Source organism: Mobula birostris, chromosome 5 (genome assembly GCF_030028105.1).
Source record: "Mobula birostris isolate sMobBir1 chromosome 5, sMobBir1.hap1, whole genome shotgun sequence".
Classification (NCBI taxonomy): Eukaryota; Metazoa; Chordata; class Chondrichthyes; order Myliobatiformes; family Myliobatidae; genus Mobula; species Mobula birostris.
This window is the reverse complement of record NC_092374.1, coordinates 154,292,982-154,414,877: the sequence shown is the minus strand read 5'-3', so window position 1 is coordinate 154,414,877 and position 121,896 is coordinate 154,292,982. Positions and strand designations below refer to the sequence as shown.

General features: G+C 40.5%; 1 protein-coding gene across 1 annotated transcript; it reads left to right on the top strand.

The window, feature by feature from the left end:
- The first annotated feature begins 466 nt into the window (after positions 1–466).
- On the top strand, positions 467–94,134 carry ndfip2 (Nedd4 family interacting protein 2). The gene is made up of 8 exons (XM_072258751.1): positions 467–726; positions 29,942–30,089; positions 41,454–41,587; positions 51,008–51,095; positions 62,264–62,388; positions 69,577–69,643; positions 91,179–91,284; positions 93,089–94,134. The coding sequence occupies exons 1-7, from the start codon at positions 688–690 to the stop codon at positions 91,280–91,282; spliced, it is 705 nt and encodes a 234-aa protein (XP_072114852.1). The 5' UTR covers positions 467–687; the 3' UTR covers positions 91,283–91,284; positions 93,089–94,134.
- The last annotated feature ends 27,762 nt before the right edge of the window (positions 94,135–121,896 follow it).

The window sequence follows — 121,896 nt, the reverse complement described above, 5'->3', positions numbered from 1 at the left end:
CACACACACACTGTATCCCATTACACATCCCCTCCCCTGTACTACACACACATCCTATTCCATATACCTCCCCTATAACACATACGGACCATATCCCAATACACATGCCCTGTACCAGAAACACACTCTATCCCATTACACATCCCCGGTACCATACACACCCTATCTCATTACAGATCCTCTCACCACACACACGATCCCACTACACCACATACTACCCCCCCACCACCAACCCAATCACACCTCCTCTCCCCTTTACACCACCCTATCCCATTACTCCTCCTCTACACCAATACACACACTCTCCATCATCACCATCCTATTCGGAAAGCTGGCACCGCACCAGTACTTTCCCCGCAACTCTGTCCGCCCATCAGATTTGCTGAAACGTCAGGCGAGCGGTGGTGGGAAGTTCCAAGGAACGGACGTCACAAAGGCCGGGCCTGCGTCGAGCTCTTTGCGCAGAATCGGCTGTGGTCTGTGGAGCCGTCGGCAGGCCTGGGTGCTGTAGCGGCGGCTTGTTTACCTCCGATCAATCGGACGTTGGTGACGGGCGGGGAGCCGTTGGGGAGGGGTCAGGAACTGCGCAGTGAGGGGTCGTTTGCTGAGTGGATCGTGATTCAGTCTCGGAAAAAGTGAAAAAGGAGCGAACGAGAAGCGGCAGGGCGTTTTGCTGAGGCAGCGAGGATGATGGAGCATCACCAGGCCTGCAGCCGGTACCAGGCGGTAAGTCCGGCCCTTGTGTAGGTCCATCACTCTGGGAGCAACGCTAGGCCCGTTTTATTTTGGTCTTTTCTAGCCCAACTCCCTTGTGTATTCGGTTTATTGTCCCTTGGACGTCTGATCATTTTGTGCTTACAACCGGAACAAGAACAGCCGCAACACGCAAGGGGTTTCCTTCAAATGGAGCATATGACTTGTTTTTACCTACTGCAGTGGCTGTCAGTTTGTGTGTAGGTGGAATAAGACGGGATGTTGTTGGCGCTTTTCGGTCTTTCTCTCTGCCATATGTTTCTAGAGTGAGGCAATTGGAGTTGGTTCAAAAGCAAATGACAGGTGGTGTTGAGGCCTGACATATTGCACTGGCAGATCAGATTTTGTAATGTCAGAATTCTGTAGTGAAGGTAGAATTTCAAAAGCAGCGTTGTTAACTTGAGAAATTCTGTTGGGAAAAAGATAGTGAAACCAGAAATTTTTTTTGAGCAATTTATTATAAACATTGGTATTTGAGCTTGATATTGGAAATGTATCAACATATTATTTATTTCCTCGAATAATTTAACCTAAATTAAAATTGGAGAATCTTTGGCCAAATTCTAAGACACTGAGGATGGAAGATTAGTGTAGTTCATAACTTCTGCCATGTTTTGGTCAGTGGATTATGATACTGTAACATTAGCTTGATTATTTATTTGAATCAAATTTTTGCAGTTTCTGAATTTAACATATGAAGATTTAACTTTTAAGAATTCCTGTGGTTACTTTGCTCTTTGTTTCAATAAAGTAGTTGAAAACTGTGAATATCTGTTTATATCTTAGATGTTATTGATATGAAAATGTTATCTATTTCTTTGTATAATAGTTCAGCTGCAAGTCCAAAATGGATCTGGTCTAATACCTTTTATTTGTATCCTTTTCTTCATAAAATGTAAATTCTTTTGGGACTTAAATTGCATCTTTATCTGCTGATAGCATTGTTGAATTCCATCTGGGAAAGATAATTTCTTTAAATTTCTCAATAAAAAATACATTTGTACTCAAGATGTGCAGAGATTCTGATTCAGAATGGAAAGGTTCTTGGTGGTGGCATGCAAGTAAAAGAACAGACTGCTCTTATATTCATGGAGGGGGTAAAGGGCATGTAGGTTGTAGGTTTGAAGTAAGGACAGATGATACTTAAAAGTTCCAAGTAAATTTATTATCAAAGTACATATATGTCACCATATATAACTTGAGATTCATTTTGCTGGGGGCATAATCAGCAATTCTGTAGAATAGTAACTATAACAGGATCAATGAAAGATCAACTTGAGTGCAGAAGACAACCAACTGTGCAAATGCAAATATAACCAAAAAGATGTAGTGCTTTCTAGTGTTTATGACAATTAAGCTATTCTTGGGCTTCCAGTCTGGCACAGGTATCCATTTTAGCTTAAGTTTTGTTGACAAACTCTGCCTTCTTCATCAGGGATGATGTCTAGGTCGATATGACCCCATCAACCATCCCTCCTGATTGGTCAGTCCTCACCCAATCAGGTTTCTGCTGTCTTACCTTGTCTTCAATCGAATTCTAGCTCTCACCTTGTGCGAGACCTTTTCTATCATTTTATTTCAATGGCATCCTTCACTAGGCGATCCCAAAAGCCATTGGCACTTTCAATAGTTTTGTGCTATCAAAGTCAATCCTATGGCCATTGTGAATGCAATATTCTGCTACTGCCGATTTATCTGCATAGTCCAAGCAGGTCCACCTCCTATGCTGTTGATGTAAATAGTGTGAGATAACAAGATAAAGAGTCTTTAAAGTGAGATCCTTGGTTGTAGGGGATTCGTAGCCCGTTCTTTAGTTAGAGCCTTCAGCATTTTGGGCATTGAGGGAGAGAGGAAGAGGAGAGCCATCCGTAGTACAACCGATGCAGCAGAGAGGGCCTCAAGATGGCTGTGGCTCAAAAGAGGGGAGCCATGGAGTCATAAGTAGCTAGCCACCTGGACACAAGCTGGGGTCTGATCAGCCCCGACTGGGTCACCTGGAGGAGGTTGTATGATGTTGAAAGACCTGAAACACCTGATGATTCCAGGAACATCACTGAAGATGTGTCCAGAAGCATCAACAGATGTATGTACACAGGTTTTGGGAACATCTCAGTGGATTGGCAAATGAATGTAGTTGTTTTCTTTGTTTAAGATCATGATGGTTGTGGGGTAGTAACTGTTCTTGAACCTGGTGGTACGAGTTCTGAGGCTCTTGAATCTTCTACCTGATGGGAGCAGTGAGAAAAGAACATTGCCTGGGTGTTGGTGATACTTGATTTGCACATAATGCAAGAAACATGTGCCAGAATTTAATACCACTTGAGTATTGATGAGAGTTGTAAGGAAGGCAGCAAATTCAGTATTGAATCAGGAAGTGATAAAGATCTGTTTTAAAAGTCCTCTATTGCATTTAAAGCCCTTTTGCCATTTTTCAGAGGCTGCCGATGGACTCTATGAGGTTCCAAGGCTAAGTGAATGGGAATATAAGAGTTAAGTTTATTGGCTTTTTTCAGTAGTCTGGAATTCAGACACCTATAATTTTGGAATGTAAAGAAAACAAATCTTGGTAGTAGTCAGAGCAAACTTATTACTTTGTTGTAAAAACCTCCCTGATTGACATGTTCGGCACAACATTGTGGGCCGAAGGGCCTGTATTGTGCTGTAGGTTTTCTATGTTTTTATTCTCTAATGTGTCTTGATGAGGGAATCTGGCTCTGCCTTTTGTGTGACATCAGACCCACAGGCAAGTAACTGTCTTGACAGTTATTTGAAATGGCCAACCAAGCAGCTTTTTTTCAGTGAAAGCAAGGGATGAAAAGAAATGCTGACGAACAGTGGCACCACACCCTGTTTGATCGGATGATTAGTAAAATTATGATGAGGTGAGTTTGTTGCACCTGAATGTTCTTTGTAGTTTACTGATGCTTTCCATTTTCCTTTCTGAATTGAGATTGAATATGATTTAGTATTTATATTTGCACAACAGTTTTTCTTGTCAAATTTCTATTTATTTCTGAAAAAATATTGAAACTTCTGTTGTGATGGTATTTGGTTCAAGTTCTGCAAAACCCTAAACAAGACTTTAAACCATATCCGATATAGGGCTCTACAGGTACCCTCAATATAGGGAAGTTAAACTGTATGCACCTACACTTCAAAGTCTAACTTCCCTGTCTAGTCTCTGCAGCAAGGTCCATCTACCAATACCCACTATTTGAGTGGTGGGTTCCCCTTCCCTACGAAGGAGGAGATATTTCCAGCTAACAAAGTAGTTTAAATAGTTTATTTTTAATGATACACATTTATATTTAGACAAAGTTCTTAACACACATCTAACACTCACTGTGGATTTCTGATTTATAAAGGATTTCTGAAATACAAAAGATTTATAAACTGAAGGATTTCCAAACACAGGTGCAATTCTTATGAAGTTAAACAGTATACAAATGAGTTGCAGATCTTAGAAACTATCTTAGAAATCGAAGGTTGAGGAATGAATTGTAGTTCTTTCTGTCATTCTCCTTGTCATTCCTAATAATCACCAATGCTTTTTAACATCTATACTGTTTTGCTACTAGTTGACATTATCTGCATGTGACGTTTTCCAGATACTTTTGCTGGAAAAAAGTAATTCACACAGATGGTCTAAAACGGGTTTCCCAACCTGGGTTCCATGGATCCTTGGTTAATGGTAAAGCTTCATGGCATAAAAAGAGTTGGGAACCCATGGTCTAAAAACTTCTGGGGATAGATTTCAGACACCCAAAATTAATACTATGAGGTCTAACTGAGTACACAAATATCCAAACAATTAGTTGATCAGTAATATGTATGACCATGTTCGATGTGCTAAGTGACAAAGTCAGTCTGGTCTGCAAGCTTCCTTGAGTTCAGTCACAATGCTGCAAATAACTCAAGCCAGTGTTGTCTGGTTTTATGTGGACCGATTAACATTCTCTTGTTGTTTTATGTTGGTTAAACATTGGACCTACAAGAGCTCATTGTTTATTTGTAAAGCTGAGCAAGAAAAATTGGTTAGAAGTTTAACTTTGTCAGAAACAACTCTGACCCTTTGGAAAGGTCATGCTGCTGTGCTGGAAAGCTGAGGTTAGCAATAATCCTTTCGGGCCCTGGAAAGTGAATACCCATCGCACTCTTGTAAAATCATTGTTAGTTTTTCCAGCAAATCTTAAGACTCAGTTGACCACTTAATCATAGTTACGACTTCTTTAACTGAAAATCTTGACGACTTAGCGTTTTCGTTGTGACGTGTTCACTGCTAACATTTTGCTCCAAACTCCAACTGCTAATTAAGACTGAACAGTAAAAGAATTGTTTTCTAATTGAACTTGTAACAGTTTAACCAAGGTGCTGACTTTTGCAAATTCGTTAGTTGGCTTCCTAATCTTTGTTAATGAGTCTTGTTGAGTCTAGGACCAAGGGTAGCTTCCCAGTAATAGTAGTTCAAGTTGGACTGAGGGGAGGAGAAATTTCTTCATTCAGGACATGATGAATCTTGTGAATTCAACACAATCACAACATCTAAAACGTTAATATTCAAGTTTATTCAAAGCAAAATATTTGAATATCAAGGGATCTGTAGTGCACGAAGCTGGAACTGAGTGAGAAGATCAGCTATGATCTTTACGAATAGCAGAGCACGATAAAGGGACTGCTAGTCAACCGTTCATAACTTTCAAGTTCTAACCCGATACCAGTCTTTCTCTCAGTGGATGTGATTGTCTTTTGATATCTGAATTAGTTACTTTCAAACTGCGTGACTGGGCTTGGATTCTGGAAGAAGAAAATGCTGTTTGTTCTAGGGTTTATCAATTGAATTTCATTTTCACTTCAATTCTTCTCCAGTTGGTGTAACCTAATCATTTTGTTTTTGCCTGGGTCGATTGTATGTTACTTTGCTACAGCTGAGATCTCTGATTCACCATAAACTAGAAATTGGATCTAGTCCTCATTCATGAAAATTCTTTTGTAGAGAGATGATAGGCCTGCATTTGTTTGCTGCATCAATTACCTATTTAAAAATATGAAATTCTATTTAAATTGTAAGGGTTCTGGATATTCTGCCCCACAGTTTCATTGCTATTTGCTATGTTATATCCTCTTCGTGAAGGCCGTTTTATAAAGAAAGAATGCATTCTGTTTAAGCTTCACTGAGAAAATCACATCCTTTCATCTTGTTGAGGTGGAGATAAAATGCCTGTGTGAAATGAATAGTCAATGCACTGAAGGAGAATATCTGTATGAACTAAATGACTAAATTCTCATATTCACTGGGTAACATTGGTGATGGAGGTTATTATTTCTTTGTCAAACACAGTAATTGAAATATGATGCAGGTTTTACTGACTGACATAAGATTCTTTGGAAGTAAAATTTATATCAACGTACTTTTCAGGGAGTTCTCAAAGAAAACAAAATGTAGGATTTGAAAAAATTAGGATAATGTAATCTCTGCCAACATGGGAGCTTCTATATCCTCCCCAAAACAAAGTGATTTGCATAGCAAGTTGGTGGGTGTATACAGTTGCAAGAAAAAGTTTGTGAACCCTTTGCAATTACCTGGTTTTCTGTATTACTCATAAAATGTGGTCTGAGTTTCATCTAAGTCACTATAATAGACAAACACAATCTGCCAAAACTAATGATGCACAAACTTCTCATCAATACCAAGTACACCATTTAAACGATGACAGTCTAGATTTCATCAAGTATGTGAACTTCTGGGGTGATGCCTTCTACAAAAGCTATTTGGGGGTCAGGTGTTCCAGCAATGAGATGAGATTGGAGGTGTGGATTGCAGAGGCGCCCTGCCCTATAAAAATGAAAAATAAAGAAAGATCAAAACAACTTTCAAAGCATCTTAGAAGAACTGTAGAGATGCATGAAGCTGAAAAGGCCACAAAGGCATTTTTAAAGACCTGTCCACAGTAAGAGAAATTGTCTGCAAATGGAGGACATTCAGAACTGTTGCTACTCACCCTAGTGGGCGTCCTGCAGAGATCACACCAAGAGATCTGAAGAGTGCTGAAGGAGATGAAAAATAACCCAAGGGTAACAGCAAAAAACCTGCGGAAATAGAGAACTTGTTAAAGTATCTGTTCATGTGTCTACTAGAAGAAAAGCACTGAACAAGAATGGTGTTCATGGAAGAACACCACGGAGGAAACCACTGCTCTCCAAAAAACATTGCTGTGTGTCTCAAGTTTGCAAAAGGCCACCTGGATGTTCCATGACATTTTTTGAGACAATGCTGTTTGGACAGATGAGACAAAAGTTGAACTTTCTGGCAAAAATGCATACTTCTGTATTTGGAGGGAAAAGGGCACTGCACACCAAGACCAAAACCTCATCCCAACTGTGAAGCATGATGAAAGGACCTTCATGGTTTGGGGCTGCTTTGCTGCCGCAGGGCCTGGACAGCTTGCAGTCTTTGAGATAACAACAATTCAAAATTGTATCACAGAAGTTTTACTGGAGAATGTCAGGGTGGCGGAAGCTTTATAGAAATTGGATGATACAACAAGATGATGATCAGAAACAAAAGAGTAGATCAACAGCAGAATGGTTAAAAAGAAGAAAATTGTGTTTTGGAATTGCTAATTCAAAGTCCAGACCTTATTGCGATGCCGTGCATGGCCTGAAAAGGGCTGTTCATGCAAGGTATCCCAAAAGTATTGATGAACTAAAGCAGTTTTGTATGGATAAATGGTTTAAAATTTGTTCTCACCTTTGTGCAAGTGTGATTAGCAGCTACTGTAAACGTTTGGTTGAAATTATTACTGCTGAATGAGGTTCTAACAGTTATTAAATACAAGGTTTAACATACTTTTTCCAGCCTGGACTGTGAATGATTAAACAATATGCTCAATAAAAACATGAAAAGTTCAATTGTTTTTGTGTTACTAGTTTGTGATTGTTTATTATTGTGACTTAGATGAAGATCAGACTACATTTTATGAGTAATGTCACATGACCGGCAGAAATGAATATAAAATTGAATTGAGTCAGGTTTTATAAAAACAATCAAATGTTTATTAAACTCTGCTCAATATAAAAAATAAACAAATGAAAATCTTAACTGGAAGTAAACTGCTTTGCGGCCATTTAACAAACCGCCACTCAGTACTAGTTCTTAAAGCGGTAAATGCGAAAGCAGTTCTTAAAGCGGTAAATTCAAACACAGTTCTTAGAATGGTGAATTCAAAAGTCCAAGAGATCTATACAACACTTTCAGTACGCTGGATGAACTCAGCAGGTCAGGCAGCATCAGTTAGAAACGATGAGTCGACGTTTCGGGTGGGAACCCTTCGTCAGGACTGAAGAATGAAAGATGGGGAAGGATTTGAAGAATGCTTGTAGCTTCAGTTGAAAGACCAGTAATTTGAAAGACAAAGGGATGGGGGAGGGGAAGCATTGACATCATAGCCCTGAAAACAATGGGTAGTAGAAGAAGGAGGTGGAACCATGAGGGAGCTGGGGGAGGGGATAGAGTGAATTAGGTATAGAGGAAGGGAGGGGGAGGGAATTACCGGAAGTTGGAGAATTCTATGTTCATACCAAGGGGCTAGAGACTACCTAGACGGTATATGAAGTGTTGCTCCTCCAACCTGAGTTTAGCCTCATCATGGCAGTAGAAGAGGCCATGTATGGACATATCTGAATGGAAATGAGAAGCAGAGTTGAAGTGGGTGGCTACCGGGAGATCCTGTCTGTTGTGGCGGACGGAGTGGAGGTGCTCAATGAAGTGGCCTCCTAATCTGCGTAGGGTTTCACCGATGTAGAGGAGGCTGCACTGGGAGCACTGGATGCAACAGATGACCCCAAAAGACTCACAAGTGAAGTGTTGTCTCACCTGGAAGGACTGTTTGGGGCCCTGAATGGTTGCAAGAGGTGAGGTGTAGGGATAGGTATAGCACTTAGGCTTACAGGGATAAGTGCCGGGTTGGAGATCAGTGGGGATGGACGTGCAGATAAGGGAGTTGCGGAGGACCATTCCCTGCGGAAAGCGGAGAGGGATGGAGAGGGAAAGATGTGCTTAGTGCTGGGGTCCTGTTGAAGGTGGCAGAAGTTGCAGAGGATAATGTGTTGGATGGTTCCGCCTCCTCCTTCTACTACCCATTGTTTTCAGGGCTATGACGTCAATGCTTCCCCTCCCCCATCCCTTTGTCTTTCAAATTACTGGTCTTTCAACTGAAGCTACAAGCATTCTTCAAATCCTTCCCCATCTTTCATTCTTCAGTCCTGACGAAGGGTTCCGGCCCGAAACGTGGACTCATTGTTTCTAACTGATGCTGTCCGACCTGCTGAGTTCATCCAGCGTACTGAAAGTGTTGCTTTGAGCACAACATCTGCAGATTATTTTGTGTTTGAGATTTATACAATTTGGAGAGACTTTCCTGAAATAAAGAATTCCTCAGACACAACGTCACGCCAATCCCAGCCGGATCCTGCCTTGTCTGCAGGATTCACAACGATGGAAATAAAATGGTTTAAAGGCACTGACCTTCCCTCTGGATACCGCACAGCCTTTTCTGCCACTTTTAGCAGAGGCTATCTCATGCAGATCACTCTTTCTTGAACGAATTCAATAATGGTTGATCCTTTCAACCGTCGAACGACTCCTTCATGTTCCTATCTTTACTCTCCAATATTACTGAAAAGGTGCATCAACAAACCTGGCAGAAATTGGTTAAACTGCCGGTCCAGCACTTTTTTACCTTACAATAGAACGTAAAACTCTGTTTTAAATCAAAACTGTGTCATAAGGCGAATACGCAGCAGAGCGGAGTCTCTGGCTAACGTTCTAACTGGAAAACCAACTGCGTCACCAGGGGTCTACACTTATATACCTGGTGAAAACAGGTCATCACATGACCTCCCATCGGCAGGAAAATTACATCAGGTGACCTCCAAAAGACCATTACATCATCCTCACAAGACAGTCACAAGATATCCATGAGGTATGTAACAGTAATTAATGTAGAAAACTACATAATTGCAAAGGATTCACAAACTTTTTCCTGCAATTGTATCTGAATTTCCCCAAAATGCATTGAGAGTGAGGGAGATGTGCATATTTGGACAGAGTAGAAAAGCTTTTACCTTTTTGAATCTGACTAAAAATACCTTTCTGTAGCCTTGGGGCAAATGAATTAATTTTTCCAAATTGTAATTTGTACAGTGTGATATAATTAAGGGAAGGAAATTATTGAAATAGTTTAAAAATTTGAGGAAGAACATTTGAATTTGTTTGTCTTAAAAACTTATAGTATTGGTTAACATATGCTTAACCAGATTATGTTTTGATTTTAACAAGATGTCTCAGTCAAGCTTTGAAAAGCTAAGTTGATGTTCACATAGGTTTAGCTTGTTATTTTATAATTGAAATAAGCATGAATTGGCATAAGCAAATCTGTATTGGTGAACTGGATAGAAGTTATTTATTATTGTAATTATGTAACACATACATTTTGTTTTAAAAAAATACTTTGCCAACTTTTTTTCATTCTGAGCTCCAAATTCCACAATTATTGTCTTAATTTCATACTTCATGGTACTGTGTACATAATATAGAGAAGCTCCAATGATCATCTTCATTGCTTACAACTGTGGTGGTAGGAGATTTGTTGGTTAGGGAACAGATAGGAGATTCTGTGGACAGGTACAAGTATGTTTTGGTTCGACCCACTTACTGGCAGAAGGCAGTACAGGTATTCCCTGCTATCCAAATATAGAGCGCTCCTATGAAACAGTTCGTAAGCCGAAATGGCATAAAACAAAGAAACAATTACCATTAATTTATGTGGGAAAAACTTTTGAGTGTTCCCAGACCCAGAAAATAACCTACCAAATCATACCAAATAGCACATAAAACCTAAAATAACACTAACATATAGTAAAAGCAGGAATGATATGAAAAATACACAGCCTATATAAAGTAGAAATAATATATGTACAGTGTAGTTTCACTTAACAGAATCAAGAAGTTTGAGCCAAAATTGACTTGTCGAAAAAAAATCTGCACGTGCACGTCACACATGCACACGTGCACGCGTTCGCACGTCACGCATGCGCAAACACTTGCCCGCACAAGGCTTCATGGTCATGGTAGTCTTTCTCGGGGTAAACACAAGCCTAAAGTGAGCGTCGTTTTTTGTAAAAGTGAAAAAAAATCCTCTTTCGGTTAACGAAAACAGGTACTGATGTAGATCTTTCGTAAAAGCAAAATGTCGTAAAGGGAACGTTCGGAAACCGGGGGACACCTGTATATACATTGGTTAAGTATTAAGTAATTGTGCAACGGATGATTGGTTTATTTTTAACTAAGCAATTTTCTCTTCCCTTGACTATAAAAGTGATGAATTTTTCAGAGGTACTATCTTTTTTACCTTGGGCTTCTTTACTTTTCTTTGAAACTCTGCTTTGTTTCTCAGCTGCTTTGGATATTGTTTGGGTGTGGGCGAGGGGGAAGGAAGCTGGTGGAAGACCTAACAGAGGAAAGTCACAGTGGTTAGATTTTAGGCACTGAATCTGGCTTTGTGGCTCAGAAGGGAAGGGGTGGAGGTGGGAAGAAGAGGCAAGTTGTGGCGATAGGAAGTTTCTTGGTTAGAGAACAGAAAGGACATTCTGTGGACAAGTATGAGATTTGTGAATGGAATTCCTGACATCATGGATTGAGTCCATACACAAAGTCAGGAATCAAGAAGTTGAGCATGGTGGGACTAATATTCTGCATAGCGTATATTTCAATACCAGGAGTATTGTAGGAAAGGTGGGTGAGCTTAAGGCATTGTCAGCACACTGGATTATGACATTGTAGCTATTAGTGAGGCTTGATTGCGGGAGAGTCAGGACTGGCAGCTTAATGTCCCAGGTTTCCATTGTTTTTGACATGATAGAGGGGGTGGAGTGACATTACTTATCAGAAAAAATGTCACAGCAGTATTCAGTCAGGACAGACTGGAGATCTCCCTTCGTGAGGCTCTATAGGGAGAGCTATGGAATAAGAAAGGTATGACCGTGTTAATAGGGCTATATTATAGACCACTCAACATCCGTAGAATTTAGGGGAGCAAATTTGCAGAGATATTGTAGACTCTTGCAAGAAACATAAGATTGTGATAGTAGGTGATTGACTGGGGCTATCATACTGCAAAAGGTCTCAGTAGGAAAGAGTTTGTCAAATATGTTACGGAAAGTTTCCTTAATCAATATATAGAAGTCCCAATTAGGTATTCGATCTCCAATTAGGGAATGAGACAGCAGGTGACAAAAGTTTGTGTCGTGGAACACTTAGCATTAAGTGATCATAGTGCCTTTAGTTTCAAAGTAATTATGGGAAAGGATAGGTTCGGTCCTTGGGTTGAGATTCTAAATTGGAGAAAAGCTGATTTTGATGGTATCAGAAAGGATCTGACAAGTGTGGATTAGGGCTAGTTTTTTTTGCAAAGGTGTACTTGGTAAGTGGGAGGCCTTCAAAAGTGAAATTTTGAGAGTGTAGATGTTGCATGTTCATAGTCATAGTCATACTTTATTGATCCCGAGGGAAATTGGTTAACGTTCTTGTTAATTAGTTCATGTTCTTGTTAGAATATAAGGTAAGGATAACAGATTTAGGAAACCTTGGTTTTTGAGGCTCTGATTAAGAAGAAGAAGGAGGTGCATATCAGGTAAAGGCAGGTAGGAGCAAATGAAGTACTTGAGTGTAAGAAATACAAGAAAACACAAGAAGGAAATCAGGAGTGCTAAAGAAGGCATAAAGTTGCTCTAGCAAACAAGGTGAAGGTGAATCCTAAGGGCTACTACAGATACAGTGGCATGCAAAAGTTTGGGCCTCCTGGTCAAAATTTCTTACTGTAAATAGCAAAGCAAGTAAAAGATGAACTGATTTCTGAAAGGCATAAAGTGAAAGATGACGCATTTCTTTAATATTTTAAGCAGGAAAACTTTTATTTCCATCTTTTACAGTTTCAAAATAACAAAAAAGGAAAAGGGCCTAAAGCAAAAGTTTGGGCACCCTGGGCACCCTTTTTTCTCCAAACATACCTTTGCTCATTGTGGCCAAAATGTTCTATTTTAACTTCATCAGTCCACAGGACTTGTTTCCAAAATGCATCAGGCTTGTTTAGATGTTCCTTTGAACCCTTTGAATAGAATTTTTTGGCCGCAATGAGCAAAGGTATGTTTGAAGAAAAAACGGTGCAGAATTTCATGAAAAGAACCCCTCTCTAACTGTTAAGCACAGGGGTGGATTGATCATGCTTTGGGCTTGTGTTGCAGCCAGTGGCACGGGGAACATTTCACTGGTAGAGGGAAGAATGAATTCAATTAAATACCAGCAAATTCTGGAAGCAAACATCAAACTGTCTGTAAAAAAAAAAGAAGCAAGCCAAAGATGAAAAGAGGATGGCTTCTACAACTGGATAATGAACCTATACACACCTCAAAATCCACAATGGACTACCTCAAGAGGTGCAAGCTGAAGGTTTCGCCATGGCCCTCACAGTCCCCTGACCTAAGCATCATCAAGAATCTGTGGATAGACCTCAAAAGAGCAGTGCATGCAAGATGGCCCAACCCCAAGAATCTCACAGAACTAGAAGCCTTTTACAAGGAAGAATGGGCGAAAATCCCCCAAACAAGAATTGGAAGACTCAGCTGGCTACCAAAAGCGTTTACAAGTTGTGATACTTGCCAAAGGGGGTGTTAATAAGTACTGCCATGCAGGGTTCCCAAACTTTTGCTTTGGGCCCTTTTCCTTTTTTGTTTTTTTGAAACTGTAAAAGATGGAAATAAAGAAGTTTTCTTGCTTAAGATATTAAAGAAATGTGTCATCTTTCACTTTATACGTTTTGGAAATCAGTTCATCTTTTACTCGCTTAGCTATTCACAGTAACAGAGATTTTGACCAGGGGTCCCCAGACTCTTACATGCCACTGTATATTAAGAGCAGAAGAATAGCAAGCAATAAAGGGGTGGGGGAGATCGTAAATAGAATTTCTGCATGAGTGTTTACTTGGAAGATGGACAGAGTCTGTAGATGTGAGACACTGCAGCAGCAAAGTCTTGGACCCTAGGAGGGTATGCTTGCTATCTTGAGACATATTAGGGTGGATAAATTCCCAGGGCCTGACAAGGTGTTCCCTTGCACTCTGTGGGAGGCTAGTGCAGAAGTTGCAGGGGCCTTATCAGTGATATTTAAAACTTCCTTCGCTAAGGGGAAGGTGACAATGGTTTCGAGGATTGCTGATGTTATACTGTTGTTTAAGAAAAGCTCTAAGAATAAGCCTGGAAATCATAGGTTGGTAGACCTGACATCAGTTGTGAGAAAGTTATTGGAAGGACCTGATACTTTATAAATATTTGGAAAGACAGACTGATTAGGGACAGTCAACATAGTTTTGTGCATGGTAGGTTATGCCTAACCAATCTTAGAGATTTTCGAGGAAGTTACCAGGAAAATTGATGAAGGAAAGTAAGTGGATATTGTCTACAAAGAGTTTAGCAAGGCCATTGACAAAGTCCTCCAGAGGAGGTTCATCAAGAAGGTTCAGTCGCTTGGCATTCATAATGTGGTAGTACAATAGATTAGACATTGGCTTCATGGGAGAAGCCAGAGAGTGGTGGTAGATGGTTGCTTCTCTGACTGTGAAGCCTGTGACTAGTGGTGTGTGCAGGGATCAATGCTAGGTCTGATGTTGTTTGTCATCTGTTTCAATAATCTAGATGGTAATGTTGTAAACTTGGATCAGCAAATTTGTCGATGACACCAAGATTAGGGGTGTAGTGGACAGCGAGGAAGATTATCAAAGCTTGCAGCAGAATATAGACCAGCTGGAAAAATGGGCTGAAAAATGGCAGATGGAATTTAATGTAGACAAGTGTGAGGGGTTACACTTTGGGAGGACAAAGGGAACCACAACAAGAGAACGACTACACTGCCTCAATGACCCAGAGAGCTATACTGGCAGGACTCATGGTCTTATGCTTTGGCTTTTGGTAGAGCCACCCATGCCAAACAGCTCAAAAGGTAGAGGCTAGACTAAGAGTTGTCTACCGGTCCTCCAGGTTCCGAGGTTCAGCTCAGGGCTACCAACCCTAATTGGTCAAACAAAAATGTTATGAAAACAACAATGAAGAATCCTTTTACTTTGTGTATGGTGGTATTCCTAAGTCTCCATCCAGGACTTGCAGAGCTGATAGTAGTGAAAACAGAGAAGCTACTGGCATGGTGAATCAAGTCCTAAACACTGCCAAGACCAAGACCAGCATTGGTTTATGGAATGTATGAACTATTTACTACACTGGCAAACTAGACAGCCTGCTGGATGTTAGTGAAAGTAGATGACCAACCAACTACAGCTTCTACACTAAGATGAAGCTGTACCTGAACTCTGTTCTGTCCTCACTCTTGTACAGGTCAGAATGCTGGTGCTTGATAGAGAGCGACCTTGCCAATCAGACGTCATTTCACACCCTGAGCTTCTGGAAGATCCTCCATATTTCCTGGTCTAGGAAGGTCTCTAACCACGCCCAGTTGAATGATGAGCTGTAATCAATAAACAACAGCCTGACCTAGGTATTACTGTTGTCTAGCTGATCCAAAGCTGAATGGAGAGCCAGTGAGATTGCATCTGCTGTAGATTTTTACTGGCTATATGCAAATTGCGGTGGGTCCAGATCTTTGCGCAGGCAGGAGGAGTTGATTCTGGCCATGACCAACCCCTCAAAGCACTTGATCACAGTCTGTGTGAGTACAATTGGATGATTGTCATTAAGGAAGCTCACCCTGCTATTCTTGGACACTACTTGGGATTGTTGTCCTTTTGAAACATATGGGAATCTCTGACTGCTGCAGTGAGAGATTGAGGATGTCCTTGAACACTCCTGCTAGTTGGTTGCACGGGTTTTCAGTGCTCTACCACTTGCACATCAGTGCCTGACGGCTTACGAGATTTCACCCTCCTGAAATATGTTCCAATGTTGACCTCTGAGACTAAGATCACGGTCATCAGATTGCTCATCTAGGAGTGAAGCATTTCAGCCATTCATGATGCTAGGTTTCGACTTGTAAGAAGTAATGGCCTGCAAACCCTGCCAGAGGAGATGTGTATCCAATTCCATCTGTAAATTCAATTGATACTGTTTTTTGCACTCTTAAAATAGCCTTTCATAAGTTGTACCTGGACTTTTTGTATAGTTCTGGATCACTGGTCTTGAATGCAACAGAACTAGCCTTCAACAGACTATGGATCTCCTGGTTCATCCATGCCTTTTGGTTTGGGTATGTCCGGTATGTTCTTAAAGGCACACATTCATCCACACAGGTCTTGATGAAGTCAGTGGCAATTTCTGGTCTACTCAGATCCAAAGAAACCTCTGAATATGGTCCAGTCCACTGACTCAGAGCAGTCCTATAAGCACTCATTCACTTCTTTTGACCCTACCTTCCTGTTCCTCACCACTGATGCTGCAGTCTTTAATCTCTGCCTATACACCAGGAGTAGAAGTATAGCCAAGTGATTGGACTTTCCAAAGTGCTGGCACGGGATGTCACAGTAAGTGTTCTTAGTGGTATAACAGTGGTCAAGTATGTCATTCATTTGCTTCCACAGGTGATAAGTTGCTAGTAGTTGTTCAGAGACTTCTTCAAGCTGGCATGATTGAAATCTTCAGCAATTATAGAGAAGGCATCAGGGTGCACTGTTTCGTGATTGCTGATCATTGTGCTCAGCTCCTCCAATGCCTGCCTGCCATTGGCCTGAGGTGGAATGTGCACCGCTACCAGGATGATGGTGGAAAACACTCTCAGCAGATAAAATGGACAACACTTGACCCGCTAGATGTTCCAGGTTGGATAAGCAAGACTGAGACAGAACCGTCATGTCTGTGAAGCATATTCCCTGTCCTCTACCTTTAAAAGACTCAACTGATCTGTCTTTGTGAAGAATGGTGAAGCCATTGGGCTGCAGCGCTTCTTCCAAAATGGCGCGTGTGACGCACGTTTCTGTGAAGCAAAATACACAGCAGCCCCTTGTGTCCCTGTGGTATGCAGTTTTGCTGTAGGATATTCAATTTCATTTTCCAACTGAGATCTTGGTCTGATGTCTTCAATTTTATTTTTCATATTTACTAATCAGCTATGAAATTTGATCGACTAAATGGCTTGAGCAACTGAATAGCCTATCTGTGTTTCTTTTCATCCCCCCAGTCCCATTCCTCCTCAACCTATGTTTTGTAATGTTTCTGGATTGATTTAGCATCCTTGTTTTTTTTTCGCCAATAATATGAAAATTAGGTGTAAACCTGGAATTCAGGGCATTTTTATGGGATGGTTCCTAAGCAATTTAACTGACATAGAAATAATATCATAGTTATTTAGTTACACAGTACAAAGTGTGGAGACACCTGAGTATATTTCCACGGATAATATAAAATTAGCACCACACTTTCAGTTGTTGCTCTAATCAACGGTCGGTTTACAATTCTGGGTATCATTACTTTCCTTGGTATCATTATGTTAATTCTTGCAGTGTTGCAATTTCCCTGCTAAAATGGGAGCAGTTTAGTAGAACTTCTGTGTGGGTTGCCTTAAGTAGAAGAGATTTAATTTGAGAATTTGGTTCTTGTATACTTGGAAGCTGTTGATAATTATGCTTTACATTTTACAGTTTTAGGTTTCTGCAGAACAGGAAGAGATTAGCATTTTTGAATCAAATTTGAAGTTTTGAGCATTTTTACTTTTGTTTTCCCTTTGGAGCAGAAGATATAAAACAAGCCCATGTGATTCAGGTTTCCATGTCTAAATAAACGTTTCTTCTTGAAGTTATAACATAATTATTCTCAATGATTCCAATGTTGACAGTTCTGTTTTGCGGCTTCTACTGCATCTATTCATTGCCACAGTATCTCCTGCATGGGAGATGTATTCCTACATACACAACGTTGCATGTTGGTGTAATTCTGAGTTACTGAATCACCTGTCTCAATTTTTTTGTTTTGCCATATGGCTGAAGAAATGAAATTACTTGATTTTTATCAGGGCAATTCATAGATTTTTATAACTTTGAATCACAGAGGATATATAAAGGTTGAAAACCATTCATATACTTAAAGTTTTCAAAGGGCACAGTTAGAAGAGCCTCTGCATCACAGCTGCAGCAGCACAAGTTCAATTTCACCTTCCTTGCTGTCTGTGCAACAACTGCATATTTGCCATAAACGTGAAGGATTGTGTGCTTCAGTTTTCATCTACATTCCAAAGATCTGTATGAGTGAGTAGATTAATGGCCTTTTATAAATTGCCTCCAGTCTATTCATAAATAGTAGAAGTTGGAGTGTAGAGTCGATGGGAGTGTGAGGGGAATGGAATAGAATGGGATGGGATTAATTCAATTACCTGTGAATGGAAGCTTGATGATTGGCATGAAGGGTCTACTTTTTATGCTTTTATAATAGATTGAATTTCACGGTAGGAAACTTTGTCACATGGTGTGAGCAGAATTATCTGTAGCCTATTGTGAAAAAGACTAAGGAGCTGGTGGCAGACCTGAGGAGAGCTAAGGTACCAGTGACCCCTGTTTCCATCCAGGGGGTCAGTGTGGACATGGTGGAGGATTACAAATACCTGGGGATACGAATTGACAATAAACTGGACTGGTCAAAGAACACTGAGGCTGTCTACAAGAAGGGTCAGAGCCGTCTCTACTTCCTGAGGAGACTGAGGTCCTTTAACATCTGCCAGACGTTGCTGAGGATGTTCTACGAGTCTGTGGTGGCCAGTGCTATTATGTTTGTGCTGGGGCAGCAGGCTGAGGGTAGCAGACACCAACAGAATCAACAAACTCATCCGTAAGGCCAGTGATTTTGTGGGGATGGAACTGGACTCTCTGACGGTGGTGTCTGAAAAGAGGATGCTGTCTAAGTTGCATGCCATCTTGGTCAATGTCTCCCATCCACTACGTAATGTACTGGGTGGACACAGGAGTACATTCAGCCAGAGTCGCATTCCACCGAGATGCAGCACAGAGCGTCATAGGAAGTCATTCCTGCCTGTGGCCGTCAAACTTTACAACTCCTCCCTTGGAGGGTCAGACACCCTGAGCCGATAGGCTGGTCCTGGACTTACTTCATAATTTCCTGGCATCATTTACATATTACTATTTAACTATTTATGGTTCTATTACTATTTATTATTTATGGTGCAACTGTAACAAAAACCGATTTTCCCCGGGATCAATAGAGTCTCTGCCAAAGGTAAATTTCCTATTTTTTTTCCCTACTCTAACATCATGGAAATATAACAGTTTGCAGTTTTATTCTGCAAAGTAAACCCCATTTAGCTTTAGAGGAAGTGTTTTGAAGTTCATGCTGAAGCACATGCCAAGTATGAAGCCTGCTTACTAAAAGTCTCTTAAATCTTAGCCAGTGACACCACTGGTCACAGACAGTGCATTATAAATAAATGGTGAGATCAATATTATCATGTATTTAAATTACATAGTTTTAAGGCCTGAAATAGGTCTTATTGTCTATTGAGTTTGCTTTCCACACTGTGATTTCAACCTTAATTACATGAGTGCCAAGATTATTGTATGCCACAGAGAATAAGTATTGTGAACTTACTGACAATATTTTGCTGATTATAAGAATTCTTTGAATTTTCTTGGATTTCAACATTTTGTCATATTGAAAACATTCTTTGTTGAAGGGCATCTGCACATTCTACATCTTCCCTAAACTAGAAGCATCAGTTAACACATATCAAATCTTAGTGCATGTCAAAGGCAAATGATGCAAGTGCGACACGGAACAGTATTGAATTGTACACAGAATTGCTCATTTGATAGAAAGAATATTGTTTTCTCTGTGCATAGTTTATTATAATCTTTAGTTGAACCCTGCCAAATGCTTCATTTTAAGCTTTTCATATAGTACTTTAGAATTTTTCAATAAAGCTTGTAGCGTGGATGAAATCACCAGGAAGAGTCACTGGTAGATACAAAGCAGCTTCTTTATTCGACACAACAAAGTACAGCAGGCATCTCGACACGCTTTCTGCAGAAAGGTCTGCTAGCTAAATGTGGGCTCGATATTTATATGCTAAACACAAAGGAAATCGCTACTTAAAAAGTTACAGACGATGCATAGACAATGCTTCCTATTGAAGCTACATACAAAATCTCACACCATCCTTTCCTCCCGACGCCAACATGTCTGGGTTGGTATCTACAGCCTTTCAGAATGTAAGTTAAGTCTACGATACATTTATTTGGCATTTCCCGTGCTAACATAGAAAACAATTAATACAATTAATATTTATAATGTATAGGTGATACTGCCTTCGAGACTACAGTATCAGGTCAAACTACCAGAAGTATCTGGTCTTCACACCTTTTAGGAAGCCCATTGTGGTGGACTCAATCCACAGTCCTTTGTCAAACAGTTAAAATAGAAGTCTGGTGGCCAAAATCATTTAAGTGTTAACAAATCATCTACCCAAAAAAAATCCACTCTAACAAAACTGATTGCTGGTACTTATTTCCACTTCAATTTGATCAGAATCAGGTCTGTTGTCATTGACTTCAGTCAGGAAATTTGTTATTTTATGGCAGCAGTAAAGTGCAATCCAGAAATAAGAGGCTAAGAGATTGTAGCTAATGTAACTAGCTCCAGAAATTGCAAAAAAAAATGAAGATAAATTCCTGCTTGACCTAGCAAGTTGTTATAATTGAACATGTGACAGATCAGAGTCTAGAGTTGGTCAATAACTGGGTCTAGAAGGTTGATCTCACAAATGTGTAAGTTTTTGTTGAGCTAAAGAGATTACTACACTTAAAATCTATATACAAATACACTCCCATTTTAGCTGCAACTCAACATAAAATGATTAATTTAACCTCTTACTCCATTTGCCAAAACTTTGCCCATTCATTAAACCCATTAATATTACTTAAAGCGTCTCTGAAGATGAAGACATGCTCACTGAATTGAGAGACACTTTAATCGTACCTCTTTTCAAGAAAAAAGACAGCAAAGCTGACGGTAGTAACTGCCGCAGCATTTCGCTGCTGTCGATTGCAGGGAAGATCCTAGCCTGCATCATTCTCAGCTGCCTAATCACCATCATGTCAGAGAAGAAGCCACCCTAGAAGAAGCACCATTGATATAATGTTCAGTGTCTGACAGACTCAAGAAAAATGTATCAAGCAGAACCTGGATCTGTACATTGTATTCATAGATTTAACTAAGGCCTTTGACACAGTTAACAGCGAAATGCTCTGGATAATCTTGTCAAAGTTGAGATGCCCACGCGAGTTTGTCAGTCTTACTCACCTCTTCCATGATGATGTAACTGGCCTTGTCCTCTTAAAAGAGAAGCTTCAGAGCCATTCAGTATCCTAAATGGCGTGAAGTAAGGGTGTGTGCTGGCTCCCTTGTTATTCAGCTTCTTTTTCACATGCGTTTTCAACCATGCAGTCAGGAATCTTGAACGTGGGGTGTACTTACAGTATAGACTTGATGAATCATTGTTTGATCTGTGTCGCCCAAAATCCAAATCTAAGGTGTGCCTGTACATGTCGATTTTTTCCCCCACAAATCAGTTTTGGCTTAATCTTCCCGATTCTGTTAAGTGAAACTACACTGTACAGTATTTTTACTTTATATAGGCTGTGTATTTATCATATCATTCCTGCTTTTACTATATGTTAGTGTTATTTTAGGTTTTATGTGTTTTTTGATATGATTTGGTAGGTTATTTCAAGTTTAACAGTACGTGACAGGGAATGAGGAAAGGTGCAGCTGACTCATCATTTCATATCGCCAAATCATATCATTTCCTCGCAGCCCGGTAGCACATGCTTTGTGGCCTGGTGGTTGGGGACCACTGTTGTACAGAATCTCATTCGTACTTTTTTTTAATGTTTTGTGCAGATAATCCCTTTACAAAACAGGATCTAGGGACTGCTCTTATTTTTTTAGTGATTGATTCATAAAAGGCAACTGTTGATGGGGGTCAGTTTATCTGGAAATTCACTGTTCAGCATTTTACAATTGAACTTTACGATTGTGGTATTTAGCTTCTCCAGAATAATACAATTCAAATTTTAAACTTCCCTACTTGAGGTTTTTATTGTTAATCCATAGCGTGGGTAATTTCAATTTTATTTTGTTACCTTTTAGTATCGTCTGAATTTTAACATCAGTTTTCCAGAAACAACACCGAGCGTTTTGTAATTTCAATTGTCTACTTTAACTTCAGGTCTTTGGGTGAAAGTTTTAAACCCTTAGTCATTTCATTCCTTTTTCTGTTGCAAAGCACTAGTTTCTCTATGGCATAAGCCAAAGAAATGTGTAAAGATTTACTACCATTTGAATTGTTGAAGTTAATAGTGATGGAGTTTGTATTTTAATTTTCCTGAATCATGTTAACCACACATTAATGTTGTCAATGTGGTTGAATATGGTAGGTTGGCCTCCATTCTTCATTAAATGTTCATCATATACTCTTTATACTGGTTGCTTCCCGTACGTCAGATAATAGACACAAACAGCAACTGGGTGATACTTGATTTAGAAAGCATGATAGACATTCCCTACCCTTTTGGGTATAAAATACTAGTGGTCATGAGATATAAGGCAAATGGGCAAACCTCAAATGGGGTTGAGGAGGGGAGAAAAGGATCAGCCAGGATTTAAGGTGGAGCAGACTCAATGGGCCAAATAGCCTATTTCTACTCCTATTTCTTATGGTCTTGTATTTAACTGGAATATCCTTGTACCACAACACCTTCCCTGTTCCCACTGGACCTCACATTCTAGTACCAGTGCCCTTGTTTTTAATTAGGCACAAGTCTGCAGAACACATATGTTCTCCAAGTTAGAGATATATTCACTTCCAGCAGAGAGTTGTTGATTGACCACAGTTTTTTTTTGTTATTCATTACATCATTTTTTTTATTCTTCATTGCGAACAGTTGCAGGTTGTGCTTGTTGAAGTTATATTCCCCATAAGTAGTAGGAATTTTAAGATTCTAGATGATCATCTGCAAGAAATGTTGCTTTTGTTTGCGAGTGCATAATGTAATTTTCCTGATACAAAATACTCTTAATAGTTTCCACATGTCTTTTCAAATTCCATGTCCATAGCATAGTACCAAATAATTTTTGCTATTTCATCTTGGTCACAAGCCCTGGGGGAACATTTCCACCCTGTGAGCTAGATGCAGCATTTTTCCAACAGCTGATTACCATATTTCCTGTTAAACACCAATCCTTTTTGTTCCACTGCATCATTAGTACTTTCCACATTCTAACAAACATTTCTTGATTTCTTTACTAACTAATATACATGGTTAATGTTTATTAAAGCACCAATCCAGTATTCTCATGTCAGCAATTTGTCTGCTTTGGATCTTTTTTTCTTATCAAGATGCTTCAAAGTCCAATGTTCTTTGTGAGATTGTAACAAGTGTCAATGTAGTTTGCTCATTGCAAAATGATCTTTTCAAGATTGTACTAACGGGGACTGTCATTCTCTGTAAGTAAGGTACATCGAGTTTAATTTCTTCCTGCACTCAGCCTCATCGCAATAAATTACACCACCACCACCCTACCCACCTACAAGAAAATATACTTCTGGTTAGTGTCAGAATGCAGTGACCTTTTAATATCAATAAGAATATCTATGATGTTGAACACTCAGCTGGCAACAATCTCAGTTCTTCCACTGCCCCGTCCGTGGTTTGGAATCCCATGCACAAGGCTTAGTGCTGAAGTTGTCTGTTCTTTATTAGTGACCTGTCATCTTTTTTCTTTCGAGCTACCGAACCCTGTGGCTTTTAGCTATTATACTACATAGAACATTACAGCACAGGACAGGCCCTTTGGCCCATGATGTTGTGCCAACATTTTAACCTTTTCTAAGATTAGTTTAACCCTTCTCTTCTACAGAGTCCTCCATTTTTCTATCATCTTGGTGCAGCTTCATTGTATCAGAGGAATTGGAAACTTCCCTCCTTTATCTTTATTTTAGCTGAATGTTGTGTACTGTTTAGTTTTTAATGCTAATTTCGGGCAGGATCCACCTACAACGGAACCTGTTCTATATAAAACAAAAAGGTGATTAGATAATGAAATAGAATGACATAAATTATGATTTGCTGAAGAAACAAGAGAATACAATATTGTAATAACAGTCAATAGAAGCATTAAATTTTGAAGATACTAAGTAATGGCAAAATAGTGGTAAATGGGTTTGATGTGTCAGGTAGATCATGTACTTTGGAGTGAAAGGAGGATTAGCTGAGCACTTGTTAGTTAAAAGACTTAATGTTAACTTGTAGTAAAGTTCCAAAAAGAATTGGAGATTCATTCTTAAATTGGTATCAGAATGCAGTGACCTTTTTCTTAAAATTTATTATTGTCATTTGCACCAAGATACGGTGAAAACATTGTCTTGCATACAGATCAAATCTTTACATAGTGCATTGTGTTAGAATAAAGTAAAACAATACCAATGCAGAATAAAATGTAAAAACCACCAAAAAGGTGCATTGCAGATAAATGATGAAGTGCAAGATCATAACGGGGTAGATCAAAGCCAAGAGTCCATCTTAATGTACAAGTGGACCCTTGAGCCTGGCGATACATGCTTTTGGGCTTTCGTATCTTCTGCCCAATTGGAAAGTGGAGACAAGAGAATGTCTGGGGTGGGTTGGGTCTTTGATTATGCTGGCTGCATTGCTGAGGCAGTGAGAAGTATAGACAGAGTCCATAGAGAAGATAAATGTCAAGGTATTTTGTATCTAGAGGAATAACTGCAGGGAGCTTTTTGACTTTCTGATAGGGCCACACCTGAAGTACAATGAGCGGTTTTGGGTGCTCTGTCTTAGGAAGAATATATTGCCTCTCAATACAGTTCAGGGTAAACTTACTAGAATGATGCTTGGATTCCAGGAGTTAATGAACTATCCAACAATTAATATTCATGAAACCACATGCCCACAGGCTGCTTTCATCATCGCTGGAGACTTTAACCAAGTGTTGCTGACTAGTGCTTACCCAAAGTTCTGCCAACACATCAAGGTGAGCACATGAGGAGGAAGCATACTCGACCACTGCTACTCTTTCTTCCGCAACATCTACAAAGTACTTCTCCACCCTCTGTTTGGAAAGTCTGACTATTCCGCCATCTTGCTCCTGCCCACCTACAGACTGAAACAGGAAGTGGCCATAGTGGAAACCAGCCACTGCTCGTCCAACTAATCAAATTCAGTGTTGCAAGACTGCTTTGATAGCGTCACCTGGGAGGTACTTTGAGCTGAGAATATCTCCGAATGCATAGAGATAGTCACAAGCTTCATTCGGAAGTGCTTTGAAGACATTGTTCCACAAAAATTAGTACGGGTCTACTCAAACCAGAAGCCTTGGATAAATAGTTTAGTGCATGTTGCTCTCAGCGCAAGGGATAAATCCTTCACCTCCGGAGACGAACAGGAGCTCAAGAGATGCCACTATGATTTATGTAGAGTCATCAAACGGCACACAGGGACAAAATCCAGTCATAACTTTGCGACAATGACACATGCAGCATGTGGCAAGGACTGCACACCATCGTGGACTTCACGAGGAAACTCAGTAGTACAGCCAGTATTACCGCCTCGCTCCCGGGCAAGCTAAGTGTTTTTTTACACTTGGTTCAAGGTTGGTGAGACTGAACCCCTGAGGAGAGCTGCCGACGAGACCTACTCCTGGGTCATCTCCGAGGGAAGAAACATAGAATATTCCAACGTATCAGCAACCGCAAAGCAGCAGGGCCGGACGGCATCCCGGGGCAGGTCCTCACAGTGCGTGCAAAACAGCTGGCTGGTGTGTTTACAGACATTTTAATCTCTCTCTTTCCCAGTGTCTAGTGCCCTCCTGTTTCAAGTTGTCCTTCATTGTGTCAGTATCTAGCAAAACCAAAGTAGCATGCTTGAACGATTGGCACCCTGTTGCATACACCACAATTATATGCAAATACTTTGAGAGGCTGGTTAAAGACTGCATCTGCAGCATGCTACCACCCACACTGGACCCCTTACAATTCACCTACTGATGGAACCGGTCTACTGATGATGCCATAGCCACAGCACTACACACCATCCTCACTCACATGGAGAAGATAGATGCACATGTTAGAATGCCATTCCTGGATTATAGTTCGGCATTCAACACCATAATTCCCTCCAGACTTGACAGGAAGCTCCGAGACCTCGGCCTGCACCCCGCCTTGTGCAGCTGGATCCTACACTTCCTATAGGATCGTTGACAGCTCATATAGATGGGCTCCCTTACCTCTGCACTTCTGACCCTCAACACAGGTGCCCCCCCCAGGGTTGTGTCCTGTGTCCCCTCTTCTATTTCTTTAACACCCGCTTCTGTGCTGCCACACACAGCTTCAATCTGCTTTCCAAATTTGCAGATGACACAACATTGATCAACCTTATTTCCAGCAGTGATGAGACGGCCTACAGTGGAGAGGTTGACACCCTGACACAGTGATGCCCAGAAAACAACCTCTCCCTCAATGTCCAAAAAACAAAAGAGTTGATTGTGGATTACAGGGTGAACGGAGACAGGCTCGCCCTGATCAACATCAGTGGGTCTACAGTTGAGAGGGATGAGTAGTTTCAGGGTCCTCAGTAGACACATCACTGAAGATCTCACCTGGAATGTACACACCGGCTGTGTGGCAAAAAAAAAGGCACAACAGTATCCCTTCCGCCTCAGGTGACTGAAGAAGTTCAGCATGAGCCCCCAAATCCTCAAGACGTTCTACAGGGGTACCCTTGAGAGCATCCTGCCTGGCTGGCAGGGGAACTGCACCAACCTTGGTTACTAGGCACTGCAGAGGGTGGTACGGACAGCCCAACACATCTGTTGATGTGAGCTTGCCTCCACTGAGGACATTTATAGCAGCAGGTGCAGAGAGAAGGCCTGGAAGGTCATTGGGGACACCAGTCCAACCCAACCATAAACTGTTTGAGCTGCTTCTATCTAGCATTAAAGCCAGGATCAACAGGCTATGGGACAGCATTTTCTACAAGCTATTAGACTTATAAATTCACATGCCTATACGTTGTGACGGAGTCATAACGCAAAGTTTTTTGCTGCTTCTTCTTGTGCGATGGATGTAAGATTTAAATGAATTCAATTATTACAGTAAAATACCTTTAAATGGTCTTGAAATGCCCCAAAATGATATCCACCCACTTAATTGGTTGTTACATTTCTGAAAAACAAAATAACAATTTAAAGTTAGCACTTTTGTAGGCAATGTGTTAACCAATGAAGTTAAATACTGATGACAGTGCAATGATTAGCTCAAAAAGTTTAAAAAACTACAGATAGTGGGAATCTGAAATGAAAAAAAAATGGTGGCAAAATTCAGCAGGTTAGGGCATATGTGTCAAGAGGAACAGAGTTAAAAGTAGCTTAAGTAATTACTATTTCTAGCAAGTAAAGAGCCAATGAAATGGTATCTGCCATTGGCCTGCTGTGACCATAGGCAAATCAGCATTTGGATAAACATTGCTTTATTGAATTTGCTTGGGGGAATATCTTTGTACTTACATTCCTGCACCACTAGGTCAGTCTTGTGATGAAATTATCTATATTCTCGTTAGGGGTCTGTTGCAGTTATGAGAACCCGAAGTAAAGATATTCCCTGCATTCCCCAAAACACTGTTCAAAGCCTCAAGTATGTTTGTCATTTCAGATTTGTTCTTTAAGTGCAGAACATTGAAGTATTTCTGTCCAAGTTCTCCCAGGCTCACGCAAAGTAGCATGAGTTTCATTACTTCGTCCAGCTCTGCCACTGGTGTTAAAATTGGTAGGAATTCGCTGTGGTTTCTGAAAGTTTTCTATCATTGCAGCCAGGTTCCAGTGGTCAGTTTTGCCATACATGCAGCCTAACAATGGATTGGATACTTGGAATAGAAAGCATTCTTATTTTGACTTTCATTGCCAAGATGTTATGTATTGCTTGGAGCAAGAAGTACAACGGAGTAGTATGAATAAATGTTTTTAATGAGTCATGCTAGTAATGGTACATGCTGGGCAACTTACAGTTTGGAAACTAAGAATTGGGTCCACTGAGATAAAATACATGCACATTCCAAAGCTGTGCCCAAAAGAGGGTGCCTCCTGCCTGTAGGAGGTCCTATGGATCAGCCACACACACACTTGCCATGCTCTTTAATCAATTTGTTTCAGTACAGAGGACATCTACAAAAGGTGATGTCTCAAGTAGGCAACATCTATCACTAAGGACTCTCACCATCCAGGACATGCCTTCTTTTCATTACTACCATCAGGGAAGGGGTACAGGAGCCTGAAGCCCCACCCTCAATGTTCTTAGAACAGCCTCTTCCCCTTTGCCATCAGATTTCTGAATGGTCCATGAACACTACCTTGCTCTTTTGCTTTTGTATGATTTATTTCTTCATTCTTTTTGTAATTTATAGAAACTTTTTGTCTTGCACAGTACCGCTGCTACTAAACAACAAATTTCATGACATATGGCAGTGATAATATATCTAATTCTATGCTTAGAGTTGAGCTGTTGGTTGTGGTTTCCTTTGCTTTTCTTCATGATTCAACATGATTCAAGATTCAGAATTTAAATATGTTTTTCATGTGTACAGCGAAACATGCAGTGAAACGTGTTGCTTACACTAATAACCAACACACCCAAGGGTGTGCTGGGGACTGCAAACCTTGCCACACATTCTGGTGCCAACATAGAATGCTCGCACTGCTTGGCAAGACATAACGATAGCATAGACTAGAACAAACCACAGCAGCAATTTAAGGCCCATTTCTCCATCCCACTCACACACGTACACAGTCCAAAACTCCGGCTGTCTTCAACATTTATCCTCCAGCAGACTTGGACTCACACTCGCAGACATCAGGCTTTTGACTTTCCCAATGAGCTCATAGACTTCACATTCAACTCTCGGCCTCGATCCTAGGCATCACTGATCACCAAACATGAGGCCTCAAAGTCCGGAATTGCCAATTTGAAAATTCAGGGTCTTGCCTGCACGGAACTCTATATGATAATTCTGTTGTTCATTTGGAACTAGTGAACCAGGCTGATACATCTTTTTCTGGGAAGTCTGGGGCTAATTTACAGGTAGAAAGTTAGCAGAGCTGGAATGTTTTTTTTCAGATAATCTTTTCAAAAATGTGAATTACATGACAAAAGTTATGAGACATTTTGTATTTCTTCAGGCAGAACAGGGGCAATTTGTGAGGCACAACATCAATTTCATTTAAATTGAATTTCAGTAAAGAATGAAGCCGGTGAATGGCATATGCAAAAGCAAATTTCATATTTCAGAATTGAACAATAAGAAATCCAGTGTCTGGACAGTTAGTGACCCAATCTGATTGCTGTTGTAGAAGTACATTGCCTTGCTCTGGACTCGGGCTCTCGAGGCCTTGCTCTGGACTCAAAGATAAGTAGGTGCAGCTGACCTCAAGTACTGCTGTTGCTAACAATTCTGACCTTGGCAAAACTTTGATCTTCTATCAGGAGCTCCATCAAGCATTGATATTTTGGTTACACATGCAGAAAATTGCATAAATTGTGGGTAAAGGACACAAATATGACAACATAGCAGGTAGTTTAAAAAAACTGCTGCCGTTTAAAATACACATCAGATTGGGCAGTTTCTGAGGAGAAAGGAACCTTTGAATCAATAACTGAATGGCAATTAACCTGAAATGTTCGTTCTCCTTTCCTTAAGTCTCCAGTTTCTGATTTTATTATTCCAGTGGGATCTTTGCTCATGTATCCTTGCTCATTGTGACCTTAGCAGCCTGATACTTTCTCCCATATCTAAGTTATTGTTCATAAACTTCTGAATTTGGCAGATTTATATTTGCATAGTAATGTTAATATTAACAAATAAAATATGTTTCTTGAAATATGAAAACCACTCTAGTCAATGCACACAAAACTTTTAAGATACAAGAGAGCTTCTTTTCTTCTGCCATCCTTGAGTGGGCTGACCTAATATGGAAAGTAAACTTATTTAAAGATCCAATTACAGGGTGATATACTATAATTTTAAAACATTTGTGCTTACTGAAATTGTTTCTTTTCTTTGAATAGCTGCATAATGAGGATGATTCTCCAGAGACATCTGAAGCTGTGCAGTCAAATGTTCCCACAGAGTCTCCTCAGACAGTACCGTCTGAAAGGGAGGTACCACCGCCGCCGTATAGCAGTGTGTCATTGGGAGCAACTGCATCAGTCACAGGTGAGATTCAGGAAATCTTTACTGTTTCAATTGTTTTGTTAGTTGTATGCATAACTGGTAAGCTGTTGTTGCCGAGGTTTTGGTGAGTCAGACTGTAGTGGTTAAAAACCATGAACAAAATATACTCCCCATGGTACTTTAGGGAGAAGCTGAAGTTTAATTCAGTGATGATGAAGGAATGTCAATGTATTTCTGCATCAGGATGGTGTGTAACTTAAAGTTGAGGGTTGTGATGAGTATATTGTTCTAATATTTACTATTGGTAAAGGTCTTAGGGGGTTAAGAGGGAGATGTAGAAGAAGTCTTGGTGATTATCCCAGTCCAAATTGCAGTTTATCTATGCTGCAGCCACAATATATCAGTTGTGGAAGGAATGAATGGTTATGGCGGTTGAAATACAGCAATTAGTTGGTCTGATGTGCCCTGCTTTGTGTTAAGCCTCTTAATAGTAATTGAGTAGGTAAGTGGTGAATATTTAGTCACACTCCTGACTTAAAGGTTTTGGAACGACTTCAGGAGTCAGGAAACCAGTTACTTGCTCAAAGTGTCCAGACTCTGACTAGGTATTGTTGTTTCACTGGTCTACTTGAGTTTTATAGTGCGCAGTGTCCATCGAGGTGTTGGAATGTGGAAGATTCGAAGATGGTATTGTCCTTGAATATCAATGGGAGGGGATTGAATTCCTTTGGAGAAATTTTTGGCTGAATTTATGTAACATTTAAAGTGCCTTGAAAAAAGTATTCGGCCCTCACACTATTTTCACATTTTACTGTCTCATTTTCTAAATTTAAAATATATTGAAGTAAGATTTTTGAGCTAATCTACTAAACATAGTGCATCATGTCAAATCAAAAGAAAAATTCTAAAGCCTGTCAATAATTTACTAAAACTGAAAACAAAAATTGTGAGGCTGAAAAGGTATTAATCGCCTTTGTAATTACTGTATTAACTTTCCTCAGGTGCAACACTGTATATTATCTTACCAACTCACCCAATTTGTTAATGTATAAAATTGGAGGATCACCTGTTTTCAAATAAGTCATAAAAATAAATACTCCCTCACTCTGTAAGGTCCAACAGTATAATAGAGGTTTCAATAGAACATACCAAAATGAAGACAAAAGATCATTCAAGACAAGTCAGAAAAAGATAATAGAGACACACAAATCTGGAGAAGGGTACAAGACCATCTCAAAGGCACTGAATATACCTCACAACACGCTGGAGGAACTCAGCAGGTCGGGCAGCATCTGTGGAAACGATGAGTCGACGTTTCGGGCCGTAACCCTTCGTCAGGACTGTAGAGGGAAGGGACAGTGGCCCTATAAAGAAGGTGGGGGAGGGTGGGAAGGGGAAGGCTGGTATGTCCAGTTGCAAAACCAGTAATTTGAAAGACAAAAGGGTTGGGGAGGAGAAGCAGGGAGGTGATAGGCAGGAAAACAATGGGTAGTGGAAGGAGGCGGAACCATGAGGGAGGTGATAGGCAGCTGGGGGAGGGGGCAGAGTGAAATAGGAAGGGAGGGGGAGGGAATTACCGGAAGTTGGAGAATTCTGTGTTCATACCAAGGGGCTGGAGACTACCTAGATGGTATATGAGGTATTGCTCCTCCAACCTGAGTTTAACCTCATCATGGCAGTAGAGGAGGCCATGTATGGACATATCTGAATGGGAATGGGAAACAGAGTTGAAGTGGGTGGCTACCGGGAGATCCTGTCTGTTGTGGCGAATGGAGCGGAGGTGCTTGACGAAGCGGTCCCCCAATCTGTGTTGGCTTTTACCGATGTAGAGGAGGCTGCACCGGGAGCACCGGATGCAATAGATGACCCCAACAGACTCACAAGTGAAGTGTTGCCTCACCGGGAAGGACAGTCTGGGGCCCTGAATGGTGGCAAGCGAGGAGGTGTAGGGCCAGATGTAGCACTTACGCTTACAGGAATAAGTGCCGAGTGGGAGATCCGTGGGGAGGGACGTGTGGATAAGGGAGTTGCGGAGGGACCGATCCCTGCGGAAAGCGGAGAGGGAAAGATGTGCTTAGTGGTGTGATCCTGTTGAAGGTGGCGGAAGTTGCGGAGGATAATGTGCTGGATCCGGAGGCTGGTGGGGTGGTAGGTGAGGACAAGGGTAACCCTGTCCCTGTTGTGGTGGCGGGAGGGTGGGGTGAGGGCCGAAGTGTGGGAAGTGGAGGAGATCCGGGTGAGGGCATTATTGATGACGGTAGAAGGGAAACCACGATCCTTGAAGAAAGAGGACATTTGAGATGTCCTGGGATGGAAAGCCTCATCCTGGGAGCAGATGCAGCAGAGACGGAGGAACTGGGAATAGGGAATGGCATTTTTGCATGTGGCGGGGTGGGAAGAGGTACAGTCAAGGTAGTTATGAGAGTCAGTGGTCTTGTAGAAGATGTCAGTGGACAGTCTGTCTCCAGAGATGGAGACCAAGACATCGAGAAAGGGGAGAGAAGTGTCTTAAGATAGACCAAGTGAACTTGAGGGCTGGGTAGAAGTTTGAAGTAAAGTCGATGAAATTGACGAGCTCAGCATGGGTGCAGGAAGCAGCACCAATGTAGTCGTCAATGTACTGAAGGGAAAGTTGGGGAGCAGTACCAGAATAGGTTTGGAGCACAGACTGTTCCACATAACCAATGAAGAGGCGGGCATAGCTGGGGCCCATGCGAGTTCCCATAGCTACACCCTTAGTCTGAAGAAAGTGGAAAGAGCCAAAAGAGAAGTTATTAAGTGTGAGAACCAGTTCCGCCAACCGGAGGAGGGTAGTGGTGGTGGGGAACTGGTGAGGTCTATTATCTAGGACGTAGCGGAGAGCTTTGAGGCCTTCTTGATGGGGAATGGAGGTGTATAATGATTGGACATCCATAGTAAAAATCAAGCGGTTGGGACCGGGGAACTGGAAGTTATTGAAGAGGTGGAGGGCATGGGATGTATCCCGGATGTAAGTGGGGAGGGACTGAACTATAGGTGACAAAATGGAGTCTAGGTAGGCAGATACAAGTTCGGTGGGACAGGAACAGGCAGAAACTATGGGTCTCCCGGGACAGTCAGGCTTGTGTATCTTGGGGAGGAGGTAAAACCAAGCAGTGCTGGGTGTGGGAATAATGAGCTTAGCGGCTGAGGATGGAAGGACTCCAGAGTTGATAAGGGCGGTGATGGTGCGGGAGACAATGGTTTGATGTTTTCTGGTGGTGTCCTGTTCCAGGGGTAAGTAAGAGGAGGTGTCAGAGAGCTGTTGTTTGGCCTCAGTGAGGTAGAGGTCCGTCTGCCAGACTACTACAGCACCACCTTTGTCAGCAGGTTTGATGGTGAGGTTGGGATTAGTGCAAGAGAGTGGAGGGCAGTGCGTTCAGAGAGAGTGAGGTTGGAACAGGAGAGAGGAGTGGTGAAGTTGAGACAGTTGATGTCTCGGCAACAATTGGAGATGAAGAGATCGAGTGCAGGTAGAAGGCCCGGGCGGGGTGTCCAGGAGGAGGAGGAGGGTTGAAGACAGGAGAAGGGGTCATCAGTAGGGGGAGGGGAGTCCTTGCCAAAGAAGTAGGCTCGGAGACGTAGGCGACGGAAGAAGAGTTCAGCGTCATGGCGGGCACGGAACTCACTGAGCTGTGGACGGAGTGGGACAAAAGTGAGGCCCTTGCTAAGGACAGAACGTTCTGCCTCAGAGAGGGGAAGGTCAGAGGGGATGGTGAAGACACGGCAAGTGGGGCTGGGGTCGGAGGAGGGTGAAGAATGGGAGGTCTCAGGAGGGCGAGGGGGGTTGGGATGTTCAGGGAGAACAGGGTTAGGGGAGGATGAGGGATCAGAGGAATGGAGGGGTGATGAGGGGTAGAGGGAAGGTTGGGAGCCGCAGGGAGGAAAGAAGGTAGTGGGGGAATCAGACGAGTGGTAGGACCCAGCGCCCAGTGGCAGTAAGAGCGGTCCCGGTCTGGAGAGGGTTGGGATCTCGGTCCGAGCTGGATCCGGAGCTGGGGGTAGTGGAGCCTGTAGCCTGCAGGGCCCCAGAACTGAGGTTGGAGTCGGAGGCAAGTGAGTCCATGGCCCGCCGGAGGCTGGTGCCCATGTCCGGCAGGCGGTGGTTCCAGTCGAGGTCAGAATCAGAGGCAGATGGGTCTCCGGCCTGCTGAAGGTCTGAGAGTCAGGGTCCTGGCTGGAGCTGGTCGTCGTCGTGGGCTCCAGGTGGGCGAGCTTGTGGTCCTTCTTGGACGCGAGGAAGGAGAAGAAACGGCAGTTGGAGGCATGAATCCGGCGGAGAATGAAGTGGAGAGTATACCTCGGAGCTCATGCAGTCCATCATGAAAAAGGTAGAAAAAATACACTGCTTAGGTCAGGCTGCCTCTCTAAATATAGTCACTGGAGAAAAATGGTACTTGTAAGAGAGGCTATAATGATGGCGACAGTCATTCTGACTGAGCTGCAGAAGTCAATGACTGCAACTGGAGGTGAAGTTTGTGATTCCACAATCTCCAAGGCCTTGCACAAAAAGAGTATTTATGGATGACTGGCAAGGAAGAAGCCCTGGATATTTTCTTTTAAAAGCGTATCCTTGCATGTAAAGACCTTGCAAAGCATTACTTAGAAGATCCAGTAAAGATGTGGAAGAAGGTCTTGTGTTCAGATAATGCTAAGGTGAAACCTTTTGGCCTCAACACTAAAAGTCGTACATGTGATATAAGTCTAACACTGCGCATCTGCCAGGTAACACCATCGTACTGTAAAGTATGGTCAAGGTAGCATCATGCTATTGGGATGCTTTTTAGCAGTATGAACTGGAAATTTGGTCAGGACTGATGAAAAGATGAATGCTGCTAACTTCTGAGAGATCCTGGATAAAAACCTGTTGACCTCTGCCAGAAAGCTTAAACTGGAGAGGGTTTGTCTTTCAGCAGGACAATGATCCAAAGCAAACTGCCAGGGCAACCATGGAATGGCATCAAATGAAGCAAATTGATGACCAAAAGTGACCCAGTCAGAATCCTGACCGTAACTAATCAAACATCTCTGTGAAAACCTCAAGTTCGCTATCCACTGCCACTCCCCTACAAACCTGGCACAGCTCGAGCAATTTTGCAAGGAAGAATGGGCAAATTTTGCTTTATCACATTGTGCAAAGCTAATAGAGACTTATCCAAAAAGACTACTGGCTGTAGTAGCTGCAAGAGGTGGTTCAACTGTGGCAAGAGCTCAAGATTGCTGTCCACTGCTGCTTCCCAACTAATCTGGTACAGCTTGAGCAATTTTGCAAGGAGGAATGGGAAAATCTTGTTCCATCACATTGTGAAAAGCTAATAGAGATTTATCCAAAAAGACTCCTGGCTGTAGTAGCTGTGAGAGGTGGTTCAACTAACTACTGAGCAAAAGGGGATGAATACTTTTCAACTGCTGACATTTCAGTTTTTGAATTTTTAGTTTCTCATGCTTTACAATTTTCCCTGTTTTGGGGCTCAACTGTGGGGGAAAAAAAAGGAGCATGTGATTCACAAATAAAAATTCTCAGTTGAATTGATCAAAATCCCTGATTGTAATACTTGGGGGCTGAATACTTTTACATGGCACTGTATGTTACTTAGAGTCATAGAGTGCCAGAGCACAGAAACAGGCCTTTCAACCCATCTAGTACCTGCTGAACTGTATTCTGCCAAATCTTATCAACCTGCACTTGGTTTATAGCCCTCTATCACACTCCCTATCATGTACATATCTAAACATAGGTGTTACAGTTGAACCTGCATTCATCACTTCCACTGGCAGTTTGTTCCACACTCTCACTTTAGCAGGAGAGGCCACAGTGGAGATAGATAACTCTGATTGAAAAATTTGCTTCTCAGATTCCCCTTAAGTATTTCACCTTCCACCCTTAACCTGTGACTTCTGTTTCTTGTCTCGCCCACCATATGTGCAAAAATCTTGCTTGCATTTACCCTGTCTATACCCCTCAATTTTGTATATCTTTATCAAATCTCCCCTCCTTCTCTCCAGATTACACTCCAGATAATAAAGTCCTCGCCTATACCACCTTTCCCTATGACTTGGGTCTTCAAGTCCTAGCAACTTCCTTATAAATTTTTTCTGTACTCTTTCAATCATATTGGTATCTTTCCTGTAAGTAGGTGGCTAGAACTGCACACAATACCCTAAATTAGGTCTCAGCCATGTCTTATATAACTTCAACATAACATCAGAACTCCTGCACTGGATATTTTGATTTATGAAGGCCAATGTGCCGAAAGCTTCAAACCAGTCTAGCTGTGACTCTACTTTCGAGGAATTATGGATCCCATGCCCTCCTGTACTCAGTGTTCTTTTGTACACTGTGTAAGTACTACTCTGGTTTGTCCTCCCAAAGTACAAAACATAACACTTGTCTGCATTAAATTCCACCTACCATTTTCTAAGCCTATTTTCCAGCTGATCCAGATCCCTTGGTAGCCTCCTTCGTTGTCCACTACGCCCCCCAATCTTTGCGGTATCCTTTTATTTGGTAATCTACTTTACTACAATGTCATCCATATCATTAATATAGGTGAGAAACAACAACAGACCTCGCACACCACTAATCATAAGCCTCCTGACAGAGAGGCAGTCGTCTACTATCACTCTGGCTTCTCCTGCTAAACCAATGTTGAATCCAGTTTCTTACTTCAGCCAATGGCAAGCAACTGGACCTTTTTGACCACCTCCCATGAGGGACTTGGTCAACGGCCTTGCTCAAGTGTGTGTAGACAGTGTCCACTGCCCTTTCTTCATTTTCCTTGAAAGTTATTTGCACATGCTTAAATATTGTCCAGGTCTGAATACATGTAAAACTGCTTTATTATTTTAGGATTTGCAGTTTCAATTGGACTGAAATATATTTATATAACAATGTGAGTTAAGATTGCCACGACAAATTTGTTTAATTTAATTTATAGGTTTAAATACAAGATCTTCTACCATCTCATTTACCAATCTTTAAGATATCTGCTTGTGTGGCTTTCAGATTTCCAGCAACTATAGTGTAATCTAGCATTATTTTTCTCTATCCCCAATCTCATTTATATTCTATTCAAATCTCCCTTAGATGACAGGCAATTAACAAATTATCCCTCATTTACATCTGGCAGTGCCATTATTTGCATTATGATGGCATGTCCCTTTTGGGTCATCTCTATCATAAGCAAGCCCTTCGTTCACCTCATCCTCTTCATCCTTGGCATTTTGAAACATGCTTGATTTTTTTCCTAGTTCTATTCAATACATAATGACCCAAAGCATGTTGCCTAAGCTGCTGAGTATGTCTGGGAGTTTTTGTTTTATTTCCAGTATTCAAAAGTGCTTTTTGATTAGTGATGTTTTGGTGAAATGTCCTATCCTGGGATGTTTCACTGTATTAATCTATAACTGTCTCTGTCTTTTTCCTGCTTATTTCTATTTCTTAATTATTTTTAATTTTTTTCATTTTTAAATTCTTTTTCTGTCCTCTTTCATTTATCTTTCCTTGCAGTATGGGTGGCGGGCTGGAAATGCGTCTCTACCAAAGGAGGTGTAAGGCGCTCCTTCCCTTTGCTAGTCTGCAGGGCAGGGTCATATAAAGCCATGGGAGCAGGTGGTGGATATTCGTATGAGCAGCTGGTGCATATCACAAGTCACGGTTATGCGACCACAGACGCCAGGCAGCCAGTCTCTGAAGAGTTTAATAATGGCTGGGGTCACCTGTCTTGACCAGTAGAAGGCAATGGCAAGCCCTTCTGTAGAAAAATTTGCCAAGAGCAGTCATGTCATGAGACTCTGATTACCTATGAAGATGTTAGTGTACAAAGCAGTGGTAATCCCAACACCCCTGTATGCATCAGAAACCTGGACAACATACGGACGACAACAGAAGGCACTTGAAAAGTTCCATCAACGCTGTCTTCGAAACATCTTAAATATCAGCTGGGAAGATAGAAGAACCAACGTCAGTGTGCTAAATGAAGTAAAAACAACAAGCATTGAAGCCTACGTCATCAAGAACCAACTAAGATGGAGCGGTCATGTTGTTTGGATGAAAGACGAACATCTGCCGAAACAAATCTTCTATTCCCAGCTTAAAGAATGCAAACGTAAAAGAGGCGGACCACAGAAGTGATTCAAAGACGTCTTAAAAGCCAACATGAAGAAATGTAACATTGACATCAACAATTGGGAAACCAATGCCAAAGACAGGAAACTCTGACAAGCCATCATCAGAGAAGGAACAGCAACTTTTGAAGCCAACAGATGTGCAGAATTAGAAGAAAAGAGAAGAAAATGGAAAGAGAGGCAGCAACAACCAAAGCCCGATCTACCATCTGGAACTACCTGTCCTGAATACGGAAGAACTTTCAAAGCCAAGATTGGACTCATAAGCCACTTGAGAGCCCATAAGTAGATCAACAGAACGAAAACCATCATCCTCCACCTCGAGGGATAGCCACGAAACGATTACCTATGTCATACCTAGTGGCACATAATGATGATGTACTACAAGTACTCTATTTCTTGTTGTTCATCTCCCCTCCCTGCATTTACTGCCAACTTTTCTTCTGAGGCTTCATCTTCCTTCTTGATCCAGCTTTTATTTTTTGTGTTGTCTTTCTGATCCATATTTTTTGGACTCGTGTGTTTTTCTGTTGTATGTGATCTTGTTTTCTTAAAATCAGTTTTGTGCTTGATACCCAAAAATTACCAGTGGTTTAACCCATATTATTAAACTTGATGACTGGCCCAATATGGCCATTTTTGTAAGGCTCAGCCTGTGGTACACCGACCTTGATCATGCTGATAAATACTGGTAGTTTTGAACAAAACTATTGACACTTACCTGTTTAATTGGAAGCAAGTCTGGGAGAAGTCCTGAATGTACTGACAGATTAGAACAGCGGTCCCCAACCACCGGGCCGCAGAGCATGTGCTACCAGGCTGCAAGGAAATGATATGAGTCAGCTGCACCTTTTCTCATTCCCTGTCACGCACTGTTGAACTTGTACATAGGGTTGCCAACTGTCCTGTATTTGCCGGGACATCCGGTATATTGGGCTAAATTGGTTTGTCTCATACGGGACTGCCCTTGTCCCGTATTTCCCCCGCTAAGGTAGAGCGTTCCTATGAAACCTTTCGTACCGAAATGGCGTGAAGCAAGGAAGCAATTACCATTAATTTATATGAAATTTTTGAGCGTTCCCAGACCCAAAAAATAACCTACCAAATCATACCAAGTAACACATAAAACCGAAAATAACACTAACGTATAGTAAAAGCAGGAATGATATGATAAATACACAGCCTATATAACTACTACTACGTCGACTCAGGCCTAGGGGGCCGGCGTCGGGCACAATGACGGACTCTCCACTTCTCCCTCTCCCTCATCGGTGTGTTCAGTTCACCTACATTAGCCGCGCCACTATCTTCTAGGAGCGTGTTGACCATAGTCTTGGGAGGGCGCCCAGGGTTAATCCTCCCATGCTTGCGCTCCCATATGATGACTAGGCTGGCAGGTAGCTCGGGGTGGCGTAGACAGTGCCCCGCTAGTTGCAGTCGTCTCGCCTCGATTTTAGTGGAGAGCATCGGTAGGTTGTTATAGAGTTCGTCATATGCTGTTGCCAACCCATATCAAGAGCCATCCGAAGCATTCGTGTATAGCAACCATCTAGAGACTTTCGCATCGCCTTGGTGAGTGTCCACGTCTCGCATCCATACGTGAGAATGGACTCTATGACTGCTATGAAAATCCTCTTTTTAAGCCCTCTGGTCAGGTTCGACTTCCAGATTTCCTTCATGTCGTTCATAGCCGTCCACGCCAGCGCCTTCCGTATCTTTATGTCCTTCTCCGAACTCATCATTCTTGACCCGAGGTACTTGTAGTCAAAGACTTTCTTAATGGTATCATTTTCTACAGTCTTGAGAGTACCTTCGTCGCAGTTAAACGCCATGTACTCTGTCTTTTTAGCGTTTAGGTGGTCCAACTTTATTGCATTCTATTTCCATTTTGTCAGTAGCCTATATAAAGTAGAAATAATGTATGTACAGTATAGTCGGGAATATGAAGGACAAACCGATTTGTGGGAAAAAATCGGCACGTGTGCGCATGCACACGTCACGCATGCACACACAGGTGCCCGCGCAAGGCTTCATGGTCATGGTAGTCTTTTTTGGGATGAAGTGTCCTGGGATTTGACTGCTACATTTGTCCCTTATTTGGGAATGAGAAAGTTGACAACCCTAACTGTAAAAGACATGTTGAGGTGAGTTTAACCCTACTTGAACACCCCCCCCCCCCGCCCCCAGCTCAGCTGGTCTGCAAGAATATTGTCAATATTAAACCGGTCCGCGGTGCAAAAAAGGTTGGGGACCCCTGGATTAGAACACTGAATCTGCCTATTCTCCCTATAGGATTATGTATGGAGCTTTACCTTGCTGTGATTCACCATCCTGTAGAATAAACTTAGGCATTCTCTGCTAATTAATGCTGAATCAATAACCCAAGCTAATTTCGATGAAGTTTATTGAGTTCTGATTTTTCTTTAAAACAAAAATGTAGGTTTTTTAAAAAACTTTTTTTGTCATATAGTTATGTTTTTAAAATATGTTTATTGTGCTTAATTTTTTTTCTGAAGTCAGAGATACTAAGTTCCTTCACAACTTTGACAGCTAGCAATACAGTTTAAGCTTTCTGGCAGACTCTCAAAGTTTTGGAGAATGTTCTTTGAAGGTTCAGTGTCACTTGGGCCATAATGCTGAAGTTTCTGGGCACTTAATTAAGGTCAACCTTCAGGGTCCAGTCCAGATAATAACAGCTATAGTATGACCTTTGGTATCAATTCCAGACAGCAGGTCTGTAGTGGGATGAAGTGTGAAAGTGAAAAATAGTCTTCTGAATTGCATTTTTTTTTTTGATGAATGGTCTTCAACCTGTAACATTAACCATGTTTCTCTTTGCAAGGATGCTGCCTGACCTGCTGTATATCCAGCTTTTCTTGATTTTATTTATGAAACTAAAAGCACAAAATTATGTTAGCTGCTTGCACTTCATAAATCAAGATGAAGCTAGTTGGGTGATGTGTGAAAAGAATGAATTTTTAATTAGTAAAGAACACAGTTTATTGTTGTAAACTTCGTTATTGAAATTTGTGGTGGGAGGTGGAGAAGCATAAAGAAAAAATACTTGGAATTTTGGGAATAATTTTAAACAATTAAAAATATGCTTAAAATTCTCTATTCTTGTGGTATTAAGTTAGACTATAAGGAAATCATATTTCATTTCATTGACATAGTTTATTACATAAATATAACAGTAATTTGTTCCCCCACCAACATTCTGAAGCTATAACAAAATTATGTCCCTGTCTATCTGATCAACAGAAGCAGACTTACAGAATGACCTGATGCCGGTGCCACCTCCTTATAGCGTTGCTACCTCCCTGCCGACTTACGATGAAGCAGAAAAAGCCAAAGCAGCTGCAATGGCAGCTGCAGCAGGAGAAGCTGCACAAAGAGTGAGAAATATTTCATTTTTAAGTGTAATGTATGGAAACGATAGGTTTGAGGTTTGCTAACTGATTCACTCCAACAAATAAGGTAGATTTATAGAATGGTTTGGTATATAAGTTTTGAGTGAGAACATGGGATTACTAAATAACAATGAGAAACAAATTACATTGCCTTGAATAAGTACTCAGTCCCCAACCCTCTGTTCACATAAATAAGAATTACAACCAGGGATTTTGATCAATACAATTGAGAACTTTTACAGGTTTCCCCCACCATCCGAAGGTAGAACGTTCCTATGAAACGGTTCGTAAGCCGGAATATCGTAAAGCGAAGAAGCAATTACCATTTACTTATATGGGAAAATTTTGTGAGCATTCGCAGACCCAAAAATAACCTACCAAATCATGCCAAATAACACACAAAACCTAAAATAACAGTAACATATAGTAAAAGCAGGAATGATATGATAAATACACAGCCTATATAAAGTAGAAATACTTTTCCACAATCATTGCCTGCACTGTTGTCCGTAGCGAAAATCTCACGCAAGTGCCATTGGCAGAAACACTCTCTTCAGTAACCTTTAAGCTATGAAGCTGCCAAATCATACCAAATAACACATAAAAATACATAGCCGATATAAAGTAGAAATAATGTATGTACAGTGTAGTATCACTTACGGGAATCGGGAAGACGGCGCCGAGCACACTGATAGTGTGTTAGACTGAGTTGTCGGAGTTTGGGTGGTGCAGTGGCCCCCACCCTCCGGGCCGCCGACCGATACATTCCCGTGAAGCATGCAGGGGTACAGCGGTAGCCAGGAGGCACACAGCACATCTTTACGAAAAAAGCTGAAATAAACAAGCTAATTAATTAGGTGCCACCCGGCACGTAATTGTCGACCCAGATCAGAGGCGATTGCCGATTGCATCGCCTCTGATCTGGGCCGACAATTATGTGCTGGGTGCTGGACAGCACCTAATTAATTAGCATGCTTATTTCGGCTTTTTTCTTAAAGATGTGCTGTGTGCCTCCCGGCTACTGCTGCATTCTCCGCGAATTGGTATCTGTCCGCGGCCTGGAGGTTGGGATGGTGGGACACTGGGATGTCATCTCATCATAGTCGTCTGTTTCCATTAGGGCAGGCAGGTCATCTTCTCCTATGACTGCCCGCCTCGATGTCAAAGGTCGAGGTTCGTTGTCTGCTGTGGCTGCTGTGGAAGGCTTGCTTGACTGCTGAGCCTCACGCATTTTTCTATCATACAGTTCTTTGTAAGCACTCAAACCATCCTGCAAATATCCCCTAAACCTACGTACCCTTTCAAAGTTAAAGTCGTACTTTATCATTGCAGTGAAAATCTCACGCAGTTGCTTCATATTCAGTTGCTACTGCATTCGATTTCGATTGCTGTCCTTTCCTCTTCCAATTGCATCAGCTCTTCATCTATCAGTTCTTGGTCATGGGATGCCTAAACCTCTTCAACATCATCTTCGTCAGCTTCCACAAGCCAAACTCACTTTGTCCATACTTCGTTCACCACAATGGAAACACTTAATTATGTCTAGTTTTATTGTGCGCTGCTTTTTTTCGTAACAGTGAAAACACCTTCTGTTAGCGAAAACGGAACTAATGTAGGTCTTTCGTAACAGTGAAGTTTCGTAAAGCGAACATTCGAAAAGCAGGGGACAGCTATATTTGTGAATCACACGTTCCTTTTTTTACAGTAGAGCCCAGAGAGCAGGGAAAATTGTAAAGCATGAAATTCAAAAACTGAAATGTCAGCATTTCAAAAATATTCATCCCCCTTTGCTCAATTCTTAGTTGACCACCTCTTGCAGCTATTACAGCCAGTAGTCATTTTGGGCAAGTCTCTATTAGCTTTGCACAATGTGATAGAGCAAGATTTGCCCATTTCTCCTTGCAGAATAGGATCCTGACTGGGCTGCTTAAGGATGTCAACTTTCTTCATTTGAAGTCACTCTATGGTTGATCTGGTAGTGTGCTTTGTATTGTTGTCCTGCTGAAAGACGAACTTCCTCCCCAATTTGAACTTTCTGGCAGAGGCTAACAGGGTTTTATTCAGAATCTCTCTGTATTTCACAGCATTCATCTTCCCATCAACAGAACCAGATTTCTAGTTCCTGCTGCTGAAAAGCATTCCCATTGCATGATGGTGCCTCTACCATGCTTAACAGAAGGCATGGTGTTATCTTGCTGATGTGCAGTATTAGAGTTATGTTATATGTACAGCTATAAAATACATATCCTTGGACATAAGGACTTGGCAAAGTGTCATTTAGAAGATACTGTAAAGATGTGGAAGAAAGTCTTGTCGTTGGATGAGACTGAAGTGGAACTTTTTTGCCTCAACACTAAGTAGTATCTGTAGCATAAATCTAATATTGCACATCAGCCAGGTAACACCATCCCTACAGTACAGAATGGTGGAGGTATTGTAATGCTATGGCTATCCTTTTCAGCAGGAGGCACTGGAAATCCGGTCAGGGTTGATGGGAAGATGAAATCTGCTAAACGCAGAAAGATTGTGGATAAAAATCTGTGTGCCTCTGTTCAAAAGCTTAAACTGGGAAAGGAATTTGTCTTTCAGCCGGACAGTGATCACACTGCAAGAGCAACCGTGGAGTGGCTTCAAATGAATAAAATTGATGTTCTTGAGTGGCCTTAACTCACCTGACCTTAACTCAATCAAATATCTTTGGCAAGAACTCAAGATTACTGTCTGCCTTCGTTCCCTAAACAATCTGACATGGCTTGAGCAATTTTGCAAGGAAGAATGGGCAAATCTTGCTCCATCACATTGTGCAAAAGCGAAAGAGATTTATCTAAAAAGACTATTAGTTGTAATCGCTGTGAGACGTGGTTTAACTAATTACTGGGCAAAAAGGGATGAATACCTTTGAAGTAATGACATTTCAGTTTTTCATGCTTTACAATTTTCCCTGTTGAGCTCTACTGTGTGAAAAAGTATTAGATTAGATTAGATTATGAGGACACTCAGTTCTCGTTTATTGTCATTTAGAAATGCATGCATTAAGAAATGTTACAATGTTCCTCCAGTACGATATCACAGAAACACAAGACAGACCAAGGCTAGAACTGACAAAAACCACATAATTATAACAAATATTTACAGCAGTGCAAAGCAATACCATAATTTGATAAAGAGCAGACCATGAGCACGGTAAAAAAGAAATCTCAAAGTCCCGATAGCCCCATCATCTCATGCAGATGGTAGAAGGGAGAAACTTTCCCTGCCATGAACCACCAGCGCTGCAAACTTGCCGATGCAGCATCCTGGAAGTACCCGACCACAACCGACTCTGAGTCCGTCTGAAAACTTCGAGCCTCCGACCAGCCCTCTGACACCGAGCACCATCTCTGCCGAGCGCTTTGATCCCGCCCCGGCTGCCGAGCAACAGGCATAGCCGAGAACTCGGGTCCTTCCCCTCCAGAGATTCTGGATCGCATAGTAGCAGCAGCAGCGAAACAGGCATTTCAGAAGTTTCATCAGATGTTCCTCCGTGCTTTTCATGTCTGTCTCCATCAAATCAGGATTGTGCATGGCATCCTACTTGACAAATAACAGATATTCACAGGAGCATGTGATTCACAAGTAAAAATTCTCATTTAAATTGATCAAAATCTCTGGTTGTAATACTCATTTATGTGAACACAGGGTTGTAGGCTGAGTACATTTTCAAAGCACTGTATATATGGATAACACAAATTTAGGATTTATAAAAATATAGTGAATTTTGATGTTTTACTTAGAAAGATATAATTTATTCAAAGATGTAATTTACTACTTGTGACATGTGCTGAAATCGGGTGTGCAGCACAGCACAGTGACCTAGGCTGAAATTCTTAATCATGTTGGTCAACTATGCATGATTTGAACCATTTCTAACGCTGTATTACTGACCATAAAGCTGCATTACTGACTAATTCAATGTTTGTTGTCGAAGAAATTGTGAATATTTTATTAAAAAGTATACTCTTCAGAAAAATAATCAGTAAATACTTATAATTCATGAATTTAACTTGAGATTTAGTTTCTTTTAAACTATTTAAGCAAATTGTATAAATTTGGTAATTTTACAATTGTACTACCTGTGAACATTGTGTTTGAAACATCACCTTCTTTGAGATTTGAATACTTGAATGTCAAATGGTGAAATGATTTAGCCTCAACTTATTTGTACTGTCCTTTATTGTCTTGTGTTTTCCTGCTTAACACCTGCTACAATGGACAGTTTAGGGAACCTAGGAATCTGTTTGATGAAATTCTACAAGGTACATCTCAGGTACAGTTCCTTCATGTGTAAATGACTATGGAATTCTTGCATTTTTTATTTTCAAAAATGTTGTCCGTACACTTTACAACTGGATGCTACAGTTTTATCTTGTGTTTGCATGTTATACTATCATTCCATTCACAAAGCTGTTTTGTTGCTGGTTAGCCTTATCATGAGCTCAACTAGTTGCAAGTCAATAGTTTTCCCTGTTAGTAATGTCATTTGAGTATTAGTCATTCTTTTAAGTGGGGAAAAAAAAATCTTAATTTATTTTTTCTGTTTTGATGACTGTCCAGTATTAATACTTTTTAGGTTAAAACTTCAGTATTTTCAATGGGCAGCATTCTCTTCCTTCCTTTAAAGAGCTTTTGGTCGTTAGGTGAAATAAGTTTCAGTTATTGTTTCATTTTGAGAATCTGTAATAAGGTCTGAATTTCACATTAAACTATGAATGCAACTAATGAACAATGAGATTTAAATCACTAGAAATATATTGAAGAAATGTCATTTCCTCTTGTAGGGTTTAGCATTGGTTATGGTGGTTAATAGTTCCCCATGCTTACTGGTGATACATTGCACGTATTTTTAATAGTTAGTTTCTTCAAACATATGTTGGGTAAAAGAAAGATTCAAATGGAATATATAGCCTACTGAAACATGAATAAGGCCATGCTTGTCTGGAGTATTTCCAAGTGAAATGGAATATATGTAGTGAAATATGAATCAGGCCATGATCAGATGGAGAACTTCCAGTTCAAGTGGGATATATGGAATACTGAAATGAGAATCAGGCCAAGTTCAGGTAAGGCATTTCTAGTCCGCTACCAAAAAAGGAAAATGCCTTTTTTGTATTATTCAGCACAATATTATTTTGACTATGACTTTGTATATGGTATAATCTAATGGAATGTGGAGAGGATATTTGAGAATGTGGAACATTAAATGGTAGGACCAATGGTTCCCTTAATCCAAGAGATTTAACGATTGCAAAAGAAACAGTGAATTGGAGTTTTGTTAGTTGAGGGTTCAGAAGGAAGCAGAGAGTAGGTGACTGGGAGAGGGTAATTAAATAAAGATTTAAGTGGGTAAAATAAACAACATGAATGCAAGGAAATAAGATTCAGTTGGTTAGTTCTTTTTCTGGATTATTCTTATTGATTGGCATTATTATGACCGACTAAAACTGAGGCTGGAACTGAGAAATATAAAAGTCTTTATTTACATAGTAAATATAGCAAATCTTCAAGAGAGTGAGCAAATCCAGGAGCACCCAAGAGAATCTTACTTTCCTGACATGTTTTATGCTTCAACACAAAGATAACAATAAACAATTTCAATTGCTATAATTACCTTCTAAACATTTTGAATTTAGTTATGTAAGTTTACAGAATTATATGTTTAACAGGCATAAACTAAAAATTATCACTAAGGAAGGTACTTGACTGGTTAGGTTCCAACCATAGCTATCTATAGTGATAGAATGGATGATTAATGTGAACGTCTAACTTGCACTTCAAAATAATGAGAAGGCTAGAATGAGATGCACATTGTGAGTCTCAAATGGTGGAAGGCTATTTGATGATCTTTGTTCCTAGAACCTTTTTGTACATCAGGTAGTCCAACAAATCAGCATGATTTTTTGGCCATTATTATTTTAAAAAGCCTGCAATGTTGGCTAGTTATTCTAGCTTAACTGATATGACAGTGAATATTTAAACATGTTTCCTTTAATTTGAACAGATCAAATTACTTGTGAGCAGTAATGGTAAACTTGTCTTTCAGTTGTTCTCATGATTGGATAGTGTCCAGCATTGCAAAGTTGAAGGATTTGTTACGTCACCAAGATTCTCACAATGGTTGGGCAATTTTTATCTAATTGAATCAGCCAGATCTAAAGAATTATAGGAATAATCACACCTTTTGGATTTTCTGAAAACTGAGCTGAAAGAACAGCCAGAAAAATTATGTATTGCCCTGATGAATGGTCTTGACCTGAAATGTCGACTTTTTATTTCTCTCCATATATTCTGCCTGACCTGTTGAGTTCCTCCTGTACTTGTGGGTGTTCCTCAATATTTCCAGCATCTATAGAATCTCATTGGGTGACATCTTGTAACTTGGTTTTATTGTTTTCCATTTTGGAGATCCCTCTGCTATATTCCATGTCTTAGAATGTAGACAGCTAAGGTACTTTTATGCCATATCAAATTTATCTAGTTTTAATTCTATTCCCTTCAGTTCTGTATTTGAGTATTCCTGATTAGTTTATTGGTATGTCAATTTCCTTATGATTGGAGAAAGCAGAAAAGAATTTGGGGAGGGAACTGTGCCGGTATATGAGCTGCAGAAGCCTTTATGTGGAACTGAATTCTAGGTTGCACTGTCTGACAATTTCCTAAAGAAAATCTCTTCAGGATCTCTACGGCATCCAAGGAGCTCATTGGTAATGCATGGTCTCTTCGGTTGCCTTTGACTTCTAGATGGCAGGACAACTTCAGTGCCTGATTCTTCAATGTGCAAGTTGGATAACTTGAAATGGAAGTTTTTGTAAAATTTAATAGTTGTTCTTGATAACAGAATTGCACCAGAGATATAAGGACACAACTATCGTCCACTAAACGGAGTGTTGCACATGAAAGACAGCATGGCATCTCATGTTAATTTTGAAGTGTAACAAAGTATCTATAGTCTGTAAATAAAGTACTCCCAAGCTTCATACTAACTGATCATTTTTACATTAAATGCCCTCGTTTTAATTGTTTCAATGGCAAGGACTTTCTCTTTCATCGGAAATCAGTCCCACTATAATAAAACATATGTTTAATCAGAATTTTAGTGGGGAAAAAACATTATGAGAATTGTGAAGGAAAACTGAAGGCCATAATTTGCAAAGAACATAACTTTGCAAAAAGCACTTTGCAGCCATATGAAACATTCTAGGAAAATGATTGCCTGAAACTGAAGTGCCTAGAAATACTGATGAACTCTAATTGTGCACTGGGCAAGCTTGGGAAAATGGTGGTCACAAGTGTAGGTAAGCCAGTGGAAGGCTTGATGAGCAAGGGACATTGTAGGGGTGGTTGTATTTGGAAAACAGCAGATGATATTTGAGGAATGAGGGGAGCTGGTGCATGTGGTGCAAGGAAAGCAGGAGACTATCAGTTGGGAACAGCAAAGTAATACATCAAGGTTGATGTTGGGCTGGATGGGAGGGAATACAGATCTGGAGGTCGGTGGTCAGGTTGGTAAGGTATGTGGAGGGGCGGTCTAGTGATGGAACATCTTACTTGTCTGGTAGACATACATTTTGATGTTACTCTGGTAAGATCATGTGACATTGACAGTGCCCGACAACAGGTGCTCCTTCCGAATACATGGTTCAGATGTTGACAATGAAATGACATCATCCCACTTTGCCAGGTGACTGACATCAGGAACTGCCTTGTTGAATGTCTGATATTATGTTACTTCCTTTTGGCTCTAGAAACTAGAAACACTTCGTCAGCATCATGTTATTGAATTTCTCAACAAAGATGCTTCTGGACTGGCTAATACAAGGAATATAGTATTTATTGAGAAAGAACAATAATGTGAAGCCGAGGCCATAGTGGTTACCTATAACATTGGGTTTGATTTACAGTATATTGGCTTTAATGTTCTGTAGAATAAATGATCAGACCCAATTCTATGAATATCTTGGTAGGGTGTAACCAATCTTTAGTCCTTAGGGATGTACTGTATATTACTGGCAGTTTGGATGAGTTAAACATTGCAGGATGTACTTTATGCTGAAAATCTGTATTCAGCAGTAGATAAATGATAACCTTTTGCTCAGTCTTTTACAGTGTTATTTCTAGCAGATTTTCAATATGTGTAGATTTAAGCTGACTCATTCTTTTAGATTAGTTTTTCTTTTTGCCTTGTTCTGTGTGCCCCTTTTCAAACTTGCCCAGGCATGGTTTACAAGATTCTTTTTGTTAAAACTCATTTTGCGGATTTAATGGGATATTTTAGATTGACCTAAAATGATTAAAGTCAGAATTTGAACAATGTTGTCTAGAAGAGAATTCGACTCACTATGGTATGAAAGGAGACTATATTGCCCTTGTCTGTGTTGGCAGGATGGAGAGCAATCTGTTTTTTCTCTACCCCTGGGGAAAAACAAGTTTACACATGTAATAACAAGACATTGTTGGAAAACAAGCAACTTGGGCAGTATCTGTGGAAAGTCAAATGATTAATGTTTCAGTTCAAAGATCCTTTGTCAGAACTGGGAAAACAAAAATGGATTAGTCTAGGTAGTAGAGAAAATGGGAGATTGTAAAGTCTGTGACAGATGAAATTAAAAGGCACTTAAGCATTTGTCTATGTGATGTGTTGCAACATCTAAATAATAGAACAGATAATGTATTACATCCTTTATACATTTAATAGAATTGAATAAATTTGAATAACATATTTTGGTTATTATTTGCAATTTTGCTTTCATTGAATAGGGCTAAAACACTCACAGTTTGTGCCGAGTCTGGGAGTATGGCTAATCCGGCTGTCAACCATTTCTTTTCCCATTTTTGACTGGGGCTCCTTTGTTTCTTCCTGTGTTACATCACAATGGATAGAAAGTGCATTAACTATATAGAATACCACTGCTGAGAATTGTTAGAGTAGTTTTCTAATGTTCATGCTAGGAGGACTGTGTAAGATGAGGGTGAATATTTTAAAAGGGTTAGTGATGAACAATCAAAGATCACTGCTGAGGACAAAGTATGTCCATTTATGATTTAGTCCTTTCATTTCCTCTGATCACAGTTTCTGACATGTAACATCAACATTTTGGAATAATTGTATAATTTCATGAGAATCAAGAGGAATAAGAAATAAGTCACATCATTTTCAATAGTGTTTAAATCTTTCCCAAGTAATGTACAGACGAATTATCTAATTTACAGATAAGGCTCTTTCAGTATGATATTCTGTTTTTATTTGAAGTGTGGTGTAGTAACCTGGTTTACTGTGTAAAAATTGTTAATAGATATGTAACTAAGTGTTTAATTATGAATTCAAATTAATATGCTTGCTCATTCAGCATTGTAACCTTACAAATATAGGAAGAAGATTTTCCACCGAGAGATGACTTCAATGATGCAGACCAGTTGCGAGTTGGCAATGATGGCATTTTCATGTTAGCATTTTTCAGTAAGTCTATTTTTAATTGATTCACTTTTTTGTTTTATCATTTTAAGATGAATTATAAGCTTTCTTGAATGCTTGAGATTTGTAATTGAGATATTCCTGATTCTACAGTCCAGCTAATGAAAAATGTTTTTGTGCATTAAAACGTCAAAATGTTAAGTAATTAATGTGTTACTGATGCTTTGCATTTTTGTTTACAGTACGCAGAAGATAGATAGACATGCAGTGTAGGATTTCCAGTGTCTGCTAGTGGACTAGATCTACATTATTTTTAATAATTTTACATTTTGTATATTTCTTTTGATGTAATCTTAATGTGTATATGATGTGCAATGCTCTGGCTACAAGTGAGACTGCTAATCCAATGCCCCCGGGTATTAGTGGTGCTGTACGAGCAGATAGTTGAGACTTTGGTTGATACAAAACAATGGTTAGAAAACTTTATGGACCATCATATGTATTTTTGATCACCACACTACAGAAAGGATGTGATGGCAATAGGAGTGCATGCAGAAGAAATTTACAGGGACCTTGCCTTCACTCGGGGTTGTAGTTATAAGAAGATATTGCATAAGGTTGGTTTATTCTCATTGGAACTTAGAACCTGAGGAGTGACCTTAGAGAGGTTTATAAAATGATGAGAGATACAAGTGAATCAAGTCTTCCAGAAGGTCTACCAAGAAGTCAAAGTATTGTAAGTGTCTGCCAACCTATGCTGGCTCCTGATCTAGCAGTACCTCAAATTACACATCCTCAACTTTTTCTAATGGCTTCTTCTTACCCATACAGTGCTCTCCATTTTATTCCTATCACGCTGGCCTTTATTCATTTCATTTAGCCTTTAAAACCTCAATACCCTGCACTGTCTGTCTAGATACCATATCCGATGTGGACGTTGGTGACCATGGTTTTCCATATAGATCAGTGGTCTCCAACCACCGGGCTGCAAAGCATGTGAGAGGAAACAATATGATTTGGCGATATGAGTCAGCTGCACCTTTCCTCATTCCCTGTCACACACTGTTGAACTTGAACTTGAACTTGACTTTTGAACTGTCCTGTATTAGTCAGGACATCCCGTATATTGCGCTAAATTGGTTTGTTCCATACGGGACCACCCTTGTCCTGTATTTCCCCCGCTAAGGTAGAGCATTCTTATGAAACCGTTCATAAGCCGAAATGGCGTAAAGTGAAGAAGCAATTACCATTAGTTTATTTGAGCGTTCCCAGACCCAAAAAAAATAACCTACCAAATCATACCAAATAACACATAAAACCAAAAATAACAGTAACATATACTAAAAGCAGGAATGATATGATAAATACATAGCCTATATAAAGTGGAAATAATGTATGTACAGTGTAGTTTCACTTAACGGAATCGGAAAGATTAAGACAAAACCGACTTGTAGAAAAAAAAAATCAGCACGTACACACATGCGCACACAGGTGCCCGCGCAAGGCTTCATGGTAGTCTTTCTTGGGGTAAACACAAGTGTCCTGTATTTGACTGCTACTTTTGTCCCTTATTTGGGAGTGAGAAAGTTGGCAACCCTATTTGAACACCCCCCCCCCCCCCCCCCCCCCCCCCCCCAGTTGGCCGGTCCGCAAGAATATTGTCAATATTAAACCGGTCCGCGGTGCAAAAAAGGTTGGGGACCTATAGACCTTAGATCTATCCCTCGTTCTTTGGATGACTTCCATTTCCTCGATGTGTAGCCACCTGGCTAGGCTTCTGATGTACAAACATTTGTACATACACCGAGGTCTTCCTCTAGGTGTGCTCCCCTTGATCTTTCCAGAGAGTATGAGGTTTTTCTAGTTCATCTTTCCGCATGATGTGTCCTCGGAATCTGAGTTGTCTTTCTCTTATTGTTGGTATGAGTGATCTGACTGCTTGGACTCTTCTGAGAACTTCTTCATTTGGTGTTTGTGTGGTCCATGATATTTTTAACATTCTCCTGTAGAACCATAATTCAGCTGCTTCTAGTCTCTTTTCCATTGCTGGGGAAATGGTACAGCATTCACTTCCATAAGTCAGGATAGAATAAATGTAACACTGCAGTATTCCAGTTTTAGTTTACGTGGTCATCCTTCTGTCTGTTAATATGGTCTTCATTTTTTGGAAAGCTTCTTTCGTTTTTAATTGTTCCACCAACCTAAGGGGTTAAAATTTTCTAAAAATTCACTGATTCTAATTTTCTTTTCTCCTCCAAGATGCTGCTTAAATCCCACTCTTTGACCAACCCTTTAGATGTGTATGCTATCCCTTTCCCTGGCTTAGTATCAAACTTTGTCAAATTGTCAAAGTTTTATTAACCTGTAGTCATACAAGATGAGGAGGACACATTTGGAAAATAGTGTTCTGTTTTGGTTACCCTACTACAGGAAAGACGCTATTAAGCTTGAAAGAGTGCAGAGGACATTAAGAGGATGTTGCCTGAACTCGATGGACCGAGTTATGGAAAGCGATTGATCAGATTCAATTTTTTTCCTTGGAGTATAGGAGATTAAGGAGTGATTTTTTTTTTTGGAGTTGTACAAGTTCATGACAGGTATGGATACTGTGAATGTGCAGTCTTTTTCCTAGGGTTGGGAAATCAAGAACTGGAGGCCACAGTTTAAGGTGAGAGGGAAAGGATTTAATACGAACTTGAGATAACTTATTCACCCAGAGGGTGGTCAGTTTATGAAATGAGCTGCCAGAGGAAGTGGATGAGGCAGGTAAAACAACACTGCAGACTTAGACAGGTCCATGAATAGTGAAGGTTTGGGCCAAAGCAGGCAAATGGGACCAGTTCAGATGGGAATTTGGGCTCTATGGACTAGTTGGGTTGGAGGGCCTGTTTCTGTCGTGTCAAATAGGACTTGCTTGGGCAAGGGAGTCTAGAATGAGGCGTCTTGGTTTAAGGTGAGAGGAGAGAAATTTAAAGGAGATCTGAGGAGCATGTTTATTTTTTTGGATCCTGAGCCACAATCCAGTCACTGCTTGCAGCCACAAACCTGTTCACAACCCTGACTGTGACTCTGGCCACACACCAGCTCACAGTTCCATTAGCACCGAGTGGATGGACTTTGCATGGATAGTGAGGGCAGACATACATGCCAATGAGTGAGTCAGATGCCATTAAGGTTTCCAAATAATTGCATACCAGCTTGTTAAAATTTTACTATGAATTGTAGTACTAATATAGACTTGTTTTGGTTTCTTAATAAACTCGGATCATCTAAATTGATTTTTTCCCATTATTAAAATTAATCGTAAGTATATTGCAAAAATAATCCTTGTAATTTTGGGCAAGCAGGTGCACACATTGAACTCCCATCCCACAACTTAAAATCATAGAGTCACTACTAAGGTCATAGAACACTACAGTACAGAAACTGGCCCTTTGGCCTACTTAGTCTGTGCTGACCTATTAATCTGCCTAGTCCCATTGACCTGCACCTGGACCAGCCCTCCATATGACTCCCATCCACGTACCTATCTAAATTTCTCTTAAATGTTGAAATCGACCCTGCATCCACCATTTCTGCTGGCAGCTCCTTTCGCGCTCTCACCACCCTCTGAGTGAAGAAGTTTCCTCCCCAGATTCCACTTAAGTATTTCATTTTTCACCCTTAGCTCATGATTTCCAGTTTTATTCTTACCCAATGTCAGTGGAAAAAGCCTGTTTGCATTTACCCTATTTGAATCCCTACCCCCCCCCCCAAAATTTTATATGCCTTTATTAAATTTCTCCCCCTCCCCCATTCTTCTACACTTTAGGGAATAAAGTTCTAACCTAATGAACTGTTCCCTCTAACTCAGGTTCTCAGGTCCTGGCAGCATCCTTGTAAATTTTCTCTTCACTCCTTCAAACTTATTAATATATTTCCTGTAGGTAGGTGACCAAAATTGCATGCAATACTCCAAATTAGGCCTCACCAACGTCCTATACAACTTCAACGTAACATGCAAACTCCTATACTCAGTACTTGGATTTATGCAGGACAATGTGCCAAAAGCTTTCTTTATGGCCCTATCTGCCTATGAGGCCACTTTGAAGGCCCTTCAATGTGTTTTCAGAAGTCACTATCTTGTTTTAACTTTGTCAAGAGAAATTAGGTTCAGTTTACAATGTAATCTTTTTTATTGGTTGTGCTCCGTTTCTTAATGCTCTCTCTAAGTGTAATTTTTCCTAGACACATCATTAATTAGTCCTTGAAACTTACAGCTGCTGGAACTTTCTTAGTTCCAAAACTGGTCAAGTAATTCAAATTACTTAAATTTTAAATGTTTTATTGAGAAATATCTTCATGCTTGGGAAAGAGGATCTGTAAGAACATGTTGGCCATGTTGCCTAATGACCTGTTTTAAATTGATAGTCATAAAGCAACTGAGATTAAGCTACTTTTGCTAAATGATACATTATGTTCAGAGGTAGCTATTGGGTGTGTCATGCACCAATGTTGATATGCACTAATGTTTTATTATTCAGGGTAGATAGCTGTTAAATTTTGTGTTTTCTTCAATGATGAGCTATTAAGCTATGATATAAATTTTGGTAAACTAGTTCTGCCACCTTGTGGACATACAAATAATTGTAGTGTTGGTTGTGGTGTGCATTATGCTGAGCAATATTGAGCTATATGACATTAATTAACAAAATACAAACTTCACTGTCCTTTATTGAGATCTCTTTGGTTAAGCTCAAAGTGAACAAGGTGACATCTGCTTGGTGTATGTGTGTATATATATATATCCTTCCTTCTATAAAATAAAGAACATGCAAAATTGCACGGTAATTGCTTGGCTTGCTGTGTTCCACCAGCACTTTTTGTGTGTGTTGCTTGAATTTCCAGCATCTGCAGATTTCCTCGTGTCTGCACATTAGTTTTCTCTGTTCTTGGGGAAAAAATTCTACTCTTAGCATTGCAAATTTTTGAATTTTGGACCATTAAGTTTACGGTGAATTTGAAGCCCTGCTTCTGTTGTCTATCCCTAATTATTCTTGAGTAGAAGCTGGGAGTTGCTGCCTTAACAGTCCTAACAAATGGAAGTTAACTGACTCTTTTACTGTGAAGAGGTATGAGGAAGTTTGCTTCACCGACTATGAAGCAAAATCAATATATTACTAAGTTAGGGAGATTGATGTATGGAACTATGGGTGCCATGCTGGTGAACCAACAACATGAAGCTGCATCTACTCTGACTACTCAAAGCAACATGGTACAAATGCTAAAGTAAGCCACTTGTTCATTCACGTAATCAGTCTTAAAAACTTAATTTAGTTTTTTTTTTAAGTCATAGGGATGATTTTGGGGACAGTGGGGTTAGGGCCAGGATAGAGTTTAGGAACAGGGATGTGGGAGAGTTAGAGGTCAGGTTGGAGTCTAGACATTTTCTCTGTGTTCCATGCGAGAAGGTCAGTGTCATGAATGTGAGCCAGTGTCAGATGACAAGCTAGAAGACCAATGATAATGAGGGCTGGTTCTTGGGATCAGAGTTACATGTGGGCAAGAGGTGACTCGCCTAGGTATTCGAATAGGCAAGACTAGTTCAAGGTCTCGTGTTTGAGGTCCCGGTCATCGGAGAGACTGGTATTTGAGGCCTAGTGTTTGGAGTCCTGGTCATTTGAGAGCCCAGATTTGAGACCTTGAGTTCACAGTCCTATCCAGGGTTCTCATTTTCTGAAATTGGTGAGTCCTAGGATTGATTCTGAAGATCCAAGCCCAAACAAAGGTTCATCAGAAGTCTGGAACTTGAGCCCTGATGGCCAGATCCCTGAGTCTAAAATCCCCTGGGGAAGTCAAAGCCTGTGAATCTCTCTGCTGGAGGCTGGAGACTGTTTGTCCCGGGGTTGTCGTGTGTGTGTGTGTGTGTGTGTACCCAGTAAATCCTTGGGTTGTGCTCGTCGTTAATGCAAGCAATGCACTTCACACTGTGTTTTGGTATATATGCGATAAATAAGAAGAATCTGAATCTGAAACAATCATGTCAATTGGCAGCTGGTACACGGTTATCTAGTTGTCAGCGTCTGTGCAGGGTGGTTAAATGCTCGAGAAAGACTTAATGTTGTAAAATTGATACACTGATTACCTTTCAGCAGCATCGTCTGATGTACATTTTGCATACACCCTGTCCTTAAGTTCACTTGGTCCATTTCTGACACCTCTCTCCCCTTTCTTGATCTTTCTCTGTCTCCAGTTCTGGAAACAGACTGTCTGCTGATTTTTTTTATATATATAAATTTACTGACTCCCACAGCACTCTTGACTATACCTTTACCCACCCTGTCACTTGTAAAAATATATTCCCCTTTCTCAGTTCCTCTGTCTCCATTACATCTGTTCTCAGTATGAGGCCTTCCATTTGAGAACATCTAAGATACCCCCCTCTTCAATAAACAGGCTTTCCCTTCCTCTATCATTGCTGCTTGCCCTCACCTGCCTCTCCTCCGTATTTCGGACATCTGCCCTTGCCCCATCTTCCCGTTGCCTTAACAGGGATAGAGTTCCTTTTGTCCTTGCCGACCACCCCATGATCTGTGCATCTAACAACTTCCACCTTCTTCAATAGGATCCTACCACCAAACATATCTTTATCAACCCCCCCCCTCCACATACACACAATTCTCTGCATTTCCCAGGAATCGCTCTCTCCATGATTCCCTTGTCCATTTATCCCCCTCCACTGATCTCCTTCCTGGCATTTACCACTGTAAGTGAAACAAATGCTACACCTACCCATTCACTTTCTCAATCAGCATTGTTCAGGGCCCCAAGCAGTCCTTCCAGGTGAGGCAGCACTTCCCCTGCAAATCTTTCAGGATCATCTGCTATATCTGCTGTTCCTAGTGCGTTCTCCTGTATATCAATGAGACCTGACATAGATTGGGGGACTGCTTTGTCAAGCACCTTCACTCTGCAACATGGAGGATTTCTTGATGGCCAACTATTTTAATTCCACTCTCCATTCCCATCCTGACATACCGGTTCATGGCCTTCTCTACTACCACGATGAGATCACTGTCAGGTTGGAGAAGCGATGCGTCATGTTCCGTTTGGGTAGCCTCCAACCTGACGGTTTCTCCAACTTTCTGTTAATATCTTCCACTTCCTCCTTCTCTCCTTTTCCATTTCCCCATTCTGGTTCCCATCTTAGCCCTTCTCTTCTCCTCACATGCCTTTCATCCTCCTCTGGTGCCTCCTTTCCTTTCTGTCCTGGTCCACCTCTCCTATCAGATTACTCCTTCTTCAGCCCTTTACCTTCCACTGTGTACTCCTTCCCTCCCCCCCCCCCACCCTATTCTGGCTTCTTCACCCTTCCATTCTAGTTCTGATGAAGGTCTTGGCCTGAAATCTTAACTCTTTCTCTCTTTCAATGTTGCCTTATCTGTCGAGTTTCTTCAGCATTTTGTTTGTGTTACTGTGGATGTTATGTCATTTGACTGATTTAAGTGTCGGGCCACATTGGAAAGATGAGTATGGGAGGCAGCGAGGTCGGGGAATGAGGGCAATTTGAAGCTGAATCAGAATCAGGTTTATTATCACGGCATATGTCATGAAATTTGTTAGCAGCAGCAGTACAATGCAATACATAATGTTGAAGAAGAAGAAAATAATATTTCATAATAATAAGAACAGCTCTAATCTGCTAATTAAGTTTGCCAACGATATTACATTAGTTGGCCTAATCTCAAACAATAACGACATGGACTACAGGGAAGAAGTCATCTTTCTGACACAGTGGTGTCAAGAAAACAACCTCTCCCTGAGTGCTGCAAAAACGAAGGAGCTGGTTGTGGATTACAAGAGGAATGGAGACGGGCTAACGCCTATTGACATCGGTATCCGCATCACCTCATGTGGTTTGTACACTCCAGCTATGTGGTGTAAAAGGCACAACAATGCCTCTTTCACCTCAGTCGGTTGAGGAAGTTAGGTGTGGGTACCCAAATCCTAAGAACTTTCAACAGGGGCACAATTGAGAGCATCCTGACTGGCTGCATCACTGCTTGGTATGAGAACTGTACCTGCCTTCATCACAGGATTCTGCAGAGAGTTGTGCAAACAGCCCAGGGCATCTGTAGTTGTGAACTTCCCATGATTCAGGACATTTACAAAGACAAATTTGTAAAAAGGGCCCTAAGGATCATTGGGGACCCGAGTCACACCAACCATGGTCTATTCCAGCTGCTACCGTCTGGGAAATGGTACCAACAGGCTCCAGGACAGCTTCTTCCACCAGGCCGTCAGACTGATTAACTCACACTGATTTGAGTGTATTTCTATATTACATTGACTTTTCTATTTATTATAAATTACTATGAGTGCACATTGCATATTTAGATGAAGACGTAACGTAAAGATTTTTACTCATGGTTGTGAAGAATGTAGCAAATAAAGTCAATTAAAAAAAATCAATTACACTATACGTATATTGAATAGATTAAAAATCGTGCAAAAAACAGAAATAATATATATATTAAAAAAGTAAGGTAATGTTCATGGTTCAGTGTCCATTTTGGAATTGGATAGCAGAGGGGAAGAAGCTGTTCCTGAATCGCTGAGTGTGTGCCTTCAGGCTTCTGTACTTCCTACCTCATGGCAACAGTGTGAAAAGGGCATGCCCAGGGTGCTGGAGATCCTTAATAATGGATGCTGCCTTTCTGAGATACTGCTCCTTGTAGCCGTCCTGGCTACTTTGTTGGCTAGTACCCAAGATGGAGGTTAGGTCCTCAGAGATCTTGACACCCTGGAACTTGCAGGGCAGGACCCAGGTCCGAGAGTGAGGAACGACCCGAGGTTTGGCCAATTTAAGCACCAGGCCTGAAAAGGTCAGTGTCAGGGCTGGAGGAGAAGGATCAGGTGATGTTCAGCTCACTGGTCTGTGAGGTTTTCTCATCTCTTTGCTGAACTGAGCTTGTGGCCTGCAACTGATAGGCTCCTGGATCGGCTGCAGTGAATATTGACTTCATGGCTGTGGACTCAATTTTGTGAACTTCAGTTCTGAATGTTATTTGCTTACTTTTATTGTCTGCATGATTTTAAAAAATTTATTCTGCACATTGGGAGTTTGTTGGTCTTTTTTAATGAATTCTGTTGGGTTGCCTTCTATGCAAGGAGATAAATCTTAAGATTGCATATAGTACACTTACTTTAATAAATGTATTTTTGAACTCCTTTTGGATTTCTAACATCTGCAGAATCTCTCATGTTTATGATTGTTCGGGGAGTAAACTTTGGTTACTTGGCATTTTCTTTCTGGATTTTTTTTACAAAGTCAATCTGCTTCCTTGAATAAGGAACCTCAATGGTACAGTTTTCTTAATGAATATACAGTATATGCCATGTGAATTTGTTCAGTGTCATCCCTGTCTTAACTCTTAATTTTCTCTCTCATGTCTTGCTTTTTCAACTTCTGTCCCTAGTTCTGTTTTCAAGTGATATGTTTTGTGATTTTATTTAATCTGTATGGCTATACCTGGTTGTCCATTCTTCTTCATTTCTGTGTGCATTCCCTCCACTGCACCCAACAAATCAATCCATAGTCTACACTGACTGATAGGCATCACTTTGCTCGGTATTTTAGTATTTTACCAAAGGCACAAATCAGTCTTGTCAATCTGAAGAACTATCTGTGTAAAGTACAAAGCAACTGGAGAAAAGTTGAAGTGTGAAGTGGCAAAGAGGAAAACATAAAATGATGACTCACAGTTGGAAAGAGTAAGCTACAAGGGTAATAATGAGAGAATCTTTGGGCACTGCGTTCACTGAAAATGGTAGCAGGAAAACTAACAGAATAGAAAAGCACATACAAAGATTTGCTTCTTGGGAATTTAGTTAACATTTTACCAGAGGAGGGCAATATTTAGCCCAAGAAGGAGCACTGGAAATGTAATGCTTTCTGCTCATTAAAACAGAACAACTAAGAATCTAATAATTTCAACTAAAGTGAGGAATATGGTTGCTAAATGCTTATTTTGCGATTTCAAGCATGTCAAGGTACCAATCCTGTATTTTGCTGATATTCCAATATTGTTGGCATGGTATTTCAATAGTGATACTTAGAAATCATTCAAGAATTATTTCAAGAGCCTTCTTCAGTGGTACTTGTTTATTTGATAAAGGGATTTTGCTGAATTGGCCAGACGACTTGCCATGCCATTATAGGCATAGAGTGCAAAGTCAGACAATGGTAGATTTGATTATGGTGCAAGCATCGATTTTCACACATAATTAAATCTAGGGTAACACATACAAATTGCTGGAGGAACTCAACAGGTCAGGCAGACTCAATGAAAATGAATAAACGGTGGACTTTTCAGTCCTTCTTCAGGACTGGAAAGGAAGAGGGAAGATGCCAGACTGAAAATATGGGGGAAGGTGAAGGAGGATGCCAGGTGGTTGGGAAAGATAGAGGGATGGAGAAGAAGGAATCTGATAGGAGAGGAGAGTGGACCATGGGAGAAAGGAGAGAAGGAGGGACACCAGGGGGAGGAAATAGACATGTGAGGACAAAGAGGAAAGAGGCTAGGATGGGAAGTGGAAGAAAAAACACTCCTAAAATCCTAAATTTTTAATTTGGCCAATTTACAGGATTAGTTAATGCTTGTTATTAATATAATTTGGTATATTCAAGTACATTTTATCCTATTTAATGTTTGTCATGATTTTTAACTTTGTCTCATATTTTATGACTGTATTGATTAATCTATACAATTCATGTTAATCACTTTGAGCCTGTACCTTAATATATGAAAGGTGCTATACAAATTAAGTTGTTGTTATTATTATTACTTTTAAGAGGGAGGGGTTGGGCGAAATTACGGGAAGGAGGAATTGATGTTTATGCCATCAGTTTGGAGGCTACCTAGACAGAAAATTAGGTGTTGCTCCTCCACCCTGAGAGTGGCCTCATCGTGGCAAAAGAGGAGGCCATGGACTGACATATTGGAACGGGAATGGATTTAGGAATTAAAATGGATGGCTACCGGGAAGCTCTGTTTTTGGCGGATGGATGGTTAATAAAATCTAGGATATGTTTATCACTTGAACATAAATGCTGTCAGGTAAAACAAAAAAATGATCGATGTGTAAATTTTAACTGGATCAAGCTTTTTGGTCAGGTTAGTAATTGTGCCAACAATTTTAACAATGTACAAATTTTTGTCTTGCATTCACAGTGGCATTCCTGTTTAACTGGATTGGCTTTTGCCTCTCATTCTGTCTCACCAACACCATAGCAGGCCGTTACGGTGCAATTTGTGGTTTTGGATTGTCGCTGATAAAATGGATTTTGATTGTCAGGGTAAGGAGCATTTTGCCTGTTTCATGTCTGAACCTTATGGGATCAATACCACTTTCTGCCCTAACAATATTGGTACTAGTGATTAAACACTATTGCATTCTGATATTTTAAAATTATAATCAAAGTCATCTCTTTCCCTCCCTTCAAAGTTTTTCTGAAAGCTCACCTCTTTGTTTATTATTGATTCTGTCTGCTTTGCTATTTAATGTTAATTGACCAGCTCCATTATTTGTATTCATAAATTCCTCAGATGTTCATCAGAATGCTGCTGCACAAATTCAACTAAGTTTAATTTTTGTCTGACCTCCAGACTCTGAAATTGAGAACTGTATTAAGGGAGTATGAAAAATAATGGAACGGTATATTAAAGGTAAAATAATGTGAATTCTGAAAAGGATGCAAAGGCGCTTATGTGAAAAGAAGCGATTAAAAACAGATAAATCTATGGAGTAGTATAAAATGGTTACAGAGGGCCACAGATGATGATGTTGCAATATAAGCAATTGTAGCTTTGGGACAGTAGATTTCACCACTTTCTTGAGGGCTAGGGCAAGTAGGTGCAGCTGCAGAATTCCACCAGTAGATGGTACTGGTGTGGAAGGTATTGGAATTATTGGTCTAAAAGTGATCCATTTCTTAGTAAATGGTGAGCTGGTATGCTTTTTTCAAGTAAGTAACAACCATAATAACCAAGTCCCATCGGTAATAGTTCAGTCAGTTTACACACTGTCTCCATGATGGATGAAATTGTAAGCAGTTTGAATAATTCTTAAGAAAAACTCTGATGAGACTTTCATTCCAGGGCACGTATAGCGATGATTAAAATTTACCATGATAAACTTAAATGCACAAAAGTTATAAACTCAAGTAAATAATTGCTGCAATAAATGATAACATTAAAAGTAAATTGCTGAAGTTCATTGGAAGTAATACTGAATAGAGTCATTGTGGCAAAGGAGGAGGCTATTTTGTTGAATCCATTGAGGATTAAGAGGAGAAGCTAAGGAAAGAATATAAAGTGGGTTGTATCAGTTTGTAGAAGTCAGATTCCAAATTTCAATAATACTCATAAATCAACAGAGCTACACTTCTACTGCACAGTTTACCGCTTTCAGAAGGTTTTGCTCTGTGTTGACATTGTGTAACAGCAATATTGTTTCTATTTCATTCAGTCATAGGGTGTGGGTGAAAACCTTGTACACTTTCATACAACTGAATATGCAATAGTATGAACCATGAAAGTGTGGGAGTAGTGCCACCCTTTAAGGTAAGAACTGCAGGGTTACTTCCACCAAGAACAAAAATAAATGAATTGAGTTTTTACATCATGTAGGATTCCATTTATTAATGGTAGAAGATTATTTTCAGCTTTCTTTTTGTTAAATTTTGATTCTCGAGCTGTCTTGGGATTTGCGTGCATCGTCGGGTTAATTGATACTGCTGAAGGATTACTAGCCTAGTCATGTAATCAGTGGGCTTGACAGTCTTTTATTCCCGTTTCTCCTTGTCATTTAAAACAGATGCCAGCTTGTTTGTACACAGTTACTGGATTTATTAAAATGACTGCTATTTTAAAATTGGCAAATAGTAGCAGCAGGCACGCGCACTAATTCCTTTGCGTATATACATTATAATTTGACAGGATGTCAAATCATATTCTGAGGAAATAATGTAATGAGTTGCCTTTTACACTACCATTGATAATAACTTACACTTTTCATGTGGTGTCCTACTCCCACAATGAAGATCAACTTACAGTGATCCTTCAAATGTTTTGGCTCAAATAGGAAATTCTACAGTTCCAATTTAGTGCCCTTTACCACTGCTAATCACACGAAACTATTTGTTGTAGTATTGAAGGGGGTTTTCCCTCTCATTCTCTTCCTAAATTTGTGCAGGTACAAATTCCACAGATTTTACAGTTTGATTTCACAGATCCCCAGTACTTGATGGTAGCAAGCTACTATTTTGAGTTACTCACAAACAAGCCTGAACGTACTCCTACATCTTTTCAGTAGCCACAGGTTGGTTGGCAGGAATGAGGAACAAATTATATTACCCCAGTTAAAATCACCAGATGCAACAAGGATCTCTGATCTGCAAGGTTTGACGTATAAGCATCGAGAGTACTTTTTTTTCTGCATTTCAGATGTTCAATTTTGATCCCCTTCTAGATAGTACCAGCATAAGTGTCCTGGCTGATACACTGTTAACGTGGCATCCAATGCACTATTTCTGGCATCAAATACAGTAATGGCTGACTTCCATAAAGAGTTAAACATGGATGAACATTGCAGCCAAGCCTTCACTGGCAGAATGACATTTTAGGCATTGGAAATGTCTGCTGTCCTACTGATTCCGCACCACAGCCTGTATGTACTGGGGCGGATTGTTTCTTATGCCATTACTGTAAGGGTTTTTTTAAGCTAAGCACTATTGGCAAGATAAGTTTTTCATTTATAGTTTTGGCTTAAAGTTTGGTCTCAATCAGTGCCAGACATGGCTTTTATTTGCCATTATCAAGCACTCTGCAGGCGAAGCTACATGCACATGCTACCTGATAGTTTCTCTGCTTTGGAAATGTCAAATGGGTGAGAGAGTCAATATACTTACGGAAAACCCCCGGCAGTATGTGCACACTCTACACAGAAGCCACCAGAACTCAGCATTGAACCCTGGTCAATGGAACTCTGTGTGTGCCAAAAACAAATGCCAGAAGTCAAGCAGCATCTGTGGAAGGAAAAAACAATTGATGTTTCAGATCAATGACCCTACCCTTGTGCTGCCCACTCTTCTTAGCATATTTTTCCTAAATGGCTGTAGTTTTCTTTAAATTCCATATATGCTCTCCAAAATAGTAGTCATAAAATTAATAGATAGTTTTAAAAACCCATTCCTATTAGTCTGGTCTGTCCTAATGGAGAATTAGGACTGGATAATAAACGCTGACATTGTTGGTGACATCTATACTACAGTGAATGAATAAAAAGAGAATATTTTCTGGGTGATCTGCAACTGAGTTTGAAATACTTGTTTAGATTGGTGTTCTGCTGTATATTGTTTTTTCCCCAATGGTGATTTTGCACTGGTACTGAGGGAATTCTACTTTGGGATGTTGAGGAATTTCGGAATTCACAATGAAATCATCTAATAAGCTTATTTGCTGTTTTGTGTAGCAGTGCAGTGCAAGCAATACAAATTACTATTTAAAAAAAATAAATAATGCAAAAGAGAAATAGCAACATAGTGTTTATAGGTTCATTGATTGTTCAGAAATCTTATGGTGGAGGGGAAGAAACCGTTTTTGAAATGTTGAGTGCGGGTCTTCAGACTTCTCTCTGTGCCTCCTTGATCGTAGTAATGGGAAAGGGGATAGCTCGAATGGTGAGTATCCTTAATGGTGGATGCTGCTTTCTTGAGGCATTGTCTTTTGAAGATGTCCCCAGTGGTAGGGAGGTTTGCGCCTGTGATGGAGCTGGCTGAGTCTACAACTCTCTGAAGCCTCTTACAATTATGTGCATTGGAGCCTCCATACCAGATGGTGATGTAGCTAGTCAGAATGCTCTCCATAGCACATCTGTAGAAATTGAGTATTTTTGAGTGTTCATGAGTATTTTTGGTGATATTTGCAATATGGTAATTGAAACACTTCAGGGAATTGCTGCTTTCTATTAAGTTTTTTTTTCTCATTGATGTCACTGTTTTTGACAAGTACATCTTCGAAATGCTAGGTAGCAGTGGTTCTGTCTTTCTAGGATGCTGATAGGAGTAAAGATTCCCAGTTTAAGATTACACTGACATCCTTAGAAAAGGATATCTTTCATTTGCCATTTTACAATCCTTCCTTATTTTCCTTTATGTCTTGCCAGAAGCAAGTGTATCTGATTATCTTTTTCCAGTTTAGTATTGGTTAAAATGGTTGGTGCTTTGAAGCATTTGCAGATCTTGTAAACTGCATAAGAGTGCTGCACCATGAGTGATATTGATTAAGATGTCTTTACAGGAAAGTTCATTTTTCTGTTATTTAATTTCAGTTCAATTCCAATCATGCAGCTGACAGAGCTTTTGCCAAGTGGCTCCAGTGACTTGGGTTTAATCTTGATTTCCGATGTACTTCTGTGTGGAATATGCATGTTAGTTTACTTCCAAGTATCAGTTTTCTCCCACATCCCTCCCAAAGCTGTTAGATCAATTTGCTACTGTAAATTGCCCTTACTTCTAAGACAAGCCAAAGATTAATGTTGCATTAATGTAAATGGCTGCTTGATGGTGACTGCGGACCTGGTGATCACTGGGTTAGTTTTGGTGCTATGTGACTGAAACGTTTTGATCAAGAAGGTGTATTTCAAATTTGTCTTGGAATGTTCACGGGGAAGAGGTAAAATGTTGAAGATCTCAATTGTGTTACGTATTCAACTAGAAAGCAACTTGTTTCAATAAAATCTCAAACTTGCTGGTGTCTTAATTTCTTGAGGTAAAACAATTTAATTTTCAATATTCTCAATATTGTCTTTGGTTTGGCCATTTGTTTTGCAGTAGATTTGTCTGATGAAACTTAGTGGCAGTTCTACTTCTGGGATTATTTATTTTGTCATTTAATGCAACTTAAATACCATTGTGTTCCAAGTTCAGCTTCTGTAGCAAAATGTCAATATATTCCAACAGTTACAAACTTTTTCTCCATTTAAATTCTGTGGGATAATGTCATTTATAATGGTTGTAAAAGGAGAAAAGTAAGGAGTAAAAGAATTTAAAAGATCTTTAGCAGAAAATGTAAATAAAAGTGCAACAAAAATCTAACAAGAAACTTGACTTGTTTTGAATAGTAACCACAGTGGGGTGTCTGATTAACCTTTTTATCTTTTGATTATTGATGCATGCAGTCTGGTTTCAAGGAAGGCGCAGTACCTGTTCCCTTGTAACATCACAGCCACGTCCTCTGGCTGCCTTTTGAGTCTTTTTTTTTGCAGCACTAAGAATCAAACCATCATAGCTCAGCCATTAACAGGAAGGGTTGAACTCTGCTGGGAAATGAATGCTGAAGTGTCTAGTTTGAAAAATAAAAGACTTTAATGAGTTCGAGGTCTTTTATGGGACTGGTATCCTTGGCAGTGATTAGCAGCAGGGGTGCTTAAGGTCAAAAGCTCTTCTTTCAGGAGGTCATTGTAACATCCCACTCTGATACGATTAAACTAATATGGATGTGGTGTTAATATCAAGAACAGTGGGATGCTGTATTCTTATGCCAAAGACCTGATTTTGTTAGTAGCTATATGGTGGCATTGTTCAAGCAGTGACAAAGTAAAGCAGGAAAACTGATTGCTCATTCAATAGCAAAACAATAGGAGCAACAGGTTATTAAAAGTAACAGCATTGATCCTGATTATGGATCAGTGGTTTTGTGACAATGCTGGAGAATACGTTTTTAAATCTTGTGCAGCTAGTAGGCATAGCACCAACCCAGTGGATTAGAAAATTATGTCCATGGTGTTCAATGATTTTAGAAACATGGAAAACCTACGGCACAATACAGGCCCTTCGGCCCACAAAGCTGTGCCGAACATGTCCTTACCTTAGAAATTACCTAAGGTTGTGAGTTGAAGTCATTGGACAGAAAGCTAAGGCAATAAACCTTTGTTGAACTGTGCTGGGTGCAATGAAAAGTCATTCAAGCAATTTGGAATTTTGAAAATCTCCTTTTATAATCAAATTGTAGTTGAACAGATTGTTTCATTAGAATAGGTTTTGTGGCTAGTCTCTTGTTCAAAATTCAGGAAAAAGAACTAACAAATTAATCGTAAAGTATAAGGCTAACTTTTGTTGCATATTTAAAGAGATGCATGATGTCAGACATTAACATTTTTATAATAGTATAACTATTATTCTATTGTAGATGTAACTCAAGTCCCCTAGCAAATATACAAGGAGAGACAGGCTAGCTGGGACTGCTTTTCCTGGTGCAATAGAGGCTAAGACGTGACCGGGTTTTATAAAATTGAGGGGCATAGATGGAATGGGTTGTCACTGTCTTTTTCCCAGGGTAGAGGCATCAGAGGCTTGAATGCATAGGTTTAAGATGAGAGGAGAGAGATTTAAAGGGAAACTGAGAGGCAAGATTTTCACAGCCATAGGCATGCGGAATAACCTGTCATGAAAAATAGGGATGGATAATATAACAACATTTAAATGACTTTTGGACATGTACATGGATAATTAGAAGGATGTAGGCCAAATACAGGCAAATGGGATTAGTTTAGGAAGGCACATTGGGCAGCATGTACGGGTTGGTCTGAAGAGCCTGTTTCTAAGCTGTGTAACTGACTGACTGTGCAATAGTTTTCCTTTAAATATGACTCATTTTAAAATCAATATGAACTCGTTGCGGTTTTTTTTAAGATATTGAAAGTGCCAAGTGTTGTAGCGTGGATGAAATCACCGGAGAGACAGAGTCACTGGTAGATACAAAGCAGCTTCTTTATTCGACACAACAAGCTACAGCAGGCATCATACCGACGGAGATGCTTTCGATAGAAAGGTCTGCTAGCCCAATGTGGGCTTGATATTTATATGCTAAACACAAAGACAGTCGGTACTTAAAAAGTTATAGACAATGCATAGACGATGCTTCCTATTGAAGCTACATACAAAAGATCACACTACCTAATTTCATCCTTTCCTTCCGACGCCAACATGCATCTACAGCCTTTAGGAATGCAATTAAATCCACAATACATTTATTTGGCATTTTACGTGCTAACATAGAAAACAATTAATATTTATAATGTATAGATAATACTGTCTTCAAAACTACAGCATCTGGTCAAACTACGGCGCCGGAAGCATCTGGTATTCACACCTTTTTAGGAAGCGCATTGTTGTGGACTCAGTCCACAGTACTTTGTCAAATAGTCAAATAGAAGTCTGGTGGCCAAAATCATTTAAGTGTAAACAAATCATCTACCCAAAAAAACTCTCTCTAACACCAAGTAATATTGCTCCAAATGAAGGTCAATAAAATGGAGAGCCCACCCTGCCATCAAATTGCTGTTGAGCTACTTAGTTGCAAATAAAAATATTCTACTTCAAAATGTCTCTTTCAATAATGTACTGTAACATGGAAAAAGATTGGAAAATTAAACCTGTGCTGTACATAAGTTGTTATGGTAATATATTGTTTTTCTTTTTCAGTTTTCTGATTATTTCAATGGCTATTTCAATGGTCAATATTGGCTTTGGTGGATATTCCTTGTTCTTGGTGAGCTGAACTTTATTTTCCGCAATCTATTTTCATATAGTTAAAAGAATATGCCTAAATCCCATAAATTGCATATATTTTCTTTGGAGGACCTTCATGAGAGATTTTGTTTTTAATTTGTTCTTTTTTAAATAATTTTATGCTTGGTACAAATGGCTAAGTTGACGTTTTGTATATTTTTGTAAATTGTTACATTGGTTTTGCATATTTAAGTTTGATTTCTTAAGTCACCATGAACCTTCACAAAAAAGATTTTTTTAAATCATACAGTATTTGTCATAGCATTGTTTTAAACAAATTAAGATATCCTAGTAATTTCAGTGTTTCAGTGGAATTCATTTATTTTCTTATTTACTCTGCCAAAATTGAAAAGAGAATTCAAAAAGTTCCAGTTAGATTTTGCAATGAAAAGTACCTATAGTTTCTCTTTGTTTATCTTTTTTAATCTAGCTACAGTACAACTTGGCTGGTAGATATTCTGGCTGTCAAGTTTAACATGTGAAATGGTCTCCTACATTATGTTGGACAGAGAATTCCTACCACCTGCTCTGTAAAACTAGTTTTCCTTATGTCACTTTGTTCTTTATCCAGTCCATTGTCTCTTGATACCTCTACTAATGGGAGCAGTTTCTCTATGCTCTATCAGGTAGTTATTCTGTGTATAGGTCCTCCCCAGGTTATAGCATGCTTCATTCCTGTGAATTGGTCATAAAACAGTTCACAGGTCAGAAATTGGCTACAAACTAAATCCATCCACTGCTCTCCCAAATGCTTTTTCATATGTACAGGTTGTATGTAAGTCAGGTTCGTAACTTGGGAAGGGCCTATGTACACATCACAATTTTAAGTATCCCTTGCTATCTCTGCTGTACCAAGAAGAGCAACTCCAGCTTTCCCAGTCTGATTATATAACTAAAATCCCTTATTTCTAGAATCACTTTGCTCAATGACTTAGTCACCCTTTTCAAGATCTTCACACCATTCCAAAAGTGTAGCGCTCTAAACTTGAAATATTATTCTGCCTCATCTGCTCCCAGGATGAGGCTTTCTCTTTCAGAGGTGTTCTCCTTCTTCAAAGAACAGGGTTTCTCTACCTCCACCATTCATGCTGTGCTCACCTACATCTCCTCCACATCCTGGATATCTGCCCTCATCCCATCTTCCTGCCTGCTGCCTTAGTAGCGATTGAGTTCCTCTTGTCATGATACCATTAAGCATAGAAGCAGAATTAGGCCATTTGGCCCATTGAGTCTGCTCCAGCATTCAATCTTGGCTGATCCTGCCCCCCCCCCCACCCAGCCCCCTTCCCCGGCCTTCTCCTTGTAACCTTTGATTCCAATTAAGAACCTATGAATCTCCGCCTTAATTACACCCAATGACTTTGCCTCTATAGTTGCCTATGGTAACAAATTCCACAAATTCACCACCTCTGGCTAAAGAGATTTCTCCACACCTCTGTTTTAAATGGATGCCCCTCTGTCCTGAGGCTGTGCCCTCTTGTCCTAGACTTCCCCACCATGGGAAACATCCTTTCCACATCTACTCTGTCTAGGCCTTTCAACATTTGAAATGTTTCAGTGAGATCCTGCTTATCCTTCAAAATTCCAGCGAGTACAGGCCTAGAGCCATCAAATGTTCCTCATGATAACCTTTTCAATCCCGCAATCATCCTTGTGAACCTCTTCTGAACCCTCTCCAATGCCAGCACATCTTTTCTTAGATGAGGAGCCAAAACTGTTCACAATAATCAGGGTGAGGCCTCACCAGTGCCTTATATAGCCTCAGCATCACATCCTTTCTTTTATATTCTAAATCTCTTGAAATGAATTCTAGCTTTGTATTTGCCTTCCTCAACACCGACTCAACCTGCAAGTTAACCTTTAGGGTCTTCTGCATAAGGACTCCCAAGTCCCTTTGCATCTCTGATTTTTGGATTTTCTCCCCATTTAGAAAATAGTCTGCACATTTATTTCTACTATCAAAGTACATGACCATGCATTTTCCAACATTGGTATTTCATTTGCCACTTTCTTGCCCATTCTCCTATTCTAAATCCTTCTGCAGCCTTCCTGTTTCCTCAACACTGCTTACTCCTCCACCAATCCTTGTATCATCTGCAAACATGGCAACAAAACCATCTATTCCATCATCTAAATCATTGATATATGGCATAAATAGAAGTGGTCCAAACACTCACCCCTGTGGAACACCACTGGTCACTGGCAGCCAACCTGAAAAGGATCCTTTTATTCCTTCCCACTACCTCCTACCAATCAGCCAATGCTCTAACCATGCTAGTAACTTTCCTGTAATAGGCTCTTAACTTGGTAATCAACCTCATGTGTGGCACCTTGTCGTGGGCCTTCTGAAAATCCAAATATACAAAATCCACTGCATCCTCTTTATCTATCCTACTTGTAATCTCCTCAAAGAATTCCAACAGATTTGTCAGGCAAGATTTTCCCTTAAGGAAACCGTGCTGGCTTTGTCCTATCTTGTCCTGTGTCACCAAGTACTCTACGCCTCATCCTTAACAGTGTGCCGGAGGTCCGTGAGTGTCAGGGAGCAGGAGCAAGTACCATTGCTATTACAAAGGAAAAAGTGTTAGGCAAACTCAAAGTCATAACGTGGATAAGTTATCTGGGCCATATGGACTACATCCCAGAGTCCTGAGAAGTTGTTGAAGAGATAACAGATGCATTGGTCATGATCTTTCAAGGATCATTTGATTCTAGCATGGTCCTGGAGGACTGGAAGATTACAAATATCACTCCACTCTTTAAGAAGGGAGGAAGGCAAAAGAAAGGAAATTATAGACCAGTTAGCCTAACCCTTGTGATTGGGAAAGAGTCTATTATTAAGGATGAGGTTTTTAGGTACTTGGAGACTAATGATAAAATAAGCCAAATTCAGCATAGTTTCTCTAAAGGGAAATCTTGCCTGACAAATCTGTTTGAGTTCTTTGAGGAAGTAACAAGCAGGGTGGACAAAGGAGAAGTAGTGGATGCCAATTATTTGGATTTTTAGAAGGCATTTGATGAGGTTCCATACATTAGGCTGCTTAACAAGATAAGATCCTATGGCTTTACGGGAAGGATACTGGCCTGGATAGTGAAGTGGCTGACAGGCTGGAGGCAGCAAGTGGGAATAAAAGGGGCCTTTTCTGTTTGGCTGCCAGTGACTGGTGGTGTTCCTCAGGGGTCAGTATTGGGATTGCTGCTTTTCACATCGTTTGCAAATGCTTTAGATGATAGAATTAATGGCTTTGTGGCAAAGTTTGCGGACGGTACGAAGATGGGTGGAGAGGTAGGTAGTGCTGAGGAAGCAATGCGATTGCAGCAGGACTCAGACAAATTGGAAGAATGGGCAATAAAGTGGCAGATGGAATACAAGATGTGAACAAGACTCCCAGAAGGTTAATTTAAAGGTTGAGTCTGTGATGCAAAAGGCAAAAGCAATGTTGGCATTTATTTCAAGGGGAATAGAATATAAAAGCAAGGAGATAATGCTGAGCCTTTATAAGAGACTAGTCAGGCTGCATTTAAGAGTATTGTCAACAGGTTTGGGCCTCATATGTCGGAAAGGATGTGTTGTCATTGGAGAGAGTCCAGAGGAGTTCACGAGGATGATTTTGGAAATTAAGGGGTTAACATGTGAGGAGCGTTTGGCAGCTTTGGGCCTGTACCCACTGGAATTTAGAAGAATGTTGTGGGATCTCACTGAAACCTACCAAATGTTGAAAGGATGCTTCCTGTGGTGGGAATATCCAGAACTAGAGAGCACAGTTTCAAAATTGAGGGCGACCCTTTAGAACAGAGGTAAGAAACAATATTTAGCCAGAGAGTAGTAAACCTGTGGAGGGCAAGTCCATCTGTATATTTAAGGCAAAGGTTGATCATTTTCTGATTGGTCAGGGCATCAAAAGATATGATGAGAAGGCAGGTATATGGGGTTTTGTGGGATCTGGGATCAGCTATGATGGCATGGCGGAGCAGACTCAATGGGATGAATATCTGAATTCTGCTCTTATGGTCTTATGATCCAAAAGCTCAGCTCTCCTAATATTTCCAAATAGATCACCTTTCTAACAAAAACAGAAAACGTAAATAAGTCTAATTTGCCAGAAATAATTTCAATAAGAAGTGGTTAAAATGGAGAATGACAATCTAGATTAATGTCCATGTAATGGGCACTCTTTAGTAAACAATTGTTACAAATCCACAGGTTTCCTTTATTGTGGACTGTTGCTTTAAGCGTCTGAGTGAGGCAGGACTATGATGTCAGTCACAGGCTGCTGCGAACTTAATCTCATATACAGAGAGCGACCTTCAGGGGGGAGGGGAGACCAGCTGCTGGAATTTCGGCTAGTCATTCCGATGGTTTGGAACTCTTCTAAGCCCAAAAGATTAGGTTAAACATTGGTACACTGTGCACAACGAATGTGGGACTGTCACTTGGTACGATCCATAGGAGTGGATTTTGCAGTATCTTGTGTGACTACTTTTGCCTGGGTATGTTGTGTGGTAACCACTGGAAGACGATATTCCCGTGCAGGTCACTTTCGGGGATAATTCGTACATGGATTTGGAACGACACGTCGGACAAGAACTACTGCAACTGTTATCTCGTTTACCATCGTGGAACCCGTGGAATATTTTGTACTTGCCTTTTCTCTACGTTTCACCTTGAATTACAAATATCTCTCTCCCATCATTTATTTTGTGGATTACTGAACTTTCCTACTTTACCATCTCAAGACTCTAAGCCTTGTTTCCCCAAGCTCAATGGTTATATTTACACACATATATACACATAACACTGTTAACTTTTGTTTATCTTAGTTGAGTTACTGTAGGTAGATACTAATAAAAATAGTGGTTTTAACATCAAAACCAGACTCCATGTGTAATCTATTGCTGCTGGTTCGTTTCTAAAACGTTACATTTCGTAACATTGCGAGAGGTCCCGGGGTCAAATCCCGGATGAGCCCCCAATTTGTTGCGAAATGTAACGTTTCAGAAACGAACCAGCAGCAACAGTGGCTGCCACACAACATACCCAGGCAAGGGCTACAAAAGTGGTCACACAAGATACCCCAAAATCCACTCCTATGGATTGTACGAAGTGACAGTCCCACATTTGTTGTGCACTGTGTGCCAATGCTTAACCTAATCTTTTGGGCTTAAAAGAGTTCCAAACCATCGCAGTGACTAGCTGAAATTCCAGCAGCTGGTCTTCTCTTTCTCTCTCTTTCTCTCTCGACTGAAGGTCTCTCTCTGTATATGAGTTTAAGTTCACAGCAGCCTGTGACTGACGTGATAGACCTGCCTCACTCAGGTGCTTAAAGTGACAGTACACAGTAAATGAAACCTGTGGGTTCGTAACACAATAACATAATTTACTTAGAATAAATTATCTTAAAAAACTTTCTACAATTTATGTGTACTCATTTACATGCAATTGTGTTCTTTTCCTAATACAAGCTAAGAAAAACTCTCATGCCAATGATGGGAAAAGACAGTAAAATTTCAATAAATATTAAAGCATAGTTAAGCAATTACACACCTGTTATGCATAATGACACAAAAGGCCTTTCGTAAGGTGCCACATAATAGGGCTTGTCATCAAGATTGAAGGCCGTGGAATAAAAGGGTCTGCAGCAGCATGGATAGTAAAATGGCTAAGTAACAAGAAAGAGTTGTAAAAGTGTTTTTTTTTAAATGGGTGAGGGAAGGAATTGCAGTTGAGCTCCTCAGGGGTCAGTACTTGCTTAACTATTTTTCTTAATATACAGTTTATTTGGGTGTAAAGGGATAATGTCCAAATTTGCAGATGAGAAAACTTAAGGGGTGTTGTGAACTGTGAACTTGACAGGAATAAACTAAGCACATTAATAGAGAGTGGTGGAATGGCGCAGAAGTCACAAATTAAACGTAATATTGAAAAACGTACAGTATTTTATTTTTGTAAATAACAAGAGCAAAAAGATCTAATATAAACTAAAACACACAGTCCTAAAAGAAGGTCTGCACAGTTCTCCACGTCCTCTGGCGGTAGATGCACAGAGACTGCTGAAAGTCACAGGGCAGGTTGAAAAAGAGGATGCAGAATCTGAGGCTTTGTAAATAGCAGCACAGAATACAAGAGCAAAGTCATGTTGAACCTTGAGAACCAAAATAGTATTTCATAAACACAAGAGATTCTGCAGATGCTGTAAATCCAGAGTAACACATACAAAATGCTGGAAGTACTCAGCAGGTCAGGTAGCATTGTGGAAATAAATAAACATTCGATACTTCAGGCTAAGACCCTTCTTCAGGATACAGAAAGGAGCTGGGGCAGGGAAGTGTTTGGTGAAAGGATCCCATTGAAGATGGTGGAAGTTGTGGAGAATGTTGTGCTGGATGCGGAGTTTCATGGGGTGGTAGGTAAGGACAAAATTTAGAGAGCTAGGCAGAAAGCTGAGAAGCAGGGCCTCCAGGGTAGCAATTTTTAAATTGCTACCTGTGCCACACGCCAGTGAGGGTAGAAACAGGATGATTTGGCAGATAAATGTGTGGCTGAGAAGCTGGTGCAGGGGGCAGGGCTTCAGGTTCTTGGATCACTGGAATCTCTTCTGGGGGAGGTATGACTTGTACAAAAGGGACGGGTTGTACCTGAACCTGAGGGGGACCAATATTTTTGTGGGCAGGTTTGTTAGAGCTGTTGGGGAAGGTTTAAAGTAATTTGGCTTGGGGATGGGAACCGGAGTGAAGGGCCTCAGGATAGGACAGATGATAAAAAAAAAGCAAAGATAGCATGCAGTCATACTGTCAGGAAGGACAGGCAGCTGGTAGAACAAAGCTGCAGTCAGCAGGGAGAGTATCAGTGTGTTAGGGATGCAGAATCAACAAGAGTCGCAAATACAGTACTCAAAGTGTTATATCTCAATGCATGGAATATAAGAAATAAGGTGGATCTTGTTGCACTTCCATAGATTGTCAGGTATGATGTTGCAGCCATCCCTGAATCATGGCTGAAGAATGGTTGTAGCTGGGAGCTGAATGCCCAAGGTTACACATTGTACTAAAGGGATAGGAAGGTAGGTAGAGGGGATGGCATGTCTCTGCTGGTAAGGAATGACATCAAATCAATAGAAAGTTGTGACATAGGATTGGAAAATGTTGTATCCTTGTGGGTTGAGTTATGTAACAGCAAGGGTAAAAGGACCCTGATGGCAGTTATAAATAGGCCTGGGTTGTGGACTGTAGATTACAACAGGAAATAGAAAAGGCATGTCAAAATGACAATGTTGTGATAGTCATGGGAGATTTTAACATGCAGGCAAGATTGGGGAAAATCAAATTGGCAATGGATCTCAAGAAAGTGAATTTGTTGAATGCATATGAGATGGCTTTTTAGAGTGGTTTGTCGTTGAGCCTACAAGGGAATCAGCTATTCTGGATTAAGTGTTATACAAGGAACTGGAGGCAATTAGGGAGCTTAAGGTAAAGGAAACCTTTGGAGCGAGTGATCATAATATGATTGAGTTCAGCTTGAAATTTAATGAGGAGAAAGTAAAGTCTGATGCAGCAGTGTTTCAGAGCAATAAAGGAATTTACAGTGGTATGAAAGGAATTGGCCGAAGTAAATTGGAAGGGGATGTTGGTAGGAGTGATAGCAGAGCAGCAATGGCTTGAGTTTCCGGGAAAAATGAGGAAGATGCAGGATAGATGTATTCCAAAAACAAAGAAATACTCAAATGGTTAAATAGTACAACCATGGTTGACAAGTCAAAGCTCATGTAAAAGCGAAAGAAAGGGCATACAACAAAGCAAAAATTACCAAAAACCTACAGAAAGCAACTAAAAGAATCATTAGGAGGAGAAAAAAATGAAATACGAAAGCAAGCAAGCAAACAGTATCAAGGTAGATAGAAAAAGTTTTCAAGTATATAAAAGAGAGATGAGAGTGGATATAGGATCACTAGAAAATGAGGCCAGAGAAATAAGAATGAGGAGCAAGGAGATGGCAGATGAACTAATGAGTATGTTGCATCAGTCTTCACTGTGGAAGATAATAGCAGTATGCCAGGTGTTGAAGAGTGTGAGGAAAGAGAAGTGTGCAGTCACTATTACAAGGGAGAAGGTGCTCAAAAAGCTTAAAGATCTAACGGTACATAAGTCACCTGGACCAGATGAACTGTACCCGAGAGCTCTGAAAGAGATAGCATAAAGATTGTGGAGGCATTAATAATGATATTTTAAGAATCATTGGGACTCTGGCACAGTTCTGGAGTACTGGAAAATTGCAATGTCAATCCACTTTTTAAAGAAAGGAGGGAAGCAGAAGAAAGGAAATTATAGACCAGTTAGCCTGACCTCAGTGGTTAGGAAGATGTTAAGGATGTGAACTATTTCCAGAACTTCAGCCATCTCTTTTCTGCTGTTATCTCTGCCAGTATCCTCCAATCCACCTGGGCAGGCTCCTTTTTCAAGCCTCTGTAATTCCTTTTATCCCATTGCAATACAGATACGTGTGAGTTATGTTTCTCTGTCTCGAAGTGCAGTATGAATTCAATCATATTATGATCACTGTCTGTCAAGGGTTCCTTTACATTAAGCGCCCTAATAAGATCTGGGTTATTACACAGTACCTAATCTAAGATGGCCTTTCCCCGAGTAGGCTCAAGCACAAGCTGCTCTAAAAAGCCATCTCGAGGCATTCAACAAATTCACTTTTGACATGTTTATTGCTTATCTACCAGTGGAGCCCATTTAATGAAATCCCCATTTTCTAACTTGTAAACATCTTTTCCAATTATTGCACCAATTAACATGATTTTATCGTTATTTACAACATCATAAATTTATCTGACAATAGATGGAAATAGTATTGATCATATCCAACATTCTTTGAGTAGGGGAACATACTTCAGTTTAATATTAAAAATCTCTGGTTGCTTTTTGTGCCACTTGCCAGTGAGGGTAAGAACAGGATGATTTGGCAGATGAATGCGTGGCTGAGTAATTGGTGCAAGGGGCTGGGTTTCAGATTTCTTCTGGATTAGGTATGACCTGTACAAAAAGGACGGCTTGCACCTAAACGCGAGGGGGACCAATATCCTGTGGACAAGTTTGCAAGAGCAGCTTGGGAATGTTTAAACTAATTTGGCAGGAGAATGGGAGCTGGAAAGATAGGGGCAGTTTGCGTGCAACTAGGTGCAGTGAATAGTGAGGCTGTGAGGAAGGACACGCAGATGATAGGGCAAAATTGCAGTTAGTTGGAAGAATTAAAGTGCACAGAAAGCAAAAAAAAAAAAAAAATATAAGACTGAAGGCATTGTATTTGAACGTATGGGAGGGCATGCAGTATCCGGAATAAAGGAGATGATCTGTGGTGCAGTTAGAGTTTGGTAGGTAAGATGGTGTGATCATCTCTGATTCATGGCTGAAAGAAGATCATAGCTGGAAGCATATCATCTAAGGATACAGATTGTATCGAAGGGACAGGTAGGTAGACAGAGGAGGAGAGGTGGCATTATTGGTAAAAAAAAAATCGCATCACTAGAAAGAGATGTGAATTCTTGTGGCTAGAGTTGAGAACCTGCAATGGGTAAAAAGATCGTAATGGGAGATAGAAATGTCATGTTTAAAAAATGGGCAGTGTTGCAATAATCATGGGAGATTTCAGTATGCAGATAAATTGGGAAAATCCAGTTGGTGCTGGATCCCAAGATGGGAAATGTGTAGGATACCTATGTACCTATGAGATGGCTTTTTAGGGCAGTTTGTGCTGAGCTCACTAGGGGAATGGCAATTCTAGATTGGGTGTAATGTAATGACCCAGATTTGATTCGGAAACTTAAGTTAAAGGAACCTTTAGGAGCCAGTGATCATAATATGATAGGAATTCACCCTGCAGTTTGAGAGGGAAAAGATACAATCAAATTATCAGTATTACAGTGGACTAAAGGGTATTGCAGAGACATGAAAGGAGCTGGCCAAAGTTAATTAGAAGGGGACACGAGCAGAAATAACAGCAGTAGCTGCTGTTAGTGGGGGAAATACAGAGCACACAGGAGATATACATCCCAAGGATGAAGTAGTATTCCAAAAGGAGGATGAAGCAACCGTGGCTTACATGGAAAGTCAAAGGCAGCATAAAGGAAAAGGAGAAGGCATATAAAATAGCAAAAAATTAGTGGAATGGTATGGAAGTTGTCCTGTCCAAGACCGGAAGAAGCTGCAGAAGATCGTGAACACGGCGCAGCACATCACACAAACCAATCTTCCATCCTTGGACTCACTTTACACCGCACGCTGTCGGAGCCGTGCTACCAGGATAATCAAGGACACACCCCACCCAGCCAACACACTTTTTGTCCCTCTTCCCTCCGGGAGAAGGCTTAGGAGCTTGAAGACTCATACGGCCAGATTTGGGAACAGTTTCCTTCCAACTGTGATAAGACTGCTGAACGGATCCTGACCCAGATCTGGGCTGTACCCTCCAAATATCTGGACCTGCCTCTTGGTTTTTTTGCACTACCTTACTTTCCATTTTTCTATTTTCTATTTATGATTTATAAGTTAAATTTTTAATATTTACTATTGATTTGTAATCCAGGGAGCGGGAAGCGCAGAATCAAATATCGCTGTGATGATTGTACGCTCTAGTATCAATTGTTTGGCAACAATAAAGTATAAAGGATTGGGAAGGATTAAAAATCAATAGAAGATGACTAAAAAAGCCATACGGAGAGAAAAGGTGAAATATGAAAGTAAGCTAGCCAATAATATAACAGTAGAGAGAAAAGAGAGACAAGAATGGATATTGGACTGCTGGCTGATGACGATGCAGAAGTAGTAATCAGGGAACAATGAAATTGCAGAGTCAGCTTGGCTTTCTAAAGGGGAAATCTTGCCTGACAAATCTTTTGGAATTCTATGAGCAAATAACAGGCAAGATAGACACCTCCTGGCCTGGTTAGACTTCAAAAAAATACATCACTTTCTACTTGTCTGAATTTTATTTTGCAACATTCTGCATGCCACAGCTTCCGAGGAAACAGGGATTGTGAAGAGGGAGAGAGTTTAAGAGAAGTGAGAGGGTCAGTTAGTATATTTTGCCTGCCGTGATTTTCAAGGAGACATTGCATTGCACAGAGAGAGAGAGAGTTAAAAATAAGTATGCACGAGCAGTTGACTCATTTTGCACTCCACATTTTCCGAGGAGACATTGGAATCAGCAATATTAGGCACTTAGCAAGGCCCAATAAAAATAAGTTAGATTTAAGCGGAACAGCCATTGTGGGAGCGGACCAGCGTTAAAGTGAGGAATTAAAGCTTTGCTTATGAAGGTTTCAGTGAGAAAGGTGTAGGCCATATGTAGATTTTTTTCTCTTTTTTTTTCTTTTTTGTCTCTATTTTCTCATTGTACCTTTAGAGCAGTTAGGCCAGACAGGGTAGTGGAATGCACCTGCTGCCAGATACGGGAAAGCAGGGAGACCTCCAGGTCCCTGACGACTACCCCTGCAAGAGTTGTTCCCCGCTGTAGCTTCTAACAGACTGAGTTAAGGAGTTGGAGCTGGAACTGGATGAACTCTGGATCATTTGGTGGATGGGGGTTTGATAGACAGGGCATACAGGGAGGTAGTTTCATCCAAGGTGTAGGACACGACTAACTTAGTAACTGTCAGGAGAGGGAAAGGGGGTGGACAACCAGTGCAGAATACCCCTTTGGCCATTCCCCTCAACAAAAGCTATACTGCTGGGGGGGCGGGGGGGAGACTGACCTAGCAGAGGAAGACCATAGCAGTCTAGTCTCTGTGGCTCAAAAGGGAAGAAGAGAGAAACTGCGAGGTGTGATTCATTGGTTAAGGGAACAGAAAAGAGGTTCTAGAGCAGGCCATTCTGGACTGGGTATTGCGCAATGAGGAAGGGTTAGTTAGCAATCTTGTTGTGCGAGGCCCCTTGGGTAAGAGTGACCATAATATGGTGGAATTCTTCATTAAGATGGAGAGTGACATAGTTAATTCAGAAACAAAGGTTCTGAACTTAAAGAAGGGTAACGTTGAAGGTATGAGACGTGAATTAGCTAAGATAGACTGGCAAATGATACTTAAAAGGGTTGACGGTGGATATGCAACGGCAAGCATTTAAAGATCGCATGGATGAACTACAACAATTGTTCATCCCAGTTTGGCAAAAGAATAAACCAGGGAAGGTAGTGCACCCGTGGCTGACAAGGGAAATTAGGGATAGTATCAATTCCAAAGAAGAAACATACAAATTAGCCAGAAAGAGTGGCACACCTGAGGACTGGGAGAAATTCAGAGTCCAGCAGAGGAGGACAAAGGGCTTAATTAGGAAAAGGAAAAAAGATTATGAGAGAAAGCTGGCAGGGAACATAAAAACTGACTGTAAAAGCTTTTATAGATATGTGAAAAGAAAAAGACTGGTTAAGACAAATGTAGCTCCCTTACAGTCAGAAACAGTTGAATTGATTATGGGGAACAAGGACATGGCAGACCAATTGAATAACTACTTTGGTTCTGTCTTCACTAAGGAGGACATAAATAATCTTCCGGAAATAGTAAGGGACCGAGGGTCTAGTGAGATGGAGGAACTGAGGGAAATGCATGTTAGTAGGGAAGTGGTGTTAGGTAAATTGAAGGGATTAAAGGCAGATAAATCCCCAGGGCCAGGTGGTCTGCATCCCAGAGTGCTCAAGGAAGTAGCCCAAGAAATAGTGGATGCATTAGTGATAATTTTTCAAAACTCTTTAGATTCTGGATTAGTTCCTGAGGATTGGAGGGTGCTAATGTAACCCCGCTTTTTAAAAAAGGAAGGAGAGAGAAACTGGGGAATTATAGACCGGTTAGCCTGACATCGGTGGTGTGGAAAATGCTAGAGTCAGTTATCGAAGATGTGATAACAGCACATTTGGAAAGTGGTGAAATCATCGGACAAAGTCAGCATGAATTTGTGAAAGGAAAATCATGTCTGACGGATCTTGTAGAATTTTTTGAGGATGTAACTAGTAGAGTGGATAGGGGAGAACCAATGGATGTGGTATATTCGGATTTTCAAAAGGCTTTTAACAAGGTCCCACACAGGAGATTAGTGCAAACGTAAAGCACACGGTATTGGGGGTATGGTATTGATGTGGATAGAGAATTGGTTGGCAGACAGGAAGGAAAGAGTGGGAATAAACGGGACCTTTTCAGAATGGCAGGTAGTGACTAGTGGGGTACCACAAGGCTCAGTGCTGGGACCCCAGTTGTTTACAATATATATTAATGACTTAGACGAGGGAATGAAATGCAGCATCTCCAAGTTTGCGGATGACATGAAGCTGGACAGCAGTGTTAGCTGTGAGGAGGATGCTAAGAGGATGCAGGGTGACTTGGATAGGTTAGGTGAATGGGCAAATTTATGGCAGATGCAATTTAATGTGGATAAATGTGAGGTTATCCACTTTGGTGGCAAGAACAGGAAAACAGATTATTATCTGAATAGTGGCCAATTAGGAAAAGGGGAGGTGCGACGAGACCTGGGTGTCATTGTACATCAGTCATTGAAAGTGGGCATGCAGGTACAGCAGGCGGTGAAAAAGGCGAATGGTATGCTGACATTCATAGCAAGAGGATTTGAGTACAGGAGCAGGGAGGTACTACTGCAGTTGTACAAGGCCTTGGTGAGACCACACCTGGAGTATTGTGTGCAGTTTTGGGCCCCTAATCTGAGGAAAGACATTCTTGCCATAGAGTGAGTACAAAGAAGGTTCACCAGATTGATTCCTGGGATGGCAGGACTTTCATGTGAAGAAAGACTGGATCGACTAGGCTTATACTTGCTGGAATTTAGAAGATTGAGGGAGGATCTTATTGAAACATATAAAATTCTAAAGGGATTGGACAGGCTAGATGCAGGAAGATTGTTCCCGATGATGGGGAAGTCCAGAACGAGGAGTCACAGTTTAAGGATAAAGGGAAAGCCTTTTAGGACCGAGATGAGGAAAAACTTCTTCACACAGAGAATGGTGAATCTGTGGAATTCTCTGCCACAGGAAACAATTGAGGCTGGTTCATTGGCTGTATTTAAGAGGAAGTTAGATATGGCCCTTGTGGCTAAAGGGATTGGGATATGGAGAGAAGGCAGGTACAGGGTTCTGAGTTGGATGATCAGCCATGATCATACTGAATGGCGGTGCAGGCTCGAAGCGCCGAATGGCCTATTCCTGCACCTATTTTCTATGTTTCTATGTTCTCTGAACAAGAATGAAATTCACGGATGGGGTGTTGCCTCCCAGGTGCCAGGGTCATGGACAGCTCAGATAGCTCAGCATTGTTAAGTGGGAGGGTGAGTAGCTAGAGGTCATGGTCTAGATTGGTATCAATGGCATGGGTAGATGTGATAACAAGGTCCTGCAAAGTTAGTTCAGGGAGTTGGGTGCTAAGAAGGGCAGGATCTTCAGGGCTGTGATCTCAGAATTGCTACCCGTAACGCGTGCTAGTGAGGTCAGAAATAGGGAGATCATACAGTTTAACGTGTGGTTAAGGAGAAGGTGCAGGAAGGAGAGCTTCAGATTTTTGGACCACCTTCCAGGGAAGGTGGGACTTGTACATAAAGGATGGTTTGCACCTGAACTAGAGGGAATGTTTGTTAGTGCCGCACGGATGGATTTAAACTAGAGTTGCAGATGGGGTGGGAATCAGAGCACCAGCACAGGTAGTGGTGTGGTTGTGGAGAAAGATGCTATTAAGCCTGTATACAAAGTCAGGAATCAAAAGGTTGAGCATGGAGGGACTAATGTTCTGAACTGCATTTATTTCAATTCAAAGAGTATGGTAGGAAAGGTAGATGAGTTTAGGACATGGATCAGCGCATGGAATTAAGACATTAGTGAGAGCAGTGAGCCACTAGTGAGACTTGGTTACAGGAGAAGCAGGACTGGCAGCTCAAGGTTCTGGAGTTCCATTGTATTAGACGTGATAGTCAGAGGGATTAAAGGGGGAGGGATGGCATTACTAGTCAGAAAATTTGTCACAACAGTGCTCAGTCAGGACAGACTGGAGAGCACATCTAGTGAAACTTTATGGTTAGAACTGAGGAATAAGAAAGGTATGACCACATTAATTGGATTATATTATAAATCACCAAATAGTCCACAGGTTTTAGAGAAGCAAATTCGTAGCAAGATTGCAGATTATTGCAAGAAACATAAGCTTGTGATAGTAAATGATTTTAGCTTTACATGTATTGACTTGGATCCCCATACTGTAAAAGGGCTGGATGGGATAGAGTTGTTAAGTATGTTCAGGAAGGTTTCCTTCATCAGTACAAAGAGATCCCTTTGAGAATGTGTGCGATACTAGATCTATTAAAGGATGAGACAGGGCAGGTACATCTAGTGATCATAATGTTATTAGTTTCAACGTAATTATGGAAAAGGATAGGTGTGATCTTCGAAATTGCAGGAAGATCAATTTTGATGGTATCAGAATGGATCTGGCAAATGTGGATTGGGGCAGGTTGTTTTCTGGCAAAGATGTACTTGGTAAATGGGAGCCTTCAAAAGTGAAATCTTCAGTAGAGTTTCTATGTTCTTGACATAATAAAAGTCAAGTAATATAGGGTTTAGAAACCTCGGTTATTGAGAGATAATGAGGTCCTGGTTACACAAAAGGAAAAGGAGGAGGTGCATTACAGGTATAGGCAGGAAGAATACATGGAGCCAAAAAGCATGGGAGAGAACTTAAATAGATTTTTTGCATCTGTATTTACTTCAGAAGATGGACCCAGCGTCTATAGATGTGAGGCAATGCAGCAGTAAGGTCATGGACCCTATGCACATTAAAGAGGAGGAGGTGTTCACTGTCTTGAGGCAAATTAGGATAGATAAATCCCCAGGGCCTGAAAAAGTGTTCCCTTGCACCCTGTGGGAGGCTAGTGCAGAAATTGCAGTGGCCTTAGCAGACATATTTAAAAAACCATCCTTAGCTATGGGTGAAGTGCCCGTGGATTGGAGAATAGCTAATATTGTTCCGTTGTTTAAGAAAGGCTCTGCGAATAAGCCAAGTAATGATGGGCCAGTGAACCTCACATCGGTAGTGGGAAAGTTATTGGGAGGTATTCTAAGCGACTGGGTATATAAGTATTTGGATAGAAAGGGGTGGTCAATGTGGCTTTGTGTGTGGTAGGACATGTCTAACTAATCTTACGGAGTTTTTTTTTTGAGGAAGTTACCCAGAAAATTGATGAAGGCAAGGCAGGGGAAGTTGCCTACATGTATTTAGGAAGGCCTTTGACAAGTTCCCGCATGGGGGATTGGTCGGGGAGGTTCAGTTACTTGGTATTGATGATGAGTTAGTAAATTCAATTAGATATTTGCTTTGTGGGAGAAGCCAGAGAGTGGTAGTAGATGGTAGCCTCTCTGACTGGAGGCCTGTGACTAATGGTGTGCCACAGGAGTCGGTGTTGGGTCCATTTTGTTTGTCATCTATATCAGTGATCTGGATGATAATGTAAACTGAATCAGTAAATTTGTAGATGATGGCAAGATTACACATGTAGTGGACAAGGAGGAAAACTATCAAAGTTTGCAATAGGATCTGGACCAACTGGAAATGCTTAAAAGTGGTGTCATAGGTTGATAGGGCACATTGGCCTTTATCAATCAATGTATTGAGTATTGGAGTTGGGATGTTATGTTGAAATTGTGTAAGATGTTGTTGAGGCCCAAGTTGCAGTATTGTGTGCAGTCACCTACTCATAGAAAAGATGTCAGTAAGATTGAAAGAGTGCGGACATAATTTACAAGGATATTGCTATGACTTGAGGTCCTGAGTTACAGGGAAATGTTAAATAGGCTAGGTCATTATGCTCTAGAGCATAGAAGAATGAGGGGAGATATGATAGAGGCATACAAAGTTAAGAAGTGTATCTGTACGGTAAATGCAAACAGGCTTTCTCCACTGAGGTTGGGTAAGATGAGAACTAGACACCATTGGTTAAGAGTGAAAAGTGAAATGTTTAAGAGGAATATGAGAAGGAACTTCACTCAGGGTGGTAAAAGGGTGGAGTGAACTACTAGTGCAAATGGTAGTTGCGGTTTCAATTTCAACATTTAAGATCCATTTAGACAAGTACATGAATGGGAGGATTATAGAGGGCTGTGGTCCGGATGCAGGTTGATGGGGTTAGGCAGATTAATTGTTTGGCACAGACTAGATGGTTCGAAGGACCAGTTTCTGTGCTGTAGTGTTCTATGACTCTATTCCATCTGCCACATCTTTGATTACCTTCAAAGTTGCATTGGGCATCCTTGTCACTGCCCTTTCTGCCATCAACATTGTCACCTGCGAACTTAGTAATTATTCCACCTTCAGGTCACCCAAATCAGTAACATATATGATAAACAACAAAGGATACAGCTTCATTCTCTGGTGTGTACCCTTGCTGGCAGGCATCGTGCCAGCAAGCCAATTTGGTATTAATTTGGCTAGCTTGCCCTTGATCCCATGTGTTCTAATCTTCTGCACTAGCCTACCACATGAGATCCTGTTAAAGGCCTTGCTATCATCCACATAGATAATTCTCTTCATCCCAACAAAACAATTAAATTTGTAGGACATGACTTCCTATGCCCCCTTTTAATGGTTGATATCTTTTTATGCCATGGCATATACCCATTTCGTGTAGTTTTATTTAACACAGTTTTCTGAGTGTGTTAGTGCAGATATTGTCAATGTTATTGTTTGTGCAAGTAAAACAATTTAGCTGGAATCAGAATTGCAGCCCACTGATCAGGACTACATGAATGTTTGGTAATGGTCCAGAATATCTCATATGATTTGTATCATATTAGATAAATATTATAATATATGGTGTAAATAGAAAGAAGAAAATAATAGCATACTTTTTAATGATTAGCTTTTGAACCTTAGGAAGATTTGATAAATCTATGTTTTGATTGCAAGTTTCATGAGTATAAGAAAAAGTTTTTTACTGGATGATTTCAAGGTAATACTTTATGAAAGGTTTAGACTGTTATCTCAAAGGGGAATAACACAAAGTATTCCCAGAGAGAACTGCAATAAAATTTGTTGATAATATTATTTCACACGGCAGCGTTTAACCAGTGATTTCGTAAGTCACCAAGGGGTGATGAGTGAACAGAACTTGATGTGTATTAGAGCCTAGGCTGCAGGGTTGTTCGTGGCTTCATGGTTTTGGAGATAGGACTTGGAAGGACAACCCAGAAATTGTTGTGATAGTTGAATCTCAAATAAACAAAAAAATTTCACCTGCAGATGAACTAAAGTCGGATCAGTCAAATGATGTTACTGAGGTGGACGTTTGCACAGCATATGGTCAGAAGCATATCTTAGAGTTGTAAGTAATGGCCTTGGAGTCAATGAGCCAGTCCTCTTCAGGGGTAAGAGGTGGAGAGAGTCAGCAACTTTAAATTCCTCGGTGTTATCATTTCCGAGGATCTGTGCAGGGTCCAGCATGTAAGTACCATTACAGAGAAGGCACGGCAGTGCCTCTACTTTCTTAGAAGTTTGCAAAGAGTTGGCATGTCATCTAAAACTTTGACACACTTCTATAGATGTGTGTTGGAGAATGTTAACTGGTTGCATTGTGGCCTGGTATAGAAACACCAGTGCCTTTGTACTGATAAACCTACAAAAAAATACTGGCTGAGGCCCAGTCCATCATGGGTAAAGCTCTCTCCACCATTAAGCACATCTACATGGAGCACTGTCACGGGAAAGCTGCATCCACCTCCATCATCCAGTCCATGCTCTCTTTTTGCTGCTGCCATGAGGAAAAACCCTCAGGACCCACATCACCAGGTTCAGTAACAATTATTACCCCTCAACCATCAGACTCTTTAACCAGAGGTTCAACTTCACTCAACTTCAATTTCACTCACCCCATCACTGAACTGAATTCACTTTCAAGGACACTTCGTCTCATGTTCTGAATATTTATTGCTTATTTATTTTTCTCTTTCTTTCTTGTATTCACATGGTTTCTTGTATTTTATTCACATTGATTGTCTGCCTTGTTGGGTAATTGATTCTATTGTGTTTCTTCTATTTATTGTGGTTGCTTGCTAGAAGATGTATCTCAGGGTTGTATATGATAGTAAATTTACTTTGAACTTGTGAAAAGAGCTGTGGTAGCTCTCTGTTAGGGGTGGAAATCTACCTGGAGCGATTAAAGCCTGGAGCTTCTTAAGGGCCAGATTGATTTTGGAGAAGTCTTATGCAGAGGTATTGGAAAGCAAAAGGCATTTGAATAAAGGTGCAGAAAAAAGCAATTTTTTTTTGTGGAGTGGGATAATGAAAACAGACTTGAAGATGCATGATTTGTTTCCTGAAGATCCCAAGGCGAGATGGGAGAGAGAAACAACAGGGGAAAAAAAGTGAGTTGGGGCCTGAGAAAGGGTGAGGAGGATATTTTAATAAGTTGGAAAGGGACTGAAGCAGCTGATCTCAGCACATTTGTTGGAAGCATAGTGGAGAAAACAGAGGAGTTTAAGAAGGTGGTTTGCAATAGGGAGAAAGGATCAGAAATTATCTTCGTATTCAAGCATGATCAATTTAGTTGTCTGTCAAAATCATCGTAGTCTGCTTTCCTGAATCTTTGCTGCTACTCCCTGATAATTACAGCTGTGACCATTATAGGGACTCTGTAAATAGCCTTACTAGTGTTGGACAAGAAAAGTGGAAACTTGGGAGAATTATTGGCAGATGTTTTGTTTATGAAGCCACATATCAGCTTCGGAAAGGAAGGAAAGAATTCCTGAGTAACATTATAATTATAATCACAAAATATTAACATTTTATTCCCAGTTAAATTGTTTATAAAGGCTAAATGTTGAAATTGGGAGGGGGGGGGGAAACACAGGATTACTTCTTAATATAGCTATATTTAATCAACCTAACCTTGGTACTTCATCGTAGAATCTGAAGATGATCTTGATACTCGAGACAGGGTATTGAAATTCTTGGAGTTTTGTACTAGTTGTAGAGTTTGAATTTGGTTCTTATTGCCAAAAGTGGATTACAACTGTGTTATTATCGGTAATATAGAGATCTTGTGTGAGAGGGTATTTATATTCCACTGGTTTATAACCATATGGATTACAAAACTTCTAGTCACATTCATTGTCATCCTGACAGCATTGGTTCACAAGTTTTCAAATGTAAAAATTTGCTTCGGCAAGGAAACCTCATGAGAATTACTGCTGTTCTCAGAGAAGATAGAACTACCAGTCCACAGCTAGAACACAACAAGTTAAGACTGGCTGCTCTCATACATACTGAATTCTTGCAGTGAGAGATGCATATCTGGTGGTATCAAAGTGCTCAGCTTCTAAAATTCTATGCAGAGGGCCAATAATTTCAAGACTAGTAACTAATCAGGATTTTCTAGATTAACATCAGAATGTTAAATTCAGTTGAAAATATCCATGACCATTTTTTGATATTTGCACTCCGGATTAGCGTACAGTAATCACTTATCCAACAAATTGTTGGAGGAACATCAGGATATGTAGGATTTAGACCCGAAATAGCCGACAATTCTTTTCCTACCACATATACTGCTCTATTCATTGAGTTTCTTCGCAGATTATTTGGTGCTCCAAGCATCCATGTAATCCAAATTCTAGCATTTTCAGCCTCTTGTGCCTGCAAATCATCACCCATGTTGTGTCACACTAATTAAATTGCAGCTTTGTTTCCTTTTGAAAACATTGTGAATTGGCCCTGTTACAAATTGTCTGGGTTTATTGGTGGCACAGGTGCTGCTTATAAAATTAAATCTGTTTGAAGATTGTTGCTATAGAGAATAGTTGTCAGGTAGATTGCTGTTAGAAAAGGAGTTCATTTCATTCTGCATATACAGCTGTTTCTACCTTGTGCAACTATGAGTGAGAAAAATGGACCATTGGTACCATTAGAACAATATTCTATGACCTATTTAATCCAATTCCTTAGTTAAAATTCCAAATTTGTTGAAATGGTGAAGGAGGAAGCGTGAAGTTATGGTTTCTGCAGGATGAAGTATGGGAACCGAAGTTGCTATTTGATCTATGCTTCCGTACTATGAAAGCAGAGGAGTGTAGTAGCCTCAACTGGGTATGATTTTTTGTATTTAAAGTGAATAGAGAATCTCTGACATTGGACAAAATTGAAGCAAGAATCATTTGGTGTTTTGTGCTGGTTTTAGGTTGGTAGTGGTAGCCTACTTTTTAAAGATCCTGAAGCAAGTTTGTAAACCTTTACTACTGCAGAAATCTTTATTCATGCAGTTAGGAGCACCAAAAAAAGTACTGGAAGAGCACAGCAGATCCGGCAGCATCTATAGAGCAGAAAAGTCAGTCAATGTTTTGTGTGAAGACCCTTCAGGACTATGGTGTTCACATTGTTGACAATATGATTTTCTTATAGCCATTCCAAATTAAAATATATTTATATATTTTTTCTTATTGTTCCTTTCGGGACTTGGTAAATCATTTGTACTTCCTTTCTCTTCAGGGCTGCTGCTGTTTTTCAGAGGTTTTATCAATTACCTGAAAATCAGAAACATGTCTGAGAACATGGCTGCAGCACACAGGACCAGACTTTTCTTCTTGTACTAGAGGTAACAACATATTCCAATGGCAAAATGAATAATACTGTGACCTGTTTTACTTTATTTCTCCCTCAGTTGTTTGATAGCTTCCTTTTCCTTGAATGATTTGGTTCATTCATATTTGCTGAGCAATCAAAAACATTTCATTAACACTCCACTACTACCTTGTAATGCCACCCTACTTTTAAGTACTCAAACATTGTTATGAAAATGAATCCTCTCCTAGGTATAGAGCCAGGGATGGTAGGAATACGGCTATGTATAGTACATCTGTCCGTAAATTTTCTTTAAACCACTGAGTCACGACTCCAAGATCACCGCCATTGGGTAGGAAGAACCAAGGGGAAATATTTAGATTTCAGGTTCAAGAAATCTAACTCCATTACCAGGCATTAACACGCAACAGGGCTTTGATGAGGTGAGAGGAGGGCATAGTTAACATTCAAAAGTTGTAGAATAATTAAATTGTTGACATTGCATCTTAAATTCATCATTAATAAGAGAGATATCTAGAAGAGGTGAAGTAGAAAAATGAGTGTGAACTGGGCAATAAACTTGAAATAAGCTAGAAGGAGCTGGGTGCTTCATGGTCCAAAACCTTGAAGGCCTTTAGTTTTTGTACCACCCCACCCTCTCTGACTACATGTCTTTTGTTATTATCTTCCCTGACCCCATTCTATACTGACCTGTGTCCCATTTTACTGGTAATGTTACAGTGACACTGATGTCCTAGCTCCCAAGATCTAATTGCAGCTGAAATGTTTACTTGTTCACTAACTATGGAGATCATTTCCTATATGTTCCTGTCTCTGGCATTGTGCTGCCAAGTGAGAATCTCATGATCATTTCATTAAGTCCTGCCATTAATTTTGGCTGGGCGCCAACGTCTTCAGAAATGCATTCAAGTGGTTCATATCTCCTTCAATATGTTTTAATAACTAAAATGTATTTTAATAAATAAAGTGTATTTTTAATGGTCAGATTTGAAATACCTAGTTTAATAGAAATATAAGTTCAGGACATGAATGAAATGGAATGTTTGCAGCCAAATATTTTAGAATTAATTCAGAAATAAAATACTGCCAATGATGTAAATCTGAAATAAAACAAAATGCTCATAAAATCAAATAACATATTTGAGGAAGAAAACGGATTTACCGGTGATTTTATTTCATATGTGCTATTTTGGTGGGGCTTTCCCTGTTCGTTACCTAGTGAAAGCTGCAGGATTTTACCACAGAATCAGAATCAGGTTTATTATCACCGGTATGTGACGTGAAATTTGGTAACCTTGCAGCAGCAGTTCAATGCAATACATAATATGGAAGAGAAACTAATAATAAATAAATTTTATTCAATATACTTCATACAGTAAATGTATATTGAATAGATTAAAAATCATGCAAAAAACAGAAATGCTGCCTATAAAAAAAATTGGGGTAGTGACCAAGGGTTCAATGTCCATTTAGGAATTGGATGGCAGAGGGGAAGAAGCTGTTCCTGAGTCGCTGAGTGTGTCCTTAGACGATATTGCCATGGTAGACAATTGTGACCACGCTGCACCTGTTCCAGTGTAGTTATGCACAGAATGTTGATTGCTCAGCTTTGTGTAGAATGAATGTTCCCCTCAGGGAAGTATTTAAAAAAAAAAAAAAAAAATCTGATCAAAACAATGTAACTACTCCACATTTTACTTATTTTTATATATATATATATTTGCCTTCAGAAGAGTGCAGCTGTAGAAGATTGGAAGAGAAATGTGGACGGTGAAAGAAATCCCAAATGATTAATCTCATAATTTTGTATCTTCTAGAATGTGGCTAATGAGCAACTTGAACATTCCTTCCTAATGTGAACTGTCCAGATATGCTTCAAGCTGCCAAGTTATTTGCTTGTAAAACTACTGAAGAATAAACAAGATGAGTTACCACAAAATCTAAGCAAAGTACTGAATTGAAAGACTCATTATAAGATGAGTCCATTTTCTGAATTGCTTGATGGTTGGAACTTAACCTTTCAGGTTTGAAATTAAAAGTGAGTATACACAAAGCCCTTTTTGAAATATTAGTAAATTCTAATCTACAGAATGCTACAGAAAATCTAGTGAAGCTTTCATTGTTCCATGAATTATAGACCAAAAGATTTACCCTTCAGATGCTGATATGTTTGTAACTGGATATCCAAAGGGCTTTGCCTTTTTTGCCTACCTAGCCATAATTTTGGGGAAAAATAATTGTTCCTAGAATTATTTAAAATTATTGTTTGAAATTTTTAAATAGTCCTTTTCCCAATTAAGGTGAAATATTTGGGAAAAAAAAAGGTTTACTGGATTTGAAATTAGAGGTCTGTTGATTTTCTTGACATGCCTTTATAAGTCTTGCAGAGCAGGAAGAAATTCCACATATTTGTATGGTTTTAAGCTTTTGAAATGGCTTTGCTGGTTTATTTTCATTATTCACTTTTTACAGTTGACAATTGCATGACATGAAACTGCTTTGCTTACACAACTATTCTCTTATCAGCTCAAATGTTGCATCAAATTGCTAGAAATGTAACTGGAACTTAATTTTAACTTTTGAGGTAAATTGTTACAATAGCTTTTTACACCCTGTTATGAACATGCTTCATTTGCCTGATTTTCTTTTAAAGTTGATCATTGAATCAAGCAACTTTTTGAAAGGATTGTTCATTTTGACTTGTGCTTTTTTCAAAAATTACTTGAAAGGAAGTCAAAGAAAGTCGAGGGTAATTTAAAAGTATCTGAATCAGTGATGGTGATTTGTTGAGTTTGCAAAGATGTAAGTGCAGAAATGTGCACATAAAGGTTTGATGAAAAATAAATGCTGATTTGATAATTTACTTTGGTTTTGTCTTCAACAATTCACCAACATAAAAAATACAGTTTCATTTTCTTTTCTGAATTTGAATAAAAATGTATGATTTTTTTTGTAAAAATGCTGATCTGTATTTATGTCCAGATAACATGAGAGTGTACACCTTGCTTTCAGAGAAAGATGTGCTGTATGTGTGATATTTTCCTTAACAAGCAGGTGAATAGATACACTGGCTTTGGTCATTGGTTTGCATAAAAATTTCTTGAAGTACATCCATCAATACCTTCACTGTTATGTGAACTGTAGCCCATTGACATTAAGAAATCACTCTTGTCAATAATGATAAAAGAAAATGATGCAGGGTATTGATTCCAGTATCATACATGACTTGTATACTTAATGGCATCTATTAGCAGCAGTTCAGGAAAGCACCAATCATATAACCAAACCAAATGCAAATTAACCTGAACTGCTAAGATTCATTACGGCACGGTATTGTAGCAGTTAGTGTGACGCTATTACAACGCCATCAACCTGGGTTCAATTCCCACCACTATCTGCAAGAAGTTTTTATATTCTCCCTGTAACCATGTGGGTTTCTTCTCGAAGCTGTCATTTCCTCCCACACTCCAAAGACGTGGGAGTGGTAGGTTATTTGGTCACATGGTTGTATTTGGGTGGCACAGTCTCATGCCCTGGAAGGGCCTGTTATTTTGCTCTAAATAAGAATAAGTAAAGTGTAAACAAAAATAATAATTATTACTAACACTCTGACTCCAGTAAATGCCAAAGCTTTTTTGTTTAAAAAGAACAGATTCAAGATTATTCTCTGATGCATGAGCCAATTTAATAAAAGTGATCATTGCTATGAAGATATATGTAAGACAGCAGCAGCACCAGCATGTAGGAATTGCCATGATCATTTTGGCTATCACATGCTTTCAAGATCAACCAAATCTTGCTCCACATTTTAAACTAAGTGTAGTTATTTCAACTACTCATCTTTATAAGCATGGCAATAAGTGAGCTGTCATAAAGGTGACATCATCAAGTCATTATTTTGTCACTGATACCACTGATTTTGCAGGGCATTGATTGCATTCAAATGCCTTATTGATGACCATGTAAATCATTAAACAATAGTAATTCACAAACAATAGAAAATCTGCAGATGCTGGAAATTCAAGTAACATACACAAAAATGCTGGAGGAACTCAGCAGGCTAGGCAGCATATATGGAAAAGAGTACAGTCGACATTTCGGGTTGAGACCTTTCAGCAGGATTTAAGGGTCCTGAGTTTCTCCAGCAGTTTGTGTGTGCTAAACAATAACAACTTGAGACTTAGAAGCACTAACAGATAAAATTTAGAATTAAATGACAATCCAAATGTTTATGAAAGTGTTGGGTTTTTAAGGCACATCTTAAAAGAGGAGTGAATCGCCAAGTGATTTATGGGAAGAATTCCTTTGCTTGGTATTTAAGTAGCTCAGGGTATAGGCATCAGTGAAGAAATGGAAAACTAAATTGGCCAGAGTTGGGGAAGGACAGCTAGTACAAGTTTGCATGGCGTGAGGAGGTTACGATCGAAGTGAAACTGTAGTGGATTTGAACACGAGGATGAGAATTTTAGCCTGTAGCATTGAGCACGAGATCTGATATGGAGCAATGAGTATAGCAGTAAACAACAGAAATTGACACTTAGATTCAGAGTAGAATATTGATTTCAGTTTGTCTCCAAACAACTTTTAGATGGAAAAAGTAATAACTTTCATGCAAAGTCAGCGATATCTATGACAAAATAATGACATCTTAATACAGGTTTCCCCTGCCATCTGAAGGTACAGTGTTCCTATGAAACAGTTCGTAAGCCGGAATGTCGTAAAGCGAAGAAGCAATTACCATTTATTTATATGGGAGAAATCTGTGAGCGTTCAGAGACCCAAAAATAACCTACCAAATCATGCCAAATAACACATAAAACCCAAAATAACAGTAACATATAGTAAAAGCAGGAATGATATGATAAATACACAGCCTATATAAAGTAGAAATACTTTTCTACAATCATTGCCTGCACTGTTCTCCATAGCGAAAATCTCACGCAAGCGCTCTCAGCAAAAACACGGCGCAAGTGCTCTCCAGTAACCTTTAAGCTATGAAACTGCCAAATCATACCAAATAACACCTAAAAATACACAGCCTATATAAAGTAGAATTAATGTATGTACAGTGTAGTATCACGGGAATCGGGAAGACAGCGCCGAGCACACTGATGATGGTGCGTTAGGTTGAGTTGTCGGAGGTTGGGGTGGTGCAGTGGCCCCCACCCTCCAGGCTGCCGACCGATACCGATCCGCGAAGAATGCAGCGGTAGCTGGGATGCACCCAGTACATCTTTAAGAAAAAAGCTGAAATAAACAAGCTAATTAATTAGGTACTGCCCGGCACGTAAATGTCAGCCCAGATCAGAGGCGACGCAATGTCTGCCAGCCCCTTGGTATGAACAGAGAATTCTCCAACTTACGGTAATTCCCTCCCCCTCCCTTTCCCTATCCCTATTTCACTCTGCCCCCTCCCCCAGCTGCTTATCACCTCCCTCATGGTTTCGCCTCCTTCTATTGCCCATTGTGTTTTCCCCTATTCCTTCTTCACCTTTCCTGCCTATCACCTCCCTGTCTCCCTTCCCCCACCCCTTTATCTTTCCCTTACAGGTTTTTCACCTGGAACCTACCAGCCTTCTCCTTCCCACCCTCCCCCACCTTCTTTATAGGGCCTCTGCCCCTTCCCTCTTCAGTCCTGACGAAGGATTCCAGCCCGAAACATTGACGGATCGTTTCCACGGATCCTGCCCGACCTGCTGAGTTCCTCCAGCGTGTTGTGAGTGTTGCTTTGATCCCAGCATCTGCAGATTATTTTATGTTTACAGTCAAAATATTTGTGTCTGCCCCCAGCTAAGTTTCTGCTCAATGGTGTCCTGCAGGATGTTGATGGTAGGGGACTTGGCATTTGTACTGCTTACAGGCTTTTTTTAGTGCCAGTTAACTTGATCTTTATCAGGGCTCTTTGACACTGAACTTGGTCAAATCTTGCCTTGATTTTAACAACTGATGAAATGCAGCACTCAACATTGCTGAACAAGTGAAGCATGCTGCTTGGTAGCTCTGTCAACACTTTTCATCACGTTCTGACTGAGAGTTGACTGATTGTCTAGTAATTAGTTGAATTGGACACATGGACAATTTTCCACATTTTCAGGCTAATTGCTTTTGTTTTAATGTTCTGGAACAGATTGGCTGGAGGTGTAGCCAAATGTTAAATATTTATCTCCATCACCAGAGCCAGGTTGTCTATAGCATTTGCTATATTCGTTCCTGTTGGGCATTTCGTGGTATATGGAGTGCATAAACTAGCTGAGGACTGGGTTCTCTGATGGTATTTAATTGGGAAGGAGCTGAGATAAATCACACATTTACCAATTCTGGCTGTAACTAATTGCACATTCTTGGTTTGAACATATAAATGCTGAACCACTGAGGATGGAGCTGTCTTGATGCCTTCACTTACTTAGCTGATTAACCAGCATCTATGAGCAGATATGGCAGGAATTCAGAGCTTTGATCTGATCCAAAGATAGTACTCTTGCAAGTTCACTAAGCTTTTTAGATGTGGATAGCTGTTTTTTTTTTGACAATTCTTGTCCTTCTCATTGAATCATGTTTGATCCCCAGTTTGATTGTGATGTTAGAGTGGCTGATATACCTGACTGAAGTTGCACATTTGAAGACATTGTAATTGAATACCTTTTTGTTACTGCCTCCTGGATGCCCTGTTTGCTCTGAGTGTTTCCTATTTAGCACAATTGTAGTACATGATGGAATGTATTGTTTGTGTACAGACTGGATTTTGTCTCCACAATGTGCATGGATTACCAAGTTGGTTGTAGATCGATGCATCTAAAACGGGTACATTCTTGAAAGTAAAAAAAATACATTCATTCCTCACGTTGGTTCCCTTACTATTTACTGCAGGCAGCTAGATGCTGTTGTGATGGTGCTACCAAGCCAGTGTGACTGATGGATATTTAAATTCTCCATTCAGAGTATATTTTGTCCCTGTACTAAAGAGTTTAATACTGCTGTTCATACTGAAGCACTGTTCAGTTCATTACTGGACAGAGGATGGTAGTTTGTAACCAGATGGAAGGCTGTGTTTGCCCTAATGACATGCATGATATCTGACGTAGTTGTTAATTCCCAAAGTGCTTTCTCACCTTTGTACCCCTGCATACAATACTCACGTATACGATATGTACGGCAGTGGAAATATTCTGCCAGTATAAGACCTTAAGACATAGAAGCATAATAAGGCAATTCAGCCATCGAGTCTGCTCCAGACAATTTGTGGATGACGCCAGGACTGGGGATGCAGTGGACACTGAGGAAGACTATCAAAGCTTGCAGTGGGATCTGGACCAGCTGGAAGAGTGGGCTGAACAATGACAAGTGGAATTTATGTAAACAAGTGTGAGGTGTTGCACTTTGAGTGGACTAAGCAGGGTAGGTCTTACACAGTGAACGGAAGGGCACTGAGTAGTGCGGTAGAACAAAGGCATTTGAGAATACAGGTCCATAATTCATTGAAAGTGATGTCAAAGGTATATAAGATTGTAAAGAAAGCTTTGGGCACATTGGCCTTCATAGATCAAAGTACTGAGTACAGGAGTTGGGATGTTACTTTGAAGTTGTCTAAGATGTTGGTGAGGCCTAATTTAGAGGATTGTGCAGTTTTGGTCATCTACGTACAGGAAGGATGTAAATAAAGTTGAAAGAGTACAGAGAAAAAATTTCAAGGATGTTGCCGGGACTGGAGGACCTGAGTTATAAAGAAAGATTGAATAATTTAGATTATTCCCTAGAACAGTGGTCCCCAAAACGTGCTACCGGGCCGCGAGGAAACGATATGATTTGGCCATATGAAACGATATGAGTCAGCTGCATCTTTCCTCATTCCCCTGTCACACCCACTGTTGAACGCATGCGAGGTCATCAGTTGGTCATTAACCTACAACTATTCGATGAGTAAAAAAACAAATGGCGCTTGAGAGTTTCTTTGGAAGATGTGGTAGGGGACATAAAAGGCCTAACGATGATGATAACGCAGAAACAGCTGAGGCTGAGGCTGCAAAAAAAGAGAAAGCTTCCTTCAACAGAAAATACGATGAGTCGTACATAAAACATGGCTTTATTGCGACCGGTGACTGGCACGCTCCAAGCCCCCTGTGTGTGATATGTGGAGACAAGCTGTCTAATGAGGCAATGAAGCCCTCAAAACTGCTTCAGCACCTTGAGTCCAAGCACCCTGCACTTTAAGACAAGCCCGTTGAGTTTTTTGAGCAGAAAAAAAATGAGCAAGCGGGACAGAAGCAAGTGCTAAGAGCTGCCACCTCCACAAATGCTGCTGCTCTGAGAGTGTCGTGCATAGTGGCTAGCTGTATTGCTAAGGCTAGGAAGTCTTTCACTGTTGGTGAAGAATTGATTCTGCCTGCTGCCAAGGACATGTGCGGTGAACTGTTAGGAGAAGCTGCAGCTCACAAGATGGCACAGGTTTCTCTTTCAGCTACCACAGTTTCAAGGAGAATCGATGACATAGCGGAGGACATCGAAGCACAGCTGTTGGAATGGCTTAACAAGTCACCATGGTATGTTATCCAGGTCAACAACAAGGCAATACTGCTGGTTTATATGCGATATATATTCCAAGATGTGCACGAGGATATGTTGTGTGTACTGCCGCTGCCAACTAACACAACTGGAGCAGAACTATTCAAGTCTTTGAATGACCACATGTCAGGCAAACTGGACTGGTCATTCTGTGTTGGAATATACACAGACGGGGCTGCAGCTATGACTGGACGGCGGTCTGGTTTCACTACTCGAGTCAAAGAGGTTGCTTCTGAATGCCAGTCTACACATTGTGTCATATACAAGGAAATGCTGGCTAGCCGAAAAATGTCACCTGATCTTAACAGCATATTGAGTGATGTCGTTGTTATCAAACACATCAAAGCAAAAGCCCTTAACTCACGTCTGTTTGAGCAGCTTTGCGAGGAAATGGATGCAGAGCACAAACGCCTTCTCTTACGCACTGAAGTCATGTGGCTTTCAAGGGAGAGAGCCCTGGCCAGGGTTTTAGAGTTAAGAGAGCAGCTAGAGAGATTCCTTTCAGGAAAAAAGTCACCACTGGCAGCACTGGAGTGGATAGCAAAACTCGCTTTATCTGTGTGATATCTTCAACCTGCTCAATGAACTCAATTTGTCACTTCAGGGGAGAATGACAATTGTCTTCAAGTTGGCAGATAAAGTGTCTGCTTTCAAAGCCAAACTGGAACTATGGGGACAGCGTATGGACAGGGGCATATTTGACATGTTCCCAACATTAGCTGGGAATTTGGGAGAGACTGAGGCTGCACCGTCCTTCTCACAGCTGGTGCGCAATCACTTATCTTCGCTGTTGACAGAATTCGAGCGTTACTTCCCAACCGCAAATGGCCCAAGACGTGGAAAGGAATGGGTCCATGAGCCATTTGTGAATGTCCCCAGTGAATCATCCATGTCAGTGCGGGAAGAAGATCAACTCCTCAAGCTTGCAAATGACGGTGGGCTGAAAAGTATGCTTGACATAACATCTCTGCCAGCATTCTGGATCAAAGTCAGGGCTGAATATCCTGAGATAGCCACGAAAGCACTGAAAACGTTGCTTCCATTTCCGGCATCATATCTCTGCGAAGCGGGGTTTTCTGCAATGAATATTGGTGTGTTGCAATGATTTTATACGTTCATACGAGGAAAATATGCGCTGTGTGTTTAATATCCAAACATTACTTAAGATGTTATAATGCAATTGACTTATAATTGACTTATCACTATATTCATGCGAGGAAAATATGTGCTGTGTGTTTAATATTAAATTTGTTAGATAAACCCTTTTAGAAATGAAATTGCAAACAACAGGAATTCTGCAGATGCTGGAAATTCAAGCAACACACATCAAAGTTGCTGGTGAACGCAGCAGGCCAGGCAGCATCTCTAGGAAGAGGTACAGTCAACGTTTCAAGCCGAGACCCTTCGTCAGGACTAACTGAAGGAAGAGCTAGTAAGAGATTTGAAAGTTGGAGGGGGAGGGGGAGATCCAAAATGATAGGAGAAGACAGGAGGGGGAGGAATGGAGCCAAGAGCTGGACAGGTGATTGGCAAAAGGGATACGATAGGATCATGGGACAGAGGGTCCGGGAAGAAAGACAAGGGGGGGGGTGAACCCAGAGGATGGGCAAGGAGTATATTCAGAGGGACAGAGGGAGAAAAATGAGAGTGAGAGAAAGAATGTGTGTATAAATGTAAATAACAGATGGGGTACGAGGGGGAGGTGGGGCATTAGCGGAAGTTAGAGAAGTCGATGTTCATGCCATCAGGTTGCAGGCTTCCCAGACAGAATATAAGGTGTTGTTCCTCCAACCTGAGTGTGGCTTCATCTTTACAGTAGAGGAGGCCGTGGATAGACATGTCAGAATGGGAATGGGATGTGGAATTAAAATGTGTGGCCACTGGGAGATCCTGCTTTCTCTGGTGGACAGAGCGTAGGTGTTCAGCAAAGCGGTCTCCCAGTCTGCGTCGGGTCTCGCCAATATATAAAAGACCACATCGGGAGCACCAGACGCAGTATATCACCCTAGCCGACTCACAGGTGAAGTGTCGCCTCACCTGGAAGGACTGTTTGGGGTCCTGAATGGTGGTAAGGGAGGAGCTCGTTGACTTTATTAACTTTGCCTCCAACTTTCACCCTGCCCTCAAGTTTACCTGGTCCATTTCCGACACCTCCCTCCCCTTTCTAGATCTTTCTTTCTCTGTCTCTGGAGACAGCTTATCCACTGATGTCCATTATAAGCCTACTGACTCTCACAGCTATCTGGACTATTCGTCTTCTCACCGTCTCTTGCAAAAACGCCATCCCCTTCTCGCAATTCCTCCGTCTCCGCCACATCTGCTCTCAGGATGAGGCTTTTCATTCTAGGACGAGGGAGATGTCCTCCTTTTTTTAAAGAAAGGGGCTTCCCTTCCTCCACTATCAACTCTGCTCTTAAACGCATCTCCCCCATTTCACGTACATCTGCTCTCACTCCATCCTCCCGCCACCCCACTAGGAATAGGGTTCCCCTGGTCCTCACCTACCACCCAACCAGCCTCCGGGTCCAACATATTATTCTCCGTAACTTCCGCCACCTCCAACGGGATCCCACCACTAAGCACATCTTTCCCTCCCCCCACCCCCCGCATTCCGCAGGGATCGCTCCCTACGCGACTACCTTGTCCATTCGTCACCCCCATCCCTCCCCACTGATCTCCCTCCTGGCACTTATCCGTGTAAGCGGAACAAGTGCTACACATGCCCTTACGCTTCCTCCCTCACCACCATTCAGGGCCGCAAACAGTCCTTCCAGGTGAGGCGACACTTCACCTGTGAGTCGACTGGGGTGATATACTGCGTTCGGTGCTCCCGATGTGGCCTTTTATATATTGGCGGGACCCGACACAGACTGGGAGACCGCTTTGCTGAACACCTACGCTCTGTCCGCCAGAGAAAGCAGGACTCGGTCTCGGCCTGAAACGTCGACTGCACCTCTTCCTAGAGATGCTGCCTGGCCTGCTGCGTTCACCAGCAACTTTGATGTGTGTTGCTTGAATTTCCAGCATCTGCAGAATTCCTGTTGTTTGTTTCCCATTCTGACATGTCTATCCACGGCCTCCTCTACTGTAAAGATGAAGCCACACTCAGGTTGGAGGAACAACACCTTATATTCCGTCTGGGTAGCCTCCAACCTGATGACATGAACATCAACTTCTCTAACTTCCGCTAATACCCCACCTCCCCCTCGTACCCCATCTGTTACTTATTTTTATACACGCATTCTTTTTCTCACTCTCCTTTTTCTCCCTCTGTCCCTCTGAATATATCCCTTGCCCATCCTCTGGGTTCCCCCCCACCTTGTCTTTCTTCCCGGACCTCCTGTCCCATAATCCTCTTGTATCCCTTTTGCCAATCACCTGTCCAGCTCATGGCTCCATTCCTCCCCCTCCTGTCTTCTCCTATCATTTTGGATCTCCCCCTCCCCCTCCAACTTCCAAATCCCTTACTCACTCTTCCTTCAGTTAGTCCTGATGAAGCGTCTCGGCCTGAAACGTCGACTGCACCTCTTCCTAGAGATGCTGCCTGGCCTGCTGCGTTCACCAGCAACTTTGATGTGTGTTGCTTGAATTTCCAGCATCTGCAGAATTGCTGTTGTTTGCAATTTCATTTCTAAAAGGATTATGGGTTAAGAGTGAAAGCAAAATGTTTAAGGGGAACATGAGGGGAAATTTCTTCACTCAGAGGGTGGTGAGATTGGAATGAGCTGCCAGTGCAAGTAGTGGATGCAATTACGATGTCAACATTTAAGAGAAGTTTGAATAGGTACATGGATAGGAGGGGTGCAGGTTAATAGGACTATGCAGTTTAAATGGTTTGGCACGGTATAGATGGGCTAGAGGGCCTGTTTCTATGCTGTTGTTTTCTATGACACTATTCCATTCTGGCTGATTTATTATCCCTCTCAACTGCATTCTCCTGCCTTCTCCCCATAATCTTTGATGTCCTGACTAATGAAAAACCTATGAACCTCCTCCTTAATTATATCCAATGACATGGACTCCACAGCTGTCTGGCAATAAACTCCACTGATTCACCTTATCTCAGTTGTAAATGGATGTCCCTCTATACTGACTCTGTGCCCTCTGGTCATAGACTTTGGCATTATAGGAAACATCCTCTCTACATCCACTCTATTCAAGTCTTTCAATATTTGGTAGGTTTCTTTGCGATCCCTCACATTCTTCTAAATAGCATCGAGTACGTGCCCAGAGCTATCAAACGCTCCTCATTTGTTAACTCTTTCATTGTTGGGATCATTCTCGTGAACTCTCAAATGCTAGCACATCTTTTCTGAGATAAAGGGTCCAAAACTGCACATAATGCTGATCAATGCCTTATAAAGCCTCAGCGTTACATCCTTTTATATTCTAGTCCACTCGGAATGAATGCTAACATTGTATTTTCCTTCCATATCAATTCAATGTCCCAAACTACATTGCACCTCTGATTTCTGAATGTTCTCCATTTTGAAAATAGTCTACACTTTTATTCCTTCTACCAAAGTTTATGACCATACAGTTCCCTGCACTATATTCCATTTGCAACTTCTTTGCCCATTATTCCAATCTGTCTAAATCCTGCAGACTCCCTGATTCTTCATTACTACCTGCCCTTCCACCTGTCTTTGTATCATCATAAAACTTAGCCACAAAGCCATTTATTCCATCATCCAAATCATTGACGTATAATGTAAAAAGAAGCAGTCCCAACACCAACCCCTGGAGCCGTAGCTCCTATCTATCATCTCTTTATTTTCCCATACAAGTTAAAGATTATCGAGCTGCAGATATAGCTTGCAGAGATATCTCAGATTTCCCATGTATCACACAAAGATATACCACTAACTCTGGACTCTTTACTGCATTAGCTATGAACTAACAAACAAAAAAAAACTTAATAGAAATGTATTTTAGATCCTTTGCCTATTCTCACTCAAGCCAGATGAGTCAAAGCCTGACCACTCAAACACTGTCCACTCCAACAGTGGCTGCTCCATTTACACCTCACTTCTTTTTATTGGCCTTTGCCAAGTGCTTAAGAGATCGTTATGATTGCAGCCCTCTGAATGCTTCCAAAAAAGCCCTAGCTCTTTTTAAAACTCACACCACCTCAGCCAAACAAGAAACTGCTGGCAATGATTGCAGCCTGCTGAAAGTCCCGAAAGGCCCCAGGCTGCTTTAAAACTCACGCCACCTCAGCCAAACAAGAAACTGCTTGCAATGATTGTAGCCTGTCGAAAAATCCCGAAAGACCAAAGCTCTTTTTAAACCTCATGCCATCTCAGCCAAGCAAGCAACTGCTCGCGATGAATTGGAAAGGAAGGGGAAAGAGTCCAACATGCAAGGTTTAATTTTGAAAGGATGGCTGTTGCTTGACTTATTTCTGGGTCACTCCCCAAGTTTAGATTTAGTTCCCCAGATGTTTGCAAGGAGGACTATGCAAAGTTGGTAAATCTATTACAATATTGTTTTTGGTTTTATCTGAACTAAAATATTTAGCTTTGTTCTAAAGGAGTAAAGTAAATAGGACTTGGATCTACCGTATTTGTTGCTTTTCATTAATACTGCTCCAATTCTGTCGTGCTTATATAATTTAGTACCATTTTAAGCCTTTTGCCAATTGTTCAAAATAGTTTCATGTTACAATAATGTATTTGTGTCTATAATGACCAGGAAAGGGTTAATCCAGTTGCTTCTTATCTAATTCTAAGCAATTTTGTTGGCTATGGTGTGGAAGTCTGAAATCTCATCACTGGGAACAAGGGAATTAGACATTTTTTTTTCAAAGCAAGGCAATCTATTCCAGATGTGCCAAATGCTGCATTTCTTCCATGCTATTTCCTGTTAGCTGGATTGGAGCAGCTGCTGCCAGAGTTTGGGGATAACCGGCCAACTTTTTCCTCTTCCTTAAGCATGGAAAAACTTGCAGTGTCAGAGTGATTTATTGTCTTTGGTTCCCAGAACTTCTTGATCATCTGGGATCTCAGTCTAACTTAGAACATAATTGCACTGCGTGCTGCACAATACGATTTAGTTATTCATTCATTATGCATATGTTACTGGAAGGTTAGGCAGTTGTGAGGCTGGTTTGATATGAGGATATAAATCTGATGGTAAATAAACAGGCTAGAATATTTTTACCCGTTTTGTTGGAAGTTTCGCATTATTATTATTATTATCTATTGTTAGAGGCTATGAAAATCAGTGTTTCTCAGAGTTCAACATAGTATTTTCTAGGTTATTTTACAACACTTGCTCAGTAATTGGACTAACATATCATGTCACACATCACTCATGTAATCAAAGTACAGTAATGTGCAAAAGTCTTAGGCACATGTAAAATATTCTGTAAAGCAAAGATGCTTTCAAAAATATTGAAAGGTTTCCAAATATCAAAAAAATACTATAAAGAGCAATAAAACAGTAAAAACTAAATCAAATCAATATTTGTGTGACCATCTTTAAAACTGTATCACTTCTCACTGTCATGCAGTTTTATAAAAAAAGTTGGCTGATAGGTTGTTCCAAGCATCTTGGAGAACTTGCCACAGTTATTCTGCAGATTTTGGCTGTCTCACTTCTGTCTCTCCAGGTAATCCCAGACGGCCCTGAGATCAGGGCTCTGTGGAGGCTATACCATCTGTTGCAGAATTCCTTGTTCTCCTTTTCACTGAAGATAGTTCCTTATGACCTTGGCCATGTGTTTGGGGTCATTGTTCTGCTGCGGAATGAAATCGGGACCAATCACACGCCTTCCTGATGGTATTATGTGATACATGAGGGTCTGCTTTCACTTCTCAGCATTGAGGATTCCATTAATTCTGACTAGATCACCAACTCCATTTGCAGAAATGCAGCACCACCATGCTTCACTGTTGGCTGCAGACACTCATCCATGTAGCACTGTCCAACTCTTCTGTGGACAAACTGCCTCAAGTTTTGACTCACCAGTCCAGAGCACTTGCTGTCATTGTTCAGCACTCCTGTTTTTGTGTGTAGGTGAGTTTTGTTTCCACTTCAGAGAGATGGCTTTTTCTCAGTAACTCTTGCATGAGGACCACCTTCACCAAGACTTCTTCAGATTGTAGAAGGGTGTACTTGGATTCAGTGGTTTCTGTGAGTTCCAAGCTGATAGCTGTGCTGGGCTTATTTCAATTAAGAAGGGACATCAATTTGATGTATCTCTTGTCTGTGCACTCAGTTTCACTGTGTTTCTGGTCTTCAGCCTTGTCCATTTCTTTGTGCTTCTTATAAACTCCTGTCTGCTGCTAAATTTCTGCTTGGGAGAGAGCTTTCTGTTGCAGGATGACCACGTTGTGTCTTGCTGCCATGCTCACTGTTGCCACGGGGTGGGAATAGATGATTTGAAGGCTGAACTGTCACATCCACCATGCCCTCACCTTTTAGCTTAGTTCATTTAATTCATTATGCCATTGATCATGAACATCCTGTTTGTTATCTTTGTTTAATCATGCGCTGGGATATGTACCTACAAGATCAAGTTTTTATTTGAAAAGTGGTCTATTACTTAATGTTACTCTCCTTAACGAAATACAGATATTTCTCTAACATTTAATTTTTTGGAAAATGAATGGAAATCTAAAACTTGCGCTGTTCTACTGACGCTAATGCAGAAGACAAAAGTAATCTGAAACAAAATTTATATTAAAAAAATCTAGGCCGCCTAAGACACAGTACTGTATTTTCTGCACTTGAACTGCTATTAGAGACAGGGCAGAACTGGTTGGGAAAAGCCTGGAAGGTTTCATGTTCACACTGTTTCTCACACATTTTACATATTCCCACACTCCTATCTTGAGCTCTGCTGAGCAATGTTTCCAGAAGCTAAGGTTCTTGAAGTCAGTCTTGATGGAGATCTGTGCCATTCAGAAGGAAGATCTTTAGCTTTAAACCTGTGTGTGCATTGTGTCGCTATCATCTTCAGCTTGCTAGCCTCTGAGTTATTAGGTGACAAAAACTGAACTATATCATGTCTCACTGCAGAAAATGCAACTTACACTGGTTTTCATTCGTCAAGGATGATTAGGACAGATAAGCACATGGACATACCACTATTACTAGCCTCTCCAAGGTTCAGACAGTGATGGAGTAATATTTCAGGATCCCCTTAAGAACATAGAGCCTTTTTTAAATCATAGGTTTCACCATTCTCTTAACATTCAATTTGTGATTGCCGATGTGGAAAACTTCATGAGAGTCCACCTCTTGTAGTATTTTGCACTTTGTTGGCCTTGGTGGTGAAGAGCTAGCTTGTCTTTCCTTGGCTTCTGATTCATCCAACAACTGCAGCCAAGCACTGCTATAATGGAAACCATGATACCACCAGTAACCTTATTGCGAACCCCATTGACCTTTTCAAAGTATGCAACAGGCAGGGTTATATTTGGTCATCACCCAGTGCATCTGACTTGCAGGACAACATAGGTCGTGCTTGGGCATTTGAGCATGAAGAACAGAACGAACCAAAAGAAAAATAACTGAATGAAAAAGAGAAGCAGGTAAGTATTAATGATCCATTGAACATTGACAAAATATATGGATATTCAATCAGGACCCACCATTTCTAATAAAGACCAATCTAGGCCCAATTCACTTGTGCTTGCTGCATTCCAGTCAGTTTATTCTACCAAGTAGCTATGATGAATTCAGTAAATTGTGAGTGCTAAAAATGGGTTGGAGGCAGCTGTGTTTGTAGATGTGTCTGCATTCACAAAATTGCAGGGCACGTTCTCCCAGCAAGATAGAGCCCGAGGTTCCTGATGAGTATTCGTAGTATTAAGGTAGTATGAGTTCCAGTGAAATTAGTACGGATGAATAAGATTTTTTTAGGCAACTTTCTACATGAATATCACTGTGGAATATTTAGATTCAGTACAAAGATGACAACATTTGGTTTTCAAAAGTTTTCCTTCCCTTTGAAATTTGGCATTTAAATTACCAGAACAACTCTGAAAATGACGCACTCAATGAACTCCATATTGTTCAGTGAAAATGAAAATACTACCTTGAGGTAATTAAAATTAGATTTTAAAAAACACATCTCTGAGGGTGAATTTGCAGAAACAAATCTATATCTGACATCGGAAATATACATCTGACATAATCAAAAGGGAAAGCTGAGGAAAAGACAGAGTTGGATGGAAAACCATTAATGTTCCAGCTAGCATTGGATTTGATTTTTCATGAGCTCTACATTAATTTTTGTCTCAAAACAAAGGGCTCAGAGCTGTAAGGGGAAACAATATGCCAGTGTTTCACCCTATCAGAGAACTAATCATTTAAAAGACATACTCCGGATTCTTTTGGCATTGGACTGAGTCAGTTTGGACCTTGCTACATTCATCTATCAATGTCTATACATTGTATCGACAACTCTGAATTAATTAATTTCAGCAACATTTCATTGCTAGATCATGAATTTCACTGAATGCACATCTCTTAAGAGGTTTATCAGCTTATGAGAGCATACAGCTTTATGTAGCAAGAGTGTACCTTTCAGTCAATAATCTCCATGCATTAAAGCTTTACTAATCTCTTAAGCAAATAGAAAAGTTTCTTGAAAACCTCCTGCCTTACCCCAACAAATCTCAGCAAAAAGTACTGCCCTCCTCACATGAATTTCAACCATCAAAAGTTTCAGATCAGGGTCCATAAAGTGGGGGTCTCTCTATCTCTCTCTCTCCCCCTCCCCCAGACATCCCACCCTGCACAGACTCATTTCAAGGAGGTAGCACCCCTGCACTCCCTCCCCCCTCCCGGTCGACCTCCAAGGGTGTATGTAATACTTTGTTTAGTGATTTTGTGTAGTCTGTAAACCAAGTTGGGTATATGCAGAAAATGTGACGTTAAAATATGTACTCATATTATCATGTTTATTCTATTACAACTCTAAGCAAGTCTACAGGGAGTTTGGCCTCATCATGTAGGACATCAACAGCGTAGCTCCTTAGCAGCTAGCCAGCTAGTTTAAATAATGTTAGCTATGCTAATAAACGAATGACACCTGTTAAACTCACCTCAACATATCTTTTACATTTTAACCCACCATGGTCAATAGAAAAGTCACTGTTGCAAACAGTGCAGCAAGCAACACTGTCATTATTTTTGAGGTTGACTGTAAAGCCCGCCTACAGCAAAAATTGATAGGTCGACTTAGCAGGGGTCCCCAAACTTTTTCGCACCACCGACCGGTTTAATATTGACAATATTCTTGCGGACCGGCCAACCGGGGGGCCGGAGGGTGTTAATCACAACCGGAATATAGGTGATAAGTCAATTATAAGTAACTTATAAGTGGCTAATACACTCAATTTTGTTTCTAAAAGGGTTTATTTAAGGAATTTAATATTAAACACAGTGCATATTTTCCTCGCATGAATATAGTGATAAGTCAATTATAAGTCAATAGCATCATAACATTTTAAGTAACGTTTGGATATTAAACACACAGCGCATATTTTCCCCGTATGAACATATAAAATCATTGCAACACACCAATATCGCAGAATCAGTGGGAGCCCTGGGCTTGTTTTCCTGCAACAAGACAATGCCATCGACGGGTGATGGGAGGCAGCTATACTCGAAGGGGGTTCCTTATGTCCAGCCTATTCCGCAATTTTGTTTTTGTTGCATTCATTGCAGAAAACTCCGCTTCACAGAGATATGTTGGAAATGGAAGCAACGTTTTCAGTGCTTCCGTGGCTATCTCAGGATATTCAGCCTTGACTTTGATCCAGAATGCCGGCAGAGATGTTATGTCAAACATACTTTTCAGCCTGCCATCATTTGCAAGCTCGAGGAGTTGATCTTCCCGCGCTGACATGGATGATGCGTGTGTAATGACCTCGTGTGCGTTCAAGTTCAACAGTGGGCGTGACAGGGAATGAGGAAAGGTGCAGCTGACATTGTTTCATATCGCCAAATCATATTGTTTCCTTGCGGCCTGGTGGTTGGGGACCACTCTTAGCATGAAGAGAGACCAATCAGGATGCTCGCTCTCGCTCTCCCTCTCTTTCTCAAAAAATCTATTTCCAGGATATTGTATATAATTTCCGGGAGTCAGGGAGCCACTATCAATATGTGGGAGACTCCCGGAACTTCCGGGAGAGGTGGGATGTCTGTCTGTCTGTGTCTGGCTCTCTTGCTCTCTCTTGCTCTCATCCCTGTAAGGAAGTGTTGTTTGCTGCACAGACCCCTTCACAAAATGCAATGACAAATGTGTCATCATGCATACGGCTTCTCTTATAAGAAAATACTGCCTGATGAAAAGGTGCCTGTAATGTTATACTAAGATTGCAATTGTACATTGTGGTGCTAATTGTCCAGCATAAATCAGCTTGGCTGATGTGCACAGTGCGACTTAACACATCCTTGTAAGGAGCAAATGAACTTCTAGACTATGTTTTGATTTTGTTCCTGGCAAAGCTAGTATAAAGAGATAATTGAAAACCATTTTTAATCAGGGTGCAATTTTAAGTATGGATTTTTTTTTCCCCACATCACTACAATTGTCCAATACAGTGCATCTATCTACCAGGTGATTTTTACAATTTAAGAACTGAGTCACAGTTTGTAAAATATATCTGCACTGCTTTCAAAATTCAAACCTGTCATTTTTGATGTATTCAAAATGGTGAATTCTGGCTGGAAATTCTGTTTAAAAGAAGATGGCTCCAAACAGCACTTTTGCTCTCAGATGCAAAAGTTTTTAAAAAATGTGTATTTATTTCTTAATTTTAAGGTTTGCAGTCCTATTACCATAATAGATAATGCAATCTATTGTAATAGTTATAAATGATTAGCCTGTAAAGGTGCTATTTGCTTTCTCTATAATGATCTTTGAACTGAAATTTAACATACACTAGATAGTTCTTGAAATTAAAAGAAACCAGCTGGGGCTTAGTTGCATGCGAGCCTCCTTCTGCAAAAGGGGCTTACATTAGGAGGCAAATAGGAAAATATTTATACCACATGTGTGGATTGGGAAATGTGGAATTATTTACAACCATGTTAAATGACAATTACTAAACTTTCATGATTGAAGCAAGTTGTTTTTTTGGACAGAGACTGTTTTTGAAATGAATACCTGGGTGTTTGTTAAGAGATTTTCAATATGGTAGTTGTTCACTTCTGTAAATGAAATAACAGTTGTCTTTGCAAATTTATGCTCTCAGCAGGGAGCTTGGTATCTCAGGAGAGTAGATCGTGCACTTAGACTTTGTGTTCTTCTCTTTTCTTTAGGCAGTCCTTAGGGATCAAAGATAATTTACTCTTAGTCTGGTTTTATGAGCTCTGAGGTGGCTAATAAGGCCAATGTGGGAACTGCAGACTCTTCCACGCAGTCAACAGAGTTAGGGGGCCACACACTAATTTCCATCTATCCTTGGTGCATAATTTCCTAATAGGTTTTCTGGAGTAAAGCCGGACTAAGAATTTCTGGTATTTTTCAGACTAACCAAATAAGCCACTCTATCAATTAACCCACAACATGTAGTATAATGCAAGAGGAAATAAGCCCAAGAATGTTTAACACCACATTAATATCTTACAAGTAATATATTAAACTGCTCCTGTGGGATCGCTGGGCTTGGTTGGAGCCTCCAGGGCCTCCTGAGACTCTGGTGTGCAATGCAATAATCTACTGCAGCTCTGCAATGGAAGCACAGTTCCTGAAATGTACTCGTATGTACTTGTGTCAGTGTTCGGACCAGTTGGCCTTAATATTGCCTCTTGAGTTAGAAGGTTGTGAATTCAAGCTGAAGTTCTGAATATGATCATCTGATCCAGGCTGATGCACAGTGAAATACTGAGGGACTTCCTCATTCTTCAAGCGTTAATCACCATGTAAACATTAAATAGTCATCTTTCACCTGTTCAGATTTAAGGTAACAATTTCATAACGGTATTAATGAGGGTACACAGTTCCTTAATTGTGGTCATAAGGAAGTCAGGCAGTTTATGGGATGATTTTTATTTTGGTTTATTTATTATATTTCTTAATCAGTTTTTGGACTGAATGACCATTAGAGATGGGCTTTGCTGACAAAGTTGGCTTTTGAGAGTCAAATAAATGTGGAGTTAGCAGGAATTGTCTGGAGTTACATGAAAAATAATAGAATTACCTTAAAGGTGAACCTGAAGTTTTTTAAAATAATAATTGGACAGTTTTATTAAACAATAATTGCACCAATCTGTATATTAACACTTTATTGTAACGTACACAAAATGCTGGAGAAACTCAGCAGGTCAGGCAGCATCTGTGGAGATGAATAAACAGTTTGAGACCCTTCATCTGGATCCTTCAGTCAAGGCAGCATGTTACCATAGTGGTTAGCACAATGTTTTAGAGTACCAGCGACCCGGGTCAATTCCTGCCATTGTCTGATATGAGTTTGTACATTCTCCCCATGGCTGCATGAGTTTCCTCTAGGCACTCTGCTTTCTTCCCACATTCCAAAAATGTAGCAGTGGTAGGTTAATTGGTCATTGTAATTTGTCCTGTTATTTGGCTAGGGATAAACTGGGCAGCGCGGCTCGAAGGGCCAGAGGGGCATATTCCACGCTGTATCTCAATAAAAAAGTAAATAATCAATTTATGTTGGATCTGCTGTGTACTCTTCAAGACCTCTCGGAGCTATATGTCTGATAAAGGGTCTCAGACTGTAACGTCAACTGTTTATTCCTCATCTTAGATGTTGCCTCACCTGCTAAGTTTTATGTGTGTTACTTTGGATTCTCAGTATCTACAGAATCTCTTGTGTTTATTAACATTTTATTCCAGATTTATTTATTGAAGTTTCTGGCTACTATGCTGAGATTTGAATGCCCATTCTGAATTGGCAGTCCATTAACAGATAAGCGTTGTGCACTGTACTCCCATAGTATCGTGAAATATATGAAATACGTAGTGCCTTTAATATATATATGTAACTGCACTCCAAATCATGATAAGTTCCCTGGCATGAATTAGAAAATTGTATTAAAGTCCGATATTAATACACCAATTTTAATTGGTGCATACCTTAAGAGTATTTTTAATTGAATATCAAAATAATTTTAAATTATTTAGTGTGTGTAATTTCAATTCATTGACATTACAGTATAATTTACCCATGGAAATATTTTTCACATCAGTAGCCTAGGTGAGGAATTAATTATATTTGATTTTCTGAAGTCACCATGTGATTATTTTTGTGCTGAGAAGAATAAACTAGAATATGCAAAGTTCGATGAGATTAACTTTTGCATTCCCAGTTTGAGTAATGCATGTAGAGCACTGTACAGGGTATTTTTTAAAGTTAGCTTTGTCATATTGGTTCTAAATATTGGACAGGGTTCGTGGCCAGTGTCAAGTTGTATTGGCACTCGCCTCTGGAATTTCTGTCAGATGTGCTGAGTACTCCTCAGCATCTGTATTTACTTAGGAGATGGACACAGAGTCTGTAGACCTGAGAAAAAGCAGTAGTGAGATCAAGGACTGTATACAGATTTCAGAGGAGGAGTTGTTTGCTATCTTGAGGAAAATTTTGGTGGATAAATCCCCAGGAACTGACAAGATGTTCCCTTGCACCCTATGGGAGCCTAGTTCAGAAATTGTAGGGGCCCTGGCAGAGGTACTTAGCCACGAGAGAGGTGCCACAGGATTGGATAATAGCTAATATTGTTCTCTTATTTTAGAAAGGCTCTAAGAATAAAACAGAAATTACAGGTCAGTGAGCTTGACATCAATAATGGGGAAGTTATTCTAAAGGGCTGGATATGTAAGCATTTGGATGGACAGTGACTGATTAGGACTAGTCAACATGGCTTTGTGCATGATAGGTCATGCTATCCAAAGTTATAGAGTTTGTTGAGGAAGTTACCAGGAAAATTGATGAAGGCAAGGCAGTGGATGATTGTACATGGACTTTAGCAAGGCCTTTGACATGGTTCTGCTTGGGAGGTTGGTCAGAAAGCTTCAGTCACTTGGCATTCAATATGAGGTAGTAAATTGGAGTAGACATTGGCTTCATCAGAGAAGCCAGAGAGTGGTAGCAGATGGTCGCTTCTCTGACTGGAGGCCTGTGACTAGAGGTTGCCACCAGTGGTGGGTCCACTGTTTGTCATCTGTATTAATCATCTGGTTGATTAATGTGGTAAACTAGATCAGCAAATTTGCAGATGACAACAAGATTGGGGGTATAGTGAACAGCAAGGAAGATTATGAAAGCTTGCAACAGGATCTGGACCAACTGGAAATTTGGGCTGAAAAATGGCAGATGGAGTTTAATGCAGACAAGTGTGAGGTGTTGCGCTTTAGGATGGAGGACAAATCAGGGTAGGTCTTACACAGTGAACAGTAGGGCACTGAAGAGTGCAGTAGAACAGAGGTATCTGGGGATACAGATCCATAATTCATTTAAAGTGGAGTTACACGTAGAATAGGGTCATAAAGAAAGCTTTATTTAGTGCAGGAGTAGAGATGAAATCTTGAAGTTGTATAAGGTGGTAGTGAGGTCTGATTTGGAGTCGTGTGCACTTTTGGTCACCTACCTACAGGAAAGATGTCAGTAAGATTGAAACAGTGCAGAGAAAATTTACAAAGATCTTGCCATGACTTGAGTACCTGAGTTATACAGAAAGATTGAATGGATTTGCAATTTATTCCCTGGAGTATAGTAGAGTGAAGGGAAATTTAACAGGTATACAAAATTATGAGAGGTATAGATAAGGTAAGTGCAAGCAGGCTTTTTCCTCTGAGGTTGGGTGAGACTAGAACTAGAAGTCCTTGGTTAAGGGTGAATGGTGAAATGTTTAAGGAGAATATGATGGGGAATTTCTTCACTCAGATGTTGGTGAGAGTGTGGAATGAGCTGCCAGCGAAAGTAGTGGATGTGGGTTCAATTTCAACATTTAAGAGAAATTTGAATAAATACATGGATAGGAGGGGTATGGAGAGCTCTGGTCTGGGTGCAAGTTGATGGGACTAGGCAGATTAGTAGCTTGATACGGACTAGATGGGCCAAAGAGTTTGTTTCTGTGTTGTAGTGTTCTATGACTCCATGTAGCTAATTTACTTATCAGATTGAGAAATAAAAGCACAAGATCTGAATCAAAAGATAAATTGGAATGGTGTACTTAAATGTTAATTCATTATGAACTAAAGGATGAGAATTACTGGAATCAAGAGAATCAGATCAGAGGAGGAAAAATACAAAAATTGGTTTGTATACATTTTATATTTGTTTAAAATCTCCACAAACCAATTTGAAATTGGATAAACTAAGAATCTGCTATTATAAAATGTAATCTTCAGTACAAGGGAGGTTTTTCAGCAGTAATTAAGACTTAATATATGGTTGAAAGGGTGTTTATATTGAAATGGACAAACCTTGAAAGTTTCTGAGGAGATCCCATTTACTGGAAAGCTGGGGGCTGTTGAGTCTGTAGCAAGAAATAGTTAACTCATGGCTGTTGGAAGAACAAGACACCTTGTTCAGAAATTCCCTGATTTCTGCCTTTGCCCAAAGTTACTGTCTGAAATGAATTCCTTGTCATTGTTACTGTTTGACTGATCATTATAATTATTGGGTCCAATATATGTACTTTGCAGTGAACATAAAGCAATGTACTTTAAAAATACTGCACTTGATAACAACTTCATTAATAATTTTGTTTTCATTTATATGATGTCGACATGATTGGCAAGGGTGGCATTTCATACTTACTCTGAATTGCCCTTGAGAATTTGTTCATGAACTACCCCACCTTCTTGAAGTGCCACAGTACTTTTAGTGGAAGTACTTCCTCAGTGTTGGAGTCATAGAGTCACAGAGAAAAAAGGTCCTTCAGCACACTGAGTACCTACCTACCATTAATCACCCATCTTTGCATTAATGCTACCCACAGCTCATTTTATTCTCCCTATTTTCCCATCAATTCCTCCACCTACCCTTCTGTTATTTACCAATGCAATACAGCTGATATACTCCTTGTGACCTGGAGGAAGCCAGAGCAGTCAGAGGGAACCAATTTAGCCCCAGGGAGAATATGCAAACGCCATACGTGGGTCATGATTGAAGTCTAATGTCTGGAACTGAGGCGGCCACTCTTCTTGATACAGTAATGTGTTAGAACAGTAGGCCCTTCAACCCACAATGTTGTGCCGAACCAGCTAAAAAGTAAATCAAAACCCTAAAATTTAATCCCTCCTACCTACAAAATGTCCATATTCCTCTATCTTCCTCATATTCATCTGCCTATCTAAACATCTCTTAAAAGCTTCCAGCGTATTATTAATAGGGAGCTCCAAGATTTAAGCCAGCTGGTGGCATAGTGGCATCAGCGCCGGACTTCGGAGCGAAGGCTCCTGAGATCAAATCCAGCCGGCTTCCCTTGCACGCTTTCCATCCGTGTTGGATTGAGCATCAAGCTAGCAACTCGGCCTCGTAAAAATAAGAAAGCCTGCTTAAAAAAAAGCCATCATGATGGCGTCCCGATGACTCCACTCGGAGTTAAGGGCTTTCTTCTTCTTTTTCGAAGATTTAAACAGAATGACAATGCAGAAGCAAAATATTTTCAAGTTTGGAATAACAACTTGCAGGGTGGCCTTTATGGTGGTTTCCCGTCTACTTAACAACATAAGAAATACAAGCAGGTGCAGGCCATCTGGCCCAGTGAGCCTGCTCTTCCATTCAATAAGATCATAGTTAATCTGGTCATGGACTGAACTCCAGCTAGCTTTTCCCTATGACCCTGCAAAAATCTATCTAATTGTGTCTTAAATACATTTATTGAGGTAACCTCTACTGCTTCACTGGGCAGAAAACTCCACAGATCCACTACTCTTTGGGAAAACCAGTTTCTCATAATCTCCAACCTAAATCTTCTTTCAAATTTTGATGTGAACAAAGTCACCAGAGAGACACTGAAGCTAATGGATATGAAAGTGTTCATTCAACAAAAAATGAAAAACAGGCATTATATTGAGATACTCTTGGAACAAGAGGCCTGTTGAACCCAAAACTACATGACATGTTTATATGCTAAAGATCAAAGATAACCGCAGGACAATTCTATAGTTACCATATATCTACAATGCCTTCTTTGAATTACAATAGTTTTCAAACACTTGCTTCGCACCCACAGTCCAGACACCCAAAATTAATGTTAATCAGCATTGTTTGGTTTGCAATTAACTCCAGTCTGCAGATCCAATAAAACAATTGTTCAGGGCTGCATTTTAAATTCAATCTGCAATCCACGTCCAGGTCTGAAGATTGGTTGCTGGTGAAGTTAATATTTGCTATGTACCCAACTCCAGAATACACCCTAACATTCCAGTCTCACGTACCAGAGAGGAAATTCTATCAGGGAATGTGAATATGAGTTGGTATAGTGAGTAAATCAGACACAAAGGCTTTTGGAGGATTTGAGCTCCACCTGTGCATATTTGACTGTTTAATTATAATGAGTTCTTTTTGTTTTTTTCTTCCTTTAGCAACTCTTTGGTTAAGTTAACATTCTTTACAACTGTATGCAATGTGTGATCTGTTACTTCTTGCCAACGGGTGATTGCATGGGGCAGTAAAGCACACAGTATTCACACAAACCAGGGTTTGGATGGGTGAGACATCCTAACCTCATGGGTTTGGCAGGACCCAAGTCATATCTACCCTAGACATATGGAGTCTGAAAAAGGTGGTTTTCTGAATGCTGAGTCCAGTGGCTGTTAGCGAGGGGCTAACGAGCTGCATCTTTAGGCTATGTCCTCATTACGCCGGATAATTTTGAAAACGCTGGTTCCGAGTAAAAACAACAGGCATCCACACTAAGCGTTTTTTAAAATATCTCTGTCCACATTAGACGGATATTTGGGTGAATCTCCTCCTACTGGGCACTCACAGGACACACAGAAAACAAGCGAAGAGGAAACGGTATACTTGGTGCGCGTTTGTCCAGTTACAGAGTAGAAAAACTTTAAAGGAATTGCTGTTGGCTCTCGCGTAGGAGGACTTAAAACTAAAAAAAACACAAATACTGGAGCGTATGGAGGCAACCGACAGGGAGTTCATGGACAGTATGACCCAGCTGACGACGAACATTGAAAAACTGACTAACTCTGTTGCATTAATAAAGCACCTTGTTAAATGTATAAAACGTCTGCATCAGTGTTATCTTGTATTTCCATACAATGTTACATTAGGCTGTTACATATCTATTGTCAGAGAAGTACTTGCATAAATAGGTAAACTACCTTCATACAAACAAGGACAGAAAACGGGGCAAAGTGAGTATACTTATTTATTCAGTAAGCTATGGGTCAAAGTATTTGGTGAGTACATTCCTAACTCTTCTGACTTCAGTCTCGCTGTCTGTTCTGAAATTGTTAGGTTATGTGGGGGATTGCGTTCAAGAAAACAATGAAATGCCGCGCTGCGGCCATCTGTTCCGGCACGTCATGACAGCGTTTTTAAATAGTCAAAAAAGCTCACTTTACAATTTAACTCTCACGCCATTCACACTGACTGTGCGTTATAACAGCCATCCGGCAGTGCTTGCGCAGTACCAAGCAGAAGCAGCAAAAACATTGTTGTTGTGGTGTTGTCATGACAGCGTTTTTAAATCTCTCCGGTTACCCCGTACACACAACAACACATATTTGACGTTTTCAGATTTATTCACTCTGGAGACCGTTTCTGAAAATGTCCATTTTCGGGGGCTGAAAACGCCGGCTCAGTGTGGACGGGACGTCAAAATGAAGAGAAAAAGCTTTGTTTTCAAAATTATCCGGCGTAGTGTGGATGTACCCTTAGAGACGCCCAGCAAAAAGGAGATTCACTAACTCCATACATGGGTCATGATTGTTCCTTAATTCCAGAATACACCTTAACATTCCAGTCCTGTGCACTAGTGCAGTCAGCTTTCCTGCCTCTATCTTGTTCAAACATAATTCTGTATGTTTCCATAAGATCTCCTCTCATTCTTCTGAATTCCAGTGAGTATAGGCCCAGGTAACTCTGTCTCCTCATGGGTTAAGCCCCTCATCTCCAGAATCAAACTTGTGAATCTCTTTGCACCACCTCTAAAGCCAGTATGTCTTTCCTCAAGTAAGGAGCCCAAAATTGCATGCAGTACTCTAGCTGTAACCTCACCAGTATCCTTTACAGTTACACACACAAAATACTGGAGGAACTCAGCAGGTCAGGCAGTATCTATGGAAATGAATAAACAGTTGACATTTCAGGCCATGACCCTTCATTAGAACTGAAAAGGAAGGGGGGAAACTCCAGAAGAAAAGGGAGGGGGGAGGAAGGAGGACACCTAGAAGGTGATAGGTGAAGCTTCGTGTATTGAAAAGATAAAAAGGCTTGAGAAGATGGAATCTGATAGGAGAGGAGAGTGGACCCTAGGAGAAAGGAAGGAGGAGGGGACCCAGCGGAAGTGATAAGCAGGTGAGAAGAGGTAAGCGGCTAGAGTGGGAAATAGAAGAAGGGAGGGGAGGGATTTTTTTTTTAACCAAGAGAAATTGATATTCATGCCATCAGGTTGGAGGCTACCCAGACGGAATATAAGGTGTTGCTCTTCCATCCTGAGGGTGGCCTCATCTTGGCACATCCTATGCAGTTGCAGCATAACCTCCTAGTCCTTCTCGTGATGGACAATGATTTTGATTTAGGAGGTACAGTTGAAGTATCCTGGGCCAGTAACTCCATTTCGCTTTGTAGGTGCCATGCACAGGTGATGGAGGACTGCATATTTAGTGTTGTGGATGGCATACTGATCAAAAAATATGGTAACCTCTTGAAGTGCTGTTGGACTTGTAGTAGCCATGCAAGTAGAGAGTAGTTAACCATCCTCCTCACGTACAAAGGGTGAAAAGGCTTTGCCAAAGCAAGAGTTGTCATGATACTTGCCTCTGAAATGCTGTGGTGCCAACATTATTTAGGTGGTTGGTACATTAGGGTTGCTGGTCAGTGGTGACCTCCAGGACACTGATTCTGGGGACCTAGCAATAATACTGCAATTGAATGTCAAGGAACCGACTTATTAAAAGTTATCATTGGTTGGCACTTGTATCCTCTATATGGCTTGTTAGCTCATGCCTCAATGCAGTCTAGAGCCTCAATGTATGCAGCTGTGGGCTACTTCAGATGCTGTAGGTTTACAAATAGGATTAAAGATTGTATAAAAGAGGAATTGCATTGACCATTGAAAACACGTGGATCAGGTAAAGAGCTGTTTAATTGGATACTGTGAGGCCTTGAAGCAACTCAAAGGCAGGCAAAATCTTGTGGAGTGGACATCTTGGAGCGGCCGTTTTTGAAGAGGACAACTTTGAGGTCAAAGTGCGGGATTTGATGAGGAGGGCAAGCAGCAGTAAGGTAAGACAAGGTAAGATTTGTATTTTCCTTTTCTGCTGTGATTCCACTAGTTGTTATAAGAGACTGTGATGGCAGTCTTTCAAGTGTAACACTCCCCCTTAAGATGTGGGAGATCAAATGGATGGCAGGTGTCCCTGGTGACCATGTCTGCAGGAAGCGTGTCCAACTGCAGCTCCTCTCAGAGCACATGGATCAGTTGGAACAACAGTTGGCTCCACTGAGTAGCATATAGGAGGCAGAGAGCATTATCAATAAGAGCTTCAGACAGAGGTCACATCAAAAGTTCAGTCACAAATAGGTGATTTTGGGGAGGAGTAGGTATGTATTGCATGAGTATCCTGTGGGTGTTCCCCTTTCTCACAAATATAATGCCGAGTTGCCAGGCAGGGCTAGGTGAGCAATAGTGGTATTCTTTAGTCAAGAGGCATGTGGCTGCAAGTGAAACTGCCAAGATGACGCTTTGTGTTCCTGGTGCCAGGTCAAGGATGCCTCTGAATGGGCACTGGACATTCTGAAAGGCAAAGGTGAGCAGCCAGACTCATGGTCCATACTCGTTTAAATGACATAAGCAGGAAGAGCAAAGAGGTTCTGCAAAGGGAATTTAAGAAGCTAGACAGAAAGTTAAAAAAAATCAGGCCCTTCAGAGTTTTACTCTCAGGATG

Coding starts and splice junctions, on each gene's coding strand:
- ndfip2 (XM_072258751.1), top strand. CDS start 688: ATGATGGAGCATCACCAGGCCTGCAGCCGGTACCAGGCG. Junction 41,588..51,007: donor CAGGAGAAGCTGCACAAAGA/GTGAGAAATATT, acceptor TTACAAATATAG/GAAGAAGATTTTCCACCGAG. Junction 69,644..91,178: donor GTGGATATTCCTTGTTCTTG/GTGAGCTGAACT, acceptor CTTTCTCTTCAG/GGCTGCTGCTGTTTTTCAGA.